Here is a 113,377-nt window from a genome sequence, read left to right on the forward strand (position 1 = left end):
CCCACACACAGCTCACAGACCAGGTGGGACAGCTCCCGACACCTCTTTGCAGAAAGGACAGAAGAGTGAGAGGAAGGAGCTGCGAGGCGCTGGGGGTAGGAGACACACCGCTTTCACACCGCTTCCCGCACACCCTGCCTGCCTGCTGGGAAGGGCTGTACTGCCCTCCTCTCCGCACCTCAGTCGCCTCCCTCACTCCCTGCTCCACCGCTGAGATTCTTACCACCGGGCCTCACCTTCCCTCTTCCTCCACAGGAGGACTCTCCATTTCTGGTCTCTTTCTGGAGAATCTTACCTCTCCACTCCAGAATGACCGCCTCTCCTTCCCTGCCAGTCTCCCCCTCTCCAGCCTCGAGAGGGTCCTCCCCCCCTCCCCAGGGATCCTCCCGTTCAACCGCTCCTCAGGATGCTCCTCTCCCGAGGGGGGATTCCCCCCATCCCTGCCCCTTCCTCCTCTCCCCTGCCCTCCCGAGCTCTCACCCCAGCGACTCTCTCCGCTCCCCGCTGCCCTCTTCTCTGGCACTCCCCTTCAGCCCTTCCTCTCCGGAGCCCGGCTCTTTGAGACTCCTGCCCTGGCGGCTCCACCTGTCTAACTAGCTCTGGGAGCGCCCCGCCCTCCACCCGCCCCCGCTGCACTAGGCATGGGGTGGAGGGTGGGTCCAGGCCACAGGTCAGGGCCTGGAGGAGCAGGACCCACCAGGATTGAGAAAGCCAAGAGTAAAGCATGGGACTCACCATCCACCCACCCTGGATGGCCAGATGAGCGAAGGATCTAGCTTTGTTTTGAGCCAGAAACCTCACAGGGCTCCAGCCAATCCCTAGCCGTGGCCCCAAGAGGACTGCTGAAAACCTACACCCAGCATCCTCTCCTAAACTAGCCATAAATTCTCAGTCTGTCCTGCTTCAGAATGGGTACGAGCACCCTTCTCTCCCTGGGAGGGGCAGAGAGGCCAGTGGCATGTGAGGAGGTGGGGGAGTGGGGGAGGTCTCAGGAATCTTCCCCTCCCTTAGGGAGGGTCCTAATGAGTTAGGCCCTCTCCCCCTCAGAATCTGAAGGAATGTCGGGGGAGGGCACCCTGGGACACAAAAGCCTCGGGCCAGACCCAGGAGAGCCTGGGATGCCAAGGCTGTCCCAGAGGGGCAAGGCATTCCCCAGCCAGTGAGGGAAGCAGATGCCCACCAGGTTCCCTCTTTCCAGAGAAAAAGCCATGCACAGGCACTAAGCGAAGAATGGCCACCTTCTGACACCTCCAGCGAGGCCATCCACGTGCCCCTCACACACTGAACTGGGCACACATCCCACAGGAGCTCCTGCAGCCACAATGGGGACCCACAACTGCCCCCAACATGGTCAGGCCCCAAGTCCTCCCTCTCACGCAGCTCTCCCCAGCACCAACGACAGGCTGACCCAGGGCTGACACGCCTATGTACACGCAGGGCCCACACACCTCCTACTGGCATTAGCCGCCCACCTCTGACACACCACCCAAACAGCCTCCACGGACTTTGACATGCAGAGCTTCTGATACTCAGACCCACTCCTAACTCCATTCATACTCGCAACACACCCAAAACACTCACCCCGCCACCTTCTCTGGTCCTGCTAGTATTACCATGTGCAAATACTCACGCTCGCACCCCCGGGGCCCACACGCAGCTTTACTCACAGGTACGTTGAGTCACAGATAAATGTGGTCACAGACATAAACTCAGACACCCCACTTAGAGATGAATAAACATAAAATCCCCCTCACCACACTCAGACACACCGGCCTTCGGTCATGCACACAGATCACTTTCACGGACCACAATGACCATTCATTCATTCACAGGCAGACCTCGCTGGCTGCCTCTTCTGTGGCGCGGCCCACCTGACGGAGGCCTGCGCTCACACACACAGTTCCTCCCTGACCCAGGGGAGCCTGCCAGCTGGTTATCTCTCCCGCTCTCTCTCCACCACCACCTCGAGTTCACCCCCTCACAAACACTCATGCGCCCTGGAGGTCAGGAGTGGCTCCAGGCTCTGGAAAGGACCTCTCCCCTGGCTTGAGGAGCGCTGGGTGTGTCCCTGGTAGGGGAACTCAGGCGGGTGCTTCCTTCCTTTAAGATGGATGGAAGGGAAAGGGAGACAGGCAAAGGAGGGGGAGGGGAAGGGAGGAGAGAAGAACTGGGAGCCAAGGAGAGGGAGGGGAAGAGGCGGAGAGGGACTAGAGCAGGAGGTGGTGGAAGATGGCCTAGGTTTAAACAAATGGGGGCCGGGATCGGAGGGAGGGTACCGGCCAGGCCCGGCCCCAGAGAGCTAGGACCTCCCACCCACGGTCCCCGGGAACAGCCTCGCCCACAGGCTGGGCAGGGCAGGGCAGGGCAGGGCTAAGCGGGCAGGGTGCCCGGGCACGTGGACAGCCCGCCCGTGGAAGGTCCAGACTCACCAGTGGGGGGCCAGGCGGGCAGCAGTGAAGGGCTCGGAGAGAGCAGGGCCAGAGAGAAGTCCCCAGGGCCAGCCTGCCTGCCACTTCCTCATCTGCTGGGCCGACTTTCTGTCACCAGAGGGGGACGGGGCGGGCCGGGCGGGGGGCGCCTGCTGATTGGCCCCGACTCCGCTCGGCCCGAGGGGCGGGCGCAGGGGCGGGCCGCCAGATTCCGGGGCAGGAAGCAAGCCCAGCCCGGGCTCCCCACGCCTTCCTCTGCTTCGCGCTGCCCGCCTCCAGCGGCTCTCCCTGGGCCGACCCCGGCCCACCAGAATTGCACCTGGCTGCTTCCTGACACTCGGTCTCATTCTGGGACCTCCGGTGACGGTCCACCAACGCGACCGACACATCTTCAGCTTGTGGCAGGCCCACCCTGGGGACCCGGAGGAAAGTTCCAGCCTTTTCCTACTGTGCTTTCTCCCCAGGGGTTGGTGGGAGGGTTGGGCGGGAGGTAGCACGTGTGTGCGAGGGTCTGACCTGGAGTGGCAGGGAGGTCTCAGCCGGAGGGAGCAGCTGGGCAAGGAAGCCTTCTCCACTGGCCCATAAACTTGGCTGAGCCCTAGCATTAGGAACTAAGAGGACTTTGCAGTGGGAGAATACAAGTGGCCCGGGGCAGGAACAGTGAATCATTGGCTAAACTGGCCTTGAAGGTACTGAAAGGAAATAAAGGGAAGGGAGGCCAACTGTGGCCGAATGTAGTAGGGCTTGAAGGCCAACCCGGCCAGTTTGGTTTTATTCTGGAAGCAGAGAAGACAGAAACAGTGAAGATTTGTGAGGAGCCTGCCATCAGGCTTGCACGATCAAATACTGATTGAATGCCTACCATGGGCAAGACTGTGGTAAGTGCTAGGGACACACGGGTGAAGGGGGCAGGTGCTGCTGTCGCAGCACAGGGTTTAGGGCTGGCTGAGTCACGTCACTCTGATGGCAGGGGCCGTGGGCTGATTGAGGCCGACCAGGTGAGAGCTAACAGGCTGACCTAAGCTTTGGAAACTGATGGGATGGGCGTGGCAGACACTGGAGATGTCTCTGAGACAGGGGGATTGACTCTGTGCGGAGCTGTCCATCTGGCTTCTTGCATTCCCCGTCTAGCTCCACAGTGTACACACCCACTCCACTCAACAGGGTAAGGACTAAGTTGGAACAGAATGAACTCTGCAGCTCCAGCAGCTCCCAAATGGTTCTTGGCATCAAGTGGCTGGATGCCTTCTTGTCAGATCAGTGTAAATGTGGACAGAAGGAGAATTCAGAAGAGAGGGTGGTCTGGGAGAAACAATATGCTGGTAAATGGTGGGATGTAACTATGCAGGAGTTCAGTCTTCAAGGTAAGAGGTCAGAGCCACACTAGAGCCATGATCCAGCCCGAGAGCAGCTACCCTTGAAAGGAAACTGCGGGAGAATTCAAAAGGCTCAAATTTCTTCGAGTTAGAACACTAAGGCTTCCCTGAGCTGGCCCCTGGCCTCCCATTCTACCTGTGTTATTCTCCTGTGCTACATTTTACCTGTTCCCCAAGGATGTCCACATCTTGCACACACTCCCACCCTTCCAAGCCTTAGTCCCTTGGCTCGATACAGGGTACACACAGCTCCCCACCCCAGCTCTGGTGATCCTACAAGAATGCAATTATCTGCCACCTCCCCCTCTCTAAGTTCCTCTCAGCCAGAGGCATGTGTTAGTTGTCTCCATATCTCTTGTACCTGGCCCACTGGCTGGCTCATCTGATGCTTCGTGATGTTTGTGGAGTGAATATGAGAATAAATGAGACTGTGAGAAAGCCCAGAGAGGTCATGGGACCCAGAGTCAGGCGGGGAGGAAGCTGAGAATTCAGGCTTTCTGATTCCCTGGGGGTCGCAGTCTCCCTTGAGTCAATAAATATTTGTTGAAAGCCTAATGTGTCCCAGGTATAATCTGGTGGCTTTGGGGTCAGCCCTGACTCCACAGGCCTGAGTTTAAGTATTCCAGCGTGTACCTGCGTGTCCTTCTGCAAGTTGCCAAACCTTTATAAGATGGGAACAGCAGAGCCTCCCTCATCATCGGGCAGAGTGAAGGAGCCGACCCCCGTGCGATGCTCAACATTTCAGACAGGACAGGAACCAACCAATATGTCAAGAACATACCACTACCGACAACCAGTAGGTCAGTCTTGCGTGTGGACTCATGAGGACTGGTTCGGCAGATACTTCCTAAGCGCCTGCTGTGTGCACACACTGCTCTTAGATCTCTACTGAGCAGTTCTGGATTCAGTATCCAGCTAGAGACAAATGAGAGACGAACCAAGCAGACGACCAGAGAGGATGTACAGTGCCAGAGGTCAAGTGTAGTCAAGGCAGGGAACTTCAGCTACCCATTTATTGGGCCCCAGTGGTCAGTGAGCACAGCAAGCCCCCAGCCCACGTTGACCACATGAATGAACAGGCACCAAGACTCACTTCGCTCAGTTTCTGTCCCAGTCCTGGGAGAACTCATCTCTGATAGAGATCACTTGGCCCCATGTCCTACCAAATGGCATCTCTATAGCCCTGGGTTTTCCTGCAAAGCACTCACTATCTAGAGGAGGAAACAGATATCGAGGAGACCACTAGTAGTTAGCATGTGGTGAGTGTTCCCACAGAGATAAACACAGAGGCTTATGGAAGTACCGAGGAGGAGGGTCCCCCTGCCCCAGGGTGGGAGTGAATTCTTGAAGGCTTCACAAAAGGACACCACAATGAACGCTGAAGGGCACTTTCTAGAAAGCAGCGAAATGCATTCCAGGCAGAAGGAAGGATGTGTGTGAAGGCACAGAAGCAAGAGATGTGGCAGGCTGGGGGAACTCTAGGGAGTTTGGTGTGGCTCCAGCTCAGAGGGCAGAGAGGTCAGAGTAGGAAACATGGGCAGGAACCAGTTGCTACAGAGCCCTGAAGGCCACGGTGGGAAGTGTGCATTTTGTTCTGTTTATGGTTTTCAGCCCTGGCTGCACACGATCACCTAGGCAGCTTTTAAAATATCAGCGTCTGGCTCTTGCCTTCAGACTGATTCTAAAGGCTGTTTTTAACGGGAAGAGGCCCAATCATGTTTATGTGCAGTGTAGAAGGAGACCATGGGAGCCAGCATGCACATGGAGGGATTAGCCTTTGGCTAAGGAGAGCACCTCACAGACTGACATGTATGGAAAAGAAGAGTCAGTTTGTCAGGGGACTGGGGGAGAAGGAGGTCGTTTGGGGCCTGCAGAGAAGCTGGGTGGAAGGGGCAGGCTGATAAAATGGGGAAACCGACGGGGTCCAGGAACTCACAGGCTTGGTAAGGATGAAAGCCAGGTGCTGGGGAGGGGGGGTGCAGGGGAAGTCTTTGCCAACCCAATGACTAAAATTCCCCCTCCTTCATGGAAGCTTCCTAACTAACTGGAAGTGAGGTGACTCCCCTTAGGGGTCCCACCCTGTGTCACTCACTGCTCACTCACTGCTCTCTCAGGGGCCCTTCTCCATCCTCATTCCCCAGAAGATAAGCCACTGATGTACCTTGAGCAAGGGTTCAGTCTGAAAACCACCATCCATATGAACGCAAACAACTCCATTCCCGTGATTATCTGAGGCTTTATACGTTTCAGCAGAAAAATTAAAAGGAACTGGGATCAAAGAAGCAGGAATGGCAATGAGGAATAATGAGGAAAAAGGCATGCCTGTGTGTCTATGAGAAGGTAGGTGACGCGTGAAGGGGACACAGCATGGGAGCCGCAGGGAGTCAGCTAAAAGGGATAGGAACTGAGGGTCTAGGCTAACGGCCCCCAGGAGCAGCAGAGAGAGATGGAAGTAGTCTCCTGGGGGCTGCATCAGGCTCCTCCCTTCCCCAACTTTCTACACAGTTGCCATGCAGAGGAGTTGGGGGCTGACTCTGTGAGGACAGGGGAGTGAAGAGAGGGTGAAGGGGATGTCAGTTAATCATTCTGCATATCCCTGGGTCTTGGCCAGCTAGCTAGTGTCCTCTGCCTAAGGCTGAGCCCTCTGCTGAAGGAACCGCAGCTGGAAAGACATCCAGCTAGCAGAAGGGAGAGACCGCGTGCGAACACTCATCACGTCTGGCCGTGGGTAACATGCAGTGTTCACTGAATGGAACTAAAGAAACTTGGGTGGGGGGAAGAGGGTTGTGACAGATCTGGAAGATGCGTTGAGAAGAGCCAAAGGGGAAAGAGAAAGCGTAGCTTATTATTCAATACTTTGTCTGGCAAGAGTGGGGCCCTAAGAGCTCCTTTCCCTATGTTCTTACAGTCCAGTCCTATAACTACTATTACTGCACTTCATGGATGAAGAACTGAATGAGAAAGGGTGATGGATTTTTCTCAAGGTCACATGGCAAGCAAGGCAGAAGCAATGCAGGTGTTCCAGGCTGAGGAAAAACTGGCAAAAAGGGACGGAAGGAGGAAAGCACAGCACACGTGATTCTGCTACACGTGACTCTGCTTGGCCAAACCATCCGCTGAATAAGAGACCTTTATATGTAAGAAGGTGAAAAAGTTGGTTGGTCCCAAATTATTAAGTGGTTTGAATAAAAGAATAAGTTTTGTTTGTATCGGGGCATCCCAAAGAATTTTTAAGAAAGGGATTTGTGTGATCCCCATTGTTCTTCAGAAAGGCAAACATGGGGACAATATGTCACCAGGAGGAAAGGAGAGGGAGGGGAGCCAGCTGGGAGACCAGCCACAGTGCACAGGTGTGACGCGCAGGTGTACACACACACACACACACAGCTGTGACACATGGAAGGCCTGAGAGCATGGAGCAGAGAGAGGAAACAGAACTGACAGGAAGGTGGTTGTGCTGGGTAACTCAGGTGGAGCAGAGTGGAAGAAATGCACGCATTGGGGGACATCTGCAGTGTGCAGAATGATGCCACATGCCACAGGCAATCCTGAACACAGTTCTGTAAGTTTGGAAGAAGAGATAGGGCTCGATGGGAAAAAAAAAAAAAAAACCCGAGGATTCCCCGAAATCACATAATGTGGGCCATGAGAGCTCACTTTCCCAGCTCCTTGCTTTCATTTCCTTTAAAATTCCTGCCCCCCTCCACTGGCCGGTTTCCCCCAATCCGAGCTCCTAGGAAGCTAGAATCCAAGCCAGAACAATCAGAGTTCCTGCACGAGGTGAGCCCTACTGCTGCAGAGTACAGAAATACAGAAACAGAGCACCTCGGACCCCCCAGCCCCTGAGCCCACCTGCAGCCAGTGACCCTTCAGCCCCCCACCCGAGTAATCTAAACACAATTGGGTCCCCCTTTCTTTGTTTTTGGCTAGGCTAGTTTGATTGCAATGTGCTACAATCAAAGCAGTCTAATATATCAGGATGCAATAAAAAATAAAATTGCTCAGGAGAGAGTAGGGGAAAAGAAGAGTAGTTAGCATCTGAGTGCTGACTATACTTCCAGGGCTTTTTATGCCCTTCTGAGAAGTTTGGACTTTATCCTATAGAAAATTAATGAGCTACTTAAAGGTTTCACTTTAATTTTAAATATGTTCAGTTGAAGGTACCCTTCTGCCGTCTGGGCTATAATGCCATTTCACAAAGAGAGAAACTGAGGTTCTTGGAAGGGAGGTAACTCACCTCAGGCCACACAGTGGATGTGTCCAGATCAGGTATAACTGAAGAACGGTCGGGTGTAAAAGACCCGACAGGAGTAGGTGACACTGGCAGGATGAGTTATTAATTAGATGAACAAGGGAGCTGGGAGCAGGAAAAAGAGAGGGCAGACAGTCCAAGTAGAGGGCAGAGCCTCTGTCAGCATTGGTGGTGTGACACAGCACCTGACTCCCAGTCCTGACTCCAGCTGAGAGTACTTATGGCTTAGCGGCAAGGACAGCGGAGCAGCTGGGACACAGCAAGGCCTACAGGACTGGTGGGAGTGTGAAGAGAGGCAAGCATAGGCTCTGGTCGGTGATACCCGGGGAATCCCAACAGCAGCCCATGAAGACCTGCACCCAGACCTAGTAAGTGTGGACAAATGAGGAGGGAGCTCATCACAACTGCAGAGAGGGCTATGCGTGGTGCAGGGCCCCCTTTAGGGAGAGAACTGTAGGCAGACTGGAACTGAGCCTTCAGCTGGTTGGGACAGGAGATACAGTTTAGGAGGGAGGACAAAAAACACTTCAGGTGAGGGAGCTTGTCATTTGGTCTCAAAGCAAAATGACATGATTTAAGAGACCGAACTGGGCTTTAATGGAAGAGCATGGGTGTCAACTAAGAGGGAGAAAAAAAATTCACAAAACTAGATTCGAAAATGACTTATTACACCAGGTAAACCAATGTGAAAATGCTCTGCATTGGGGGCTGGAGAGACACCGTGGGGGATGAGATGTGCGCCAAGGATCTCTCTGGAGGCCGAGTCCTGAGGCTGAGCATTACATCAGCATAGACAAGCTACAGAGGGAGGAAGAGGTGATCTTCTCAGAAAGGGACTGATTGATCACTGGCTTAAGCAACAATTACGGACAGCAGAGTTCTAGATGCTGCCCCAAGGATAGCGAATATTTATCAAGCTTTCATTGTAAAGCACTATTCTGAGTACTTCATTATGTATTAATCTCTTTAAACATCACGATATAGCAACCCTATGATATAGCCACTAATATCATCATCCCCAGGAATGAGGAAACAGGCACAGAGTAAATGAGCTTTACCAAGCCACACAGCTAGTAAGTGGCACAGCTAGGATTTGAACCTAGGCAGTCTGAACATGCTCATTTAACCAAAATGCTAGCTCCCCCAAGTCAACTAAATCACACTACTACTGCTAATAGTAGCAGCTAGCATTTACGGTGTTTATGATGGGCCCGATGCTGTAGGACACCAGACACAAAGATCATCGAGCTCCCAGGCAGATGAACTGCAATTCAAACCCTGACAGTTCAGGGTGCTTGAACTTGGGGGACAATAAAGAACATAAAAAAAGAGGTAACTGACCTTACTTAAGAGTGGCACTGAGTTGTGCCTGCACTGGGTTGTTGAATAAGAGACCTTTATATGTAAGAAGGTGAAAAAGTTGGTTGGTCCCAAATTATTAAGTGGTTTGAATAAAAGAATACGTTTTGTTTGTATCGGGGCATCCCAAAGAATGTTGTTTCAGAGGACTGGCTTGTGGGCTGAATTTTGAAAAACGACTAGGTATTCATCAGACAGAATGATGGAGCTAATGTTACTTGCAGAGGGAATGGTGGGACTAAAGGAACGGAGGCTAGAAAGTTTGTTCCTTTCAGGAAACTTCAAGCAGCTTGTATGGCTCAGGAGCAGAATGGGCAGCAGGACAATAGAGAAACTAAGTCAGGAGAAGTCAGGGGGCCAGATCACACAGAATCTTACTTGCCTTTCCAGGAAATGTGAGAGGTTTTCAATCTTTTTCAATGAAGTAAATGTAATGGCAGAAAAGACAGAAAGAAATATCCCACAGGAAATCTGGTGGCTTACTCTGAACTCCTTCAGATTAGTAGGAACTCCCTGAAGTCTATTTTCTCCATATAATGTATACGTGATAATTTTGTGTTCTCTGTTTAAATTACTTACCCTCAAGAAAATGAGTGTTCCGGGGTGATTTGATCCTAGGACTTTCAGCATGCCTGGCACACCAACCTGCCAGGTGCGTGGACTCCAGTTTGAGAAACGAGGAGGGAACTATCAAAAGGATTTTAATCAGAGAAGCAATGTGATCTGATCAGCTGTTTAGAAAGACCTGGCAGCCACAGCAAAGATGGGTCGGGAGTGAGAGACAGGGAGCCTGAACAACACTTTCAGGGAAAGAGGCCCAGGGCCTTAAATGCAGGGCAGGATGGACAGTTATCAGGGAGCAAGAACAGATAGGATTTGGCCCCTGACTGGGTCATGAAGGGCTGGGACAGAGAGGGAAGGGTTTAGGATGGCTTCCACCGACATGGATAGGTCACACCCAGGAAACTACGGAAAAAAAAAATCAGGTTCAAAGGGAAGGATGACTGGACTTGAACATTCAGAATCTGAGGAACCTATGGATCCTAGGGGCAGAGAGCTCTGAGCTGAAAATAAAAGCGGTAGTCACAGAGACAGCAGGCAGATGGACAGAAGGCCAAAAGCTGCAGAAATGGAATGGTCAGAGACACAGGGGCCAAGTGGGGAGAAAGAGATGAGAAGGAAGTGGTCAGTTCTAGGAAATGCCATGGAGATCAAGTAAAATGGACCCTGAAAAAATTCTGGATTAAGCCAGTAGGTCAACGTACATCCCTTAGTGATTTCTCTGGACAGTAATTAGGAGTTGACCCAGGGTGGGCGTTTGGAAAGGTTCAGCCTCCCGTCCTGCCTGGTGCTGGGATCAGCTCACACGGCTCCTATGTCCACAGGGCACAGAGAATACATTGTCTGTAAGGAGGATTATTCTGTACAAGAAGCTCAGACAAAGGGAGAGGTTGTTCCCAGCTGCCTGGGGGAGGTGAGAATGGGGTGGGAAAGGGGACCAGCCTTGCACTAGGGCATTCCTGCAGAGTTCAGCTTCCTCCCCAATAGCAGGACAGGAGGTGGGCAATCAACACCTCCAGCTCGGTCCTCAAGCCAGAACCCATTACAGAGCTGGAAGGAGCACTCAGCTACAATCGATTGATTTGGGCTGTTTCACAAGAAAGCACAAGGTTAAGTAAAGTTGGCTGGGTAGGGCAGCAGTAGACCTCAGAAGGGGTAGAGAACGGGGTGACTGGGGTAATGAGTAAAAGGGAGGGTCAACAATGACAGAATTCTAGCCACAGGGCAGAGCTGGGGACAGAGTGGTCCTAGGCAGTGGCTTTCATGCAGAAATGCATTAAGCTTCTGCCTTCAGTGGGATGAACTGTGTGCTGTAGAAAGCTCTCACGGTTTCACAGGGCTGCTTTCTCCACCCTAGGCACAATCCCGATTAGATGGCCTAATCTCCTCCTCCAGGCGCCCCAAGATTAGGAGAAAGCACAGTACCCAGGCAAAACCGAGTGTCAGAAACAGGAATACCACCAAAGAGGAGCAAGAGAGCCATCTTTTACAAATCCTAAATCTGAGCAAGTAAGCACACCACTTCATCTTCTTCAAAGAGGGCGCCATATATATTCACTCCTGAGGGAATGGAGGAAATGCGTGTCAGGGGAGGGAGATACTTTCCACTGGGGCATTTACTGGGCTGTATAGGTCCCAAAGTTGGTGATGCTACACAGGTGTATGTACTCCAGAGGATGCAGGGGTGTGAGGGGGCTGGAAATAACGTGTTTCCAGAGTGAAGAATATAGGGATGTGAGTGCCTCCAGAGTATGGCTTGTTTGCATAACGGCCCAAGATGTAAGTGAGGTCCTGCTCATGCTTCTGTTGGGGCAGGAGGATACTTCCACCCTAGGAGGACAAGGAACCCATTTCAAATATTATGGTGGGAATGAAGGTACTATTGGTCCGAGACAACAAAGAAACTTGGGGTTGGTGCCTCTCAATAGAAGGGAATCTTCTGGTAGAATTAAGGACAGCAGTCCCCAAAAGCTGCTTCAGGGGTTTCAAAGATGAACTTTATCCAGTATTGACAGTTAGCTTTGACACTTCCAGTGGCGGGGGTGGGGGTAAGAACCTAAGGAACACTTGAGCAGGCAGGCAGAGCAATAAGGCAGTATTGCTGAAGTGGGGGAAAGGTCTGGCATTGCCTCACAGCTGAAAACAGGAGGCCCCCATGCTGCTGTATGCTATGACCACTGAACTCTGCGGATCCCATCTCGTCTTGATGGGGCAGGAAGGGATGACATCAGGGACCACTTTCCCAGTCCTTTGCTGCCACAGCCTGGCAGAATTCTGCCCGGCACAAAACAAATGCCAATGCCCCGCTGTGTGACGGGAGAGAACAGAAGACAGGCAGCCGGCAGGTATGAGCAGGCCCTCCTCATACCGCTCAGGATTTTCAGATCAAAGCTAATTGAAGCTAAGAAAACATTTTACAGAGAACAAATGAGAACTGCCTTGCAGCGACTCTGGAAGTCTCTGTCACTGGGTCTCTGATCCCTACGTAGCTCTCTCATAAATCGCTGTCTGCTAACCCTGACACGGTGGCCTCCAGTTTAAATAACTTCATTCAGAGAAACCCTTCCGTCCCCTCCTGACTCAGGCCCCACCCCAGCGCCCGCAAAGGCACACTGAGAAAGGCAGCTTAGCAGCAGATCCAACTCATGCCGCTCTTCAGCTTGATGCAAAGCAGGCAAAGGTCCTGGGTGGCTGTCCCCACCCACCAGCAATCTGGCTCTTAGCTGAGTTTCAGAGGACTGGAGGAAAGCCATCCTGGCTGGAGTCCACCACACACTTTTATGAGGACAACTAAAACCTGAAGAAAGATAGTGCGAAGTGGAATTCCCCTCTCCCTCTAAAATAAGGAAAATGAGTCCAGGAAGAAGGGGCTTCTTCATGTGCAAAGAAAATCCCTTTCTCACACAGTCCTACCTGGTAGAGCCCGATCTTGGGAAGCCCCCACCCAGAGGACCTGTCAACATCTTCTTTCCTCTGTATGGGATGAGGTAAAGGGTAGGCAACTTTGTGACTATTGCCTGGGTAAGAGCTGAACTAGCTTCTTAAAGGAGAGGAGGAGGAGAGCAGACCCACACTTCACCCGAGCCGCAGGTGGACCATTTGACCCAGCCCAGAAGCTTCGCCGCCCACAGCCTGGAGAGATGGCCAGGATGGAACCTGGGCAGGGGGGATAGCCGAGCCGGCATGCCCCTAAGGACTCACAGAGGCTACGACAGTTTCTGGCCGCACAAAGTAAGCACAGGCTTTCAAACAGAACGAGGCAGCCCGTGACCCTGAGTCCGTCAGCTCACCACTGAGGTGAAGTAGTGTCAGATCCCACTAAGTTCTGGATCCAGGACTGAGGAGGGCAGCGGGGAGAAGTGGCTGTAGAAACTATCATTTATTGAATACCCGTCATTTCACAGACTGTACTAAGTATTTTACATTCATTTCTCTTTTTAATCTTTACAACATCCCTATGAGGTAGGTATCATTGCCATTTACAAACAAGAAAACAGGCTGAGAAAAATTAAGTCACTTGCCCAAGGTCACTCAGCTAGCCAGTGGTGGAGCTGGGATCTGTCTGGTGCTGAAAGCCCATGTTCTCTTCGTTGTACCCATCTAGTTCAGCTGAGGGAAGAAGGCAATTTCACCGCCAGCTCTGCAAGGGGCACCGGGGAGTGGAGGTTGCCGGCCACACTCACCGCTGGTAGGGATGCATTGAAGCTGACTTGATGTTGGTTTTTATTCCACTTGGCATTTTCCCTAAAAGAAACATGAAGAAAGACACTTGTAGCATGGTGAGACTTTCATGATATACCGGAGCGATGGTCTCCCAGGTTCCCTTCCCTTCTGCCACCCCTCCGCTCTATTGTCTCAGAACCTATGTGGCCTCTGACCCTGGGTAGTAAAGATCAGAGGTATGGGTCTTAAACAGCCCTCTCCCTGAAGGTGTCTGGGAGGAGAGGGCTGGTAGCAGGAGGGGTTGAAACACACCCGTCAGTCTCCTACTCAGCTACTCCCGGAAGAGACAGCTAGTCCCCATTTAATGCCACAGGTTAAAAAAAAAAAAAAAAAAAAAATATATATATATATATATATATATATATATATTTATATTTATATTAAAAATTTATATATATATATCTTTTCTCTTATTATAATTGCTCCTTTTCCCAGAAAGCTTTGAAAAAAAATTAATAACTCTTTTAGCCACGTACATCTGAACTCATTCAGACTGTTCTCATAACTATTAACAGTAAGCAGGAGAGACAGGATACAGAGAAGAATACATGGAGCTTGCCTGTTTGTCACTTCCCAGTGCACCTACTGAATGGTCCTAAGACTGTTGGTCTCTCTAAGAAAAGACCCTGACAGCACACCTAGTATCCAGAGTAAAAGGGACAGAACATAGCTGAGGCAGCTTCTAAGACAGGTGTGGGGGGGGAGGCACAGTTTCTGTTGCTTGAAGTTCTTCCTTTCTCTGGAAAGGACTCTTGCTGCTACAGACTGTCAAGGAGATTTTTACTTCTGAAAAATTGTTTTATGGGTCATGGTCCACGAAGAAAAGGAGAAAATCTACAGCTCTGGGATGCTGGGGGCTCGGACAATGCAGCTTATTCCTGTTTCCATTCTCAAGGTCTGCTACCATGTCATTCCCTGCCCCCTCACCTGTTTGACCTGCTTGAGCCATCTGTACGCCACTGAGCAGCGGCTGCTGCTGGCTTGGAGCTCCTGCCATCTGCACCTGCTGCAGTCCTGAGGCTCCGGCAAGGATGGTCCCAGCTCCAGGCTGGCCTGGCTGGCCAGGACCACTGCTGCCTGAAGGTCTCCAGTTAGACAGCCCCTTCCCAAAGGCCACAGCAGCTACTAAAGCATTGGTGTCTGCAGGGTTAAAGGTCTGCTTGTTTGGCCGGAGACCTGAAGAAAAAGGTGAAGTGAGGAGGCTGAGGTATGCCTCTGACCCTGGACTGAAGCTAGCGGCAGGAAGATCAGGCTGAGCCCCAGGGCTCGGAGCACCAGAGTTCAGTAGCATCCACACTCACCAGCAGCCCAGAAGGAGAGCCCCCAAAGACTCCCACAACTATCTCAGAATTCCCTCCTCTCATTTTGCCCATTTCTGCCACCTGCTCTGGGGCTAGCCCTAAGTACACACGCCAAACAGAATGGACGTGTCCCTTTCCGAAGCAGTTGGGTCTCCTGTCCTCCCTCCACCACCACCAAAACCACCACTCCTATTCCAGCGAGTCCCTCACTCTTTTCCTTCTCCATTTCGCCACCCATCCCTCCGTACCTCCACTCTCCGATTCCCGTTCCTCTTTGCTGATTTTCTCCAGAAGGTTTGAGCACATTTTATTTAAGCTCTGGATCTGCTTCTGTAACACACACACGTTTGTGCAGAGATCAGGGATATCAAGAAATGAGTGTGGTGAAGTTTCTTCCCTGTGCTCTTCTTCCAGGGGCAACTTATGGGTAACCAGCTGTGCATCCCCAACAGACACAGATGCTAATGCCTAGCTTCTTGTGATGGGACTTGGGGTATGGGGCGGGGGATGAGGGGGGAAGGCTGTCCAACCTGAGCTGCATCAGCACCAATGCGGGCCGCATCTGTGGTTAACTGCTTTTCTTGTTCTTCGACCTCAGGGTCGGGCTTGGTTCTCAGATGGTCAGGGACCACCTCATGGCTGAAAACAGGCACTCGTCCTTCAGTCTGCCGCTGTAACACAGATTTTATTGATCCTCCTATGCAAACCAAGTAGACTCAGTCTAGCATGATATATACAGTTCCTTCCATAGGCAAATGATACATTCTCAGGGAAAACACCACCTGACACTTATGATATCTAGCTTCCAGGGACACTACTGCCCTTACTCTCTGCTTCCTTTCTGTCTCCATACTTCTCTTTCTACCAGACCTAGGGGCAAGTTTCTCTTTGCTACATTTTAACGTAATACCCAAACGGACAAACTCATAAAAGGACATAGTTTTTGCTCAAGGTAGGTATTGGAGGAGAAAGGTCTTTGCCTTAGTGACACAGGCCTCAGGTTTATTTGGCACTATTTGGGAGTGGCTCCCCAACTCCAGAAGTAAGAAAAGCAAGGTCTCCAAAATGCAGCCCTTGCTTTCTACCAGCACACACTATGCCTTCAGAACTTCTAAAATAACCCAGCAACAATTGTGCTCTAAGTCCTCATCTAAGAATTTAATTTTCCATGTCGTACCCTTCTCCTTCTCTTACCATAAGATCTTCATCGCGGTCTGGGGACAACACCAGAGGGATGATGACCTGGTTACGGAACAGTGGTGTCTTTTCATGCTTCAAGACCTTGTTCAAAGTGTTCAGCTGTCCGGAGAGCAAAGCAAAGCTGTCCAGGACAGAGGGCCTGGTGGTGATAAGAAGGTGTCAGAATGTTCTCAGTAAAGTAGCACTGAAGCGGTCCTTCAGACTAGGAATACCCAGGCTCACCCCAGAAAGGCTCCTAGCACTTCACCTGGACTGGGCAGGAATCAGACTGGCTCCCAGGGATTGTGGGGTTAGGAAAGAGGGACACACTTTAAGTTTCTGACACAGGTGGAAAATTAAGGCAGTTCATTCTCTGAATGGGATGAGGACCAGTGGCAAAATAAGAACCACGGCTATACCTATCACTAAACATTCAGAAACTGGGTGAAGATCTCCTTTCAGGCCTAAAAATAGGATCCACACTTCCAGAGTAGGCTGGACCTAAAAGACTCAGCAATATCTCTCATAAGAGATCCAGGATGAACACTGGATTCTTACTGTAGCAGGAGGACCCACTGAGGGAATACATCCTCCCAGAGAAGTCAAAGGGTGAGAATCGAAAGCTAGAAAGAACTTTGGTTGGGAAACTGGACATTTCTCTACTTCCTTGCCATGGTGGCCCTAAGACAAACTTCACTTGTTAAATGTTGGGAAACCCAGCTCTTTCCAAATCGAAAGATGTTTGCCTAGTTCTAAGTTATGACATCACTGGAGATGTCCTATCCACCAGGAGACCTGCCCCCCCTCACCGAACACACACACCCATGGAGCCCTCCTCAGCTTGCCCTGGCAACCCTTACCAGGTCAGCCGGTCATACTCGTTCTCCAACTTGTAAATGAAACTCCCCAGTGAGTTCTTCAGATCAGCAACTTGACTCAGCAGTGCATCTAATGATGCCTCAAGCTGCTTCTCCTCCCTCTGCACCAATAGGAACATACAGAGGAAGGCTGAAAACCCAGGATGACAGTATGCAAAACTAGTCAAGTAACACAGGATCTCCCTGGCGCAGGAGAGCCAGACTGTTTTCTATCTTTGGTATTTGGGTTACAGAGAGCATCAACCCTTAGACCTTTCAATCCATTCCCCTGACCTCAATTCCTCCTTTCTCTCATCATCTCCTAATTCATGTCTGGCTTTTCTCTGCATTGGAAACACTCTGTACTCACTCACTGAGACATTTTCACAAGACCTAATGCCTAGTGTTTATTATCTTTTGTGCATGTCTGCAGCATATGTATTTCAGCTTCTTCTGTACTAGAACCTGCCTCGTGAGCCTGGCAGTTCTTGCCAATAACAATCTCCAGGAAAACCTACCCACATATCAAGGCTTCCCTGAATACCACGCTTGTACCACCACTGCTCCCCACTCTCTCCCACTCTTCCTTTGGCCTTAGCATTTGATGTTTTCAAACTTCTTCTTGCCGAATTAATCGACACTCGTTTTATCTCTGTGCCAGTATTCCTGTGTCCCTTTCACAAGTTTAGTCAACTTATAAACATTTACTGACAAAGAACCAGGTGTAAGAAAGTAAGTGGCAAGTGACAAACAAAACAAAACAAAATAAAGGCACACGCTCCTAAGCACCAGAGAAACAATTTTAAATGCTGGGGTGTCTGCAAGCATTTCCTTTCCATCTGCTGTCTCCAGTTTTACTTCATTTCTTCATCCTTAACAACTAACGGGCTCAGGCTGGGAAGAATGATGCAAAATCGTCTTGCAAACTCACCAATGTGTATGACAGGAGCCTCGATCCTGGGTTCCACCCACAGCCTCAGATTATAATTAGCTCAGCTTTCTGCCACCCCACCCTGCAATTCCTTCACCGCCCCCCACCCACCCCAATCCCAGCTTCTCTCCAATTCCAGTTCCCTTGTTATGTCTGCATCCGACAGCGTCCATTCAACAGTCTAGGCCGGGGCCTGAGCCAACCCGCTACTTTCTTGAGCCGTCTTCCTTGAACTGCATTTCTTTCTTTCTTTTTTTTTTTTTTAATCACAAGTAGAAGGAGAGGCAGGCAGAGAGAGAGATAGAGGGAAGCAGGCTCCCTGCTGAGCTGAGAGCCCGATGCGGGACTCGATCCCAGGACCCTGAGATCATGACCTGAGCCGAAGGCAGCGGCTTAACCCACTGAGCCACCCAGGCGCCCCTTTGGACTGCATTTCAACCTTCCCAGGTTACAGCAGCCTGATCCCTTCGTGCACCCCAGCAAGTCCGCGAGGTCTCCTTCCTCGCAACTCGGCCAGTCTCCTGCTAGATGGGCCCCACCCCCACCTCTGCAGTCGGCCGCGCCTCCCCATCCCGCGGGCCCATACCCGTCAGCTCTGGACTCTGCCCTCTCCTGCCAGCCCCAACTCCTCACTCTCCTCGGCCAGCCCACTCTCAGTCCAGTTGCCTGAAGCTAGCTAACTAGCTAGCGGTCAACAGTCCCAAAACCGTGCTCACCTGCATCGCGGCGGCAGCGGCGGCGGCAGCGACTTCCCCTTCCGGTTTTCAAGTCAGCGAGCCACTCTGAGAAAGCTCCGTCCCCCAATCAGAAAGCTCAGAGCTCGGCCCTCCCACTTACTTCCGGCTTCTGCGAGGCTCCTGTAGCCGGGTCAGGGGTCACCAGTGGAGCATCTTCTCTGGCCCGGGCCGGCGCGGGAGGGCTGTGTGATGGCCTCGGAGCGCCCGGAGCCGGAGGTGAGGGGCGGGCGGGCGCAACGCTGGGCGCTGGGCCCCGAGCCCCGAGAGGGAGGGTCCGGCAGCCCGGCGCGGCGGCGGCCTCCTCCTGGCCGGGGGGCGGCCGGGCCGAGTTGCCTGGGCAGAGATGGGCCCAGCCCGGAAGGCCCGACAATTGAACCTCCTCCCCGCGACCCGCAGTTTTCTCCGTGGGGGAAGGGGGGGGGTTGCTAGAGCAAAAACCCGTCGCTTTTTGTTTATTAAAATTTCAGATACGTCGCCGACTCTAGAGCTCTCGAATTTTTCAGTTTTAATAATGATAGTAGCAAAACCTGTGGTTTGATTTTCTGCTGCAGTTTCCATGGGCAACACGGCAATAGACCTACTTTGCTGGTTTATGCATTTCCCCAAACATTGGAATGCCATGAACAGCATGAATTAATTTAGTTGTGGCGCTTGTGGACTTAGGGAGCAGCTTTGGTTTCGTGAAAAAAACATTTGACTCGGAGTGATACCTCATCCCGATACTGGCTCTGCTCTTTAGCTATCTGTGCAACTTTGGGCAAGTCTTGACTATCCGGATCCTGTTTCCTTCTTCATAGAATACCTGTTTTATGGTGTGTTGTGAGGACCTTATGTATTAAAACAGAAAATGTATATGAGGCATCCATCGGGTGCTAATGCAAGGAACTTCTAGCCACACGATGTTATTCAAACTTGTAGGAGGAAGGGAAGGTGGCAATATCCTTTCTCACTTACAGATAAGGAAACTGAAAAATGAAGGAGGTTAAGTACCTTACCCAAGGGCTACTCGGCGGGGGAGTGGCAGAGTTTTGAAGTTAAAAGATCTGAGCATACCCTGGGGATAAAAATATATGTTTATAAAAAATAAAAAATTTAAAAAAAAAAAGAAAAAGAAATTAGAAAAAAAAAAAAGATCTGAGCATAAAACCTATTAGATTTGGAAAGAACAACATCACTAGAAGAGGTGCCCAGTGTTCTAAGAGTACATGAGTAGGTGGGAAGGGCGAAGGATGTGTTTAATGACATAAATGGTAGTCATGTAGCGAATGCTTACTGCATGCCAGGCACCAGCCTCTGCACTTCACCAATACCAATTAATGCTCTCATCCCTAGACACTTTCATCATCTCCATCTTTCGGTTGGGGAATTTGAAGCACACAGCTCACCAGAGTCACATGGTTATTATACAGTTAGTAAGTAGTAGAGCCAGGACTCTCAATCAGGTGGCCTGGCTCCAGATCTTACGTTTTTAACCATCGTGATTATAGTATAATAATACTGTAGCCACAGGATGGTAAATCTCCAGTTTGTTGGGATTTGATGTGTTGAGACCAGAGTTTAAGTAGGAAACCTTGTGCTGTTTAAAAGAATCAGATGGGGCGCCTGGGTGGCTCAGTGAGTTGAGCTCTTGGTTTCAGCCTGGGTCATGATCTTGGGGTCATGAGATCGAGTCCCACCTTGGGAAGGGAGTCTGCTTGAAATTCTCTCTCCCCCTTCCCTTTCACCCCTCAAATAAATAAATAAATCTTCAGGAAAAAAATAAAAGAATCAGATATGTTCCACAGGGAATGGTGGAATAGCCCATGCGTTGGAATATCAATATTGAGAAAGACGGAAAGAATTTGAAGTACATCTTAAGGATTAAGATGAGAGGAAATGGGGGGATGTTGTAGGGAAATACAACACACTTTTTTGGCAGATATGTAAAATGGCATTGTCCAGGGCATCTGGGTGGCTCTGTCGGTTAAGCATCTGGCATCTGATTTCGGTGCATGTCCTGATGTCAGGGTCATGAGATCAGCCCCAGGTCATGCTCCACATTCAGTGGGGAGTCTGCTTGAGATTCTTTCTCTCCCTCTCTACCCCCCCATAAATAAATAATTCTTCAAAAAAAAAAAAATATATAGCACTGCCCAGTAGAAATCTAATGGAAGCCATTTATGTAAATTTTTTAGTAGCCATGTTTAAAAGGATAAGAAAACAAATGAAATCAATTCTAGTAATGTGTTTTATTTAACTTTACATTTGCAAAATATTACCATTTCATTGTGATAAATATTAAAAATTATGAGATATTTATCATTCTTTTTTTTAAACAACATAAATAAGATTTTTTATTTGTCACCATTAAATATCTGAATTATAAACAGATTCTTTTTTTTTTTAACATTTTATTTATTTATTTGACATACAGAGATCACAAGTAGACAGAGAGGCAGGCAGAGAGAGAGAGGAGGAAGCAGGTTCTCCACTAAGCAGAGAGCCTGATGCGGGGCTCGACCCTAGGACCCCAAGATCATGACCCGAGCCGAAGGCAGAGGCTTTAACCCACTGAGCCATCCAGGCGCCCCTATAAACAGATTCTTGGACTGGTGGCTCATATCCATCCCCTCGTTCAGCTTTAGTACTGGTCTCATTCCCCGTAGCTTTTCCAGAACTACTACCTGCACCATGAATCTCCATGAGCTTTCCCAGTTCAAACTTGGGCTTCTTCAGCATTTTTACTTTTCTAACCAAGACATCATAGAGTGGATAAATAGACTGACAAGCTTTTTCTGTATCTTTTCCAGTGCTGTCTGGAATCAGTTTATTGACCACTTCTTTCAAGTCATTTGTCTGAATCACTCAGGTCACAGTCTCCATCATCTTTTTCTGAATTTGGCGGACCTGTTGGTACTGAGCAGAAGAGGTCTTCCGAATCTGATTATTGCATTTTTTAGTAAAACTGACACGAAATGGACAAAACAAATAACCATCGGTAGTCTTTTTTTTTTTTTTTTAAGATTTTATTTATTCGACAGACAGCGATCACAAGTAGGCAGAGAAGTAGGCAGAGAGAGAGGAGGATGCAGGCTCCCTGCCAAGCAGAGAGCCCAATGTGGGGCTCGATCCCAGGACCCTGGGACCATGACCTGAGCCGAAGGCAGAGGCTTTAAACCACTGAACCACCCAGGCGCCCTTAGCTTGAATTTTCTAAGTGCAACTTCATTCTGCAAATCAGCAAGGCTCACTTGAAAAACATGACCCCTGAGGCCATCAGATACAATTTTGGTTCCTTGAGTTCTTGTGCCTAATGTTTTCCCAATATTTCTTTTTTTTTTTTTTAAGATTTTATTTATTTATTTGACAGAAATCACAAGTAGGCAGAGGGGGGGGGTGAAGCAGGCTCCCTGCTGAGCAGAGAGCCCGATGCAGGGCTCAATCCCAGGACCCTGGGATCATGACCTGAGCCGAAGGCAGAAGCTTAACCCACTGAGCCACCCAGGCGCCCCCTAATACTTCTTAAATTGAACATAGCTGGTGCTTTCACATCATGCCAATATTTCTTAGCTCCCTTTCTTGGCTCCTTTTTTGCCGCCTTTTTAGGGTGCTTGTTCTTGCTGACTACCTTTGCGCTGCTCAGGGAGCCAAAAGGTATCATTCTTTTTGTACCAAATTTTTAAAAATCCAGCATGTGTTTTACACTTAACAGTACATTTCATTTTGGACCATTGGAATAGCCACATTTTACTCAGTAGCCCCATTTGGTAGTGGCTACTGTATTGATCAGTGCAGATCTGTAGTAACTTGGAGTGAAGACACAAACTGGTAGACGTCTCATTCAGCCAAAAGTTAAGCACGTGTTAAGTTCTTGATTTGCATTTCTGAAAATTTTATCTCAGAGAGTCAGGGGAGTGAAGAGGTCTGCCCCTGGGCAGAATAGTGACTTTTAGAGGTTGTTGCAATCCTAAGAGAAAAAAAAAAAAAATTGGGCATAGTCAGATTTAAGAAGTCATTCATTCATCAAATACTGAAAATACTTTACGAATGCTACTATGGACTCAGAATTGTGCTAAGAATCAGGGTGGATGCCAAGCAGTGTGAGACAGACATGTCCCCTATTTTAATGGAGTAAACAAACGTTGACTTATAATGAGGGCTGCAAAGGAAAACTACAGAGTGAATGAGTGTTTGAAAGGAGTTCTTAACCGACTCTGTTAAGAAGTATGAGGGGAGAGGTGAGTTGGGATGCCTTTTCAGAGAAACGACATTTCACACTGAAGAATGAGTAAAAGTTGGCTGTGAGCAGAGGCAACAGTGAAAATCCTGGGGTGAGAAGGGTCTAGAAGCAGCTGCTAATGTGGGTGCAATGGGGCAGTGAGAATAGCTAACACCGAGAATAGCTAACACTTCAGGAGGGCTTACCGACTATCACCTAATCCTTGTAGAATCTCCATGAAATAGGCATTATTATTTTCCCAGTGTCACAGATGAGGAAACTAAGGCACAAAGAGTTTAAGTAACTTCACCACCAAGGCCTTACACTAATAAGCAGTAGCAGAACCAGTGTTTAATAAAAGATCCTAGGTGCTCTAACTCTGTGGGAGATTGGGGAGAGAGGAGAAAAGGAGTGAGGCTGAACCTGTGCTAAAGATTCCGGACTTTGGCCAGTAGTTAGGAGCCTTCAGACAGTTCAAGGGGGGAAGTATCGAAATTATTTCATGGGATTCTGTTAAGAGAGAATAGCATTAGGGTTGGAAAAGTCTTCAAAGATTATTTATACCCTAACCACAAAGGGGCAGGTGCAAAGAACAAACAAAACCAACAAATTGAGACAGGCAATGTTTCCTTCATCCTAGTATACGTGGTATGCAGCACAGTGCCTAATAATGTGTTATTCATCTTGTTAGACATGGTATGTAGGCCTCAATAAGTGTTCCAAAGAATGCTAGGCTTCTTCTATCATTGTTTGGATTCTCATGTTTAATTGCAACAACATCCGTATGAAGTAGACATTCTCACCTATATGTTATCAATGAAGAAACTGAGGTCTGGAAAAATTAAGTAACTTGTCCAAGCTCACATAGATAGCAAGTAGTAAAACCAGATTTGAATCCAGGTCTCTGACTCCAGAACCCTGCTGTTTCTTTGCCAGACCACTCCAAGAGTAATGCACATGAGTCTTGGGGATTAAATATCAGGGAACTGAAGCTCCGTGTGAGTGTGGATGCTGGGAGAACACAACCATTTCAGAGATTGTCAGGCATTAAAGTGGAAGAATCCCTTGGGGAAGCTTGTTAAATTTAGGTTCCTGAGTCCTGTCAACTCAAATTCGGTTGGTCTGGGTCATGCCCAGAAATCTGCATTTTTTTTTTTAAGATTTTATTTATTTGACAGACAGAGATCTCAAGTAGGCAGAGAGGAGGCAGAGAGAGAGAGGAGGAAGCAGCCTCCCTGATGCAAGGATCCATCCCGGACACTGGGATCATGACCTGAGCCAAAGGCAGAGGCTTTAACCCACAGAGCCACCCAGGCGCCCCGAGAAATCTGCATTTTAATAAGCACTTCAGGCCATTCTGATGTACCTGGTCCTTGGATCACACTTCGAAAACTACTGTTTTAGCTGCTTGGATTAATTCTTTATTTTTCTGGTTCTGATCAGTTATATCTTGAATATGAGGATCTCTTCGAGATGGTGGTTTGAACACATAGCTGTTGACTTTGAAGGCTCGTGGATGAGGGAGAATGTTGTGAGAAAGCTCACATTGAACAACCGTCCCTGGTTTCAAGAGGTGGATTCTGTAAGAACTAGTTGATGACCTAGGAAGGCTTCAGCTTGGCCTTGAGCAGTCAGTCCATAGTTCAAAATAACTTTCAAGACAAGGTGGAGAAATTAAAGCAATACAGTGATGGAATTAAGCAGCCTACTAACTACTACTAATCTAAAGAACATTTCTAATACCACAGCCCCCCAGTGTGTCCTCCATCTGGTTTATTCCCCCCTTTCTCCTCACCTAGCAAACCCTGCTCAACCTTCAGTGTCACTTTCTCCTAAGATCTAACCTGGGTTAAGTTACTTTGTTATATGCTGCCATAGAACCACATTCTTCTCCATTAGTGCACTTACTCAGTTTGTAATAATACAGTAAGTAGAATGGTTATATGATCAGGGTTGGGTTTTTTTTCCCCCCTTTATTATAGGGTAAATTTTGTGAGAGCAGAGAATGCCAATTTTTGCCTTCCATGGTATCCTTGGGACCTAGCCCGGTCCCATCAATTTGTTGACCAATGCCTGAATGCACACTCATCTTTTCTTTGTCCTCTTTGGACCAGGTTGAGTTTTTGATGGCATCTGACGAAATTAGCAGGGACATTAAGCTAGAAAGAGATTTGCTAGAGGGCAGAACAGCACTCTGAGCCTCACAGTAATAGACTGAATTTATCCAATGTAACAGGACTAATTGAATAATTGTATGTGTCCCAAAAAGCCTGCTTGAGGACAGAATGGAGGGTGTGTCTTAACAGCAACTCAAGTGAGAAAGTCATGAAGGTTCCCTGCACCAACAGGATGGTGAAGCTTCCAAATAGAGCTTAGGAGACTCTGAATCTGTGGCCACACCTAGGTATTGTGTTCCATTCTGGCCCCTACATTTTAAGTTGAAAAAGAGACCAGCCAGTGTTCATAGGCATATCATCGAAGATATAAAATAGTGAAGAAACTGGAGACCATGCCGTTTGAGATCTACCTGAAAAATTTGGGAGAAGTTTACTATGGAGAAGCAGAGACTTGGGCCTGCCCTCAGATGTTTGATTGATAGAGTCTCCTTAACCAAAAGTGGTTTAGATGTATTTAAGAGAACAGATCTCAAGGGTGGGTTAAGATGATCTCAAGAAGACATTTTGGCTCAGTATGAGGAAACGCCCAGCTATGCCACGGAACTGGAGAAGAGCAAAAAAAGCTGGCGAATGGCTGTGTGGGACTCCTTTAAGACTTAGAGAAGCACCTTTTCGATGAATTATTTGTTATTACTTGTTACGCTAATATGCACATTTATCCTTTTACATGCTGCTGGGGTAGGTGATCATACTTTATAGAGGAGGAAACTAAAACTCAAGCCCAGAGGCTCAGCTGTCAAAGTGCACATTGGAACCCACACCAGCAGCTCCTCCCCAGATTCCAAGAACAGTTAAAAAAGAGAGAGCAAGAGAGAGAATATTTAAAAGGCACATATTAGTGAAAACCTGGTAAAAACAACTTTCATGGAAGCAAAGGAAAAACCTAAACAATGAAATAGGCTATTTTTCCATAAAGTAGCTCTTGGACAACAAAGACCAGGTGTTGATAACAGTGAAAAATTAGGAATCACTGGTAAGAAATTCAGAACATAACTTGACACGGAAGAAAATAAATAAAGTTTGTGAGAGCAGTTTCCTTCATTTATACATTCATTCAACAAATATTTGAGCACCTAGTGTGTCTTGGCACTGTGCTAGTTGCTTGGGATACAGCAAAGAACAATATATAGACACAATTTCTACCTCCCTGGAGCTTCCAGACTTTGAGGGGAAACAGACATTATGAAATGCACAAATACTTTGTTATAAACTGGTAGGTGCTCTGAGGAGTTACAGACTGCCTCCTGAATGCCTGATAGAAATACTTAACTTAGTGTAGGGAATCATAGAAAGATCCATTCATTAAACCAGAATCACCAATATTTTAGTGCTAGAAGATGGAGTGAGCAAGTGTTCCCGGTTGTTCTTATGGTGCTGACCCATGGACATGTGTTCTCCCCCGTTTAACCCAGCTCAGATGGGACCCAAACTCCCTTTGGTGTTTCCTTGCATTTCCTTGTTTCTTTCTTTGGAAAGGAAGGAAAAAAAAAGTCTTTACTAACTACCAAAGAAGAACAAGAGGAAAATAGTACCGAGATTAGTGTTAAGATTATCTCACCTTGAGAAGAGTTGTGCTGAGTATTAGTTTTAATTTTTTTTTAATTTTTTTATTTTTTTTAATTTTTATGTAGGCTCCATGCCCAGTGAGGAGCCCAACACATGGCTTGAACTCAACAACCCTGCGATCAAGACCTGAGCTGAGATTAAGATTTGGACACTTAGGGGTGCCTGTGTCTTAGTTGGTTAAGCCGCTGTCTTCGGCTCAGGTCATGATCCCAGGGTTCTGGGATCGAGCCCTGCATCAGGCTCCCTGCTTGGTGGAGAGCCTACTTCTCCCTCTTCTGTCTGCCGCTTTGCCTACTTGTACTCTCTATCTCTCTGTCAAATAAACAAAATCTAAAAAAAAAAGAAGAAGAAGTTGGACACTTAACCATCCGAGCCACCCAGGCTCCTGCTGATTATTAGTTTTAAACATTAACCTTGCTTTGCTTAGGACATATGGTGAATTCACTTATTGAGCAAAATCATATGGAGCATCTGATGTGCTAGGCACTGCTGTAGGCTTTGAGGATAGAGTGATAAACAGGACTGCTGAATTTGGGTATCCTTCCTATTCTGATAACACTGAGTCCCAGACCATCCTTTTCTAGATAACCTTGGCCCGGATCCAGCATCAGCAGTTAGACAAGAGTGGGCACTCACACCCACACCAGCTCAGCCAGTCCTGAAAGAGAGTTTGACTAGTTTATGAGAGCATCCCACCCTGAAACCAAGGGCGAGGTAGAGGGCAGGTAACTGCTACATTTTCCTTCTTTGCCAATAAATCCCTTTTCAGTTTCTAGCATCTTGGCAATGAGAGTGTACAATCTGACGGGACCTTTGGGGGGAATGGTGGTTAGAAGAGAATGGGGAGGGTATGTGCTTTGGTGAGTGCTGTGAAGTGTGTAAACCTGATGATTCACAGACCTGTACCCCTGGGCATAAAAATATAGGTCTATAAAAAATAAAAAATTAAAAAAAAAAAAGAAGTGATGGTAAATACCTATATTTGATTTTTCTGTTTAACTTGGAAATTCCGCAACTTACTGGTTTCCAGTGCTATCTTGGCCATCCTTGACACCTTTTTATTACTTTCCAATTAATCACCAATTTTTGTCTTGTTCCAAAGATTCCTTAAAATGTCAGCGAAGCTCAGTTGTCTTGAAAGTTAGTTCAGCTGAGTGTGTATGTGTGTCTGTGTATAAAACCAGGCTTTCTCAATGAAAGGCATTTCTGGCTTACATTCTGGCACAGCTGCTGTCTTGTGGGGGACCAGTCTCAGTTTATAGAATGGCTGCTTTGAGTAGCTCTGGTCTAGGCCATTGTCATCTCCCCTGGTCATTGGGGGATCTTTCTGAATCACATGGTAGCCAGAGGGAATTTTTTTTTTTTTTTAAAGATTTTATTTATTTATTTGACAGAGAGAGATCACAGTAGACAGAGAGGCAGGCAGAGAGAGAGGAGGAAGCAGGCTCCCCGCCGAGCAGAGAGCCCGATGCGGGACTCGATCCCAGGACCCTGAGATCATGACCTGAGCCGAAGGCAGCGGCTTAACCCACTGAGCCACCCAGGCGCCCGGGAATTTTTTTTTTTAATGCAGATATAACATTACTGCTCTGCTAAAAAAAAAAAAAAAAGTTTGCCCTATAATATGGAATTACATCATATTGATGTTTTAATTTTTTTTTTATCTTTCTGATTATGCCAGAGCATCCTTTCTGCCTGTAGAGATCCTTCTCGTTCTTTTTTTTTTTTTTTTTTTTTTTTTTAATATTTTAGGGGCACCTGGGTGGCTTGGTCAGTAAGCATCTACCTTTTGGCTCATGTCATGATCCAAGGGTCCTAGGACTGAGTTCCACACTGGGCTCCTTGCTCAGTGGGGAGCCTGCTTCTGCCTCTGCCTGCCACTCCCCCTGCTTGTGCCCTCTCTCTCTCTCTGACAAATAAATAAATAAAATCCTTTTTAAAAAAGACTTTGAGGGGTGCCTGGGTGGCTCAGTGGGTTAAAGCCAATGCCTTCGGCTCAGGTCATAATCCCAGGGTCCTGGGATCGAGCCACACATCAGGCTGTCTGCTCAGCAGGAAGGCCTGCTTCCTCCTCTCTCTCTGCCTGCTTCTCTGCCTACTTGTGATCTCTGCCAAATAAATAAGTAAAACCTTTAAGAAAAATAAAAATAAAAAAGACTTTGAGGGCAAGAAAGAGAGAATGGGATGGGGGGAGAGGGAGAAGCAGACTCCCTGCTGAGCTGGTAGCCCAAAATATGTCACTCGATCCCAGGACCCTGAGAGCATGACCTGAACTGAAGGCAGACGCTCAACAGACCGGTCCATCCAGGCGCCCCAAATCTTCCCTGCTCTTTCCCCAGTTTTATCCATGTGTCATGCTCAGTCATTGGGCATTGTGGCTCATGAGGCCTGAGTTTGATTTCTGATCCTCTTCCTACTAATTGTGTTAAATCATTTCACTTTTTTGGACAAGTTTTTTTCTATTAATGTTTTATGTGCCAACTGAATGAGCATACTTGTGTGAAGAGGCTTGTGTTGTGCCTGGTAATAACCTGTAATAGTTATTTTATTTTATTTTATTTATTTGACAGAGAGAGAGAGAGAGTAAGAGAGGGAACACAAGCAGGGGGAGGGAACACCAAGCATGGAGCCCGATGTGGGGCTCGATCCCAGGGCCCTGGGATCATGACCTGAGCTGAAGGCAGATGCTTAACAACTGAGCCACCCAGGCGCCCCTGTACTAGTTCATTTTTATCATATTCTTTCTAAGTGTGAGGCACAGTGCTGAGCACTTCATGTACCTGATTTCACTTAACCCACTGAACAACACTAGATTGGTATTAGGATTAGATCCATTTTATGTATGCTGGCACTGAGGCTTAGGGAGGTTAATTACCCTTTCCCCAACCTCACAGGCAACTAAGAGGCCAAACTGGGATTCATGCCAGGCTGTCTGAGTCTGAAGTTCTTGCACTTAGCTTCTCCAGGGGGCCATCAGATATATTACAGGTACTTAAGGAATGGGAGTGCCTTCCCTCTTCTTGCCTTCTGCTCTCACCCATGCCACTGCCAGAGGCTGTTTCTGCATCTTTTGCTACATGCCTTCTGTCCTGGAGAAGAAATGCTTTTTTCATCTTTAGTCCTCGAATCTCTGCTCTCCATGCTCCTCTGTGCCCCTAGGCACCCTTTCTTAGTGGTTTTTCTGGGCTTTTTCTATTTCTTCTCCCCATTACCCCATTTAGGAGAAGAAAAAAAACCTTCCCTTCCTTTCCATACCACATTTCTCAACAGGCAGTCACTGGCCTCTGCTCATTTCTCTTCTACCACTCTCTTCAGTCCTGGGAGCCTGGCGTCTCCCCTCCCCTGTCAGGGACCCAGGATGAGCAATTTGCAATTTGTCTAAACTGGGAGGAGTGTAATCTTCATCAGAGGCTAGAGTAAGGCATTGGGGCGCCTGGGTGGCTCAGTGGGTTAAGCCACTGCCTTCGGCTCAGGTCATGATCTCAGGGCCCTGGGATCAAGTCCCACATCGGGCTCTCTGCTCGGCGGGGAGCCTGCTTCCCTTCCTCTCTCTCTCTCTCTCTGCCTGCCTCTCTGTCTACTTGTGATCTCTCTCTGTCAAATAAATAAATAAAAATCTTAAAAAAAAAAAAAAAGGAATTTCAGATAACCCTTGCTCAGGAAGAAACTTTGGGGGAGTTCAGACCAGTGGGCCCTTGTTTTCTGCCTGAGACAGTAGGTGAGTTTATCTGCCAGGAACCAAGGGGTTGAGAGATCAGGAAATGTTCTAGGGGGAGCAAAAGAGGTTGCTCACCAGGGAGAAGTCAAAGGATGGGTACAAGCCTCCCTGAGGTGGCACGGCAAAGTGACACGTTTCTTCGTGTCAAAGTGCAACTGGAGTGGTATTTGTGTGGATAAGAGAGAATGGCAGATCCATCCTGAGCCAGGATTTGGCAGGGCTTCTGGGTGGAAGGACAGGACAGGGATAAGGCAGCTGGTGCTTGGCAGGACACAGTTGCGTCGATGGCTGTGAGGCAGTGGTGGGAAGGCTCTAGAGTGCTGGCCACTAAAAGGTGTGGAGGGCGGGGAAAGTGTGGGTTGTGACCTGAAGAAGTTGAATCTTGAGGCACTTGGCAGGCTGGCTTGTCACCCAGTGAAAAGTCCCTTAATGGCTGCTCTGGTCAAGGCTTCGTAGGAGGAGGCATCTGGCATCATTGAGTATCTGCTCTGTCGTAAGCAATTTGCCATGCGGAGGGACGAAAAAAAATAGGACAAAACGGAGTCCCTGCCCTCAACGAGCTCTTGGCTTATAGGAGAAACCCCTAAATGTTCAATAACGTGAAAACGTTACTTCATCAACCTAGAAGTCCACATAGGGGGACTGGGAGCAGAGACTCGAATCCTTGGGAACACCTTGCACGGAGGTGGGAGTTCACTTTTCACCTTTGCAGCTTTGCCTCTCGCATATCGTGAACTCCTTGGACAGGTTTCTTGCGAGGTGATCTGTGGATACTAGGAACTCAATGAACTGTTACAGATTTTTAAATGTCTCTTTGTCTCCAGGTAGAAGAAGCTGGGCAGGTGTTCCTGTTGATGAAAAAGGATTATCGAATCTCCCGAAATGTCCGCCTGGCTTGGTTCCTCAATCACCTGCATCAGACGGTGCAGGCCACACCCCAGGAGATGCTGGTGAGGCCCAGAAACATAGAGGCTGTGAGGGGCTGGCCCCAAAGGATCTGCTCTTTTAAGAGGGTCCTAGAAATGGGAGGGGAGATTAACTCTGAGCGGTCCCATTCTAGGATGGGCAAGGGACTTTGCCCACAGGATGATTCCACAGGGGAAATGTTGAATTTTCCAGACAAGGAAAATATATGCTTGGGTTGCGGGAGGTGGAGCTAATGGTTTGCCATTTTTGGATATAGAAGTTCAGGTCCAGGAAATAAAGGGGTGACTCTTCCCGGACCCTTTCCTTTTCTCTCTGTCCTGATTGTCAGCTCCAGTCTGAGCAGGAGTTGGAAGTCCTCAGTGTCCTGCCCCCTGGGTGGCAGCCAGATGAACCAGTGCTTCCAAGGCCATTCCTCCTTGTACCTTCCACCCGGGTCACCTTCCTCGCTTGGCAGTATCGATTTGTCGTTGAGCTCGACCTTAGCCCATCTACTGGCATTGTGGTAAGGGGTTGGGGGGAGAACAGTAGGGGGAAAGGAGGGAGTAGGGGGTGAGAGAGAGAGAGAGGGAGAGGCCTGAGAGAAGTGAGAAGGGATGCCAGCTTACCATTGGAGGAAGGAAACGGGCTTTTAAATGGTGAGCATTGACAGATCCCCTTCCATCTGTGGCATCGTATTTGGGTGTGTGATCAACCTTCAGGAAAGAATGCCCGTGGAAGTTGCTCGTTTCTGCCCTCTGCTCAGGGCTGCTTATGGTCACACCTGAGAGATCTTTCTCTGCATTGCCCTCAGGATGATTCCACAGGAGAGATCTTGTTTGATGAAGTTTTCCATGCCCTCTCCCGCTGCCTAGGCGGGCTGCTTCGACCCTTCCGCGTACCCGGATCTTGCATCGACTTCCAGCCTGAGATCTATATAACCATCCAGGCCTACTCCTCGATCATTGGCCTGCAGGCCCACCAGGTACCGCATCTCTTCCCCAATTTTGTGCCCTCAGACCTCACTTCTGGGAGTCTGCTGACCAAGTCCTTGTCCTATCTCTGTGGTCTTGCGCCCAGAGTCCCCAGCTCCGCCAACTTCTTGAACCCCTTTACTAGTCATCTCTGAGTCTCTGTCTTCGTGAGAAGAATCTGCTCCTCTGCTCCACAGGAGCCTTCTCATGAGCTTTAGGTCAGGTGGCCTTGATGAGACACATGCCTCCCTCGCTCCTTCTGTAAGTCTGTAGTTCTGGCCCCTGGATGTCTGTTTTTTGCCTTTACCACCACCCACCTGGTTTGAATGGAAGGTTTCCTTGTACCCTAACACCTGGCACTATCTGTGGGAGACGATCTTTAGAATAATTTTATGATTTTGAAATATAACCAATAACCCAGAAACATCACTTCTCCCAAGGACGGAGGAGGGTCATTTTCTGTGAGGACCCTGTGAACTGCTGCATGTTCTGACCACACAGATAATGACAGGGCTTATCCACCACCCAAGCAGGCCAGCACAAGACACTCCTTTTGGACAATGGCCAAGTCTGTTACTGGAATTTTCTCTTTGGGGCTTAGATAAGCAGTGGCCCAATTTCCCCTCATCTGCTCTTAACCACCTTCAACTCATGGGTAGGGGCTTCCCCTGAAATTCCCTGATGGCCATGTTGTCACCTTCGCTGTCCAGCTGGCACCTGAGGGTCCAAAATCTACAGGGCAGTTGGCCCATGTCTGGATCCCAGCTGTGGTTTAAGGTGCTCTCCTAGCACAGCTGTTAGGACTGTTGGTTGTAGGCTGCGTCGACAGGCAGAGGCGGGGCTTCACGGGCAATGATAGCCAGGACAGGGAAGGCACAGGTGTTAGGTAATCGCTCAATGCTCGATTCATTTTGGCAGGTGCTTACTGAAGCCCAAACTTTACATGACCTGGGCTATGTCCTGGAGTCACAGATGAATCAGATACTGTCCCTGTCCTGATGGGAGGAGTTGAAAGTTGGGGGAGGAGGGGAGATGGATATTGAAGGAGGTAACTCCAATTGAATGTGATAAGGACACTGATAAGTAATGACTCAGGTGTGGTGGGGGCACCAAGAAGGAGCACCCAGCCAAGCTTGGGGCTGCAACAGAAAGATTTTTGCACAAAGAGGCATTTGAACTGAGTCTTAAAGGAAGGATTGAGGTGAGCCCTTCAAAGAAGGGGAAATGGGCTTTCTAGACAGAGGGGCCCAAGAGCAAAGCCACAGAGCTATGAAATGGTGCTTCCAATCTCAGGTGTCCCTTGATGCAGTAATTTTGTAATTCTGCTAGACACAGTAACATTGCGTGTGGGAGTTGGAGTGGTAGGAAAGGGGAGACGAGAGAGATAAGTGGAGGGACACCTAGCTGGCTCAGTCAGTGGAGTGTGCAACTCTTGATCTCAGGGTTCTCAGCTCAAGCTCTATGTTGGCTATAGAGATTACTTAAAAATAAAATCTTTAAAATAAAAGAGGGGTGCCTGGGTGGCTCAGTGGGTTAAAGCCTCTGCCTTTGGCCCAGGTCATGATCCCAGGGTCCTGGGATTGAGCCCCGTATCATGAGCGGCTTTGAACGTCATAGCTAAGAACTTGTCCTTTGTTCCATAGAAGAGTATAGCGTGGTGAACCAGATTCACACACCCATGTATTTGCTTGCTGGCTGCAGGCCCTTATGCAATATTTGTCCTTTCTACACATCTGTGTCTTTTATAACAGGACCGATATCATATGGTGACTGAGTTCATATATATCAAGCACTCAGAACAGTGCCTGCCGCATAGAAAACATGCAAAAATATTAGCTATTAAAACTATTCCCTGTTCTTAAAACTATTAAAAATGGAAGGTTTTTAAGTGAACGGTAGCGGGCTCAGATTTGTCCATGGGCAATATGGATTGGACGGCAGATTCTCTACTGGAGAGTGGGCAGAAGGTGACTGCAGCCCCAGAGAAGAGGCAGGCCCTGAACCAGGGCAGCAGCTGTGGAGAAGGAGGAGGCTTACTCAGGTTACCATTCCCCCCCAACGCCCCCCCCCCCGCGCCCCGCCCCAGGGTCAGCCACAGGCTAGCTTCCTTCCCCCACCCCATCTTTAAAGCTCCCCCCCCCAAAAAAAAAAAAAAATCACAAGAATAATGGATGTCCCTTGAAGGAAATTTGAAAAATACATAAAATGCAAAGAGAAACAGAACTCTTCCCTAAGACGCCACTCAGAACTAAGTACTGTGATGGAATTTCCTTCTTGGCTTTGAGTTCTTGTTTATCCTCCCTCACTACCTACCACCCTTCCAGTCCGAAGAGAGGAGAAACATCAGGCCATTCGCACATGCTTTTGTAATGTATAATCTGGGCCTTTTTCCTTGGCAGTACGTATTCTTTGAGAATATGAATTTTAATTGTTGCCCAGCTTGATATTTTATCACATTTTATCATTCTGCATCTAGCCAAACCCTGTTGTTGGACTCGTGGGTTGACCCACTTTTCATTCCTATAAACAGTGCCGCTATGAACATCTCTCCCACCTTAGAGCCCCAGTTCCTCCTATTCCCCTGATTCTGCTTTTCTTCTCATAGTCAGGCCTTCAGTGGATATACAGAACCCCCTTCTCCCCTCTTCTGGCTGTGACCACCCCAGCCCTGAGTAGGGAGTGAAGAGGTAGTTGTTGCCCAGGAGGGCGGGGGCAGGGGGGTAATGCGCATGTGAGAAGGTGGTGGGAGCCTGACAAAGAGGAGAGTTCTCAGGGGCCTCCAGGCCTATATGAAATTTCTAGGGTGGGGGCACTTACTTATGTTGGAAGGAGGAGGAAGGGAACCCTAGGGAGAAAGAATGAAGGTATTAGACAAAAGGTCCAAGATTAGTTGGAGAGATTAGCTTGAGGGAAAAAGCGGGGGAGGAGTCTTTTCTTGCCTTGGAAGAACAATAAAAACAGGTAGGTGTAAACATTGGGAAGACATTGTAAGTATGTCCAATTCTCTGGAAAGTAGTACACCCTTGGGGTTAAAGTAAGCCCAGAGTTCCCATTGGCTGGTTTCCTTTCACCGTGGAGAGAGGGGTGAGAGTTACCTGCTGAGGATAAAGGGGAGGAGGGAGCACTCACTGGGAAGATGATTTTGAGACTAAAAGAGAAAAGGTCCAGAGCTGCCTCTGTGTGCCATGCTTAGAAATCAATAAGAATTTTTAAAAAGTAGGGGTGCCTGGGAGGCTCGGTAAGTTAAGCATCTGCCTTTGGCTCAGGTTATGATCCCAGGGTCCTGGGATGGAGCCCCACATCGGGCTCCCTGCTCTGCGGGAAGCCTGCTTCTCCCTCTCCTACTCCCTCTGCTTGTGTTCCCTCTCTTGCGCTCTCTCTCTCTTCTCTCTGTCAAATAAATAAATAAAATCTTTAAAAAAAAAAAAAAAAGGAATAAAATACGTATGAGTCAGAATGAGAAAGGCTTATTAGCCAGGCTGAGGTGGGGCAGTCTGGTGACCTGAGATGGCAAATCTTAGGGCACCCCCATGCGGGAGTTTGGGGAAACCCAGTGTGCAGGACTGAAAGCAAAGGAAGATTGTGAACCCAGATTAAGGTCACGAATGGCCCCAATTCCCTCATGAAGTAGATGATCTGATAAGAGAGGAACTGGCTATGGATTTAGTCAACTTGAGATCCTGGGTGAAAAGTCAGGATTGCCTACTGGGAGCTATAGAGAATAAACAGGCCAGAGAGGAGCTTTCCTGTGTCTCCCTGACCCTCATATCTTGTCTTTCCCTTGTGCTTCTCAGGTGCTGGTGCAGGGCTGCCTTTTGGACCCTTCCCAGCGGGAGGCGTTCCTGCAGCAGGTGTACGAGCAGCTCTGTCTCTTTGAGGACAAGGTGGCCACCATGCTGCAGCTGCAGTATGACCCCCAGAGTCAGGTATGCACAAGAGAAGGCCGCTGGAGGCCCCCCTAGAAAGAGGAGCTCTGAAGGGACAGAAGGGAGCGGGGAGGGACAGACCCTAATACAGAGGGAAGAGGGGGCAGGAAAAGGGGCTTAGGAGGCAGAGGGAACCAAGGAGAGGATTGCTGGCAAGTGTACACCACAGGTTCCCTGCTGGAGGAGGGCTCAAATACACTGCCCAACACACAGACTTTGCTGGGGGTAAATGTGAAAGCCGTTTGCCGGTATGTTTTCAGTCCTAGATCTCCTCCCCCACTGGATCTGACAAGTTGATCGTGGGGGACTCTGTTCCCTAGGACTTTGTACAGTTAAGAATAAAGCTGCTTGGACTCACTTGAACACACTTGCTCATTCCTTTGGATATCCTAGAAGTAGCCAAAGAAATTGAGTCCTACCTTTGTGAAGACTTAATTTGATTGATGTAGAGAATATTTCATCAGAGTGATAGGAAACTCTGGGTCAAGAGCCTCCTTGACAAAAGGCGAGGAACCCTGCCGGTGCTGGACTCCCTGTCCATCTGCGGGCCAGCATGTGTGCACACCCCAGGGGAGCAAGCACAGTCAGGCCTCGGCTGCAGAGCAGGGGGTTGGGGTCTCAGCAGGATTGGGCCTGTCTGTCCTGGCCAGTGCTGGGCTATAAATTCTGGCTTGGCTGTGGGTGGGATAGTAATGCCATCTGTCCAATTCTGTCTCTTCTGTAATTTGGGCCAGGCAGAGGACCAGTCCCCAGACTCAGGGGAGGCCCCGGGCCGGAAGGTGGGAGTCTCCATGGTGACAGCTGACCTTGGGCTGGTCAGTATGATTCGTCAGGGCATCTTGGCACTGCAGTTGCTCCCCTCAAACTCTAGTGCAGGTCAGTAGAAGGAATGCTGGTGGGGCTGGGGAAATAGGGTATAAGAAGGGGACATTGAGGCTCCCTGCGTCCCTGGGAAGAGGATGTGTCCTTGTTTCAGGAAGGGCAGTGTGCATCGGTGCATCTCTGGAGTACTCAGCTCTGACAGCCATCAGGGACCCTAGTGGGATTGAGTTGTGCTCCAAAGCCATCACCTAGGACACTGGGATCCAGCATTCAGGAGGGAGAAGCAGGATGGAAGGGAAGAAGGAAGGGTGTTTGTAGATCATAAAATGCATCGGCTGGTGGGCACCGAAGTCCTCAGGGCCCCATCATTTGGATGCCCCCCTGCGACTTCAGTCTGGTCAGCATCCCCAGGTCTGTCCACTATTTCCTATTCCAGGTATCATCGTGATTACAGATGGGGTGACAAGTGTCCCTGATGTTGCTGTCTGTGAGACGTTGCTGAACCAGCTTCGCAGTGGCACCGTGGCTTGTTCCTTTGTGCAGGTGAGGACTTTTCTAGAAAAGAGAAGAGGGAAGTGTGGTATGTCACCAAGTTGTACTTGGCTGGTTACTTTCTTACAGCTGATGATTTCCCACATAAAGCCAATAATGTAGTTGCCTGTGTGTTAGTGGGGAGAATAGGTGTCATGTCTAGAATAGGGTAGGTGGCAGTGGTGGGAGAGGATGTGAGGAGACAGCATGTTACGGGATAAAGAGTGCTGGATTTGAAATCTGACAGTCACACCCAGCCTCATCTCCCCTGTTAGATTGATTAGTTATCACTGTTTTGATTGTAAGGATCAGAAAACCCGACGCAAACTAGCTTGAGGAAAGGAAAGAATAGGAATATTCAGCAAACCACAGCCAATTTGGATTGATGGGCCAGAGGGTAGAAAGCAAAACGCTCTGGGAAACAAGGCTGCTGGGTAGGCATCGGCTGGAACATGAAAAGCTGGTTCTGCTGTGTTAAGATGCTTTGGGATAATTCTGTGGGTGCTGCAGATAAGCACAAGGAAAGTCACTAGTTGGGCTTGTGTTTTATAAAAGTCATTCTTGCTGCTGCATGAAGGCAGGAGTGGAGGCAGGGGGTTTGTGTTCAAGGTGAGAGAGGAACAGGGCTTAGATTAGGGGAATAAAGGGTAAGAAACAAGCAGATAGAATTGCGAAAATGAGGAGGTCGTCAACATGACTTAAATTAGCAAGGTGTGAGGGGTGAGTAAGAAAGAGAGGTCAAGGATGTCTCCAGATTTGTCCATCGGTGGTGACTGGGTAGCTGGCGGGGCATGCAGCAAGAGAAGCAGCTGGCGTGGGTGAGGACAAGATGATGAAACCAGGCTTGTGGATGTCGAGTTTGAGGCTCCTGTGGGTCTACAGGATAGCAGCTGAAGGCATCACCTTTGGAGTTTGGCGTGCTCGGCCTGAATCCTGGCTCTAAGTACCAGCTGTGTGACATTGGGCACCTCACTTGATTCTTGGTCGGATTCATTTGTAAGTGGAAATTGTAGCAGTGCCTCCCTCTTCGAGTGAGACAATGCATGTAAAGGGCCCAGCAGAGTGCATAATTATGTCATAGATGGCTCCTGTTCAGAGCGGCTAGCATTGGATATGCAGATCTGGTACTCAGGAGACAGCACTGGTTGAGAGAGGATTTGTCAGCCTGCAGGTGGTAATTGAGCAGAGAAGAGGGCCCCTGAAGAACCTTGGGGAATACCAGTGTTGAGAGGTCTTTCCTAGGAAGGGGACCTAGCAAAGAATGAAGGGAAGGAATCAGACCAGAACCCGGAGATTCTCATGTCAGGGAAGTTGGAGTTTGGGGAAGAAAGGAGCAGTCTGCAGTGTGAGATGCAGGGGAGGGCGGGTGAAAGGAGGAATGAAAAGCCCCCTTTTGATTTGGTGGTGAAGAGGTCACTGGTCCTTTTCAGGTTATTTTGGTGATGAGGTGACAAGGGAAGTGATTGCAGGGGGTGGGAGATGAGCAGACAGAGGAGTGGGGGCAGGAGAGAATGGAACCTGGAGGAAAGGGCAGGGCGGAAGAGGCCGGGGCTTGGTTCTGTTTGTTTTCTAAGCTAGACCTCAGCTTGTTTCTAAGAACCCATGAGGAAGCTGAGTTTGAAAATGAAGGAAAGAAAAGGAAGCCTGAGGGAGTAAAGTCTCTCTATTGACAAGAGGATGCTGGCTCAAAGAAGTAGATCAAGGGACTCTTTGGGAGTGGAGAGGAGTCATTCTCCCTCTGAAACTAGAAGGATAGAAGTGACAATGGGAATAAATTTGGCCAAGGGCCTTCCGTCCCTCTCTGAAGGAAAAGGTAGGGGTGAGTACTGTGAGGAGGGCTGGCGAGCATCGGGGAGAACTGTGTTGAGGACAGCCCTGAAGGACTTGCCGGACTCGGTGTAAACGTGTTCCCAGGTGGCACCAACCTAGACAAACATACAGCTTTCTCCATTTGGGATCCCATGGAGAGGTTGTGCTCCTCACTGGGGTTTGGAGGTCAAAGCAGAGTCAAGAGGGCCAGGGATAGACTTGGAGGTTAAGGGCTGGCAGCCTTAATTAGGTCAAAGAGCAGCAGGAGAAGGAGGATGGAAGGAATCCAAAGGGGTATAGTTGCATGTAATCGGTCAGATGTGGCAATTGAAATTGCAAAAATGAAATGGTTCCAAGAGAAGCCAAGGGACAGCGCGTAGGCAGTGGGCAGGCAAGTGGAATAGAGAGAGTTCCTGGAGATGAGGGTTCAGGAATGGAGAAGTCAAGGAATTGAGTGAAACATCTCGAGGTGGTCTTTCCCCATCTTCTGTCAAGGGCCACCTAGTAAATATTTTAAGCTTTGCTGGCCATATGGTTGTCACAATTACTCAGCTTTGCTCTTGTAGTGTCCCAGCAGTCATAGATAAGATGAATGGGCATGGCTGTGTTCCAGCCAAACTTTATTTAATAAACAGGTGATGTGCTAGATTTGGCCCACAGGACATATGTAGTTGGCCGATCTCTGATCTACAGGCTTAGTATTCACGATATGGTTCATGGACCAGCAGCGCTGGCATCATCAGGGAGCTTCTTAGAAATGGAAAATCTGAGGCACACCCCAGACCTATTGCGTTTTAACAAAACCCCCAGGTGTTTTGTATATACCCTAAGGTTTGAGAAGCACTTTTTTTAGAGATGCCTAAGTCTCTCCAATGGTAATAGGAAGCCAGTGACCCAGTTCCCAGAATCTTTAGTGAGTGGTACAGTCTAGCATTTGATGTTCTGCCGAAGGGTGTGGCTTCAGTTAAGGGCCTAGGGGAGGAAAGTTGCAGAGCAGTGGTCTGTCCCAGGAGAACACTGGCCCACTTCCTCTCTGTGGTCCTGGTCCTTGGGGCAGGGGTGACCACAGCCACCAGTTCAGTCTCTTCCACTCTTTTTGTACTTTTTTCTCCTGTGCCACTTTTGGAGCTAGGCCTCTAATTGCTCATTTTCTCTAGGTGGGAGGAGTTTACTCTTATGACTGCAGTTTTGGCCACGTGCCCAACGTGGAACTGATGAAGTTTATCGCAATGGCCACATTTGGTTCTTACCTGTCCACTTGTCCGGAAGCAGAACCAGGCAGCCCGGGTCTGACCGTCTACCACCGGGCATTTCTCCTCTACTCCTTCCTGCGCAGTGGGGAAGCCCTGAACCCTGAGTATTACTGCGGTGAGGGGCAGTCTGTGGGGGCCAGGGGTGGGGGCCGGGAAGTATAGCATGGACCCGGAGGTGATGCAGGAAGGGGTCCCCAGGGGCCCTGAGCTTGGGCCAGGGCTGACTGTTATGGCACGGTTCTCTCCCCTGGGATGTCAGCATAGCCACCCCCATTCCCCTGCCCAGCTCTCTGTCAGCTCACAGAGAGCTGCCCACCCCTCCCCAACCTTGCTGGTCTTCTAGGCTCTCAGCACCGCCTGTTTAATGAGCACCTGGTCTCGGCCAGCAGCAACCCTGCCCTCGCCCTGCGCCGGAAGAAACACACAGAGAAGGAGGTGCCTGCCGACTTGGTCAGCACGGTGTCTGTACGGCTCCGAGAGGGCTACAGTGTCCGAGAGGTCACACTGGCCAAAGGTGAGGGTCACCAGGCCCTGCCCCGTCGCGCAAATCTCAGACCTGCCAGACAAAGCAGAAGGCACCTGTGAGATGCTGCTTGTCATTGCAGATAAGTGGGTTCCGAGCCGCCTTCAGGGCCTTATGCTCTTAGCATTTAGCCTCCTGGTTCCATCTGCCAGGGGTGGGTCAGCAGCGGGTGGTGTAGCCAACTCTGTTTTCACATCACTCCTATATACTTCTGTTTGTGGCAGGTGGCAGGCCCTAGGCCTGAAATCTCTGAAAGCATGCTTGGAACCTTTTGCCAGGCTAGAATTGCAGGAGGCCGGTGGGGGTTTCGGATAGAGCTCAGTCCCAGGCTGGAGTGCTGTGCCTTCTTCCCGTAACTAGCCTCCCGCTTCCCCTGAAGGAGGGTCTCAGCTGGAGGTGAAGCTCGTGCTGTTGTGGAAACACAACATGCGCATTGAGTATGTGGCCGTGGCGCCCTGGCCCCTGGAGCCTGAGGGCCCTCGAGGAACACGGGTGGAAGTGACAATGGAAGGGGGCTATGACATTCTGCATGATGTGTCCTGTGCACTAAGGCAACCCATCCGCTCACTGTATCGTACCCACGTCATCCGACGATTCTGGAACACGCTGCAGAGGTGAGTGAGGTCACACCGCTCAGTGAGCAATGCCCCATTTGTTGTGTGGGTGGACAGAGGGATGAAACTGAGAACTGGTGAGAGCGCCCCTGAGGCCCAGGCTTGCGTCCAGAGTCCCACGAGGGATGAAACTGGGAACTGGTGAGAGCGCCCCTGAGGCCCAGGCCTGCGTCCAGAATCCCACGTCCCCCTGGGACTCCTTTCCTCTGTGCCCACTGGAGTCAGGGGTGGCTCAGGGTTGGCCCTTGCTCTGCAGCATTAACCAGACGGACCAGATGCTCGCCCACCTTCAGTCCTTCTCTTCGGTCCCGGAACACTTCACGCTTCCTGACAGCACCAAGAGCGGAGTGCCACTCTTCTATATCCCTCCCGGCTCCACCACCCCGGTGAGTGACTCCGAGGCTCATCAGCCCCACTCCACGCCCACCCTGGCTCGGACCGGCACAGCTTCTGGAGCCCAGAGCCACCTCCTTTTTCCTTCCCTCTCAAGTCTCAATTCTGTTGCCCAGAATTCCTTAGCTTTAGCCTTGAGAGCAGTTCTCCTTCCTCCTTCCAAGTTGCTGACAGAGAAGGATCTGTAGAGAGGCTGTCCTCAGCAGATCACGGGTGTCAGGGGTAAAGACTTAGAGAATGCAAAGGTGCCCAGGAGCCCCTTCACCCCGTCTCCACATGGCGTGTTCTGCCCCCTCCCCACTGGCATCTTCACCCGTGCCCACTGCCATGAGCTGTGCACTTCCAGAAGACCATAGCTTACTTTGTCCCGTGCTGACTTCACCCTTGGCCTACGCTGGCACATGGCCGGCTCACCCTGAGTTCCTGCCGTCACTCAGCTGCTTTCCCCTAGGCAGTGATGGAGATGTGGTAAGCTCTATCCTTCACCTGGATGCAGCTTCAAGGGCCACCCAGTCTGTCTCTGGGCTCCTCCTAATCTGGCCTTTGTCCTAGGCTCCCGTCCCAGGCTGGGCTCTGAGCTCCTCTCTGACCCCTGGACCCCACGGTCCTGTTTGCCAATTGGCTCTTGTGCCATGTTTCTCCACAAAGGTTCCTACAGGGCTGTCCTTTCCGTCCCCAGGTGCTCTCACTTCAGCACAGTGGGTCTGACTCCTCCCACGCCCAGTTTGCAGCCTACTGGAAGCCGGTGCTGTCCATGGATGCCAACTCCTGGCAGCGCTGGCTGCACATGCATCGGCTGGTGATCATCCTGGAGCATGACACGTGGGTACCTGCTGTGGGCTGGAGGCCCGGGGGGGTGGGAGGGGGACAGCAGACAAGCCCTCACCCCCCTCAGCCAAGGGAAGATGACGCTTCCCAGTCTTTCCCAGTTACCCACACCCACATCCTCAGACAGGACCTGGCAGAGAGCAATAGCAGTCTTTGTTTGGCCCCCACACTTGGGACCATGAGGCCTCACCTCAGCCCATCCCGCTCTTCCAGACCCATCCCCAAGCACTTGCACACCCCCGGCAGCAATGGGCGCTACAGCACTGTGCAGTGCAGGATCTCGCACTCCTCCCTGACTTCCCTGCTTCGGGACTGGAGCAGCTTCGTGCTGGTCGAGGGCTACTCCTATGTGAAGCTGCTCTCCAGGTATGCAGAGCGGTGGGCCCCCGCTCCTCCCTGTCCCCCACATCCTGCATCTCTTCCCCTAAGCCCAGACCTCACCATTCCTTCTCCTCCACCCACTGACTCCCACATAGAGCTGCTCACTGACCCCCATTTCTCCCTAGTGCCCCTGACCAGCCCCCTTCCTCCTTCTACATGGTCCGCATCATTTCCAAGGCCCCGTGCATGGTCCTTCGCCTGGGTTTTCCCATCGGCACACCGGCCCAGGCCCGACACAAGGTGAGCTGTGCCCTGACTGACTTCCAGACCCAGGAGCCCTGGAGGATGGACTGGCTATTTCTCCCCCCATCATATAGGGCCAGGGCCAGTGGAGAGAGGAGCCCCCAGACCAAGGAATGCTTGGAGTAGAGGGCTCTCTCACCTTGTCTGGGGGCCCCTTCTTCTGGACCTAGAAGGGATGGAGTTAGGGAGATCTGATCACTTTTCTCCCCCAGATTGTGTCGGGTTTGCGGGAAGAGATCCTGCGGTTGCGTTTCCCCCACCGGGTGCAAAGCAAGGAGCCAACACCCAAAGTCAAACGGAAAGGTCTGGGGGGCATTGGTGGGGGCAGCTCTCCCTCCAAGTCCCCCCCCATGCTGGGCCCGCAGCAGGCGCTGTCTGACCGGCCCTGCCTTGTGGTCCTGCATAAACCCCTAGACAAGCTACTCATCAGGTTGGTGTCGAGTCTGGGGCCCAGGTCGGGACCCATGGGAAGGCTGGGGCTCAGCTGGGTCTGAGTGGTGATCGAGGTGTTGCCTCTGTTGCCCAGGTATGAGAAGCTACCCCTGGACTACCGGGCGCCCTTCTTACTGACACTGGAGCCACCGGGGCCACTGCCATTGGTGTCGGGCCGCTCAGCCTCTTCTAGCCTAGCATCGCTGTCCCGCTACCTGTACCATCAGCGGTGGCTCTGGAGTGTCCCATCGGGCCTGGCACCTGCACTGCCACTCAGTGCCATTGCACAGCTCCTGTCCATCCTCACTGAGTATGTCATCTGGGCCAGGCCGGGCAGTTCAGGGAGGGGAGAGAGTGAGTATAGACTCTGGCTTTGGCCCTGGCAGAAAGCCTAAATCAGACCCTGGCCCTCTCTGGGCCCCGCCGCCCCCATTGTTATGCACAGTACTGAGTGCAGAGTAGCGCCTGCCACTGCCCTCTCTGCCTACCCCCTACCCACCACAGCTGGCTTACTTTGGCCTATGCAGCTCCAGCTTGCTGCACCTGAGGCCCCAGTAGTCTGAGCATGGCTGCCAGCGGACAAGTCTGCCAGGACGGCTGCTGGAAGTGGCCACATAAGTGGCATGTGGTGCAGGAGGATGGACTCAGTGTCTCTCCACCATCTCATCCCGTCCCCACCCCTACCTTTATGGGGTTTCAGAGTCCGACTCTCCGAAGGCTTCCACTTCGCTTGCAGTGGGGAAGGAATCATCAACATGGTCCTGGAGCTTCCAATTCAGGTACCTGCCATCCCTCGTGACACCTCCCCACCGGGGCTCATCATCAGAGGGACGTCTGCCTCTCAGCTGGGTTGGGACTGCTGTAAACGGCCTCATGGGGACCCTGTGGCCAGAGTTACCCAAAGCCCGAGACCAGTCACAGAACAGTGTGCCAGGGGCTAGGGTCCGAGAGCCCAAACTGGCCTGGCTGAGGTTTGCCCAAGATCTGCCATTGTGCCCACAGAATGAGCCCCAGGCTGCCGGCGAAGAGAAGCACACCTGTGTCGTCCAGTACATCCTCTTCCCCCCGCACTCTGCCTCTACCAAAGACAGGTGGGACCCGGGTCCTCTCTGGGAGCCGCCTCTCTCCACATTCCCACTTGTCGCTATGGCCCCCAAAGTGCTGTTCCTGGGCTGTTGGAGAGTTGGGGTAGGGGATGCTGTTTGCAGTTGCTTCATCAGGCGGATGCTGGTCCGGAAAGGCCCTATGGGAGTTCCATCCATCCTGTGCACCCTCTGTGAACTGACCTCCTACCACTCGCCTGTGGATTGGACTCTCCTCTCCGCCAGGCTCAGGGTTCCTCCTCCTTAGCTTCTCGACAGATGATGACAACGATGTGGAGGTGGAGGCCCTGGAAGGAGATTCCGAGCTCAACCTTGTCACCGAGGTGTGGGTGGAGCCTCAGTATGGGCGGGTGGCACCCGGCCCTGAGAGCTGGAAGCACCTCCGGGACCTGACTTACTCCGAGATCCCTCGAGCTGTGAGTGGCCTCTGAAGGACCCCCCAACCTTACTGGGGGTGGCACCGTCCCCTCCGGAGCAGCCCGTGCCCTTCCTGGGCCCTCTTCTCTGTGCTCTGCCCATCTCTGACTATGCGGTCTTCCTGCAGAGTGGCCACCCGAGTACTCTGGCCGAGGGCAGGCTGACCCCTGACCTCTGCTCTTTGTGCCCCAGCTCCACCCTCGGGATGCTGCCTGCATAGGCTCCATGCTGAGCTTTGAATACCTGATACAGCTGTGCCAGAGCAAGGAGTGGAGTCCCCTGCCCCCAGAGCCGAGGGTCTCTGCTGGTCAGTGGGGAAGGGGCCCCCAGGGTGGATCAGGAGAATTGGGTGGAGGGAACCATAGCTGGGGCTTCTGGGTCTCATCAAGGCTCTTGTCTTCCTTTCCTCCCTCCTAGCATTGGACCAGGGAGGAGATACCTGTGTCCACGAGATCCCTTTCCATTTTGACCTAATGGGTTTGTTGCCCCAGTGTCAACAGCTGCAGATGTTCTTCCTTCTGCTTTCCAGAGGTGGGTGAGCTTCCTCCTTACAGACCCTCACGGCCCACGGGTATGGGAGTGAGCGATCCGAGAGAGCAGATGAGCACTGGGGCAGGCGGTGGCTGGGAGGCCGCACGAGGGCCACCATGGCCATGGCGGAGCCAGGGTGCCGGGGAGCAGGAGGCCCTCGGTGCTGAGCGGAGTGTGTGTCGGGCAGAGCCAGAGGGCGTCCCTCTCGCCGAGGGGCCCTGTCCCGCCAACGACACGGTGCTGTGCCTGCTGCACAGCTGCCTGGGGCAGGAGCTGAGTGACCGGGAGATCCCGCTTACCGCTGCTGAGCAGGCCACCTTCTTGAGTGAGGTGCTGCGACGGGCCTGCCACAGTCCAGGTGAGCTCCCGCCTCTTTCCCAGACAGCACCCTCTGGCCCAGCCCCTTTCTCCCCATCCCTGTGCAGCAGGGCTGGGTTTTGTCTCTGGCTTTTGGCCTCCCTGTCTTGTCCCCTCAGAGCCCTGCCTCTCTGCTGGCCCTGCCCTCACCCACCCACCTCTACCCCCATCGTAGGTCCGGCGGAGCCACCGGCAGGGGGCCACAGGATCCTAAAGGATGGAGCAGTCAGCAGCACCCAGGCCACTGGAGACGCAGCTCCTCCTCCCCTGGTCAGCACCGCTTTGTCTCCTTGGGCCTGTTTTCCCACTGAGCTTCTGTTAGCATGGATCCATGCCCCAGCTGTCTATCACCAGGGATGCTAAGTGCCTCCTACTGGAGACAGGATGCCATCCCTGCCCTTTGTCCTGGATCTCACAGCTCTACCTAGGGCTGCACTCCAGGGTGGGGGAGGGGAGCCGGGCTTGGGTGGCCCTGCAGACTGCTCTGAGGTTGTTTTTCTCTTACAGGGTGGAGGTCCTGAGACGCTCAAGCCTCTCGTCTCTGCTCAGGCCCCTCAGTGGCGCTGCTATGCAAGGCTTGTGACTCCCCAGCATGTGTTTCTGACTTTCCTCCCCACTACCTTTTCAGGTACCGCCCCCTCACCTTCATCACTGGCCCCTAGACTCCCTCACCAGGCCAGCCAGCAGCTGACTTCTGTCTCTTTTTTCCTCTTCAGACGTCCAGCACCTGGCTGCCTATGGCCTGGAGGGACCCTCTCAAGAGGTGACAAAGCCAAAGTTTGGGGATTGGAGCGGGGCCGCCAGCCTGAAAGATCTGGGAGGACCTGGGGCGAGGGCTGCAAAGGCCCAGGTCCCCACACTCAGTGTCACCCCAGCCAGTGGTAAGTCTGCCAGCTCTGAGTCAGTTAAGCAGGAGCAGAAACAGGAAGAAATAGAAGGCTTGGTGATCACGTGATACCTCTTCCCACAGACACTGCCCAAAACCCAGAAGACCTCAGCCCACCGTGCCATCGGGACTTACAAGCTTATGCTGGGCGTCAGGCCCTGCAGACAGAGAGCGCAGATGCTCCCCGGACCCGGTGTCCTGTTTACGTCTATAGCTGTGCCCTGGAAGCACTGAGGGAGCAGATAGTTGGCCTGCAGCCCCCTCAGGCACCCCGAGACCTCATCTTCCGGTGAATACCCTCAGTGCTGACCTAGGTTCTGCCCCCCACTGCGGCCCCCAGCCAAGGCTTACAACCAGCACGCTCAGGCGGATAGACTGACAGTTCGATGATCAGTGGCAGGAACTCAGTCCGTGTCTTGCCGGCTCCTGGCTTCGTTAGCTTCCTTCAGCAAACCACTTGAACTTGCTGGGCCGTGAATATTTTCAGTGGAGATGTATGGGCACTCCACGGGAGCATGGGTGGTTGGGGAGTCTGAGATACCCCTCAGGAGAGTTGGCCAAGCTAGTTCCTCCCTCCCATTCCTAGGACTCCGTTCCTCGACCAGCCCTCCTCGTCCTCAGCCTGGATGGAGCCCAGGTTCAAGGAGGCAGCCAACCATTGTGCGTTGCTGCAGGAGCACGCACAGCGGTGCTACGTCCGTGGTGAGCAGGAGGCCACATGAGGGAGCGTCAGGAAGGAGATGGGGGCTTTGTGGGATTCCAGGCATGGGGGCTGGAGGGGCTGTTTCCAGAACTTGACCCTCATGGCACCTTCCCCTTCCTCCCCTTCCTCAGGGCTGTTCGGGAGTTTGCAGCAAGCACAGAGTGTCTCTTCGCAGGACTTGCTGATCGCAGTTGATGCCTGTGAGGAGCTGCTACAGGAAGTAGACATCACCCCTTTCCTGCTTGCACTGTGCGGCCACACTCGGGGTTTGCCTCAGGCACCTCCAAGCCCTGGGCCTCTCAGCCCTGGGCCCTTCAGCAGCAGCATCGAGGAGGGCCCAGAGCCTCGGGAACGAGCTGTCCTGGCTTCTGAGTCCAGGTTAGGTTGGTCCCAGAGGGACTCATCAGGGCTGCACCAGATCCCCGTAAACAGACTTCCCGAGCCAGGGGTCGGACTGTGCCAGGTCATGCCCACACATCGGGGAGGCAGTTGCTTTGTTGCTGGTTTCTTGCTCCCATATTTCCGTCTCCTCTCTGTCTCTCCTGTTCTGGCACGGAGTATGCAGCTGGTTGAGGGGTGGAGAGTTGCTGGCTGCCATCAGTGAAAGGGGAATCTTGTTCTGAGGACACTGGTGCAATAGTAGTAATCCCTGGAACCACTCCGTGAGTTCAGAGTGTGTTGCTCCCTGCTGGGTCCCCAGCTCACCTGAGGGGCCCAGCAGGTCCCCGATGAAGGGAAGGAGAAAGGCAAGCGAGCAGACAGCTATGTGTCTGGCCCCCGTGGTGTGTTAGCATCAAGAAAGGAGAAGAAGCAGAGGGAAGAGGGTCCTGATGACACCCAGGTCCAAACTCCAGCCCAGTTCCCTGTCTGGAGCTGTACAGCCTCCACCCTCCGTGCCCCCACATCCGTGCGTTTTTACCCCAGCAAACCTTGCTTCTCCACCTGTCTTCTTCCCTCGTGAAAGAGGTCACCTTCCACCCTAGTCAGAAAACTGGGAGTCCTCCTTACTCATACCTGTGTGTCACAGAAATGTCCAGCCATTAAGAAACGTGGGGGTTCGAGCCAAAAGGGGTGGGATGGTTGCTGCCTCTCCCACTGCCCTTGCCATTGTACTAAGCACCCTTGTTAGAACCAAAGACTTTATGAGCCACTCCCAGTAGGGACGCAGGCTCCTCTGGGACTTGGTGGCTCTTAACGCCTCAACTCCCCTCACCCCCACCCTGACCATTCAGCATAGAGACCGAGGACCTCAGCGAGCCTGAGTTTCAGAGCAGCCGTACCCCTGGCCACCCAGATCCCAGCCTGGAGATCTCTCTGACAGACGTCTGCCAGCTCAGAGGAGAGGCGCATGACGCCCTTCATGGCCTCATCCAGGTGGGACACTTGGTGGGGGAAGAGGAGGGTGGAGTCCCGCCTGCCCTCGGCCTTGGTGGGCTGTCCTGGGACGGCTTGTGGAGGTGTCTGCTAGGCTGGGGGCAGTGTTCTGCTGAGGGCAGGCTGACATAATAGCCTCCTTCTAACCCCAAACAGGAGAAGTTCCTGGAGATCAGCAGTCTCCACTTCCGCACGGTGCCCTCCAATCCACACTACTTCTTCTACTGCCCTCCATCCAGCCGGAGAGAGGTCAGTGGCTTCCTCCCTTCCTCCCTCAGACCCCTGAGCCATAGCCCCATATACCCACCTGGATCCTCTTGACTTAGCTCCCTGAAGCCCCAATGTGGCTCTTGTCTGGCCTTGGCTAAAGCTGTCTCTTTCTTTTGCTCAGGATGAGGGCCCTCGGGACACAGTGGACAGAAAAGTCAGTGACCTGGAGTTCTCAGAGGCTGAGCTCATAGGAGAAGAAGGTGTGTGGGCAAGTGGGGAGAGATGGTACGGCTGCTTCAAGCCGGGATTTGGGTCTCTCTGCTATCAGCCTGTCCCAGTGAGCACACAACGTGCACCCTTGTCTAGGAGACACGGCAGCCTGCTGTGTGGTCACTGAGAGCGACCCAGAGCTTGAGGTGGAATATCGTGAGAGCCGTGAGCCAGAGCTGGGGCCGGCGGGGCTCGACTCCACCTCACTGTCTGATGCCGACACCATGAACCCTGATGAAGACTCCTTCAGTATCCTGGGGGGCGACTCACCGACGGGACCGGAGAGCCTGGTGCGCGACCTGCCGCCTCTCTTCCTGCACCTCACGTGCTCAGTGCGTCTGCGTGGGCAGCACAGCTCAGTACCCGTGTGCAGCCTGCCCACCTGCCTGGGTGAGTGCGGGGTCCCTGGGGGCGGGCCACAGGTCCCAGCACAGCCCGCCTACCTGTCGGGGATGGGGGAGAGGACCTATGGATGTAACTCATTAGCACAGGGACTTGAAGTCTGTGCTTGTCCCCGGGCTTCAGCAACCCCTGATGTTCCCCCTCTCCCAGGCCAGGTGCTTTCCAGTCTGGAGGGACCCCCTGTTGGAGGCCGAGTGCCCCTGAGGGACCTCAGTGTTACCCTGGATGTCTTCGTGCTGACCTTGCCTCTGGAAGTGGAACTTCCCCCGACCTCGGACCCTCAGCACCACCGGTGTGGCCACAAGTTTGGTGGGAGGGGAGGCCTGGGCCTTGCTGGGGTGGGGGCCCATTAAAGGAATCTAGAGGCACTTGGGTACTCGGGATCCCTTAAGGATTCCCTAGGAGGGCCTAGGACTTCCTAGGAGGCCTAGGAAAAGAGTAGCTGCTGATCTTTGACCTTCGCTCCTACCCTATTCAGGTCCACGTCTGAAAGCAGTGCTTCATTCCCACGATCCCCAGGGCAGCCGTCATCTTTAAGGTCGGATGATGGCCTGGGGCCCCCACTGCCACCCCCAGAAGAAGACAGGTACTTCCCCTTCTGCCTCTCAGAGTTCCTCACGCCATGTCAGTTTTGTTCCCTGGAAGCCAGCATCTAACCCTTTCTTTCACTTAGGCACCCGGGACTGTCCAATTTGGCCACACCCCACAGACTGGCTATTGAGACCACCATGAGTGAGGTGAGGGCCTTCCCTCCCCCAAGCTAAGTGACAGCCCCTCAGCACTAACTGATACCCTTGCCAGCATATGAGGAAGGTGAGGTGCCCCTTTATTCTGGGATCAAAGTAAGGCCTCCCTAATCTGTGAGGCAGGGTGTCTTCTAGTCTGCAAGTGAGGTGATGCCCTAGGTGGCAAGGAGGTGCCCTTGGCCATTTCCCGGATTGCTCTGTGTAGATCCACTGGTTGCTGGAGGATGAGATGGTGGGAGCCCTGCGAAGAGGGGGCATCCCTCAGAGCCCTGCCCTGCACCGTGCAGCTGCCCACATCCACAGCTCTCCTGGACGCTCCACCTGCCTTCGCCAAACCCTGCCACTGAGTTTTGTGTTTGGGCCAGAACGTTCCCTCACACAATTCAAGGAGGTACGCTGCCCTCAGAATGCCCGCTGATGGTTCTGGGGCCCATTCTTCTCCAGACTCCAGATACGGAAATAGAAGGGCCTCTTCCTGGTTTCAGTCCGTAGCGTTCCCCTCAGAACAGCCTCCTCACCGCATTGTCCCCTGTCCCATGCCTGGCAGCCCAACTCAGCAAGAAGAGACCCAGCCCCTTTCCTTGCCACTAGGCCTGTTGAAGTTTAGGCAACTTCCAGACCTTTTGCGTACCAGGTGGTTGTGAGGGTCTGATGAGGAAGTGTGGGGTGCCGTGAACAGGGAGGGCTGCTTCTGCCTTAACTGTGACCTTGGCTTCTGCTCCCCAGGAGTTTCGCCGCCTTCACCTCCCTGGCCATGTTCTTCTTGAGGATCCTGACAGTGGCTTCTTCTTTGTGGCAGTTGGCCAACAGCCAAGTGGGTCCCAAGGGGAGCCCCCTTCAGCAGCCTGGGCTTGGCACAGCCATGAGGACAGGGCCGAAGGCATCGAAGGGGAGGTGAGCCTTTCCTGGGATGACCTGGGAATGGAGGGGGGGTGGAGGTAGGTGTGTGGGGCCTGTATTCAGCTCTGACTTCCTGCCCTTCAGGCCCTGACAGCCAGCCCCCAAGCCCCAGGCTCCCCAGAGGGTTCCGAGGGCACCCCCCTCCTCAGCCTGCCACAGGGAGGTAAGAGAGGACTTGGGCAACAAAGTCTGGGGGCTAAGACCAGGGACTTACAGATCCCTGGCCCTGCTTCCCTCCTCGGGTAGTCCTAAGCAAGTTCAGTAGAGGTTCCAGACCTTTCCCTTCTCTTCCCAGGGAGCCAGCCTGGGCCCAGCCGGGGGCTGAGCCTTATGTCCAGTCAGGGCAGTGTGGACTCTGACCACCTGGGTAAGCCGGGACAGTTTGGGGAGGACTCTAAGCTGATGGGAGGCAGAGACTGGGCTGTGCGGCAGAAGGACTGGGCAGGGGCCATCAGAAGGGACTGACGTGAAGGGGCTGGGCCCATCAAGCCTGACACGCTTGGAGAATCAGATGAGCCAAAGGTTGGGACTGAACCTCAGCTCATTTGACACAGGTTACGATGGTGGCAGCAGTGGCTCAGACAGCGAGGGTCCCAATGAGACCTTGGGGGAGAAGGCTCCCTTCATGTTGCGGACCCCACCCGGGCCGACACCTCCACAGCCTTCGCTCTCAGGCCTCCCTGGGCCCTGCCTGCCTGACTTCTGGCTCATCGTTAGGGTGCTACAGGATCGTGTAGAAGTGTATGCCCACGCACAGTAAGTAGAGGCCTGCACTGTGCCGCTTTTCCCCAGTCCCACAACACTCCTCTCCAGGGTCATCCCAAAGTAAGACATGGGACTGAGGGTTTGGGTCGGGGTCTGACTGTGTTCTGGGGCTGGAGGGTCCTGACCACTTCCCACAGCCTGTAGCAAAGCAGGTCACTCTCTGCTTTCCTAGTGGAGTTCAAAGCTGGTAGGATTTGGGGCTCCTAACCTCACATTGAGAACTTCTCCAGTTCAGAGCAGCTTCAGAAGTTGATGTGGGACTAACAGGTGATATTTAACAAGCACTTAGTACATGGCAGATACTGTTCTGAGCGTTCCTCCTAGACCAGCTCCTTTTGTGATGGGGGGAGGAAACTCAAGCACAGTTAAGTTAAATACTTGCCCAAGGTCACGGGAAAGGGCAGAGCCAGGACTCACAGCAAGGCCCCTGGTTAAAGATGGCTCCTGTCACGGGGTGGGCTGGGTTTGAGAAGAAGGGAAGACCACCATTCTGCTCAAGGTCTGAGAATGGAGAAGAAGGAAGCTTACATGTCCTGCCCACGTGAAAGCTGGTAAAGCAAGCCTAGAGCTTGTGCTTCCGTAACTGCTATGGAGAATTCTGCTTTTCCCAGTTCCCACCATGTTTGCTTCCCTTGGTCCAGTCCTATTCCCTTCTCATGGCTTCTCTTGGCCCCAGCTGCCAAACCCCACCCCCACCAGCCATGTCCATTCCATCCCTCCCCGCCAGGAGCCTGATTCGGGAGGATGGGGGGCCAGGCGCCGAGTGTCGCCACCTGCAGCAGCTCCTGGTGAGGCGAGTTGGGGAGATCTGCAGGGAGGTCAACCAGGTAAGGGACAGCGGGGAGCGGGGCTTTCTAAGCACGGGACACTGCTCAGATGAGGAAGGAATTTCTAGGAACTTGACCTTCAGAAGCTGTTGATCTATCACGGACATTTTCTTTGACACTTGGTTACTGGGGTACTCTTACTCCTTGGGCCCTACAAACTGGGGAACACTCCCCCACCCACTCCCAGTAATGTGGGTTACTCTTCCAGACCCTGACTGTGAGCTGTTCCATCTTGTGGCCTTGCACTGGTATTAGGGATTCAATAGTGAATAAGACAGGGAAACCCCGACTCTCTGGAACTTCCGTCGAGTGAGGGAGATAGACGCCGAACAACTAAATTACACAAATTGTTTCCATTATGATTGTGAAAAATCATACAGAGGAAAAGTAGAAACTGATGAGAGCATATGATGGGGTCTGACCTTCTGAAGTGTCAGGGAAAGAATTGATCTTTCTAGGCTGAGACCTGAAGGGTGGAAAACAAATTCTGGCAAAGAAGAGGATCTAGTGTTCCTAACCTGGGGTTCAGATCCCTGAGCCCGGTGACTGTAGGACGCATCTCTGACCCCCCCATGATTACTGATGCTCTCTTGATCACTGACCCCCTATGAAAACCACCATCTTCTCTGGCCTTTGATCACCCCTGACCACTGCCACCAATTCTTTGAGAAATATTTCAGTTCCCTGATACCCGGCTCCTTCTCCCAGCGGCTGCTTCTGCAGGATCTCCATGACAGTCACGTGTGTAACTCTCTTCTGGTGGCCGAGAGCGAAGAAGATCTGTGGCGCAGTGAGACCCCCTTCCACTCCCGTCAGCGGGCACCACTGCCCAGTGATGGTGAGACCCCACCCAGGAGCCTCCCTCCCGGGCTGCTGCTGCCCTTCCTGTGTCCGTGCGTGGGTGAGAAGACCAGGGCAGAGTCGCCGTGACTTGGTCACCGGTGCCAGGAGAGCAGGGAGGATAGGACAGGAAAGGGTCACTGGGTTTAGCCATTGAGAGTTCCCGAGTGTCGTTAGTGAAAGTGTTGTCAGAGAAGTGGGATTAGGAGCCAGAGGAGACAGAAGTGAGAGGATCTTACACAGGTGAAGCAGAGGAGAACCACTTGTTTATGTAGTGTGGCAAGCACACAAGGAAGGAATTTGACAACAAGGCAGACTCGAGCACATCTGTGTTCCACAGGGAAGGAGCCAAGAGGCAAGGAAGCGTTAAAGAACACAGGAGAAAAGGGACCATGGAAGGGGCACCAGCTGTGACCTGTCTTCCCAAGGCCGTGCCTCTGCTCACCCCACCTTCCTTTTCAAAATGACCATCTTTCCCCTTTGGGTAATAGGGCTGAGGAACGGTGTTGGGGTGAGGAGTGGGCAAGTAGGCCAGGTCACAGGTGGGAGAAGATCAGAGGGGAGGAGCCTAAGGCCCGGTAGGAGGATCTGCCTTCCTATCAGCTGTCCCTCCTGATAGGCAGGCACAGGACCCCTCTGGGCTTCCTGAGATTTCTGGTTGTGATAAGGAAGCCCTACTCAAGATGTTAATGGAAGTCTTGACACTTCCACTCTCTTCTTTGACTCCTGATGACCCCTCAGCTCAGCTCAGAGGGGAAAGCCAAATGATGTCATTCCTTTGCAGTTCTCCCATCTGGTTGAAAAGGAAAATCAGAGCACTTCTTGTTTTTAATAGTCTCAGCAAGTCTGTAGGTGAATGTTCCTACCAATCCCGGACGTCATGTCTCACTCAGCACATCCCGAGACGTGCTCTGTATCAAAGCACCATTCCCCTAATTAGCGGACTTCCCAGGGTCTGATGGCGTCTTCTGCACATTGAGCACGAGATAGGACAGCCACACACCTTTGTTGCCAGTGCCTCTAGCAGCGTGTAATGGAAGGCCGGGCAGAGCCTGGAGACAGCCCTTCCTCATTATAGTCTCTCCACGTGATTTTGCTGGAGCCTTCCGCAACCAGCATTCCGTTCCAGACAACCTCCTGTGTGCTTTATACACGGCTCACATCTGGCAGCAGCTTCTCTGGGAAACCAGATGGCTGCCTCTGCCGTGTTGGGGGGCTCCTCTTCAACCTGGGAAGCTGGAAAGGGTCAGACCAGGCTCTGGACTGTGCCCCTGGGCTCTTGCATTCTGCCTTCCTGCCCTATGAGTCCTTTTGGGTCAGCTGTCCTACAGAGCGCAGCGTTTGCCCTGACTCTGCAGGTGTGTATCAGCTCTCCTATCCTATCCTCCTATCCTATCTGACGGGGTTCTCATTGCCCCTCCATGTGAGTACACAGATAGGGTGTGTGTTATATATCATATTAGTATACAGCCGGAGTGTCTTCAGAAAATTCTTCAGAATTTTCTCATGCTCTGCCTCACCTGACACTTCTAGCTCCTTCTCCACAACTGCCTGAGAGCCTTTGTGCTGTGACCTGGTTTCCGAAGAGTATGGTCCTGCCTTGTTACCTGAAATGACCGTCTTTCCCCTGCAGGGTGATAGGGCCAAGGAGTCCTGGGGAGTAAGGACAAGTAGGCCAGTTCGTAAGTGGGAAGTAGCAAAGGCAGAGGGCCGTGTCCCGCCTCTCATCCACTCTCTCCCTTCTCCCCAGATTACGCTGCTGATGAGAGCTGTGCACCCCGAGGGTACCTAGCCGCCACAATGCAGTTTGTCCCTGGCCATTTCTCCTGTGACGTTGTGTGGGGAACCGTGATTCGAGTCCATTCACGCCTGAAAATGGGGCCCAGCATGGGGGTCTCTCGGGGTGTGTGATGGGCATGAGAGGCAAGTGGAGGGGGAGGGAATCTGGAGAAGGGGCTGTCCTGAGCCACTATTACTCCCACAGCCATCCAGGCCCTGCGCTCCGTGCTCAATGCCTTCTCTGTGGTGAACCGGAAGAATATGTTTGTCTATCAGGAACGAGCAACAAAGGCTGTGTACTACCTGCGGTACGTGGGCCTTGGGAATAGGGGGTAGAGCAGGGATCAAAGATGGTGGCCAAAGAGCTATGTCCAAAGTCTGTGCCACTCTCTCCCAGGCTCCTGGAGACATCCTGCAGCGACCGGCCATGGGAAGGCGATGCACTGCCCCCCTCCCTAGCTCTGTCCCGAAGCCAGGAGCCCATCTACTCTGAGGAGGCCTCGGCACGTATCACCCCCATCCCGAGGCCCCTGTGCTCCCCCTCATACTTTGCCCATTGGAGCCAGGCACTTACCCAAGTTTCCCTATAGGGGCCTCGGTCTCCCCTGGACATGGCTTCTAGCCGCAGTTCTGATGCTGCTCGTCCTGTGGGCCAAGTGGACAGGCATATCCAGCTTCTGGTGCATGGTGTAGGACAGGCAGGTAAGCACTGCTCGGAGGGGGTTGGGGAGAGACCAGAGGAGGTTCCAGAATCCTCCCAAGTCTTCTGTTGGCACCTCTCTACTGTAGCTCATGCTGTGCTCTGGGTTTCCCTCAAGCAGGAGCTGGGTGGGACAGACAGACAGATGTTTAGAGGATAGGCCCTCTAGCTGATTGAAATGCAGCTTGGGGAAGGGGAGCCGTGAAAGCTGACACAGGATGTCTAGCCTGGGTGACTGGGTGGTTGATGGCTCCACTGGCTGGAGATCAAGGGTTTGGGTTGAAGGTCATAGGTTTGGTTTGGGAGATGGTGAGCGTGAGGTATCCAGCAGGCAACTGGATGTTGCTGTTCATGTTTACAGTTGCTTTAATATGTACGGGGTCTTGGGCTAAGGCTGTTACGTACGAGGTAGATGTTATTATTACTTTCATCTTAGAGATGAGGACACTGAGGCTTTGAGAGTTGGCACTTACTTGTCCATAGTCAAACAGTGAACTAGAACTTGGGCAGAACTAGAACCTAGTGCTGGCTGCCTCCAGTGTGTGGGGGAATGTTCGAGTCTAGGGGTCAAGGGCCAGGCTCGGGGGAGTCGCTGGATTCTCTACCAGGGTCTCCATTTTCCTGCCATGGCTGTGTCAAGGTCCTGAGATTACCGACGAGCTAGTACGGGTGCTGCGTCGGCGACTGGACGAGGCCACGCTGGATGTCATCACAGTCATGCTTGTTCGGAACTGCAAGCTGACACCCGCTGATGTGGAGGTCAGCTCCCTCCCAGCCTCCGATGGCCCTCCAGGGCTTGGGTGTAGGGACCATCTGCTCTCTGCTCTCCCTGTGCGGCTCTGATGCCCCTTCCCCTCTCTGCAGTTCATCCAGCCGCCTGGCAGCCTCCCCTCCGAGGTGCTGCACCTGGCCCTCCCTGCCTCCTGCAGGCCCTGGCTTCCTGCCCTGGCCTGGTACCTGCGGCAGAACCTGCTCATCTTCCTGCACTCACCCAAGTACACGGACAGCAACAGCCGCAACCACTTCCAGGTGAGGGTGGGCCCCTCTCCATACTCCCCCCGACTGTGGAACTGTTCCCTGCAGGCACTGCAGGTGACCTTGCCCTGTGGACATGTATATACCACTGCCTCCCCCACCCCCTCCACCTTTATTTTCTGCCCATGTCTTCCTGCGCTCCCAGCCGTGTCTGTCCGCCATTCCCCACCGTGGACACCATCCCCTGATGCTTTCTGTCTGTCCGCCCGCTTGGGCTTAGTTCTCTGTGGTACTTCCTTCCTCAGCATCCGCTGCCACCACAGGGCGGCCTCCCCGACTTGGACATCTACTTGTATAACAAGCCTGGTGGACAGGGCACCGGCGGCAAAGGTACGCTGCAGGGCGCAGCCCCATGCCCCTGCTGAGCGTGCGAGAGCATCTTCCTGCCTCGAGGCTTGGGGGGGGCCTCACCCAGCCTGGCCACTCAGGGCGATCTGGAGGTCTCGGACCCGAGCCTTTCTCTGGATTTCTACCCAGGGGTCGCCTGCATCACTCTAGCCTTCGTGGATGAAGCAGGAAGCCCCATCTCACTGGCCTCTTGGCCCCCCTCCTCTCCGGGGCCCCTAGACCCACTGCAAGAGGAGGAATTTGAGCAACTGACCCAGGTCACTCGCTGCCCGACTGTGCCGGATGGTTCTTCAGGTGGGTCAGCAGAGGGGGTGCTGAGTTAATGCTCTGGGAACCAGAGGCCCCCTCATGTCATCCCCATTCTTTCCCCCAGCTCAGAACGGGGCCCCACGGCTTCGACTGGATGTGTGGGAGAAGGGGAATATCAGCATCGTGCAGCTGGAGGAGAAGCTCCGGGGAGCGGCCCGCCAGGCCCTGGCTGACGCCGTCATGGAGTTGCGGCTACTGCCAGCCTCCCTGTGTACTGAGGACGTGTCTCCAGGTACGCAGGCTCCAGAGTATGTGCCAGGCCCAGGCAAGACCGGGTCTCTAGTGAGCTTGCAAAGGTGGGGCTCCGGGATGGCATCGCAGAGGCTCCCTCCAAAGTACACATTCAATACACAGTTGTCCTGTATCTTCTCTGCGTCAGCAAGGTGACATGCCAGCAGAAGGGTCCACACCCAGTTGGTCCCCCATTTCGAGAGGGATACTGCACCCGGAACTCCCTTCACACAAACACGTAGCTCTCAGATGCATACGCCACCATTGCCTGACAGGTGGAATAAGGGGCAAGTCACTGTCATACCTATTGCGGGGCTGGGCTGTCTGAAATAGGCACAGTGACAAGAGTCTGTAATGTCTGATGTCACAGGAAATCTCCGGAGCGGGTCGTTGGAAACCAAGAGCCCTGCAGGCCGAGCTAGCACCTTTCCCCCTGGCCCTGGCCCTGGCGAGCCCGTGACTGCCCCCAGCAAAGCCGGCCGGCGTAGCTTCTGGGATATGCTGGTAATGAGAGGATGGGAAGAGGTGATGTAGTTGGCATCCGCCTTCTTGCCTGTCTCCTGGCTCCCCTACTCCCCCCGTAGACCTTGCCCCAGACAGCCTGTCACATAAAGCAACTCTGTCCCTTTAGGGTATGCAGCAGGGCAGGGTCTCTCTGACACAGAGACCCTCAGCTGAGCAAGTGCTTTCACTTCCCTTTTCTCATGGAGTGCCCACAGGAGAAGTCAGGCTTGCACCAGTGAGGGTGCCAGGGCTCAGGAAAGCGGAGTGCTGCCTGAGGCTGGGCCTGCCCCGGGCCTCCAAGCCCCGCAGGCTCTCATTACTGGTTCACGATGCCCCCATCCTCCACACCATCCCTCTTCCCAGCAGCACTTCCTCATTCACTGCCTTGCCCCCCAGAGTAAAACAGAATGTGGGGACTTGGGTTCCCCCAAAACAACCGATGACATTGTCCTGGATCGGCCAGAAGACACCCGGGGCCGGAGGCGTCACAAAACCGAAAGTGTTCGGACTCCAGGTGGCACTGAGCGGGCACCAGGCTCAGATTCTGGAGCCCAGAGACAAAGGTGTGTGTGTATTATGGTGTTGCATCATTGTGTTGGGGGTGAACTCACAGGTAGGTGTTGGGTTTGTGTAAGCACACACATGTCCCATGTGGAGGTGAGGCTCATTCCCGATGTGTCCTCAGACGCAGGACCACACAGCTAGAAGAGGGTGAGGTAGGGATCCTGCAGCCTGTGTTTGCTCGCGTGACTCAGCGCTGGATGGAGTTTATGGTTCAGATCGGTGAGACCCCCAGCCCCTTCTCACCTGTACTCAACCCCATGGCCTAGTCCCCAACCTACAGCTCCACCGTGACCTCTCTCCCCCGGTTCCAGGTTGTGCCTCAGTGTCCAGGAGCTCCACCCACATGGTGTCCCGATTCCTTCTTCCATCTGTCCTCTCTGAGTTCACGACTCTGGTCACCTCCATGACCGGAGATACCAGTGTCCGTATCTTTGAGCAGCATTTGTGAGTTTGGGTCTGCTGGAGGCTAAGCTCGGCTAGGCCTGGGAGGTGATAGCCAGGGAATGGGTCTGTGCATGGATGGTCTGCTTTCTGTCCCTCCCTTCCTCCCTCCAGGGGTTCAGAGCCAGAGATCTTCAGTCCTTGCTCCCTTGGACAGCTGTGCCCAATGCCGCGCCCAGCGACGGAACGGCACCTGCTACTTCTGGGAAGGAACTTCTTGCAATGGAGGAGACCAACCCAGCAGGGTGAGGGCATGGCCCAGAGGGAGTGAGTTCAGAGTTCTGGGGAACAGGGTGGGCTCACGGGGATCTACATCTGGACCTCAACTGAGCATTCCTCCCCTAGCTGCCAAAGCTGTGCAGCGCTTTGAGCCAGGAGGCGACGGGAGCTGTGGGCGAAGCGCTCCCCGGCAGAGGTTCTTGCTGCTGGAGGTCGTGGACAAGAAGGTAGATGGGGGGCCAGGGGCTGGGTGGGAGAAGGAGTTCAGTGATGTCACTGACCCTGACCCCTGACTTCCAGCTACAGCTGCTGACCTACAACTGGGCTCCAGACCTGGGAGCGGCCTTGGGCCGGGCACTGGTTCGCCTCATGCAGTGGCAGAACTCACGCGCCCACCTCATCTTCTGCCTCCTCAGCCAGAAGCTGGGGCTTTTCCATCATTGTGGCCAGTTGGACTTCCCAGTGCGGGACGAAAAGGTGCCTATTGCTTGGGCTCCCTCCTCTAGTTCTGATTCCTAAGGGATTAGTTGAAGGAGGTGCCAGCCAGGAAGCAGGGGAGAGGGACAGACTGAGGGCAGAGATAGTAGGGAGGGAACATCTGAGAGAGGAGGCCATTGGGTGGGAGAGAGGGTCTGAAGGCAAAGGCCATGAACCCATCGTGACACTCCATCTCTCTCAGGAGCCAAACCCATTCCTCCTGCCAACCATGGAAGCAGAGACCCTCATCCGGAGTGCAAGCCCCCCGCTGAGCCGCGAACAGGGCCGGCTGAGTGCCTCCTCTCGGGGTGGGGGCTCCCTTCCCCTCGACACATTCCCCTTTGATGAGGCCCTGAGGGATATCACAGCCGCCCGCCCCAGCTCCTCTCTCGGCCCTGTGCCCAGACCCCCTGATCCTGTCACCTACCATGGACAACAGTTCTTAGAGATCAAGATGGCGGAGCGCAGAGGTGAGGGCCCTGGCCCTGGAGTGTGGGAGGAGAGGAGTGACAGCTCCTGGGGGCCATTACTAATGCCTGCACCCACCAGAGCTGGAGCGCCAGATGAAGATGGAGAACCTGTTTGTGACATGGCAGCAGCGTTCTGCCCCAGCCAGCATGCCCATCAGTGTGAGTGGCTCGAGCCTGTGTCCTCCCTGAGCATCCTGAGACCCCGTCCCTGGCCACCGTTCCCGTGCTCACCACCTCATCTCCCCAGGCTGCAGAGCTAGAGACCCTGAAGCAGTCGTCCCGCCTGGTACATTACTGTGCAACAGCCCTGCTCTTCGACCCAGCTGCCTGGCTACATGGGCCCCCCGATACCTCTGGGCCCCCCGAGGGCCAGGTAAGGCTCCAGACTCCTGGGTCTCTCCCACGGGACCTCCTTCCACCCCCATGGTGCGGTTGACCGCAGCTAGAGCCTGCCTTAATCTCCACTCCCCCAGCGGCGCCATCGCCCCGAGTCCGGGGCTGGGAGCCGGGAGGCCCCCACCAGCTGTGAGTCCTCAGATGCGCCCCCGCCAGGGGCCCGGGAGGAGCCATGGCTGAAGGAGCTGAGCCTGGCCTTCCTGCAGCAGTACGTGCAGTATCTACAGAGCATGGGCTTCGTGCTGGTCCCGCTGCGGCCCCCTTCCCCGGCCCGCAGGTGAGCACCCTCCCCACCTCTGCTGCTGCGGACACGGCCCCACACACCCTTGCTGTCTTCGCCCTGGCTCCCTCTGAGCCCTGTGGGCCTTGTTGCACGTCCCTCCCCACCGGGCCAAGCATACTCACAAGGGTCAGGGTCGCCTTCCCACGGGCCCCAGGCATGGCCTGTAAACCTCCCAGCCACCCAGGTGTGCACACGGCTATGCACACATATGGCTTACACACTGATGGACTGTGTACCTCCATGCCCTGGATCTGGGCCTTAAGGATTCCTGGCCTGGTCACCACAGGGGCCTCTCCGGGTATCTCATGTGGTTCGTGGCCCAGGAAGCCCTGTCCTTGCTGAGTTAGCCTCTCTCACGAGGGACCCCTGTGCCAGGCCCACCTGCGTCATTGTCCTCCAGCCCGTTCTGGGACAGTCATGACAGGTCTCAGTGTTGGGAAGCAGGCAACTCATCTCTCACCACTTTGCAGCTCCCCGGAGCACAGTGATGCAGCCACGGCCACTCTTCCTGTGCTGTGTCAAATCTCAGATTCCTGTTTCTGTGGCCCCTGCTTTATGCTTTTCTCAACATCTGAGCCTCCAGAGTCTGTGCTCCAGCCCCTTCCCAGTGGCTATGGAACCTCCCTCTTTGTGTTGCATACAATTACTTTTGAGTACGAGTTGTACTTCCTTATTTGGGACACCACCTGGCCCAGAGAGCCAATTCCAACTCCTGAGCGTTTCTGAAACTAGCTCTCCTGCTCCCAGACCTCCCACCCTCTCCCGGGCATTAGGAAGAGAGGACAGGCCTTATCCTTTGGGACCCCACCCCTCTCATTTCTGGGCATCAGGGCCTGAGAAGGAACTCTACCTGCTTCCCAGTGGGTCCCCCTAAAGGAGTGTCTCTGAGAGACTTCAGTTTCCATACTTTCCATTCAGTTTGAAGCTCTTCCCAAAAGTCTGGGTTCCTTTTTAAAACAAAAGACAGTAGGGGCACCTAGGTGGCTCAGTCACTTGGGTGTCTAACTCTTGATCTCAGCTCAGGTTTTGATCTTCAGATCATGAGTTCAAGCCCCACACTCGGTATGGAGCCTACTTTTAAAAAAATAATTTTTTTTTTTAAGATTTTATTTGTTTATTTGACAGAGAGAGATCACAAGGAGGCAGAGAGGCAAGCAGAGAGAGAGAGAGAGAGAGAGAGGAGGAAGCAGGCTCCCTGTTGAGCAGAGAGCCCGATGTGGGACTCAATCCCAGACCCCGAGATCAAGACCTGAGCCGAAGGCAGAGGCTTAACCCACTGAGCCACCCAGGCACCCTCAAAAATTAATTTTTTTAAAAAGACACTGGGATGAAAAATACGTTTCCAGAGACAAATTTACAGTCAGGCCTTCCTCTCTCACCAATCTCACCAATCACTGTCAAAGTCTTGTTCCAATTTCCTTGAGGATCAAATGAGACATTTCTTTTCTCCAGAGGCTTTCACACACCCCACCTCACCGTCCAACCCGATTGCCAGCAAGCGCTCTGGTGGTTTATAGCTCCTGATGTAATGAGTGCATCCTGCTGGCCCTTGCTGTTTTCCTGGTTCACAGTACCTTTCCTGCTTCTCTTCTCCCCTTACCATTGAGTTGAGTAGGCCTAGGGGGCCCTGAAACAGTCCCAGCAGCTTCTTGTGCCCTAACCTGTCCCCTCTCTCACCAGTGGAAAGGGGCCTGCTCTCCACCCCCCCGTGGAGCACTCCTCCAGCTTCCCCTTAGAGCAGCAGCTGCCGTGGAGCCCTGCTGCCCCACGGTGTATACCTGGACTACAGTCCCAGCCGCTTCCCCAACACGGTACCCTAAGCAGGTCCTTTCCCTCTCCAGTCCCGTTTCAGCTCCCGCAGGTCGCTTGCCCGTGAAAGTGATCGTGGGGCTGCTGGCCAGACCACTTCCCCCGCTGGCCTGCCTCATCCTCCTTCCCCCTCTTTTCTGCAGCACCAGCCGGCTACGGGCCATGGCCATCCTTGGAACGGAAGGTCGAGGCTCCTTCTCCTGCTCTAAAACCAAGACTGATGGGAGCCCCAAGGTAGTGCATCGTCGTGTACCTTCCCCGGCAATATAATCAACAGGGCCCCAGCCCCAGGTGTCACTGAGCCGAATCACTGACCCAAATCCTTATCTCGGGAACAAAATGAGAGGCACAAAGAAGGCACAGGCTCTCACGTGACATGCGTGGTGACTGAAGGAGCTGAACTAAAGTCTAGAGGGCTTCAGGTCCCTGACCTCACTCAATCTCGACTCATTCTCACCAGTCCTGGGAGCTGGCCCTGCCCTGAGGCAGACAGACAGGAACATAAATAACCACCAAATGCCAGGGGTACATTGGTACCCAAAGGACTCCCCTGCTGGTTCCAGGCTGGTGAATCCCCAACCCTTGCCCCTGATCCCTAGTGTTTCTCCTTTCTTTAGAGCACCGGCTCTCCAGTCACCACCTACCACCTGCAGCGTGCACTGCCCGGGGGCATCATCCTCATGGAGCTGGCTTTTCAGGTGAGCAGGAGGAACAGTGAGTGGGGATAGCTGGACCCACCTATCTCTTATCCTTCTGATCTCATCTTCACCTTCTCTCCAGGGCTGTTACTTCTGTGTCAAACAGTTTGCCCTAGAATGTTCCCGGATCCCCATGGGGCAAGCTGTCAACTCTCAGGTATGTGGTGGGGCCGGAGAAATACAAGGTCTCAGGCATAGTGCATCCCCAGTGTGCTGTGGCCAGTGGGGTTAGTCTGGGTTAGTTAGGATTAGTTAGTTAGTCTGGGTTAGTTAGTTAGTCTAGGTTAGTTAGTTAGGATGGTTTAGTCTGGGCCAGTGGGGATCTAATGCTGTGGAGTGGCCAAGTTATGGCCATTCCGACATCATGACTGGGTCATCCACCCCTCAGCCTCGCTCTGTCAGTGGGCCAGACCATATTCCACCGCAGCGCTAGAGGCAGAAGGCAGTCCAGCACAGTGGCTGCTCTGGTCCTGTGGTCACTGTGGGACTGACAGGAGCCCAGTACCATAATCAGTTCATAACGTAGATGATCAGTGATGACCTTTGAACATAGTGGGTAATCTGACACATGGGGACGTCAGTGCCACGGGCAGTCCTGGCCTGATCTAGAGCTGGAAATAGCCAGGCTTTGTCAGGATCGCCACTAACACTTAGAATGAGGACCAGAGTTCCCAGCCACACAGCGTACCCCTGGCATTTGGTGGTTATTTATGTTCGTGTCTGTCTGCCTCAGGGCAGGGCCAGCTCCCAGAACTGCTAAGAATGAGTCAGGATTGAGTGATGTCAGGGACCTGAAGCCCTCTAGACTTGAGTTAGTTCAGCTCCTTCAGTCACCAGACATGTCGCGTGAGAGCTTGTGCCTTTTTTGTGCCTCTCATTTTGTTTCCGAGATAAGGATCTGACTGGGCCTAGTCTGCCTGACTCCTCATACCTGGATAGCTCACATCTAGCCCATGGATGGTTGCCTTTGACTTGAGTGTGGACACCTAGAAAGGCCTCAAGGGATAAGGTGACCCAGAAAAGCATGGTGACCTTACGTTCAGAAACCTGCCTGGGCCAGAGTGCTCCAAAGGAGCTCTGGACGGGCAGGTACACTTTCTCACTTTGCTGTTGTGCTGGCGGAAATGACCCAGCCCCGTGACTCTCTAGAGCTCCTTGAAGTCCTTGTAGCTTCCTGCCCCTGATCTCCATCCAGCTAGCCTCTCTCTGCCCCTACTTGTGTAATCGCCGGCCCTGTGTTACGTACCGAAATTGCTGCACTGTTGCTGTTGTTGCCAAGTGCACAGTATGCAGGCTCAGCAGAGAGGAGAGCTTTCCTCTGCCTGTACACCTAAGGGGACCTGCATGCATGGAGGTTAAGTGCGTGCCCCCTGCAACGTGCTAGTCGGTGGCAGGACTGAGGCTGAAATCTAGTTCTGTGGCCGGGAGCCCTCAGCTAACATACCATCATGCACCATCGCCGACAGTGACATCATCAATGCCCCTGAGCCTGAATTACGTCCCCCCGGCCTTCCTCTCTTCCTCTTCCCTCCTTCACAATCATCCCGAGCTCTTTCCACCCTAGTGCTCATGATCATCATAATCCATGGGCCATTCAGTTTACCACACATTCTCTAACTTTACGAAGATCTCTACTTCGTATGAGGATAAGGGAGCTTAATATGTCTCACACGAGATGTTGTGACTCAGCCAAGACCACACAGCTACTCTGACCACTAGTCCGTAGTTTCTTTGACAGCCAGTTCTTTCCTTTCCTTATAACTCCTGCACCCATTGCTTTCGTGGGCCTGGGTCTGTAGATCCTGCCAGCCCAGCACCACGGGTCCAGCAGCTGACACACTCTCAGTGATGGTGGCTTCCATCAGGAGAAGCACCAGCTCCGTGTCTCCACCTTCTTTTCTTCCTCCCTCCATGGTTCATTCATTCATTCACAGATCAGTTAAAGGAGGTCCACTCTGGCCTAGCCTTGGCAGGGTGTCCCAGAGGACGCTTTATGAACCAGTAGGAGCTAGCCAGATTTGGGAAGCAGGGGGAACAGCGTTCCAGGCAGACAGAACAAGCAGGTACAAAAGTGTGAAGAGAACATGCAGTGTCCTGGGAAGAGCAGGTAGTTGAATGGGAAGGTCAAGCTGGAGACATGGGAGGAACCAGGAGAGACTCCCAACAGTGCATTCCATGCCTGGCCTCCCCTGGCCACCTGCACAAAACTGGCACTTGGCTAGATTCTGCATAACATTGTCTTCTAACGTCTTACATCCTCCTGTCTGAGGCCTAACATTGGCCACCCTGTCTGCCCGCCGCTAGAACGGACACTCCTTGAGGGCCAGGTCCGCCCCCTCCCTAGCACCTCAAAAAGTATCTGGCGGGCACTAAGCAAGTATGTTTTGCATCCGTGATCTGGGCCAGACTTTGGCGGACTCGGGTAGTCAAAGGCCCATCCGTCAAAACGATTATAGTTTTCAGGTATGAAAAAGGGAGTATGAAAAGGGGGGCTTCCCGCGGAAGGGGCTTCCCAGGGAAGAGGGAGAGAAATGGGACTGTGCCAAGCGGCCTGCCAGGTCCTGACCCGTGCCCCGCCCCCCTCCCCAGCTGTCCATGCTGTTCACAGAGGAGTGCGACAAGGTTCGAGACCTGATGCACGTGCACTCGTTCAGCTATGATTTCCACCTGCGCCTCGTGCACCAGCATGTGCTGGGCGCCCACCTGGTGCTGCGGCATGGCTACCACCTGACCACCTTCCTGCGGCACTTCCTGGCTCACCACCCAGACGGGCCCCACTTTGGCCGCAATCACATTTACCAAGGTCGGTGCCAGAGGACAGGCCGGTGAACCAGAGCTAGGCCCCATGGGGTCTCCAGACCTGGACCGATGGGACCACTTCCTGGGGCCAGACCTCCGCCTCTCCTGTCCCATCCTATCCCATGTTGTTGATCACCTCATGTCACTTGGACCATATCCCTGTGTCTCTGGTTTCTGTCTTTCTCTGAAGTTCTTCATGGTGTTTCCCATCAAAGTTTAGATTCTGAGCCACATTGGGCCCACCTCTATGTTCCCCAGGACCTTAGGAGCCCCCCAGAATAACAGCCAGAGCCTTAGGGATGTCTGTCTTCCTGTCCCACCTGTTCAGTATGTCTGTCTCAAGCTCAGCGTCTCCTATAACTCACCCCTCAGGGACACTGGAGCTGTCCACACCACTCATTGCTGCCCACCAGCTGTACAACTACGTAGCTGACCACGCCAGCTCCTACCACATGAAGCCCTTGCGGATGGCCCGGCCAGGAGGCCCAGAGCATAATGAATATGCCCTGGTATCAGCATGGAACAGGTGAACTTGGATGTGTGGGGGGCACCAGCATGTGCTCTGGCTGAGGTCAGGGCCTGCTCCCTGCCCCGGGGCAGTAGGGAGAGAAGTTTTCTTGAGCCAGACTGGATGGGCGTGGCTTCATTAGAACCTCAGGGCTGGCATCTTCCCCACCCCCACCATACAGCTCTGGCTCCTACCTGGACTCCGAGGGGCTTCGGCACCAGGACGACTTCGATGTGTCTCTGCTGGTGTGTCACTGTGCTGCACCCTTTGAAGAGCAAGGAGAAGCCGAGCGGCACGTTCTGCGGTCAGCAGATCCCCTACCTCAAATGTGCTCATGGCCCAGCCTTCCCAGTGCCCTTGCTTTCTCTGTGTCCCACTCTGATCACCACATTCCTACCCCGTCCTCACCCTAGGCTGCAGTTCTTCGTGGTGCTCACCAGCCAACGAGAGCTCTTCCCCAGACTCACCGCAGACATGCGCCGGTTCCGGAAGCCACCCCGACTGCCCCCTGAGCCAGAAGCTCCTGGGAGCTCAGCTGGTAGCCCTGGGGAGGCCTCGGGGCTTGGTCTGGCCCCTGGACCGACTCCCCTGTTCCCCCCGCTGGCTGCAGAGGTGGGGGTGGCGCGGGCACGGCTGGCTCAGCTGGTCCGGCTGGCTGGAGGCCACTGCCGTCGGGACACACTCTGGAAGCGCCTCTTCTTGCTGGAGCCTCCGGGGCCTGACCGGCTACGGCTTGGGGGGCGCCTGGCTCTGGCAGAGCTGGAGGAGCTCCTGGAAGCAGTTCATGCCAAATCCATTGGGGACATTGACCCCCAGCTGGTAAGCGGCCATGCATTCTAGAAGGGGCCGGTTTGGATACTAGGGGTTCTGGCAGCAGCCAGGGTGGAGGGTGCAGAGCTCTCAGGTGGCTCTCGGACAGCAGATCCAGCCCCTTGGACCTTCCCCTAGGACTGCTTCCTGTCTATGACGGTCTCCTGGTACCAGAGCCTGATCAAAGTTCTCTTAAGCCGTTTTCCTCAGAGCTGTCGTCATTTCCAGAGCCCAGACTTGGGAACTCAATACCTGGTGAGTCTCCCTGAGACTTCTCTGAAGGGGGAGATGTAGCCGAAGGCCTCATCAGAGAGATGACATGTCCCTGAAGGAGCCCCAACCCAGCTGGGTCTGCTTTGGCGGGAAGGCCTAGGTGGAACAGGATCCATGTGAAATCAGGGCTTGAAAGCCCTGAGCACCGAGCCTTGACATAGGATTCATGAGAGCAGTCTGGAGCTCTGACCTTAAAACCTCACAAAAACACACGTCTTGCTAGAGATCCTGAGGGCTAAGGTCTGGAACCTCATCAGCCTTAGGGGCTGACTCCCAAGAAGGACCTCTGGGGCTTTAAAGCCTCGTCACCCAAAGCATGGTCGTCACACTGGCGGCGGTGGCAACACCTGGAAGCTTGCCAGAATGCAGGCTCTCAGGCCCCAGCCCCAACCTGCTGAGTGAGCAAGTCTAGCCTAATCCCCAGGGGCACACGAGAGGCTAAAAGCACTACCTGGGCCAGGTAGAGGGGAAAAGGCTCAGGTGTCGGCCAGACAGCATGGGGGATTAAGAAACTGAAGACGTGAGCCTGATGAGAGCAGTGGTTGTAGGGAGGAGAGATTTGGAAGAAGACTTCCAAAAAAGTAGGCGCTGGTCCATAGGGAGGGGTCCCGCAACAATGCTTGTGAGGAAGGCGAGTTTCAGGGCCTGAAGGGGCATTCCCGGGACACTGAGGTGAGTTGGTAAGGCTACGGTTGTTGGGGGGGGGGGGGGTGAGCCGATGGGGGCTCTCCTGTGGATGGGTGATGACCGGAGCCCAGGAGAGAAAGACCTGAGCAACAGCTACGTGAACAGGTGGTCACTGAAGCCTGGGAGTAGAAGGAATCACTTGGAAGAGATCACTGAGCTGAGCAAAGGGACAGCCAGATATAGGGGGTTAGTCCGAGGGGAGGTCAAAGCGATGCAAGACCAAGGACAGGAGGCAAGGGGGAGTTGTGCCAAGGGTAGAGAACTCTCAACGTGCCAGCTTTGTGCAGGGCCTCTAGACAGACGAGCTCTGAAGCCTTCCAGTCAGGCGCCTCCCCCTCATTCTGAGGAGGCTGGTTGGGCTGACGGGGAGCCAGCGAGGATGAGGACGGAGGTTCAGTTTAGAGACAAGGTCCTGGGCGCCTGGAATGCAGGTGGGCTCAGGTGTGGTGATGGGAGCAGGCCTTCCTCAGACCAGCCCCACTTCCAGAATGCCCTCAAGGAAGGTGGATGCTGCGTCAGATGACACAGATCGTACTCCCCGTGTCACTTTGTCTTTCACTGCAGGTTGTACTGAATCAGAAGTTTACAGACTGTTTTGTACTGGTGTTTCTGGATTCCCACTTGGGAAAGACGGTAAGAATGGGTGAGGGGCTTTGTGTCAGCCTAGCGGGAGGCTTCCCCTAGAGCCTAGGGAAGCTGGGGAACCCTGCCCTCTGTGCCTACCTCACCACTGCACCCCTGCCGTGTTCCCCACAGTCTCTGACAGTGGTTTTCCGAGAGCCCTTCCCAGTACAGCCCCAGGACAGCGAGAGCCCCCCTGCCCAGCTGGTGTCCACCTACCACCACCTCGAGTCCGTCATCAACACAGCTTGCTTCACCCTCTGGACCCGCCTCCTCTGAGGACCAGACCACTGAATGGCACCATTCCTTGAACCATGGGGGTCTGGAAGCTTGCCCACTTGAAGGAGGACTGACCAGCCCTTCTGGGCCCAGACTGAAGGGGACACCAGAAGCTTTGTGACTAGATCTCGGGTCTGCAGCCCTGGCCTCACGGTGGGAGCTACCCTCCTGAGCACTTGCCACTGTTGACCAGCCAGGCTTCGGAGGGGTAGCCCAACTCCCTGAGGTGCCCATCTCCTCTCAGTCCCCTGGGCCCTTCCAGGAAGGGACTCCACGTTCCTGCTCACCTGGTGGAGTCCCAGGAATTCATAGCAGTTGGCAAGCGCTCACCCGAGAGCTCCTCTGCCTGAACACCGCCTCCAAGGCCCCAATGGCCAGCAGCCACCCCGCCCTGCTTTGAGCCCTCTGGTCTTCATTTCCCACTTGAACATCATTACTGGACGTTGCCACTGAGATACGTCACCTTGGTTCCAATGCCTGCTCTGCTTCTGAAGCCCCTGTGACCACAGGCAAGTCCCTTAGCTCTTGGACCTGTGGTCTGTGGTGTGTAAATGAAGAGGTAGACTCAGAAACCCCCGTGTGCGCAGGAGACTGGAGCACTTGAGCGTGAGCCGGACGTCCCTTCTCTTCCCTTCTCACCAGGCGGGAAGCAGCCCCGGGAGAGCGAGGGGTTAGACACTGTGTGTCCTCCTACTGCCCAATAACACACACATGGGACAATGTTCAGCAGGTGGTCTTTAATGCAGGAGATGCAGGCCGCTCTGGGCCCTGTCCCCCAGAGGCACCAGGGGGTACAGGGCAGGCCCTCACTGGCCAGCCTGAGGGTGGCCCCGCCTGTCCCAGTATGCACGAAGCCAACTCAAGCCCTCGGCTGTGTCTCCTGAGGAGAGAGGGAGGTGGTGGCATCTCGGCCCGTGAGGAGAAGAGCAGCCATGTCCAATACCTGTCAGTCCAGAGCTCCCTTCCCCCAGGCCCAGCCTGGAGCCCCGGCGCCCCCTCACCTTGAGGCTGGTACTCGCAGCCCACAAAGCCCTCGTAGCCTTCATCCTCCAGCAGTTGGAACAGATAGGGGAAGTTCAGCTCGCCGGGGCTGTTAGGCTCCCCCCGGCCTGGGACTTGAGCCACCTGCACATGCCCTAGACACAGATGGCGGCAGGTGGGGGGCTCAGGCTCCACCTGAGGCCTGAGGGGCAGAAGCGGTGGGGGGGGGGGATGTTGAAGGGGTGGGAGCACAGCAGACAAGGAGGAGCAAAAAGACCCCTCTCACCAACGAGGGGTAGGAACTCCCGTATATTCCCTGTCAGGTTCCCGTCCATGATCTGCCAGTGGAATAGGTCCTGGGTAGAGAACACTAGTCAGAGACCCTGCAAGCCCCCCTGCTCTCACCCCATTCTCCCCAGATGTGGGGAACACTGGGCCTTCTGAGAAGCATTTCCTTTCTTCCACTTACCATCTGTAACTGGAGGTTGGGTCTTCCGACCTTCTGTAAGATGGCTGCCGCTGGGAGAGAAACCGGGGAGGGGGCCGTGAAACCCAAGGAGAGCACAAGATTCAGAGAGGACTGGGGGAGGCACAGGGCTGCATCCTACCCTGCTGGGGGGTGTCCAGGAAGTACTGGGGGTCGGTGATGCGGGTGTTGATGGGCTCCAGCAGTCCCACGAGGCTCTCCTAGCACCACGGCGGACCCGTGAACAGAGCTCTGCTCCAGTTTCCTGCCCCCTCCGCCAACGACTGGTGAAGCCCGTCCCCATTCCCTCTGAGCTGGGCCAGTGCCCCGCCTCCTGCCTCCTTTGCTCTTGAGGCTCTATCTGTCCTTGGTCTCACCTGAGCCAAAACTCCAGCTGCATGCTTCAGGTTCTCCAGAAAAACGGTCTCCATTTCACTCCTGACTGCTGCTCGGTCAGCCCCCTGGGGCACTCGGCCAGCCATCAGGTGAATCCTGGGGGGAGGTGGCACTGGAGGAGGTTGGGGAGGCCATCCTGACAGCAGCAGGGCCTCGTTCCTGTGGCTCCTTGAGTGCCCCTCCAGCTGTCCTCCCTACCCCCCGCTGGCTGGGCTGTCACCTGCCCTCCTGTGGCAGCCTGAGGCCAACCCGTTTCCCAGGTACCATCCTCCCGCCTAAGAGACCTCTCATTTAGCGCTCCAGTGGCCCCTGTCTTCGGGGCTATAACATGCGGGTCAGCCTCACTTTCTAGCAGGTATTTTGACCCTTCCCTTAAGTATCCCGTGCTGCTCGTCTCCACTTTTTGCAGCTGTTCCTTAGATCCTTCCCATCTGCGCTCTGCCCCCACCACTCAGACCCCCTTGCCCTTCATTTGATCTGCCCCACTCTGCCTCTAACACCTCCTCCTGCCATCACCCGATCTCTTGGCCACACCCAGCTCCAAAGGGCCCCATCTCCAGCCTCAGGAACTCTGCTGAGCGCCCCAAGCCTTCTCTTGCCTCTGATCAGTGCACCCTTGCTTCCCGTGCTCCCTACATCAGGCAAACGCGTGTTCATTTCTTTGAGCCCCAGTTCAACATCACTACCTGTAAGAAGCTTCCTCTAATCCCAGACAGTTGCCATAAACTGACCCTCAATGGATCACTCCCTGTGTTTACTTTCTATCTCCCTGGTCAGAGGTCCTGGCACGGGATCCCTGCATGACAGTGTGGCGAACACAATGACACAGGACAAATACAAAAGGCAATTGACAAAGGACCGGGACTGGCAGAGTGAAGGGCCAGTGCGCGGACTTCTGAACCTCTCCAACCTGGCGTTCCGTTCTCCCAGACCCCAGACGTGGGGCAGGGGCTTGGAGCAGACCGGGCAAGGTGAGGAGGAGGTGGAGGAGAGCGTAGGATACCTGGGACAGCCCAGAGCCTTGGCGTACAGCACTGCCTGTTCCAGCCCCTCTCGGAAGGCCGCTTGCCTCCCGGGCACGGCCCCCAGCCCCATTTCCCCTTTCTCTCGGTCTCCTGCGGAGAAAACGGGCCTCAGACCCGGCTCGCGTTCCCGGGCCTCCCGGAGCCCCCCGCCCCGACCCCGCGGCGCACCAGGGGGCGTGTTGATCAGCACCAGCCGCAGTCCCGCTTCCCGCGCCGCGCGCGCCAGTGCCTCGGGCGGCTCCGCGTACGGCCAGGCCACCTCGGCGGCCTTGAAGCCCGAGCCGCCGGCCGCCCGGAGCCTCGCGGGGAGCCCGGGGAGCTCGGGGAACAGCCACGACACGTTGGCCGAGAAACGGAGCGGAGCCATGACTGGCCGGGCACACGCGCGCAGGGCAGAGTCCAGGACCCGCCGGAAGGCGGAAGCAGGCGGGGCGCGGCGGGGCGGCCCTGACCTGGCCGGGCGGGGAATCGCCGATCCGGGGGAGGGCGCTGCGGGGCCAGGCTGGGCCCGGCTCCGGAGTGCGCGCCTGGGGAACCCGATCCGGGGGGGGGCGCGCTGGCGCCGCGAGCCGAGCCACGGGCCCTCTGTGCCAGCCTTTTTTGGTTAGAAAAGCATTGTAGGGTGAAGACCGAGGACAGCCCAGAAAAGTGACATTTTCGAGACTGGAGAAAGAGAAATGCGGGGAGAGGCGACAGAACCAAACGAGAGGAGCTCGGCCCGGGGGGTCGGCGGGAGAGCATCCGCCCCCCACGCCCCCGCCCCCGCCGCCTCCTACAGCAGGGGGGTAGACGGGGCGGGCAGTGGCGGGGGATGGTTGGGGGCCCCAGGGGCTGAGAGCCCAGAGAGAAGGGCAAGAGAGAGCTGGCCCGTCCCGAGAACCCAGTTAAAAGAGAGAGGAACGTGAACTTTAACAAATAACTTAGTATTTTCCCCATTATAAAAATAGTATCTGTTTGTTATGCAACGTTTGAAAGCTACAAGACGAAATCAAGAAAATTTAAATCACCAGTCATCGCACCACTAACCGCTAACTTTCCCTTACAGATGAAAAAACAAACATAAGCAGTTTTTTTTCCTTAGAGAATTCTGATCATACTGTACATGCAGTTTCATGGTCTGCTTTTTCATTTAATATTATTTTGCTATTTCCCCGTGTTCAATATCCTTCAAAGTCATTGCATTCGCTGCTCATTGTGCCATACCCGCAGCCCAGAGTTTATCCCACTGCTCTGTTGATGGTCATTAGAGTTTTTCAACATTCGTGTGTGCGTGTGTTGTGAAAGCACTTGAATGCACCTCTTGGCTCCACCTCTGAATTTTTTTCTGAGGTTCCTTTGAAATGTCCATTACAGTACTTGCCGCCCTAAGTCCTTTATAAGGAGAACTGGCCCCGCCCCCGGTCTCCGCACTGAGCGGCTGTGGGTGAGGGGATTCCCCCTTCCCCCAGCTGATTGGGCCACAGGAGGACATCTGATCCAAGGGCAGCGGAAGCCTCCACTGGCTGAAGACCCATCAGCTGCCTAGTCTGGATCTGGCCAATCAGATTCTGTTTCTCAAAGTCCAAACCTGGAAGTACTGAGAAAGTCAACTAAGAGGTAGTCTTGCCAAAAAAATGATTGTGGCTGTAGAAACCAAGTAAGCAAGAGTCAGTTGGTGAAGGAACGCAGGCCGGGGAGTAACCAAGCACCAGAGTACGAGGGGTAGATGGCACTTCGAGAAACTTCTAGGTGGAGTTTATCCGGCTGGTGAAACCCACAGACCTGGGGTCTGTGCACTTCCCAGGCTGGGATGTTTAGACCTTCCTGGGTTTCCGTTGTCTGTAGCCTCTTAATGTTCCTTTTCTTTTTTAAGATTCTTATTTATTTATTTGACAGATAGAGATCAAAGCAGGCAGAGAGAGAGGGAGAAGCAGGCTTCCTGCTGAGCAGAGAGCCCAATGTGGGGCTCGATTCCAGGACGCTGGGATCAGACCTGAGTCGAAGGCAGAGGCTTTAACCCACTGAGCCACCCAGGTGCCCCTGTACCCTCTTAATGTTTCTTGAGAGAAGCAGAATGAGTTTGTTTCATCCTCAATAACCCAAGTGATTGGGAAGAATCCTAAGGCTGGAATTACATAGTCAGCAAATAGGAACATGTTTAAGGTCTTGATGCTCTGCTAAACTGCTTTTTTTTTTTTTTTAAGATTTTTTAAATTTATTTATTTATTTATTTATTTATTTGACAGAGATCACAAATAGGCAGAGAGGCAGGCAGAGAGAGAGGAGGAAGCAGGCACCTGGCTGAGCAGGGAGTCTGACTCCGGGCTTGATCCCAGGACCCTGGGATCACGGGCTGAGCCGGAGGCAGAGGCTTCAATCCACTGAGCCAACCAGGCTCCCCCCTAAACTGCTTTTTAAAACCATTGCGAGTTTATACTCCACCAGTATGTGGGTGGAAGTCCTCTTGGTCGGTTTTCTGTGCTAGCTTTGAGAGAAGGAAGCTCCAAGGGCCACATTAGGAGCCACTCCCTGTAGCTGTGGACCTCTATCCCCAGACAGGCTCTCAAAGACACCTAGGGTCCAGGCCAGCATCAGAGTTCATCCAAGCGGCCAGCCAAGTTCCATTGCTTAGCTCTGCCTCTAAGAACGGACTGCCACCGTTCCTGATCACCTGACTGCCACTCTTCCTGATCACCTGATTTCTTGCCCATTTGCAGCTGGTGTTATACTTGGAACTTGAACTTGTCCTGAAATGTGTTTCTTGGGTATAGTCCAATCAGGATGTGACCTCATTAAGTTTAACATCTTAATCAATCCCAACTTCAGCATGTTTGTAGTCCAATGTTGACCATGCAGAATAACATCTAAGGAAAGTATTTCCTTTTTTTTTTTTTTTTTTTTTTTAAGATTTATTTGTCAGAGAGAGCGAGCACAAGCAGGGAGAGTAGCAGGCAAAGGGAGAAGCAGGTTCCCCGCAGAGGAAGGAGCCCAATGTGGGAACTTGATCCCTAAACCCTGGGATCACGATCTGAGCTGAAAGCAGACACTTAACCGACTGAGCCACCCAGGTATACCGAAAGTAATTCCTTTTTAAGACCTCATTGTAAATCTTGGAGTGTGTAAATTCCACTTAAGACTTTAAAAGCACCACCATCTGCTGGAGTCCACTCCCTTGTATGTATACCCTTTGGACAGCAGAGATGATGTATAAATATAAACTAGAGAGGCATGACTCACTTTCCCCCTTAATTTTCGTCAACACCTTCACATATTACATCAAAATAAATGCAAAAGGAGGACAATGCCCACGAAAATTATTCTATTTTTTAAAAGATTTTATTTTTAAGTAATCTCTACACCCAATGTGGGGCTTGAACTCACGACTCCAAGATCAAGGGTTGCATACTCCACCAACTGAGCCAGCCAGGTGCCCTGAAAATTATTTTCTTTACTCACTGTTTGACTTTCTACCATATACCACTTTGCAACATAGGCATTACACTAAGTTATTATTATAAATCCTGATTCTTTAGGTGCTCCTGGGTGGTTCAGTTGTTAAGCATCTGCCTTCGGCTCAGGTCATGATCCCAGGGTCCTGAGATCAAGCCCAGCATCCAGCTCCCCGCTCAGCGGGAGGCATGCTTCTCCCTCTCCCACTCCTGCTGCTTGTGTTCCCTCTCTCTTGTGTCTCTCTCTGTGTCAATTAAATAAGTAAAATCTTAAAAATAAATAAATAAATCTTGATTCTTTACATTTAAATTTTAACGAAAGAATTTGGTATGACAATGAATTAAAGTAACAATGACTTATAAATAGTTACATGGATGGTGGCTAAGACCTGAGTGTGGAGTTCAGAGTCTTGTTTGGTTACTGGATTGCACTTACCAATTGGTGTATATATATATATTTTTTTAATATATATAATATATTTATATATATATACACATACACACACACAAAATTTCATATACACACGTGCATACACACACACTTCATGTGAAATGCAAATCAAAACCTCAATGAAATTCATTTTATAACTTCCAGATTGACAAAAAATTTTAAGTCAGACATTATCAAATACTGGATTGGATTTGGAAAAACTGGAGCATTTATTCACTGCAGGTAGAAGTGTGTGAATCACTACCGTCACTTTGGAGATCAATCCTGGGGCATCTGTTAAGGCCGGACATCCATATACATTTGATCCCGTAGTTCCTTCCCCAGGTATAGCCCCTGGAGGGACGTTTGCACAGATGTAAAGGAATACCACTCTTTACGTACCAAAATGTGAAACTAACCCTAATGTCCACTAGGTAGGCATAGAGATGAGTCGCAGGATAGCCATCCAGGGTTGTATAGAAAAGTGAAGACAAAGCCGGTAAGTTTGCTCTTGAATTCTGGTGATAGATGAAGAGCTTAGTGAAGGTTGGGTCACGCTGGAAACATCAGTGCGAACATATCAACCGGATAAATCTCAGAAACATACTCTAGGCACCTATGAGGGGATAAATCTGAGGGATAAATCTCAGAAACATACTCTAGGCACCTCTAGAACCTCTGTGAGGGAATCAACCAAGCTGGCCTTCTGACTTTATCTTAACTCTTTCTAGAAACCAGAGTGAAAGAAGCGAATCACAGAGAAATACATAGAGTGTGATCCCATTTATACAAAGTCCAAAGCGGAGAAGACCAAACAATGCCTCATGTAAGGGTATGAGCCTCTGTGGTAAAAATGTGAAGATGAGCAGGTGAATAAAGACTGCAAAATCCAGGGTGACCGTGAGCTCCAGATGGGGAGAGAAGAGGGGAACGTCAGAGGCTTCAAAAGCCATGGCCATCCCCTTTCTCTCAGGCTGGCTCCATTTTATCACGACTCCCTCTACCTCGCATCTCTTTTATAAATACCATGTTGTGTCTGTTTCATATTTAATAAAAATGAGTTTGTAAAACCTTCTGTAAGCATGACTGCCACCTGTTAGCACATTTTGCATTAACATCCTTCTGGTAATGTCATCTTAATCGCAAGGCTTCTTCTACAGACTCAGCTTGTTTGTGATAGACGGTAATCACCACGTTCTGGAATCAATGTGTCACTGTTCCATGTAGTGGTCTTGTATCATATTACCTGCCTAGAACCTATGGTCGGCAGCCTGTCCAGTCCCCCAGTGATGTCCTCCTCCTCCTCCTCACACTCTCTCTCCTTGAATGTGGGCTGGACCTGGCAACTTCCTTCTAACTAATAGACTAGAACCTCAGAGATTAGGTCACAAAAAGGCTGTGGCTTCCGTCTTCAGCGCCCCCTCTCACTCTTTCACTCCCTCGCTCTGAGGAAAACCAGCTGCCCTGTTGTGAGCTGCCTTATGGAAGACACAGGTCAAAGGGCTAACATCTGGCTAACAGCCAGCAAGGACCTGAGGCCTGCCAACCGCCATGTGAGGGAGCTTGGGAGCAGATCTACTGCCATTAAGCCTCAACACTGTACCTCCAACCACATCTTAATTGCAGCCTTGTGACAGATACGGTTTGAATCAGAGATACCACACCTGGATTCCTGATCTACAGAAACTCTTTGGTAATAAATGTTGGTTGTTTTAAGCCACCAAGTTTTGAGGTAATTTGTTGGCAACAGGGGATAACTAAGAAAGGATCTCTTTTTCCTTCTGGGATAAGTACCCTAGTTTGAGGAAACAACATCACTTCTACCACTCTGGCACCTTAACGTATAAATGGGTGCTGCCATTTTCCGATATGATTCTCTCGTTCAGGTCCCACTGATTGGTCAATGAGTGGGCACCTGACCCAAGCCGTGTAACCATATAACCTGTCACAGACATTGTAGGTCACCTACCCAACCTCTGCTCCCTCTGTTCTGCTTCCTAAGAGAACCATAGCTCATGGGGACAGTCAGCCAGAGAGCATAAAGCTAACGTACAGAGCAGAGTGGCAAAGAAAAACCAAGTGGCACTGTGTTCAGCATTTGGAACCTCTGTGAGGGAATCAACCAGGCTGGCCTTCTGACTTCATTGTAACTCTTTCTAGAAACCAGATGTACCAGAACAAACTTGCTTTTTCCATCCCCAGATCCAGCATGGTGCCCAATTCCAAGAAATACTTGGTTCTCTTGGTAAAACATAACTTCCTCAATTTAAAGACCTGAACCCTGGGCCCTGGGGCTATGTATTTATGTCATTTTCTGAATTTATATAATTTCATGTAGCCTGTAGCAGAGCCTTTATCTTTTCAAAGTCGTGAGTTTATGCTGTTTTCATTTCACTCCGACTTCCTTAAGCTCTTTCCTACCTTGTTCTAATACAAGAGCGTCTTCATTTCTTTTTTGAGCTACCAGTCTTTATACCTCTTCTATACAGCAATGCTCAAATCGGATTCCACAGATCATGTTCTATATTTTCATGTCCAACCATGTGTTCAGTTACAGGTGCCTAGATGTAAGAATAGCAGCATTCAAGTGTTACTCAATTATTGTTATTTTTTTGAGCCGCTGAAGGTGCATCGCTAAGGTTTGGGAACTGATCTTCCCTGCTTTTCTCAGTATGCCCACAGTCGTCCATATCACACAGACCCATGATTGCTTGGAACCACAATGGAAAGGAAGCGAGGTCTTCGGTAAAGTTTTCCTTTCATAGCTTTCTCGTGGATCCAAGCACATCATAGAGAAATATCCACGGTGCATCCACATTAGGACTCTCCCACTCCAATTTCAGCACATTTAAACAGAATCATCTCACACACAACAGTACGTTGAATAACATCATTATACAAAACAGCATGGAATCATTTTATGAAAATTGTTTGCACGAATGATCATATAATATTCTTGGAAAGGTATTATCATATTTGCTGTCTCATGTTATACGCCTTTATCTTGCAAAGGAGATTTCCTATAACTGGTCCTTTAGTTTCTATTCTGTTGCTGGTGGTCCAGATCACATCCAGACCCTCTCCTCGTGCCCTTCCCTTCCATGTGTGTGCTGTTAGTGACACACAAGTCCCTTGACAGCCTTAACTAGTGCCGAGTTAACTAACCAGGCACCCCATGCAAACTCTAAGCTTGGTTAGATACAACCAGCGTATGTGTGACTCAAAGGGCACAGGTGTGAATATTCAAAAAGCTGGGTTTTATATTGGAAATTTTGAAAAATCTCAATAACCCTGACTACAGAACCCTATCCTTCCCTTGTTTAATCTTTACACATGTGAATTCTACTCTTGGTGTTATGTACCTACTTTTTGCTTCTTGTTTCTTTTTCAATATGTATCAGATATATGTAGGGAATATATTTTTAGGAAAATATAAATAAACTCAGTCTACCTTACTGTTCTCTTCCCCTCTAGAGCTTTGGCCGTTCTTTCAACTGCATTTTATTCCAAAATATGTTAATCCAAAAAGATTTTAAATATCCAAAAGATTTTGTTATTAAGTAATCTCTACACCCAACATGGGGCTCGAGCCCCCAACCCCTAGATCAAGAGTTTCACGCTCTATCGATCAAGCCAGCCAGGTAATCCAAAATATGAAGACTTTTATCATTCCCCTGCTGATGAACAAGGTTGCCTCCAAATCATCACTATTACCAACAAAAAGCATTCTTGTATATGTTTTATGTGTGTGTACAAATATGAATATTTCTCCATCATCTGTCCCATAAGAGGACTTGCTGGGCCACAGGACAAGGGCACTGGAAATTCTAATTTGGGGCGCCTGGGTGGCTCACTTAGTTAGGGTACTGACTCTTGGTTTCAGCTCAGGTCTCGATCTCAGGGTCATGAGATCAAGCTCCACACTGGGCTCTGTGCTTAGCACAGAGTCTGCTTGGGATTCTCACTCCCTCTCCCTTTGCCCCTCCTCCTTGCTCCCTCTCTCTCAAATCAATATATATATCTTTTTAAAAAAAGAAGAAAGCTCTGATTCACCACTATAAATTGCTCTTCAAAAGGTTTTATCAATTTGCATTCCTTCTGACAGTCTGTCACAGTACCTATTTCTCTATATCTTCATCAATACTGAATCATATCAGTTTTTAAGATTCTTGCCAACCATGGGATGCCTGGGTGTTTCAGTCATTTCAGTGTCTGACTCTTGATTTTGGCTCAGGTCATGATGTCAGGATAATGAGATCAAACCCCACGTCAGATTTGGGGCTATATGCTCATCAGGGAGTCTGCTTGAAATTCTCCCTCTTTCTCTCTCTCTCTCTCCCTCTGCCCCTCCCCTGCTAAAATAAATAAATAAATCTTTTAAAAGATATTTTCACTAACCTGAAGGGGAAGAAATGTCTTTTTTTGTATTTTTTTAAAGATTTTATTTATTTATTTTTGAGAGGGAGAGAGAGAGCGAGAGAGCACAAGCAGGAGGAACAGCAGAGGGAGAAGGAGAAGCAGACTCCCTGCTGAGCAGGGAACCTCATGTGGGACTCCATCCCAGGACCCTGAGCTATGACCTGAGCCAAAGACAGCCGCTTAACCCACTGAGCCATCCAGGTGCCCTGGAAGAAATGTCTTTCAAAATCAAGTCCTTGATTATTACTGAGATTGAACATCTTTCCAGGTGTTTATTTGCCATTATTATTTCTTCTTCTGTGACTCGCTCACTGGTAACCTCTGTCCGCTTCTCAGCTGGATTCTTAGTATTCTCATGAATCAGTTTGTGGGTGCTCTTTATAGAAATCCCAGACATTACGTCTTTGGCTCTTTTGCTTATCTTTCACTTTATTTAAAGCAACATTTGCTGTTCAGAGGGGAGGAGGAGCGCGGCCTTTCCATGGAGCTTCTTGCTCCCATGCGGAAAGAAGCCTGCCCTCAGTCTTCCCCAGGGCGAAGGAGTGACCCCCGCGGTTGGTAACTTGGGCAGAAAAGAAAAGCCAAAATGCTCAGTTCAGTCCCATGCTCCCTGATCTCTGTAAGAAAGCACTCCTACTCTGCCGGGGCCTCAGCCCTCACAGGCCTGACCTCAGGGTGGAAACACAGCAAACCCATTTGCCTGGCAGACCTAAGCCATATTGTCCAGTATCAGCGGTGGCAGTCATGAAAGTAATATTTGTCTCTCCATCTGTCACACTCCTGTGTCTATCTCTTGATAGGTTCTTGGATCAGTCAGAGTCCAAACAGAAAACAGATGGCACATTCAAATTAGGATAATTCAGGAGATTTTAAAAAGGCACCATTTACGGAGGTGTGGGCAGGGCGTACGTGAGATCTGCGGGCTAGCCCAGCAATCCGGGGCTAGGAGCAGCAGGTCTGCCGCCATTCCCAGGCCTGGCAAGGTGAAGTAGAGGGGGCTGTGGGGGACTCGAATCCAGGATCATGTGGAGACAGCTGCCCTCCCAGGAGCAGAAGCCTTCCATTGAAGGACACTGGTGGCTTGAAGTGGCTTGCCAGGAGGAAGCCCGAGAAATAGGTAGCCAGACCTTCCTCTCCTCCGTGCTTCCAATCTCTAGATAAACCAAACAGATAAGCCAAATGGAGCAGATGCAGAGAACAAAGGAACCCCTTGATGTAATCCACATAGATCTGCCTACTTGGACAGAGAGCAAGGAGAACAAGCTCTGGAGGGACACACACCATATATCTGGCACAGTTCATGTCGCTCCTCCCTGGGGATACCCTTTCGTCCTGCATCTGATTGAGAAACTCATGTCCCAATCCACGGGATACACAGAGTCCCATTGGCTCCTGTTTTGCCATGAGGCAATCTTAATCCGGCATAATCCCCTCCCCCAAAACAAAAGCATTATTACCACTGATCGCCTTCGGGTAAGGAATCAGGTGAAAGTTAAGGGAAGTGAGCCAGCAGAATCCCGAAGTGTCCTCTGAAATTCCTGCTCCCAGACATATGCACACGTGCTTTCCAATGTTCAATCAAACACTCATCTAGGTACTGCTAGAAAGAGAGTTTGCAGATGTCATTAATGTCCCAAATCAGTTATGAAAGGGAGAGTACCCTGGGTGAGCCTGACCTAATCCGGTGAACTCCTGAAAGGGTGAGAGCTCTTCCCAGAAAAGGAATCTATGGAGGCTTCCAGCCTCCCGTCACAGGGAACTGAATTCTACCCCAACCACGTGCTCCTGAAAGCAGACCCTGAGCTCCAGAGGAGAACGCAGCTCATTACTGACATTAACCTTCTGAGGAGAGAGCCCAGCCATGTTCTCCATGCCTGGACTTCTGACCTCCGGAACGTGAACTGATGAATGGGTATTGTTTTCAGCTGTTGTAGTCGTGATAACGTGTCAGATACACCATATATCTGACCATACCATGTCAGATAGCGGTAGAAACCAAACAGGGAGTGAGCAGTAAAGTCACGTAAGCATAGCTGTTACCGTCCTCATCTCTGGCTGATGATAGGCCCAAATCAGATCCCATCAGGCTTCTGCCAGCACTGGATCCGAGTCTCCCCTCTGCCGTCTACCAGCCCTTCGTAAGGTCAGTGGGATGACTCACGCCTTCCCTCTGGAGGAGCCGAGTCATCCGTAGTCTTGACGGTACTGGGTTGTCCATCTTCCACTGACCAGAGCTTCAGAGCAAGAAAAGAGGTACTGGCCACAGTACCACTGCCCTCACAGGGACAATACAGTTTCTCCCCCGGTAATCAGGGATCCTTGCCCCCCCTCCACATTTGAGAACCCCTGCACTGGCTGTGTAGGGACACGAGAGCCTAAAATGAGCAGGGTCCATTTCAGCTTCGAGTTTATGAGCACCATGACCATTCTTCCTGTGGAAGAATTGCTACGGGGCATGCTAGAAGTTTCAGATCCCCTGGGGCCTGCAGTTCAGAGGTCGGAAAGCCAGAAGGTCTTCTCTGAATCACACGCATCCTGGCTCTGGAGGATGTGGCTCATACAATGACCTCTGGCTTAAAGCCTATGCTCTTTTTCCTTTTTGGGGGGTTTGTTTGTTTGTTTGCTTGTTTATTAGTAATCTCTACACCCAACGTGGGGCTTGAACACACAACCCTGAGATCAAGGGTTGCATGCTCTTCCAACTGACCCGGCCAGGTGCCCCCAAGCATATGCTCTTTGGAAGTCCTTTCCTTCCTGATGGCACATAACTCAGGCTGTAGTAATCCACTTCATCGTTCTCTCCAGCCACTCGGGCCCAGGCAGGAAGCCAACATGGTCGTACCAGTGAAGCTCACAGGCACGTGCCCACGGCCACACTCTTTGTGCTGTGAAAAGCGTCTCTTGTCTGAGGTACGGTGTCTGATAGCTCCGTGAAGGCTAAGGCGGACTGTAAGTCTGCACGTGATGCTGGAAGAAACACGTCAGGCAGAGAAGACAAAAAAGCAGGATACGTATTTAACCCCCAAGAGCAAAGCTCTGCTCCGTCCACGATGGATTTGACCCCGGTCCTCCCTCTGGCCCCAGCGTGTCCTTCATTGTGCTGTGACATTCAGGAGCCAGCCCCTTGCCTTTCACTCTAGAAGGGGGCCCCAGACCCTTGAGGCCACAGAAATTGCACTACCTGGGAGGGCTCTCAGCCTCGGGCACATGCACATCTTAGAGAAGCATCTAGAGTGCTAGGAGGCACTTTGCCCTCCCCAGGCTGGCTAGCAGAGCAGCCGTCACTGGAAGGAACCAGGGTGACATCCTGTAGGTCATCAAGATGACTGAGTCCCCCTGCCACAATATGATGGCAAGAGGAGGAGACACAGTGGTGCAATTCATACCCATAGGCCTGTGCGTGTCAAGGACTATATGCAGTCTGGCCTACGTCGGTCACTTTCCAGCGCTACCACACAGCTTGTTTTGTTTTTCTTAAGATTTTATTTATTTGACAGAGAGAGAGAGAGAGAGCGATCACAAGTAGGCAGGGTCGGGGGGAGGCAGGGTCGGGGAGAAGCAGGCTCCCTGCTGAACAGAGAGCTGGATGTGGGGCTCGATCCCAGGACCCTGAGATCAGGACCTCAGCCGAAGGTAGAGACTTAACCCACTGAGCCACCCAGGCGCCTCCAAACGACTTATTTAAAAATCCTGTCCAGCTTTTACACTTGTTCCCAGGGGGGGCGGGTTGGTCCGAAATAAGCTACTCTCCATTGCCTTTTATGATATTTAGGTGTTTTTCTTGGTCATAGTATGAAATACAGAATATATTCAAAAGGATATGTATAACATACAGATAACTTATTAAAAACAATAAAAGATAATACATGTTTTAACAATACAAAAAAAATAAAATATAATAGTGAGGTGAGGAAGTAGAATAAGAAGAGAAACTTTGAGGCTTTGCCTGTGACCCTTTTTAAAGGCGAATTCATCCTCCTTCCTGAACCCAGAGGTAGCCGCTCTCCCAAACCGATGCTGATCATTTCATGGCTTTTATTTTGTTGTGGTTGTTGTGGTTGTTGTTGTCGTTTTAAGATTTTATTCATTCAGGTGCCCGGGTGGCTCAGTTGGTGGAGGGACTGCCTTCAGCTCCGGTCATGATTCCGGAGTCCCAGGATGGAGTCCCACATCGGGCTCCCCCGCTTCTCATGTTCTCTGTCTCTCTCTCTCATGCTCTCTCTCTCTCTCAAATAAATAAATAAAATCTCTTTTTAAAAAATTTTAGATAACATTTAGATGAAATCTTTTTTTAAGATTTTATTTATTTATTTGTCAGAGAGAGAGAAGCACACACAAGCAGGCAGAGAGGCAGGCAGAAGCAGAGAGGGAGAAGCAGACTCCCCGCTGAGCAGGGAGCCCTATGGAGGGCTCAATCCCAGGACTCTGGGATCGTGACCTGAGCAGAAGGCAGATGCTTAACTGAACGAGCCACCCAGATGCCGCATACCCAAATATCTTTTTGAGTGAAGTGTCTGTTACAAACATTTGCCTATTTTTAAATGGAGCTATTTTGTTGTTACTGTGTTTTGAGGTGTTTTTTTTTTTCTTTATGTCTTCTAGATCCATATCCTCTGTCAGATATGTCTTGGGCAGATAGTTCCTCCTAGTCTGTGACTTCTCTTTCCATTCTTCAGCAGGGCCTTCCACAAAGCAGAAATGTTTAATTTTGATGAAGTCTAATTTATTTTTTTAATTAAAGTTGTTATTTATCTTTATTTAAATGAATCATGCTTTTGGCCTCCTATATAGAAAAGACACAGCAATTTTCTTTTATGGTTTCTTCAAGAAGTTTTATAGCTCTAGGTTTTACATTCAGGCTGTGACCCATTTTGAGTTCATTTTTGTATAAAGTGCAACATATGTGTCAAAGTTCAGCTTTTGCTTGTGAATATTCCAATGTTCCAGCACCATTTATTAAAAATATTATCCTTTTTCCACATTTGCATTTGCATCTTTGTAAAAAACAAAAAAACACATTGACCACGTACGTGTGGTCCATTTCTGGTCTCTCTTCTTCTTTCCTACCTTGTTTACTTTCTAGAACTTTTTTTTTTTTAAAGATATTTTATTTATTTATTTGACAGACAGAGATCATAAGCAGGCAGAGAGAGAGGAGGAAGCAGGCTCCCCACTGAGCAGAGATCCCGATGCAGGGCTCCATCCCAGGACTCTGGGATCATGACCTGAGCCAAAGGCAGAGTCTTTAACCCACTGAGCCACCCAGGCGCCCCTACTTTCTAGAACTTTTATTCAGTTTCTTTTCAACTCTGCCTAATCCTTCCTAATAGTCCGTTGCTCCTTTGTCAAACTTCTGTGTCTTCTGTATTTCTTGAGGCGCCTGGGTGGCTCAGTTGGTTGAGTGTCCCACCCTTGATTTAAGCTCGGGTCATGAACTCAGGGTGGTAGAATCAAGCCCCGCATTGGGCTCTGCTCTCAGCACGAAGTCTGCTTGTCCCTCTCCCTCTGCCCCTCCCCTCTCTCTCTCACCCAATCAATAAAAATAAAAATGAAAGGGACACCTGGCTGGCTCGGTCAATGGAGAGCACGATTCTTGATGTCAGATTATGAGTTTGAGCCCCATGTTGGGTGTAGAGATTACTTAAAAATAAAATCTGTAATAAATAAAATGTGTATGAACTCACGTTCTTTGGAAATTTCTCTGAGCAAAGTGAGATCTCGGTGCAAGCGTGTTCCTCCATGGAGGAATCTTCCATGTTCACTTGTGCCAACTGATTGGAGACAGCACAAACCTAGAATCTATTCTAAGTTTCAGACTTGAGAAGTTTTCTTGACACACAGTTATCAGGCATCACTTCCAAAGTGAGGACAGCCTCCAGGTCTGGAGACAGAACATCCTCATTGTCTTTTTCTGTCGGTAGTATTTTTCAGTTCAGTCATATCTCTAGTTCACCCGCAGGGAATCCCAACCTCACCTGGAGGTCCAAACTCCTTGCCAGGCGCACCAGAGGTGGTATCATTTAAATCAACTTTTAATACATTTCCAGGGCACCTGGGTGGCTCAGTTGTTAAGCATCTGCTTTTGGCTCCGGTCATGTTCCCAGGATCCTGGAATCAGAGCCGCACATCAGGCTCCCTGCTCAGCAGGGAGCCTGCTTCTCCCTCTGCCTCTGCTGCTCCCCCTGGTTGTGACCTCTTTCTTTCTTTCTCTCTCTCTCTCTCTCTCTCTGTCAAATAAATAAAATCTTTAAAAGAAAAAACATTTTTCCACCCTATTTTTTGTTGCTCATGGGGGCAGGATATCTAAAAGAGTCATGAAAACCTATTTTTAAGTGAGATATCCCCAACATAAAAAATTGTACTAATATTCACTCCTTTAGTGGCTCTGGGATTTTTACACCTGCGTATTGCTTTACGAATAAATCAAACATATCCAAAAATCTGTATTACAAAGTTTCTTTCTAACAATCCAATTTTATCACTTGATCAGAAGGAAGAGGGAGCTAGGTCTTCTGACATAAGGATGAAGCAAACACAGGTCAACATCATTTCATGTTAAAAAAAAAAAAAAAATCAGGGGCGCCTGGGTGGCTCAGTGGATTAAGCCTCAGCCTTCAGCTCAGGTCATGGTCTCAGGATCCTGGGATCAAGCCCTGCATCAGGCTTCTTGCTCAGCGGAGAGCCTGCTTCCCCCTCTCTCTCTGCCTACTTGTGATCTCTCTCTCTGTCAAATAAAATCTTTAAAAAATTAAAATTAAAAAAAAGTTTTTAATCATAAATTTTAAAGAAGGAATTTATAACTTTGGATTCTCAAAACCAAAAGTCATGCTACAACAGAATTTAATATCAGTTTAAAGACCAAGCCAATTTTCTATCAGGCAAATTCACTGCAATAGATGGAAAACAGAATATGTGGCAAAATAATTTACAGTGTGTTTTTCATAAATTTTAACATAGGCGGAGGAGAGAGTACACTGCTCAGCCCCATTCACAGGTAGGCAGACAGACGTTAGAAAGAAAACATCAGTTCACAGCATAAATTTATATTTTCAATCATGTTAAATTGTTACTTGGGAAGCACAATCCTAAGGAAACAATAATTTCTGAAGCCCTATAAACACTGTTTTTTGTTTGATTGGCCCTCAATCAAGCTAAAATATCAAAGAAGACCTCTAGAACAAAGCTCTCTGTTCCAGATATCATCCCAGTTAGAAGAAAAGATATTAGGGGGGAAAGTTAAACATGCTTTTTAAAGATCTATTTTTATTTTAATCAGTGACTACAATTCATGGGTGGGGGAGGGACCTCCTCTTGGTTCTTCTATTAAGGTATAATGTTATTATGTACAATAAAATGCTCAGATTTTAATGGATTTTGACAAGAAAATGCATTCAAATATCATTACAATCAAAATATTAAACATTTCCATTGTACAGGAAAGTTCCCCCTGCCCTGTTTGAATCATTCGCCCCCACCCTCGCCCCCAGACATAGCCACTGTTCTCATATCCGTTGTCATGGTTGTTTGTCTGGATCACACATTGGAAACTCTTCTGTAAATAAGAGTATTCTGTAAAGAATAACAGAGCTCCTGGCTGGCTCAGTTTGTGGAGCATGTGACTCTTGATCTCGGGGTTGTGAGTTTGAGCCCCATGTTGGGTGCAGAGACTCCTTAAAAATAAAAGGTCTTTAAAAAGAGACACATAGTGGGGCGCTTGGGTGGCTCAGTGGGTTGAAGCCTCTGCCTTCAGCTCGGGTCATGATCCCAGGGTCCTGGGATCGAGCCTCGCATCGGGCTCTCTGCTCAGCAGGGAGCCTGCTTCCTCCTCTCTCTGACTGCCTCTCTGCCTACTTGTGATCTCTGTCTGTCAAATAAATAAATAAAATCTTAAAAAAAAAAGAGAGAGAGAAATAGTAAGTATTTCAGGCTCTCAACCCGTTTATGATTTGTGTCATTACTACTGCTCTTCCTCCTCCTCCTCGTTTACAATCCTCTAAACATGTAACAACCACTCTTAGCTCAAGGTCATGCAGAGAAATAGGTATCAGGCCAGATTTGACCAATGGGCTGTCTCTCATCTAGAACCCCATGTATGGAATCAAACGGTATGTATGCTTTTGGTCTGGCTTCTTTCACTTAACATGCTTTTTTTTTTTTTTTTTTTTTTTTAAGACTTTAGTTATTTATTTGGCAGAGAGATAGAGAGTACAAGTAGGCAGAGGGAGAGGGAGAAGCAGGCTCTCTGCCGAGCAAGGAGCCTGATGCGGGACTCAATCCCAGGTTGCCAAGATCATGACCTGAGCTGAAGGCAGAGGTCCAACTGACTGAACCATCTAGACGCCCCTTAACGTGCTTTTAATATTCAAACCATGTTATTACATATATCAGTCACCTTTTTTTTTTTTTTACTGATTTGAGGGTTGTTGATTTTTTTTCTGTTTTGTCTGTTTCTCTTTCATTTTTTCTACATTTATCTTTATTATTTCTTTTCTCCTTTATTATCTGAGTTTATTTTTTTTTTTTTTTTTTTTTTTTTTTTTTAAAGATTTTATTTATTTATTTGACAGAGAGAAATTACAAGTAAGCAGAGAGGCAGGCAGAGAGAGGAGGAAGCAGGCTCCCTGCTGAGCAGAGAGCCCGATGCGGGACTCGATCCCAGGACCCTGAGATCATGACCTGAGCCGAAGGCAGCGGCCTAACCCACTGAGCCACCCAGGCGCCCTATTATCTGAGTTTAATTTGCTCCTCTTTTTCTAGCATTTTAAGGTGGAAACTCAGATCACTGATTTTGTGATTTTTTTGTTTTTTCTACCATTAGCATTTAAAGCTATAAATTTCTTTCAAAGTGTTGTTTTAACTGTATTCCCTAAATTTTGATATGGTATAATTTCATTATTCTTCACTTACAAATATTTTTTAACATCCTTGTGATCTCTTATTGATATATAGGCTAAAAGTTAGTCCTCTAATATCTAAATGTTTAGGTATTTTCTGGTTTTTAAATTTATTTTTGTTTTTAACTGACTTCCATGGTGATCAGAGAACATACTCTGTATGGTTTAAGTCCTTTGAAATTCACTGAGACTTGTCTTATTGCCTAGAAAATAGTCTACTTTGGTAAATGTTCCCTGTGCACTTAAAAAGATGTATTCTGAGGTTTTGAAATCAAGGTTCTATAAATGTCAATTAGGTCAATTTGGTTGATAATGTTAGTTCAAATTTTATGTACCCTTATGATTTTTAGTGCACTTCTTTTATCAATTACCAAGAAGAGATAACAATTTGAAATATGCATATGTACCTAGATCAATCAGCTCCAGGCTGCCATAACCAAATACCACAACTGGGTGGCTTAAACAACAGATGTTTACTTCACATGGCTGTGGAAGCTGTGAAGTCTAACATCAAAGTGCTAATAGACTCAGTTCAGAGCAGGAGCCCTCTTCCTAGGCTGTAGACAACCAAGCTTGTCACTGTAACCTCACATGCCAGAGAGAGGGAGAACCCCGATTTCTCCCTTTTCTTATTAAGGACACTAATTTCATCATGAGGGCCAACCCTTATGACCTCATCTAAACCTAATTACCTGCCAAAGGCCCTACCTCCAAAAACCATCATTTTTGTGGATTAAGGCTTCAGCATATAAATTTGGGGCTGGGGGGAATACATTCAACCCATAACAGCAGCTAATAACAGCTTCAAAATACATAAAGCAAAACTGACAGAACTAGGGCCTCCTGGGTGGCTCAGTGGGTTGAAGCCTCTGCCTTCGGCTCAGGGTCATGATCCCAGGATCTCGGGATCAAGCCCCACATCGACATCTCTGCTCGGCGGGGAGCCTGCTTCCTCCCCTCTCTCTGCCTGCCTTTCTGCCTACTTGTGATTTGTTTGTCAAATAAATAAATAAAAAATATATATATTTTTTTTTAATTGACAGAACTATCAGGAGAGCTAGTCAAATCCACAATCACTGGAGATTTCACCCTCTTTCTTGAAAGGCTGATCCTTTTATGACCAAGAAATGATCTCTTTGTCTCTTATAATATTCCTCATCTTAATATTCCTTGTCTTAAAATCTACTTTTTCTTTTTTCCCCCTCCTCTACACTTTATTTTTTTATTATTTAAATTTTACTCAGTTAACATTCAGTGTAATGTTGGTTTCTGGAATAGAATTTAGCAGTTCATCACCTACATAAAACACCAAGTTCTCGTCACCAAAAAAATCCACTTTTTCTAATATTAAATCAGCCATAAATGATTTCTTCCAGCCAAAATAGAGTAGCAGGGACCAGATTTACCCTCTCCCTGGAAACAAACAAAAACAGGCAAAATATGTGGAACAAAAGTTTTTGAAATAGTGAACATCAGGCAAAGAAGAACAGAGATCACTGAGAGAGGGGAAACAACTGATTTAAATTCCTCTGATTATCAGGGTATCTGGGTAGCTCAGTTGATTGAGCATCTAACTCTTGGTTTTAATCTCAGGGCCATGGGATCAAGCCCAGCATCGGACTCTGCTTGGTATGGAGTCTGCTTGAGATTCTTCTCTCCATTTGCCTCCCACCCTGTCCCTCATCCCACTCACACTGCCTCTCTCAAATAAATAAATAAATAAATAAATTGGTTTTTTGTTTGTTTTTTTTTAAAATAAGAATAAATCTTATGATGGCCCAAACTTAATGCCTGGAAGAGTTTCTAGATCATGGCATAAATAGGAAGAACTTGGGCAGAATCTAGAGATGCCAGGAATTGAGAAGTTGGAATGCAGAATCTGGAGACAAGGCAGCTAGAGTTTACAGGACAAAATACAAAAGTGCGGAGAGGTATACAGAGAGAAAACCCTGAAGGTTTACAGAGGATCTCACTCCAGTATTCAACAGAGTCCTGGTCAGCGTATGTATGTGGGGACACATCCTGAGACTAGAGAAAGAATCATCGAAAAGGATTAAAGGGAATAGTGCCTGACACTTACACAAGTCCACACTAGAAAACTCTAAGTTCACCAGGTATTAGGCACAGTACTCAGGCATTTTATAGAATGCTTCCCAGGAATGAGAAATAACTGATCTTAGACTCAGCACTGCTGCAGACTCACCTAACACATCATAAAAGCAAGACCTAAAAGGATCAAACTGTTTGAAAGTAACTTAGTTGCATCCCAGAACAAAGCCCAAGAAACATTAAAGGGCCCTGCTTAAAACAAACAAACAAACAAACAAACAAAACTAGTCTGTCAATTTGCACCTTTTAATTGGGATATTTAATCCATTTACAGTTATCAATATTGTTGTTTTAGTTTACCATCTCATTACTTGTTTCTATTTATTCCCTATGTTCTTTCTTCTCTTTGTTTTTTTTAGTGAATATTTATTTTTTTAAGATTTTATTTACTTATTTGACAGAGAAAGAGAACACAAGCAGGAGGAGCAGCAGAGAGAAAGGGAGAAGCAGACCCCTGGCTGAGCAGAGAGCTCAACACGGGGCTTGACCCCAGGACCCCAGGATCCTATGTGCTAGTATTTTTAAAACTATAGTTTTAGGGCTGCTTGGGTGGCTCAGTGGGTTAAAGCCTCTGCCTTCAGCTCAGGTCATGATCCCAGGGTCCTGGGATCGAGCCCCGCATCGGGCTCTCTGCTCAGCGGGGAGCCTGCTTCCTCCTCTCTCTCTCTGCCTATTTGTGATCTCTGTCTGTCAAATAAATAAATAAAATCTTAAAAAAAAAAACAACTATAGTTTTATTGCTTCACATACCATACAATTCACCTACTTAACGTATAATATTCAATGGTTTGAATACATTCACAGAGTTGTGCACCCATCACCACAATCAATTTTAAAACATGTTCAACATCCCCCCCCCCAAAAAAAACATATACCTTTTAGTCTCCCTTCCTTCTGGGGGGGAACCATCGCCTAGCACTAGCCAACTACTAATCTACTTTCTGTCTCCATAGAATTTCCTATTCTGGACATTTTGTATAAATAGAATGTTCTATCATATGGCCTTCTGGGTCCAGCTCATTTCAGTTAACATAATGTTTTCGAAATTCATTCATGTTATAACATGTATCAACACTTCATATTTTTATTGTCAAATAATATTCCGTTGTATGGATATACCAGTTCTGTTTATCCGTTCATCTGTTGATGGATGCTGGGTTGTTTCTCCTTTTTGGCTATAATAAATAAATTGCTATGAACATTTGTGTATAATAAGTTTCTGTGTAAACATGTGTTTTCATTTTTCTGGAGTATCTACCTTAGAGTTTAGTGTTGGGGTTATATGGGAACTCTATGTTTAAGCATTTGATGAACTGCTAGATTGTTTTCCAAAGCAACCCATTTTACATTCCCCTGGCAAAATATGAGCATTCCAATTCCCACATCCTCACAAATACTTGTTAGATATGTCTTTTTTATTATAGCCTTCCCAGTGAGTGTGAAGTGGTATCTCATTGTGCTTTTGATTTGCATTTCCCTGATGGGGAATGATATTGAGATCTTTTCATGTGCTTATCAGCCATTTGTATATCTTCTTTGGATTCTATTGACTTTTTACCTCTACCAGCAAAAGGGAGTGGGATGAGAAAATTCTAATAGCAAGTAGCAGGTGGACTGTGTCAAGATCACTTTCCTTTAGCGGATGGTAGGGGTCCATCAGGCAGATTACCTCCCTAGTGCCCACCAGCTGATTCCTGACTGACTGGTTTAATATTCCATTTCTGGGAAAGGCTGAAACTGTAATTAAGTCTCTGTTTCATGATGTAGGGCTTTACCTAAGTGACTCCATTTGGGGCCTATTGTCTAGTTTTTAAGAACTGCTTCTCCTAAAGTGGGCAGCTAGTAAAGTCTCTCTGCTCAGCTCTTTGAGGCTTCCAGCTGTTTTTTCTCCCGTAATCTCTTTGGAGTCTCTCCACTCATGTAGTTTAGGGATCAGCCAAGGGTTTTAGAAAAATTTATATATAGATTCAGTGCTGCCCCTTCTGTAACTCCCTCCTTTCTGATTTTCCCTCCTCAATGTCCTACTGCTTTGGCAATCCCAAACTCTGTCCTGTGACTACTCAGGCTAAGCTTTCTGTTTTTTTCTTTATCCCTCTGTTTTGTAACAACTGGGAAGTACTCTCGGAGGAGAAACCATAGAACTGTGGTTCTCACCCATACAGTTGCCTTCTTTCAATAATTGAATTCCCTTAAGTTTCTGCCAGCTTTTTGTCCTTCCAGGGCGTCCCAGTCATTTGTAAAAAATGTTCTGACCAGAGCTTATAATTTTTATCCACGAGAAGGCTAATCCGCTGTAAACCAAATTGCCAGAACCAGAAGTTAGGACCTTGTTCCTGCACGGTTAGTCTTTTACTATTGGTTGTAAAAAGTATTTATTATCGTATCGGGGTGCCTGGCTGGCTCAGCTGGAAAAACATACAACTCTGATGAATCTTGGAGTTGTGAGTCTGAGCCCCATGTTGGGCCTAGTAGAGATTACTTAAAAAAATAAGATCACAAAAAAGAAGTGTTTCAATCTATTTTGTTATACAACTAATAAATACTCCTGTTGAAAATTACCAAATAATACATAACTATGCGAAAGAAAAATTAATTTTTTAGTAATTAAAAATATACATAGCTTTAGTTCTTTATTTATTTATTCACATCTCACCCCCTTCTCCAATAATAGTTTGATATCTCTCCTTTATTAACACACACACACATTATTTTTACATGAATGGTATGATGCTATGCGTGTTATTGGACAATCTGCTTTTCATTCACTTACTACATGTTTTAGAGCTTTTCTCTGGGTACCTATTTATTCTTTCATCACATATTCATAGAGCATTTACTGAGGGGCGCCTGGGTGGCTCAGTGGGTTAAGCCTCTGCCTTCGGCTCAGGTCATGATCCTAGGGTCCTGGGATGGAGCCCCGCATAGGGCTCTCTGCTCAGCGGGGAGCCTGCTTCCCCCTCTCTGCCTGCCTCTCTGCCTACTTGTGATCTCTGTCCAGTGAATAAATAAAATCTTTAAAAAAAAAAAAATAGAGCATTTACTGTGTGTCAGGCACTGTTCCAGGTCCTGGGAACCAACTCAGTGAACCAAACATACCCAAAACTTGGCTTCGCAAAGCTTACATTCTGCCGATGGGTAGGAAAAAGTGGACTGGAAATAAGCACTACATAAAATAAATAAGGCGCTAAGTGCTGCAGAGAAAAGTTAAACGAGAAAGGCAGTAGAGTCCTAGCCCTCTGGAAGCCATGAAGGAAGGTGGAATCTACATGACATTCCATGGAAGGGGACATCTTGACCCCTTGAACCATTAGTATGTTTTCTTTGGTTGATACCACATGGTGTTCCCGTTGAACCTGCCCGCGCCACCACCCCCTCCAATCCAGTGAATGCTCTTCTCCTCTGTTGAAGGACAAGTTGGGGCCTGGGTCTGTATTAGTAGAGCTGCAACCCAGTGATAGTTTCCCCAAAACAATGCCATGCCAAGGTACTCTGGCCTACAGGGCAGCTTTCCCTGTGATCTCTAGGATACTCATTTTGAGCCTGGATCCCACCTTCTTCACGGTCATTCCTCTCTTGGAAACCATGGTGTTCTTCCCTCCAGCAGACCTACATCAACACTTTGGTGCTCCATCTGACCAGGTCAGGTCTGCTTACGGTCCAGCATCAGAAAAGGAGGGCTCTCACCGCCATCCCTTCCTTTTCACAGGCCTGGGGCTTCCAATGCAAATCAGCTTACCTTCTCCTCACAGACCAAGTCTCCACACCAAGGGCGTATGTAAGAATCCTGCTTTTATGAAGCCACAGAAGGCTTCGTCCCTCCATTCCCTCAGGGCAAGGGGTGCCTATCTAACACGCATTCCCATAAATAATGGATACCGCTAAGGCTATCCTTCTCTGAATGGAGGAGACTTGTTTCAAGGTGAAGCATTAAATCTGCCTAAGCTGAGAAGAGGGCCAGCGGCCTGGCACTCTCTTACATATGGATATATCGTAATTTAATTGATTGTTCCTCTACTTTGGGGTATTTGTTCCCCTCATTTTTTATTATTATAAATAATTCTGCACAAGTATCTTGGCATGAGTGCAGATATTTCTGTAGAAGATTCTTGAAAGCTCAACTGCGGGGTCAAAAGACACATGCATCTAAATGTAAACCGTTCCCAAATTGCCCTACAAAATGGCTTTACTGATTCTTATTCCTGTGCTTTGCCCCACTCCATCCTCATCACGAAATATTAAGAATCATTTTTCACTTCTGATATTAATATTGTTTCAATTTCCATATCTCTGATTACCAGTGAACTTAAATATGTTTTTATGTTTATTGACCATTTTTCTCTTGCTGTGAACTGACTGTTCGCAACCTTTGCTTATTTTTCTATTGGATAGTTTGTCATTTGCTTATCTTGCACACATTGTTTTAAGTGTATTCCTAGGTATCTTGAAGTTATCATTGTTAATTGATTGCTACAGACAAATAGAAAAGCTATTGATTTTGGTATGTTGGCATCCTTTCTGAACATTTTTCTTGATTTTAATGGTTTTACAGTTGATTCTCATTCCTTTCCTACAGAGACCATCGTATCATTTTCAAATAAGTTTACAGTAATTACTGATGTATTTGGATTTATGCCTACTGTTTTATTCTATATTTACTATTGATCATGTTTTCTGATTTCCTTTTTTCCTTCTCTGCCTTTTGAGGTTTGATAGCACATCTTTGAATCTTTTGTGGTCTGGACGTCCTGCATTCCATTTCTATCCTTCTGTGGTTGTCCTCCAAGTTTTGTTAAATACTGAAAAACACTTTTTCTATCAATGTCAAGAATCAAATTAGTTAATGACTTTCACCCAAGCAAGGTAAGATCATAATACACCTGAACTCCATTCCTGATCCCTCATGTCCCGTTTTATTGAATCATTTAAAATCTTAGCACTAGATTATTTTTCAAAATCTTTCTTCACGTTCCATCTCTATTACTTAGGAATCCTTCACTTCGTGCTTTTTGCTATACAGAATGCTCTGGGGGCAAGCGGCTAGCTCAGTCGGTGGAATGAGCAACTTCTGATCTTGGGGTCGGGAGTTCAAGCCCCACGTTGGGTATAGATTACTTTTTTTATTTTTATTTTTTAAAAGATTATTTATTTATTTATTTCTCAGACAGAGATCACAAGTAGGCAGAGAGGCAGGCAAAGAGAGAGGAAGGGAAGCAGGCTGCCCGCTGAGCAGAGAGCCAGATGCGGAGCTCCATCCCAGGACCCTGGGATCATGACCTGAGCCAAAGGCAGAGGCTTTAACCCACTGAGCCACCCAGGTGCCCTAGATTACTTTTTTTAAAAAGCCCTAGAATGTTCTGTTTTCCTTTGTCACCTCCTTTGGTTTAAAACATTGTGATCATTTTTTAAATTTCACTAGTGATTGACTTTTATATCAGCAGATATATTCTCAATTTTTTTTTAATTTTTTAAGAGAGAGAGAGAGAGCGCGCGCACATGAACGGGGGTGGGAGGAGACAGAGGGAGAGGGAGAGAGAATCTTTTTTGTTTTTTTTTTTTAAGATTTTATTTATTTATTTGACAGAGATCACAAGTAGGCAGAGAGGCAGGCAGAGGGGAAAGGAAGCAGGTTCCCTTGGCATGCCTATGCCTGTCTTGTCCTCTCCCCACTCACTTCTCAGACTTTCTAAATATAATGGGGTTTATAAATCCAACTTACATTTCAACTATCTATATCCTTATCATTGTTCAATTCTTATGATATATTTAGTTGGTTTTAATGCTCACAATTATAGTATTATAATGTTCTCACTTTCAAGTTCTTGATTTTAATTCATTTCTGGAGCAGCTGAAGTGCATCTTCAAGTTGTTTACTTAGAACACAGGAGTGGTACATTCTTTTGGACATTCTTCTCTGTAAATCTGGAATGTATTTCGTCATTTGTGCAAGTGAATGACAGTTCGTTGGGTACAGAACTCTTGTGTCACAGTCTTTTATCCCGAAGCTCCAACCATTGCTCCTTGTCGTCTAGTGTTCAGAACTGCTGAGGCAAAGCCTGTGTTCCCTTTGTCACCTGACTTAACGTATGGATCCATACAATATTATTCTCTCGTCTTAGAAAAAATAATTTTTTCATTGCCAGGATATGCCCTCATACAATCCTTCATTAATTTTCCCTGAAACTCATGGGCTTTTATTTACCTTATCGTTTCTCAGCACAGGAAGGCATTTCCATTGGGTCTGTAAATATTACTTCCGTTCATTTGCTCCTAATGATTGTAAACATCGCTTGGCTGTGACTTCCTCTCTGTCATCCCTCTCCAGGGCCAATACAGCAACCTTCAAACTCTTCTCTGCGCTCTTCCTCGACCCCCTATTCCTTTCTCACTCTCTACCTTCATTTACGACCCTTGAGGCCGTGGACTCTGATCACTTTGTTCACTGCTCTGAAAACTAGCTCCCCACTGCTCTCAAAGTATGATCCAAATCCCGAGTGTGGCCACTGTAGCCTCCGGTTAGTGTCCCACCCCCACCCACCACCTCAGGGCCCACTAACCTCCCCCTGCTCCCTCCTCTTCGCCCTACTGGCCTTCTCCCTCCAGCCCCACCTTCACAGATCCTGTCCCTCTACCCTTGCGACCCGGCCAACCCCTCTGTGTTCACTGGAGGTCAGCTTAAACGTTACTTCCTTAGGAAACTCTCCTCTTATGTCCGGAACTTTGTCCTTTGTTCTTTTTTTTTTTTTTTTTTTTTTTTTTTTTTTTTTAGTAAATATTTACTGAGTATCCCCTATGGGCTGGGCACTGTTCTAGACCCTGAAGGTAGGTCAGTGAACCAAAAAAGACACAGGTCTCGCCCTTAACGGGGCTTAATTCAGTAGGTATTCTGCATAGAGCTTCTTGAATGACTATGTAAAATTACTGATGGTGGAACTGTTTTATTCGGCCTCTCCCACAGCCCAGGCTTGATAACTGAAATACCACCCCCTGTGGAAGCTGGGACTCTGTGTTACAATCCAGCTCTAGCCGTAGCAACCAGAGAGGGGCAGGGGCGTGGATTCTTGAGGCCACTCCCGCGGGAAGTCTGCAGGCAGCTCCAGGACCACGCACGGCTGGATTGAGAGCCTCGCTCAGGCCCAGCAAGCCCCGCTCTGCTTCCCAACGGTGTGTCCATCCTCTCCAGCCCTGGATGGATCGCCTCCATGCTGCCAGGGCAGACAGCTGCCGCCGGTTCCAAACGCACACATTCTCCGCTTAGCAACCCCAGGGAGAAAAGCGTTTCTCTCCCCAGGTGCCCGGCCGCGAGGCCCAAACAACTGGTGATTGGCCCAGCTTAGGTCACATGACTTTCCCCACCCTATCACGGCATCGGAGAACGTGGGGGCATTCTGATTGGCCAAGCCTGGGCGGAAGTCAGGTGGGCGAGACACCAGGACCTTAGCATCAGGAGGTCTCAGAGTGGGGCGCCTGGGTGGCTCAGTGGGTTAAGCCGCTGCCTTCAGCTCAGGTCGTGGTCTCGGGGTCCTGAGATCGAGTCCCGCATTGGGCTCTCTCTGGGAGCCTGCTTCCTCCTCTCTCTCTCTGCCCACTTGTGATTTCTCTCTGTCAAATAAATAAAATCTTTAAAAAAAAAAAAAAAAAAGAGGTCTCAGAGTTCAGGAGGGGATTCCCAGAGGAATAGCAGGTGATACCCGCAGGAAGAAAGACAGGTGCTCCTAGGCCAAAAGCAATAATGGCCCATTCTCACACGATGGGTTTTCTTGTATTCTTTACTTCCTGCAGCTCATGTTTTTGCACACACCTCTCGTGCTCAGCCTGTTCCTTCGGTTTTCTCTTTGGTAGCTGTTTCCAGGAGGTGCTGTCCTCACGCTGAGTGTAGGTAGGCAATGGGGGAGCCCAGGGAACCTTGAGCCCGCTCTGCACAAGGCCACCTGGTGAGGACAGTGGCTTCCGATGGCTCTTTCAGACTTTGGGGAGCTCTGTCCCAGACAGCTGCTCCCCTGGAGAAGTACTGTGCAGACTCAGCCGAATCACCCTGCACCTCTGAAATCACACCTGAAGACCAGGTCCGTAGAAGGCCCGGACCGATATCAAGCGCAAGGCGCTAGCCCATCTCTGGAGTGGGGCTGCCCCGACGTCCAGATGCCTGGCTGTGTTCAAAAGTCAGCAAGGGGGCGCCTGGGTGGTCAGTCGGTTAAGGGACTGCCTTCAGCTCAGGTCATGATCCCAGGTCCTGGGATCAAGCCCTGCATCTGGCTCCCTGCTCAGCAGGGGTCTGCTTTTCTCTCTTGTCTCTGCCTGCCACTCCCACCTGCTTTCGCGCTTGCTCTCTTGCTCTCTCAAATAAATAAATAAAATATTTTTAAAAACAAGTAAACAGCGGCGCCTGGGTGGCTCAGTGGGTTAAGGCCTCTACCTTCGGCTCAGGTCATGATCCCAGATCCTGGGATCGAGCCCCGCATCGGGCTCTTTGCTCAGCAGGGAGCCTGCTTCCTCCCCTCTCTCTCTGCCTGCCTCTCTGCCTACTTGTGATCTCTGTCTGTCAAATAAAATAAATAAAATCTTTAAAAAAAAAAAAAAAACAAGTAAACTTAAGTCAGGCCCAGGCCAAAGCCCCCCCCCCCCCCCCCCCGCCGTGTGCCCCTCAGCATTTGCTGCATCAGTGTGGCTGCCTCTGGCCCCAGGGCCACACTGTTTTGAAGGCCCTGCATGCTTCGCTTTCCTGCAGCATGGAGTTAGGGCCTTGGTTCAGATTATTACCAATAGGCCATCCATTTAGGTGAAAGTCCAGTGGGCTGGTCCCAAGTCGGGCAGGGTATAGCCTGCTTCTCTCCTGCGTAGGACTGTCCTAGGTTTGTGGAGCACCACCATCCCTCACGCCTGATCCCTGACTGCCAAGGACTCCATCCAACATGAAGGCAACCAAAACTACAGTCACACATTTTCCAAACACCTCCTGGGGGGTCGTCAACACACTCTTCCTCAAGCTTTTGAAGACTAACCTCTCCCCACACTCCCCAGTTTTGCCAGTATCCTTAGTGACTTCACTGTCCTCATGGATAACCCCTCCAGAAATGGAGCAAGCATTATGTAGAGAGAGGGAGGGAGGGTTGGCCTTGGTTTTGCCCAGAATTTTCCAATACCTGTTCACCATTCTGGAAAACCACAGAGAACAAACCCCCCAGAGATCTGTTTGTGCCACACACTATCTTTGCAGCCTTGGTGCTCCCAGTGATTCCATATTCACATATGGAAGCCTTCTCTGACCCCCTCATTGTGTCTTCAGTTGTGCCTGAGCATTTAGGTATGGATGACACACAAATACGTCATCTAGCACCATTCTCCCTATATTTCTCCTTTATATTACTCTTGGGGCCTTACTTAGACATTTTTGACATTTGAACAGTTTAGACATTCGAAACTACAATATTGTAGGTAATCTTACCTACGCATTTATTTCAGGCTAGTAAAGGAGATGTTAGGAAACATTGGTGAGAAATGTACGTTGAGTGTGAAGCATGGAGAACGACAGATCTAAAAGCTTGGCGGATGTCAGCAACAAGAAGAAATATTTTTTTGTTCAGAGCTATCTTACTTCCCTTAAATAACAGACCCACAGTAAAGACGTAACCTGCCTTGGGCCAGGCTGATTGGTCTTTGATACCACTGGGGACCCAATGACAGCTAAAATTCAGGTTTTCCACCTTTTCCCTCACAAGCATTACACCTAGACACCGCTGCTCCCCAAATGACCCGGTCCCAGAGAGGAGAGTCCTGGCAGGGACAGACTCACACAGACGTGGAGAGAGGACTCCTCCTGTGTTCATCAGTGGTCTATATCACTCGCGTTTCCTGGGGTCTCATCAAGTTCCTCATTTTTTTTCCTGAACCCCCTATGGCTCTGGAAGTTTCCTACTTTGTGGGCCTAGGATCACATTCAGGGCTAGCACATGGGCTCCCCCATCCCCCTTTCCCCCTGGTCTTTGTCCCCTGAAACACTGCAGGACCTGGCCAGTTGGAGTTGGTCTCCAAAGCAACAAAGCCCTCCCTCTCCATGCTGCGGGAGAGGAGAGCTGGAAGCCTTCTCTGAGTCGAAAGCTATTTCTCCTGGGTGAACCACCTCTCGGGGGCTGGATGGGGTCATGTTTGTCCTGAACACAGAGGAGCAGAAACAGGAGGTCTTCATTGGGATTCTGAGCACGGGGGCCTCTCTTACGCCTCCACTTGAACCTTCTCTGGGTTTTACTGGCTTATCATGTCGCCCGCATGTGAGTGGACCAAATAGAAGATCTTTCTCTGACTGCCCGGAGGCCTGTTCCTGTGTGTCTCTATGTTTCTGCATCCCAGACACACAGAATTCCAGCTCCCGAGGCAGCAATAAATGATTTGGATTTTCCTGCAGGTTTGTGAGATGACAGCGGAGTGCTAATGCTCCCCACGTGCTCCCTCGCCCAAGTTCTCCTGCCTGCAGCACGTCCCTCCCCTCTCTGCAGCCTCTCTTCCTTACTCTCTCTCCATGGTGGCTCCAGCCTCCTTACCCATTCTCTCTCAAAATCAGCGTGCAAACCTCCGGCATCATTAGCCGGACAGAAGCTGCTGGTCATTCACCCAGGCATCCCCCAGGAGGCCTGGGCTCACCTCCTCTCCCTCTCCTGCTTGGCAGATGGCTTGTGGTCTTCAGCAAAGTGCAGTAGGTGTGGGCCCCTGGGTGGCTCAGTGGGTTAAAGCCTCTGCCTTTGGCTCAGGTCACGATCCCAGGGTCCTAGGATCAAGCCCTACATCGGGTTCTCTGCTCGGCAGGGAGCCTGCTTCCTCCCCCCACCCCTCTCTCTCTCTCTGCCTGCTTCTCTGCCTACTTATAATCTCTATCTGTCAAATAAATAAATAAAATCCTTTAAAAAAATAAGTGCAGTAGATGTGTTATTGACTTGTGTCCTAGAGGCTCTTTGGGGTCAAGCCCCGACCACAGGCCCCTCCTCTTTCTGCTCCTCAGCCTTGCCCTCACCCCTGAAGCTTCCCTTGGGAATGTGCTTTCCAGCACCGGCCTGGCTATTCAGCTACTCTTCCTTCCAGGGCCTCTCCTTGGACCCCAGCTGGCCCATAGGGGACCCTCAGGGGTAACCAAAGCCTTTGGGTGGCACCTGGGAGCTAAGGACTGGGAGACTGTTAGGGAGGCAGGGAGCCAGCTTCTACTGGGGCTCCTGGTACCCCTTCCTCCTCCCTCACTCCCTCACTCCAAAGGGAGCAACCAGGGATGCTGCTCTCCCTCCTCCAGGCCCCCGTCCCCAGGAGGAAGGGAGTATTTGCCATGCCCCTTTCCCACGGGCATGGTCCGCTATAAGATGCCCTTCAAGGCCTCAGTCCAGTCTTGTTCACAGGCAGGAAAGAGTGCAGGTTTTCATGCCACAAAACCCTGGTGTTTGGACTTGTCTCGGAGACTGCCAGACTTTTGGTGGGACCTAGGGCTGCCGAGAGACCCAGTAATCCCAAAGGACCACTCTGAAGAAAGTAGGGAGCAGGGGCGAGCCAGGTCCAAGGCCTGAGGCGTCGTCAAATGAGGGTCCCTCTCTTCCCCCGTCCCCAGGCTTCACTTGCAGAGAACTGGAGCTACGTCCTCACCAGCCCCCTCTGATGCCAGCCCTGATCCTAACCGCCCTCTCTTGCTCCTCGTTAAGAGCTAGAATGCAGATGGCCCCTCCAAATTCAGGAGGGTCTAAAATTGTCCAGGAAAGCCTGGCTAAATCATTCCCACATTGACTGGCTTCAGCCCTCCCAGATTCTCAAAGCTGAGTTTGTGCCCCTTGTCAAACCGCTCACCCAGAATGTTCCCAGAGACGGTGCACACGTGTGAGAGCACCTCCCCTCCCCGGGGTGATGTGGGGTTGCTAAGTCAGCACTGCCAGCTGACAGGCCCACAGACACTTGGGCTGGGGCCTTGGAAGCAAACCCTCAAAGTGGGAAGGGTATGCAGGTGATCTAAGAGTTCCCAGGAGAAACTAGTGGGGGCGGGGTGGGGGCAAGGCCAAGGAAAGGGGTCAAGTGAGGCAGAACAGAGAGCAAAGTCCCACAGAGGGTAACTTGGGCTGGATCGCACAGTGGGCTTGGAGGGTGGTATAGGCACTCCCAGGCCTGTCCCGATGGGGAGCAGGGAAACCCCGCCGTCACCGGTAAAGACTGCCCCCGCCCCAGGTCAGTTCTCAGGCTTAGATGAAGTACAGGCTGCTAGGTGGGGAGGCCCTCGGGGAGCTGGTGTGCCAAAAAACAGTCCAGGGGAATGTGGACGGAGCGCTGACTGGGCCAGCCTCGGCCCCTCTTCCATTACCTCTAGTGCACTCTTCAGAGCAGAGACCATACTCCTCTGGCATGTTCTAGTCACTTGCTAACTCAACTCCCATCCTGGGGGCAGAGTCCCTTGTTGCTCCATTGCCTGTCCCACGCATCTGCTCCAGGGACAACTCCAAACAGTCCAGGGCTTTGTGGCATGAAAGCCTCCACTCTCTCCTGCCCTGAGTCCGGACTGAGGGATGGAAGCATGGAGGAGGCAGAGCAGCGTCCCTGGTTCCTCCCTTTGGAGTGAGGGATTGAGGAAGAAAGCGTACCGGGAGCCCCAATAGAAGCTGGCTCCATTCCTGGTGAGTCTCAGGACTTGCAGGTGAAGCAGGACTGGACCCCAAACTAGTCCAGGTGTATTTCTTCCCAACTCTTCCTTCCTCCCGGAAAAGACCCAACGCCTTAAGGAATTGTAAGTCTGTCCAGGCTCAAGTTTCCTACTTCCTCATAATGGAGGGACACGGATCCCTTCTACACAAAAGGTATCAAGGGGAGCCCCACAGAGCAGGCACCCTCTAGACACGTGGGGTCTGTCTTGGATAAAGCCATCCTCTAATCCATCAGCCGAGTGACTGGTGGATTCCCCTGTGCCCCCTCTGTTCCTCCTGCCACCTTCCCTCCGTGGTCCTCTTTTCTTCCTCCTTATCCTCTGCTGTCTCCAGATGGAGTGCTGTAGAGAGGGCTGGCCACGGCCCCATGGACAGTCATGAATGTTTCACCCTGGCCTGGGATCAAGGCATCACCGGACTCCCATTCCAAAGGGTCACCAGGCACCCCCCTCACCATCTGTCTCCTCACCTTGTCCTGTCAAGGGGAGGCTGGCTTTTCCTTGGTTTCACTGGAGCATTTCCTCTTGAGCAGGCTTTGGGGTTTAGGGTCTGTGTCCCTCTAGGGTAGAAACTTGGGTGGACTGACAATCTTAAGAGCTCTGGCCTCTGGCTGCATGTTATAACCCTTCAGGGATCCTAAGCAGTGCCCCCTCTGATAGGGGGGTTCCTTTACTGCTGAACTGTCCCTTGGCTACCTGGGGCCACCAGATCCATCATGAAATCCAATCTCCAGTCTGCAGCCCTGGTTCTCTACATGGTGAATTAGCAAGAAACCTCTTCATTGTGTTGATGAGAACATCAGCTCAAATTGCTTTGAGTAGAAGGGGAACGTCCTGGTTTGTGAACTGAAAACTCGCAGTCATTTCAGGATCAGCCGGATCCAGGATCTTGAACAAAAGGCTGGTCAACTACAGACCATAAGTCACGTCTAACCTATCGCTTGCCTTATAAATAACTTTTTATTGGGACGCAGCCATGTTGATCTGGTACACGTTGCCTATGGCTGCTCTCTGAGCAACCGCAGAGCGGAGGAGCTGCAACAGAGCCCATATAGCCCGCAAAGCTGAAAATATTGGCTCCTGACCCTATATAGAAAACTCTGCCAAGCCCTAGCTTAAACAAGATCGTCAGGAATCTACCTCTCTTCTTCCTGACGGTGCTGTCATTTCCCCTCAGTCCTGGCCCCCAAGCTGTGGAGACAGAGGAGCTGAGGTGTGGTTCCCCAAGTGCTGGTCGGAGTGTGGTCCGCAAGAGGAGAGATGGCTTCCGAGCAGGCCGGAACAACAGACGTCCACTCTCCAGGCTCTGATCTTATCTTCTGAACGGTGTTCTACCAAGCTGCCACGGTGACGAACCCTCAGCCATCTGGAGGGGACCCTTCAGCCCAATGGCATACAAAGTGAGACTGTCCCTATGTGTCCCCTTGTTGTCAAACCCAGAGTGATATCGATAGTGGCTGTGGCTTGGAGACAACGGTCGTGATTGAAAAGAACATAGTCCGTGGTGCCGTCCCCAAGGAACCATGGGGATTGGAGTGGCCCTAGACCAGCACCGCGGCTGCTTTTGATCTGGATGGAACATCCCACGCACGTTTCATAAAGTTCTGTGAAATCGCTTGGCTTGGGGTCCCTTTGGGGGATCAATCCTCGCCTTACCATCACAACTCTGCCGGCAAGACCATCCTCAAAACCTCACAACTTCTTGGCCAGGATGCCTAAAAATGGGAAACCGGTAAACGGTGAACCTCTCCTGCCACACCCCTGCTGCAAAGGAAGCTTCTTGACCCCTGGTGGGAGACCCAGGCACAGGAGGAACTGTGTGGTTCTGATTTTGACCGTCTGGCTTCAGAAGACAATAATCAAGGCACACCATTTCTCAGAGTGCGCCACTCCGAGTCACCTCCAGATAGGCTGCTGGCTGAGTGGTGCTGTCCACATAGAGCCCTGGGCGCAGGTGTCCCATTTTATTTGGACATCTTCTGCCATCCTGGGCTGGAGGAACCATGCTCTAATTAGCCCCAGCATCTGCTCCCTCCCCAAGGCCCCAAAATCATCCTGCGTGGACCTCAGTGCTACGGGGCAGCCGTTTTGAACCAGTACCAACTGCTTCCACACTTCATTTATGAAGCCCACGGAATCCTGGATGCTACCCACTAATTGGGGCGGTCTCTGTCCTCCCTGGAGTAGGACGTTCAGGCCATTAGAAGAGTTCTGTATCCCTCCTGCCAAAGGACCCACTTTTCCCCTTCACTGTCAACAGCTGAGCACTTCCTTGTAAAGTTCCTGGCTTGTCCCCCACCTCCATCTGGGGCTGGGAGGCAGACGTAGGTCACGTAATTCAAGGTTGCAAGGAAAGCTGCAGAGGGTTGCCCCAGGCTGTCAGCCGAGGCTCTTTTCCAGACCCTTCTGCCATTCCAGTTGGCCTGGACTCCCTCATTAAAGATGGTTCTTGCGACCCGAGGAGGTGACCTTTGTAACGCAGCAGCTGCACCTTTAGAGCTATGATAACAACACTGGACTTAATCCGGCCTTCCCTCTAATATCTGGTTCAACCCTAGGAAGTGAGGCGGGTAGCAACCCACTTTGGTGCGGGGCTCCATATTCACATTCCTTAAGTATATTCTCGAGAATCCACTCCAGCATTAAAAACTCGATCGTCTGTTAACTCTGTAGTCTGGGCCTCACCGCCAGATGGGCTCTGATGAGCAAATATCATCATTTTATTCTCCCCACTGACCTACTCTAACAACTTTCATCCTTTCGTCCTAGACCAAGGTGGTTTGCATTGCCTCCTTTCCTTCAGAGAACCTCCCTCCTTCATTTCCTGTGGTTTAGATGGCACAGATTCCCACTCAGTCCCCACCTCTGGAGCCCAAAGGTGGATATGCGACACAGGCCTACAGACCATGCCTTTTCTCCAGCCTAAGTGATCAGTTCAGGGATGGGAGGGAGCACGCAGAGCTGGGCCAACCTGGTTCTTCCCTGGGAGTTTTCTGTCAGACCCATGAAGAGAGAAGGCTCTCCATTCCCAGAGAGCACCAGCTGGAGCTCCCTGTGGCCATTTCATTGTCCCCAGGGAAGAAAAAAATTTACAACAGAAGAGAATGAGGCCAACAGGCCAATCCAACCAGAGATTAAATAGAGCTGAGAGATGAACAGGCAGAAAAAGAGAGAACTCTGGTGACCATGATTTGAGCCTCTGGCCCCAACCATTTTAGAGCATCTATCCTTTGAGGAAATAAAATATTTCCCAGTACCGCAGTCTCTTATGCTGTCTTTGTTTAGAATTGTCTTTGAAACCAGAGGTTTTAGTAACAATAAATAAGGAATCATAAGAGAATGAGAAGTTACTGGCAAGAGGGCTTTTGAGAATACAAAGCATTGGCTGGATATAATTTTTTGTGTGGCAAAGATTAGGAGTAAGTTGAAAAGTACAAGGCAGGGTGCCTGGGTGGCTCAGCAGGTTAAGCCGCTGCCTTCGGCTCAGGTCACGATCTCAGGGTCCTAGGATCGAGTCCCATATCAGGCTCTCTGCTCAGTAGGGAGCCTGCTTCCCTCTCTCTCTCTCTCTGCCTGCCTCTCCATCTACTTGTGATCTCTCTCTGTCAAATAAATAAATAAAATCTTTAAAAAAAAAAAAAAAGAAAGGTACAAGGCACAGAAAGAGAGAGGAGGGAGAAGGAGAATATTAACCATATGGAGTTAAGATCTTATTTCAAATTACATTTATTCTTATTTTGTATCTCGTTGTGATGATATTGAGTAGTTTGTATGCAAGAAGCTCTCCTATAATATTCTGCCCTAACTACAATGGTTTATTGTTTTATAACCCTTAACCTTGAGACTGTGATGCTTGTTTATTGTAGAAAATTGTATTTACTCATTGTACGTTTGTTAGAGGATATTGAACTTTCCATCAACCTTGTAATATTTAACCTGCTGAGGATGACTTCAGCGGTCTTGTTTTATTTAACCAGCAATACAGAACCGGTAGATTTTCTTGGCATTTAGGAGAAGTACTTGTAGGTTCTTTCCCCTGCACCCAAGTTGTGCAAGACAAACAGGTACTGATCAGAGCACAGTCACGTTAAAAGCACAATACAACGGCGAGCCCCGTTCGATGTAGGAGAGCTGGGAGTTCTCGCCGCAAGGAGAACACTGTCTTCCTTTTTATTTTTATTAATAATTTTTAATAAAAATTTTATTTATTTATTTGACAGACAGAGATCACAAGTAGAGAGGCAGGCAGAGAGAGAGAGGGAAACAGGCTCCCCGCTGAGCAGAGAGCCCAATGAGGGGCTTGATCCCAGAACACTGAGATCATGACCTGAGCTAAAGGCAGAGGCTTAACCCACTGAGCCACACAGGTGCAACGCCCCTTTTTTTCTTTTTTAAAATTTTGTCTATACAAGAAGATGGTTGTTAACCAAATCTATTGGGGTAATCCTTTTGAAATATATGTAAACCAAACCATCACGATACACACCTTAAACTGACGGAGGTCAGTAATTTCTCAAAGGGCTTTTCACTTCTGCAAACCAATGGGTTTTTTTCCTTTTTCTTTTTAAATGTATGTATTTATTTACTTTAAGTAATCCTCTCTCCACCCAATGTGGGGCTGGCATTCATGACCCCGAGATCAAGAGTTTCTTTTCCAACTGACTGAACCAGCCAGGTGTCTCAAGGCACAGATATATTGACTCAACTTTCCCAAGGCCACACCAACTGTCCTTTCTTTGCCACGTGCAGGGGGAAGGATCCTAACTAATACACCTTCTGAGAAGGAGTGGTGAGGGAGGCCTAGGCTAGAGGGGTCAGCAGACTCAGAGGAGCACAGACGAGCTGATCCCTGGGATTCTGCATACACTGCCTTCTTTCAGGGCCCTGGGCTACACCAGGGATTCTTGGGCACTGACACTTGACCTAGCATTGATTCCTAGGGCTCTAGGATGCCCCCGAGGCTCACAGGTTAGAGAGGGAGTGGATGGGGTTGGCACAAATGGAAATCTGGACCTGAGTCCACCTTACAGGAGGCTCCGGAAGGCTCCAACCCTAGCCTGCCATCATTCATCTACTTCCCGAGAATGCAGCTGGAATGCCCAGCCCGAGTAGCTCCCCATCTCTGCCCACTGCCTAGATCCCTGACCTGTACAGATTAAGAGCTTTTTTCATAGAAAGGACCTCATGTGAGTTCCTGGATTCTCCTTCCCAGCTAAACAGAATAAAAGGCCTACTCCACGCCTGACCATTACAGATGCCAGTCAAATCACTCACCCCTTGAGATATACAAAGCTAGTGATTCCCATCAGCTGACAACTAATTCTCCAACCTTTTTTGACACAGCCAGAGAAGGATGGATCTTGGGGAATGGTAGGGGGTCACTACATGTTTCTTCTGTGATGACTTTGCAGCGACTGTTCACGGTTTGGTGGGATCGAACGTGTTCTCACAGCTCCCTGCAAGGGCTGCCTCCCATCCACGACGTCCATGGCTGTGTGGTTCTAGAATTACACCCTCCAGCCATTCTGGAGCTAGGCGCGACTGTGGCCTCCACCTGGTCTCTCCGCCCCAGCCCTCTCATGCCCAGTGTCCACCGCTCCTCGGACGCCGCAAGGGAGCCCGGAGCTCGCTCAGCTCAGTAGGATGTTTGGGTCTGGTCACAGCTGACACCTGCTTTGGTCAACACTTCTGGGCGGTTTTCCCTCTAATACTATGCTCTAAACACAACAGGGAGGGAGAAGCACTGTTTATCGTAAATAACCGTACTACTGGCCAGAAACACACATACCCAAAGTGCAGAAAAATATACAAAATCATGGTTGACTTCTGACTCGAGCTTTTCTTCCAAGTTCCACAGGCATCCAGAGAACTGAGCCACCCAGGCATGGGGGGGGGGGGGGTGCTTTTCATGCAGGCTCTCCCTGCACCTAAAAGGCCCACCAGCTCCACACCAGGAGGAAGAGTTTTCTTTCAAACTCTCCTGCTCTCTGCTTCCGCTCCACCTGTTTGTGTATGCACAAACCTTCCCTCTGGCCCCGCTGGAGCCTGCTTCCTGGGACTCAGTCAAAGCTGTCCATTGTTTGGTCCCTGCTGGGTTCACACCTGGTGAGGGGAGGCGGGGCTGGGGCTGGGGCCACTGGTTCAAGTATCTACAGGAAAGAAAGACTGACCTCCCTACTACCAGCATCCACATCCTCTTGGCATCCGGCCCACGTGCCATTTATGCAGAAAGAGCTGTTGATGGTCCATTTGGAGTCACGTGACCACATGGTCCTTTTGTCACTCTGGTCTTTGAATGTCCCATGCTTCGGGAAGGCAGCTAGGGGCCCAAAGGGGACCTCCTACCGCTGCCATTGTTATCTCTATCTCAGAGTGGTTTCCACAATTTCCCCCTGACTTTGAGATGGGATTCCAAATTTCATTACAGCTCAGGCTTGATCAATCATCATTTCTTTGTGCTTTTAAATCTGCAAGCTTGGCAGTCAGAGCGCGCTTCTTCTCCTCTGGAGCTTGAGAAGAAAGGTTTAATCCAAGATGTAGCCTAGAACCATCACCTGTTAAGTTAAAAAAAAAAGTCTCCGACTAGGCACCCCCACCTCCCACCAGTGGATTTCCTTGAACCATTGCTTGAAGTCATATACCATGAAATCCCCCCAGATACAAACCTAACTGCAGTGGGACCAGAAGTTTTGGGCAGAGTTGGGAGAGGGGGCTACATGAGTCTCTGCAGAGCAGAAACCCCTCAGACATGTGCTTCTGGAATACCCCTCTCCCCGAGTCAGAACTACACTCTCTCTCTCTCTCTCTTCAACCCCATGGCTTGGCGGTCGGCCCCTGCCTGCCAGGCTGGCTCAGGCCCTCCCTGCTCTGTGTATCAAAATCCTGCCAGCCTGAATATTCCACTCTGCAAACCAAACTAGAAGCCAGCCAAAGGGCGCTTTGCAAAACAAAAGCCCAGTCATTAGCTAAGCTGAACTAATCAAATGTTGTTCCTCAAATGTGTCCCCGGTGGGCCTCTGTGTCCCCCACCACTCCAGGACATGTACCAGCATCCAAATTTGTCCTGTGGTTTGAGATGACATTTCCACTCCTACCCTCAACCCATCTTTCTGCCCATCCCCTTCTCAATGCGTGCAGTTACGAAAATAGATTGAGAAGTTCCATCCCTCGTGTAATGTGTGTGTCGCTCGTAAATACTGATGGGGTGAACGGTGATTATCTGGTGCTCAATAATAAGATGTTTCATTGTGTGAATAAACTGGGTAAAATTACATCAGAGAATTGACCCTTGACTGATTGGGCTGAGAGGAGAGGAAGGTGGAAAATATACAGGAAGAGACCAGGACCACCCCCAGATCAAGGGTTCTGCGTGGGGGCACCTGGGTGGCTCAGTGGGTTAAGCTGCTGACCCTTGATTTGGGGTCAGGTCAGGATCTCTGGCCTGGGATGGAGCCCCACATCAGGGTCCTCTTTAGGCAGGGAGTCTGCTTCAGGATCCTCTCTCCCTCTGCCCCTTCCTCCTTCAAATAAATCTTAAAAGGGTTCCACTTGTTGCCATTAAATTGAAACCAAATGAAACACCTTTTTTTAAAAAAAGAGATTTTATTTATTTATTAGAGAGAGAGAGCCAAGCAGGGAGAGTGGCAGGCAGAGAGAGAACCAGGTTCCCCACTGAATAAGGAGCCCGATGTGGGGCCCGATCCCAGAACCCCGGGACCATGACCTGAGCCAAAGTCAGCCATCCAACTAACTAAACCACCCAGGTGCCCCCACCAAATAATTTTGCTGCCTCACAGTTTTACTTTTTTTTTTTTTTAAGGTTTTCTTTACTTATTTGTCAAAGAGAAAGAGAGCACAAGCAGGGGGCCACTGCTGGAAGAGGGAGGATCCCTACTGAGTAAGGAGCCCAGTGTGGGACTAGATCCCAGGACCCTGAGATCATGGCCTGAGCAGAAGGGAAACTCGTAACCGACTGAGCCACCCCAATGCCCCACAGTTTCACCTTCT

General features: G+C 50.6%; 4 protein-coding genes, 1 long non-coding RNA gene and 1 pseudogene across 9 annotated transcripts in view; 2 read left to right on the plus strand and 4 right to left on the minus strand.

Annotated features, from left to right (window-relative positions):
- Positions 1-2,582, minus strand: part of ELOVL1 (ELOVL fatty acid elongase 1) — a 4,760-nt gene extending 2,178 nt beyond the window's left edge. Inside the window, exon 1 of one of the 2 annotated variants that reach the window (XM_059135946.1) lies at positions 2,430-2,582. The gene's annotated coding sequence lies outside the window, so the exon portion shown is untranslated. Of the gene's footprint in view, positions 1-480; positions 641-2,429 lie in introns of those variants that run through there. The other variant, XM_059135947.1, reaches the window with a different exon arrangement.
- A 72-nt stretch (positions 2,583-2,654) lies between these two features.
- On the plus strand, positions 2,655-6,979 carry LOC131809191 (uncharacterized). Its single transcript, XR_009345085.1, has 3 exons — positions 2,655-3,307; positions 5,920-6,145; positions 6,714-6,979. It is a non-coding gene; the product is annotated as an uncharacterized LOC131809191 (long non-coding RNA).
- Positions 6,980-13,337: 6,358 nt separating this feature from the next.
- On the minus strand, positions 13,338-18,762 carry MED8 (mediator complex subunit 8). 3 transcript variants are annotated; one of them, XM_059135949.1, is made up of 8 exons: positions 18,685-18,762; positions 17,041-17,159; positions 16,196-16,340; positions 15,532-15,672; positions 15,250-15,331; positions 14,628-14,876; positions 13,661-13,721; positions 13,338-13,586 (listed from the first exon to the last, which is right to left on the minus strand). In XM_059135949.1, the coding sequence occupies exons 1-8, from the start codon at positions 18,688-18,690 to the stop codon at positions 13,583-13,585; spliced, it is 807 nt and encodes a 268-aa protein (XP_058991932.1). In that variant the 5' UTR covers positions 18,691-18,762; the 3' UTR covers positions 13,338-13,582. The 3 variants fall into 3 exon arrangements, with proteins under 3 accessions (XP_058991932.1, XP_058991931.1, XP_058991934.1); XM_059135948.1 differs by having other exon boundaries at positions 13,338-13,721; XM_059135951.1 differs by lacking the exon at positions 17,041-17,159 and having other exon boundaries at positions 13,338-13,721; positions 18,685-18,728.
- Positions 18,763-18,804: 42 nt separating this feature from the next.
- SZT2 (SZT2 subunit of KICSTOR complex) lies at positions 18,805-71,289 on the plus strand. 2 transcript variants are annotated; one of them, XM_059135114.1, is made up of 72 exons: positions 18,805-18,921; positions 31,189-31,314; positions 31,620-31,793; positions 32,082-32,252; positions 36,036-36,167; positions 36,902-37,043; positions 37,426-37,532; positions 40,487-40,697; positions 40,926-41,096; positions 41,485-41,719; positions 41,976-42,105; positions 42,792-42,934; positions 43,154-43,306; positions 43,447-43,561; positions 43,777-43,994; positions 44,091-44,306; positions 44,697-44,775; positions 44,999-45,087; positions 45,347-45,515; positions 45,709-45,823; positions 45,934-46,047; positions 46,235-46,405; positions 46,580-46,674; positions 46,912-47,032; positions 47,121-47,285; positions 47,375-47,579; positions 47,877-47,992; positions 48,125-48,371; positions 49,226-49,367; positions 49,524-49,616; positions 49,759-49,837; positions 49,944-50,237; positions 50,400-50,541; positions 50,728-50,835; positions 50,923-50,986; positions 51,201-51,386; positions 51,722-51,889; positions 51,980-52,058; positions 52,191-52,262; positions 52,450-52,651; positions 53,388-53,487; positions 54,196-54,325; positions 56,078-56,230; positions 56,312-56,414; positions 56,504-56,609; positions 56,697-56,808; positions 57,447-57,565; positions 57,671-57,835; positions 58,087-58,171; positions 58,319-58,483; positions 58,563-58,730; positions 59,100-59,233; positions 59,630-59,796; positions 59,919-60,016; positions 60,109-60,241; positions 60,353-60,483; positions 60,584-60,684; positions 60,758-60,934; positions 61,137-61,404; positions 61,484-61,563; positions 61,652-61,777; positions 61,878-62,077; positions 64,036-64,126; positions 64,510-64,590; positions 64,673-64,747; positions 67,180-67,393; positions 67,762-67,915; positions 68,079-68,201; positions 68,311-68,716; positions 68,846-68,962; positions 70,232-70,300; positions 70,424-71,289. In XM_059135114.1, exons 1-72 carry the CDS (start codon positions 18,895-18,897, stop codon positions 70,565-70,567), a joined length of 10,281 nt encoding a protein of 3,426 aa, XP_058991097.1. In that variant the 5' UTR covers positions 18,805-18,894; the 3' UTR covers positions 70,568-71,289. The 2 variants fall into 2 exon arrangements, 1 of the variants encoding a protein (XP_058991097.1); XR_009344981.1 differs by lacking the exons at positions 67,762-67,915; positions 68,079-68,201; positions 68,311-68,716; ... (1 more) ...; positions 70,232-70,300; positions 70,424-71,289 and adding an exon at positions 66,895-67,053 and having other exon boundaries at positions 18,821-18,921; positions 67,180-67,307.
- Positions 19,656-31,091, minus strand: LOC131809809 (small ribosomal subunit protein eS1-like; annotated as a pseudogene).
- On the minus strand, positions 71,290-73,852 carry HYI (hydroxypyruvate isomerase (putative)). The gene is made up of 8 exons (XM_059135115.1): positions 73,604-73,852; positions 73,414-73,525; positions 72,392-72,506; positions 72,157-72,235; positions 72,018-72,067; positions 71,835-71,904; positions 71,569-71,703; positions 71,290-71,447 (listed from the first exon to the last, which is right to left on the minus strand). Exons 1-8 carry the CDS (start codon positions 73,800-73,802, stop codon positions 71,374-71,376), a joined length of 834 nt encoding a protein of 277 aa, XP_058991098.1. The 5' UTR covers positions 73,803-73,852; the 3' UTR covers positions 71,290-71,373.
- Between the last annotated feature and the right edge of the window lie 39,525 nt (positions 73,853-113,377).

The sequence above is a fragment of the Mustela lutreola genome, chromosome 10, assembly GCF_030435805.1.
Source record: "Mustela lutreola isolate mMusLut2 chromosome 10, mMusLut2.pri, whole genome shotgun sequence".
NCBI classification, from domain to species: domain Eukaryota; kingdom Metazoa; phylum Chordata; class Mammalia; order Carnivora; family Mustelidae; genus Mustela; species Mustela lutreola.

Excerpts from the sequence above, each read along its gene's own strand:
- MED8 (XM_059135949.1), bottom strand. Across the intron at positions 15,332-15,531 it reads TTGGTGCTGATGCAGCTCAG|AAGCAGATCCAGAGCTTAAA; the intron begins GTTGGACAGCCT and ends TGTGTGTTACAG. Across the intron at positions 13,722-14,627 it reads GGCTCAAGCAGGTCAAACAG|GGAAAATGCCAAGTGGAATA; the intron begins GTGAGGGGGCAG and ends TGTTTCTTTTAG.
- SZT2 (XM_059135114.1), top strand. The coding sequence starts at position 18,895 with ATGGCCTCGGAGCGCCCGGAGCCGGAG. Across the intron at positions 31,794-32,081 it reads GCCCATCTACTGGCATTGTG|GATGATTCCACAGGAGAGAT; the intron begins GTAAGGGGTTGG and ends CATTGCCCTCAG. Across the intron at positions 64,591-64,672 it reads TCATGGAGCTGGCTTTTCAG|GGCTGTTACTTCTGTGTCAA; the intron begins GTGAGCAGGAGG and ends CCTTCTCTCCAG.
- HYI (XM_059135115.1), bottom strand. The coding sequence starts at position 73,802 with ATGGCTCCGCTCCGTTTCTCGGCCAACGTGTCGTGGCTGTTCCCCGAG. Across the intron at positions 73,526-73,603 it reads GCTGATCAACACGCCCCCTG|GAGACCGAGAGAAAGGGGAA; the intron begins GTGCGCCGCGGG and ends TTTTCTCCGCAG. Across the intron at positions 71,704-71,834 it reads GGAGTTCCTACCCCTCGTTG|GGCATGTGCAGGTGGCTCAA; the intron begins GTGAGAGGGGTC and ends ATCTGTGTCTAG.